Here is a 139739-nt window from a genome sequence, read left to right on the forward strand (position 1 = left end):
GCAGCAGATTAAGATAAGAATTGTTTCTCATTCTTTTCTCTGATCTTCTCCCAGCCCCTCCCTGGCACGGTTCTGGGAATGTTTTCTGTTTGTCTCTGTGGCCAGAGCTGCTGCCACCCTGCAGAGGGGCTGTGTCCTGCCAGCTGTGCTGGGCAGCGCCAGATTCCCTGCTGAACACGGGACAGGGACAGACCAGGAGCACCGAGACGTTCCTGCAGCACAGATTCACAAATCCCAACATCCAAACCTGTGAGGATGGAGCCACCCAGAGGTCGCTCTCCTGCTCTGCCACAGCAGCTCGGCCTCTCTGCAGCCCAATTTTAGCAGCCAAGCTGGATCTGAAGCCCCTGAGGATGCTGCTCATGAGAACCCTCCCAAAAAGGCAGCACAGGCAGCCCCTCCCTCCCTCCCAGCACACATGGAAAGGGATTTTTTGGGAAGGAAGAGGAACTCTCCCCACTGACAGCACTGCTCCTGGGACATTTGAGCTTCTAGCCAGGCCAGGGAGGGGATGAGCAAATGGCACAAGAAGGGCAGAATCCCAGGGGAATTCCTGTCCTGGCCGGGCCAGGGCACCCAACACTGACTCCTGAGGAACAATCTCTGGGAATTTCCACTGTTTAGAATCCCAGAATGGTTCGGGTTGGAGGGACCTTAAAGATCAAACCTGCCATGGCAGGGACACCTCCCACTGTCCCAGGGGCTCCCAGCCCTGTCCAGCCTGGCCTTGGGCACTGCCAGGGATCCAGGGGCAGCCCCAGCTGCTCTGGGCACCCTGTGCCAGGGCCTGCCCACCCTCACAGGGAACAATTCCTGCCCAGTATCCCATCCATCCCTGCTCCCTGGCAGTGGGAAATCATCCCCCCTTGTCCTGTCACTTCATGCCTTTGTTTAAACAAAGATAATTTCATTAAAAAAAAAAAAATCTTGTCAGGATGAAACAGGTCAGATTCTCAAGGAAATTCCTGTGCCCCAGAGATCCTTTCCCAACAGACATGGCCACCTTTTTGCTTGCTCAAGTGCAGAAAGAATCCCCAATTCTGTCCAGCTCTTGCTTTGTGCATCATCTGAAACCTCCACAAATCCACGTCTGCTGGGAAGGGATGTCTCTTCCAAACCCAGCTTTTTCAAGAATATCCATGACATAACTCTTTTCCAAACCTCTTCAGCCTCCTGTGTGCTCACAGCTACACCCAGGTTAAGCTTTCCTGGGTGCTCCAGGCTGTTCCTTGCACTTCCAGCTGCTCCTCAGCTGAGAGAGAAATTAGGGATTTTTGAATAAAAACCAAAGACATCTTCCTTTTATTTATTTATTTATTTAGAAGCTTGAAACCTACTTTTGTATTTACTGTAATGTATAAAAATCACAGCAATCCTCTCTATGCTGCCCTCCCCCTAAAGTGTGCAGGCACAGCCATCACAGCTGGGGGAGAAGCAGCTTTTGCTATTAAAAATCAACAAATGTTGCTAAACCTGCCCTTGGGGGGAGGAAAAAACACTAAAAAGTGCTAAAAATCCTTTAGCATAGGCTAGAACTACACCCCTTCTGGGGAGCCCCACATGTGCCAGGGGCAACCAGTGCCCCACACCCCCAGCCCAGGGGTTTGAGGGGCTCCAGGCCCCCTCCCTCATATTCCCACTCTTCACTAACCCTGCTTTACAAACACCAGCTGATTTCCTCAATTATTTGATGGCTGTGCTGGAAGGAGACATCATCTGTCCAGGCAGACACGTCAGCAAATGGCAGAGGGCACCGGAGCTGCGGGCACCTCCCTCCTGCCAGGGCAGCCTTGCCTGGCACTGGGAGAGCTGCAGCTCCCTCACCCAGGAGAACATTCCAGGCTGTGCCCTCAGGGCTCTGGGGCTGGGAGCGTTCCCAGCAGCGTGGGACACATTCCCAGCTTGTGCAGGACACCGGGCTGTGGTCACCAATTGTTGTGGTGTTGATGAGAGGGTCCCCAGGACGAGGTGAGAGATGAGAATTGACTCCAAGTTCTCAGAAGACTGTATTATTTATATTATATTATATTATATTATATTATATTATATTATATTATATTATATTATATTATATTATATTATATTATATTATATTATATTATATTATATTATATTATATTATATTATATTACTATACTAAAGAAAGAGAAAGGAGACGTCAGAAGGCTAGACAAGAATGAATAATAAAAACCCTGTGACTGACCAGAGAGTCCAACACACCTGGACTGGGTTTGGTCATTGAGTTAAAACAATTCACATGGAACAAATCAAAGCTGCACCTGTTGGTGAGCAACCTCCAAACCCCATTCCAAGCAATCAGATAATTATTGTTTATATTTCTTTTCTGAGGCTTCTCAGCTTCTCAGGAGGAAAATCCTGCTGAAGGGATTTTTTATCAAATATGGCAGTGATGGGGGGCACTGCCCGGGATGGAGGCAGGGAAGGGAGCCTCCTTCTGTCCCCTGTCCCTTCCTGCCAGGCAGGGGCTGTGGCTCAGGGTTTGCTGCCCAGTCCATGGGAACAGTGGAGCTGCAGTGCCCAAGGCCAGCTGGGGCTCAGCTCCAGGGAAGGTGCCAGCCCTGCAGGATGCAGGGTGTGAGAAGAGCATATTAAATGGCTCTATGCAGATATTTACTTTATCTCTTGTGTTGCATTGATTGGTAGTGCTGTATTAACATTTTAATAGTATGGTAGATGTAGTTTTGTAGTTAAAAGGTAAGTTTTGTAGTTAAAATAGGGACTATATAAGTGGGATTTTTTTTTAAGAAAGGAATGAGGTACTGGCACCAGAGAGCAGCCACAGGACACCGAAATCTTTCAGAGAAAATTAATTTTGCTCCCTTATCAGAAGAAATGAATTTCTTCCCACATTGCTCAGCCCTGAAGACACTGATAGGATTCAGAGGAAGAAGCTGACACAGAGGAAGAGCAGACAGAATCCTGTGTTTGAATGGAATTTATGCATCCTGTATGAGGTGTATGAATATGCAACAGGCTGCTGTTTTTAAGGGTTAATCCTCTGTTAACCTGGGTACCTTTTTCGGGCTCGTGCTGCCCAGAAAATGTACCTGGACATCTGTAACTCTTTGTTTCTGTTGTCTCGTATTGTCCTAATCCATATAGTCCAAAATTTTTATTGTCTCACATTGTCCTAACTCAAATTGTCCAAAATATTACTCTAATTACATTGCTACTCTTATAACCATTTTATTACGATTAAACTTTTAAAATTTTACAAACAAGTGATTGGCGTTTTTCACCCAGGGCATTCGTGCTGCAGCTCCACCGGAGCCCCCCTGGCAGGGCAGGACCAGGGCACCCAGAGCAGCCCCAGGGATTTTTCCTGCCATTGATTGACCCACATGGGGCTCATTTGCATGGAGGCAGCCTTGCAGCTCATTAGCGCTGTCCTAATGAGGGCCCTGCAGTGAAGCCTCCTGGGCTCTGTGGAGCATCCCCAGCCGTGATTTGCTGAAGCAAACAAACTCCACCATTTGTGACAGTTGTAAAGCCGGTGTGTTTATGACAGCACTGGACACAGGTGGGAATCGTTCTGCTAAAATGACATGGGTGCCTCTGGGATCTCCAGATCTCCTTTTAGCTCCCTCTCAAACACAGATTCATGCAATTTCACAATAGGTTCACACATATTCATTCTACTGACTTTGCGTGACATTTGCCGCTAATTCTTCTTTATCAGAAAGAATTCCTGGGTCATTTTGCCCTGCTCTCCATAGCAGTCTCTCTGTCTGCCCCCCCTTATTTCTGTCCTTCAGCTGAAGCAGTTTCTCCCAGCATAAGCTTTTTATGAGGACAGGCAGTCGGACTAAAGAGCTGTTTGCAAGCTACAGACTTAACTCAAAGATGTACATTGCACCTAAATCAAAATAGATTTTTACTCTGGATAATTTCTGCTCTGTCTTACCCCAGCCTGGCTGGTGCCCCCTTGTCCCCAGGGCAGCTCCCAGATCCAGCAGAGCAGGGCAGGAAGGAATGGCCAGAGCCAGCACATCCCTTCTGCAGGAGCAGGGCTGCCCAAGGAGCACTGAGACTGTTGGACAATTCCAGCAGTACCAGAAGTAAATTATTTCCTTCTCAGAGAAAGGAGCTCCACTCCATCTTTTTCCATATTCCAGGAGCTCGGTGCCAGGCAGTCCATCTGCAGCAGCTGGGGCAGGCCCTGTCCAGCTGCCAAAGCACAGCAGATATAAACAGTGCTCCAAACAAAGGTGGTGTGTGTCTGAGAGACCCTGGAAAACCTCTCCCTCCTGGGAGCTGTTGGAGGCACAAATGGATTTCTATTGTGTTATTTCTGAAGAAAAATAAGGTTACAGTAACAACAAAAACCAGAAAAACCTAATAAAACCTGAAAAAGACTGGAACTGATGCAGAATGGACAGAGACAGGCAGGATTGCCACAGCAAAACACTGAGCAAAGAACTGAAATTCAACTTACCCTTAAGCAGGACAAGAGAATTCTCCCCAAGGAAGAATTGCTGGTTCAAAAAAAAATTTAACCCTGAGCTAACTTCAGATTCTAAACCACAGCTCTGCCAAGCTTTCTGCACCTTCCCACCTGCTCCCTTCCCCTTCAGTTTTGTTTTTAGAGAGCAGGAACCTCCCTGGCTCACACCTGACACCCACAAACCAGAGCTGCCACGGGGCTGCACAAACCCAGCCTGGGCTGCAGAACCACCCCGAGAGAGTCCCAGTGCCAGGGTGGAACCAGGGGCACCAACCCCCCCCAAAAGAGACCGAGGTGCCCTCCCTGGTGCCCTGGCAGGGGCAGGAGGGGGTGGCAGTAACAGGGAAGTCACCACCGGAGTAACAATGGCCCCACGTACACAGCTCAAAAATTGGCCACATTTCTGATGGACTGGGGTGCTCACCACACTTTTGGAATTCCCTATTCCCCCACAAGTCAGGCAATGGTTGAAAGGACCCACCATGCTCTGAAACACATTCTACATCAACAGAATGGGGGAGTGGCCCAAGCAACACCTCAGATGAGGTTGAGCAAAGCTTTATATGTCTTTAATTTTTTTTTATTTCTCCCCAATGTGAGAAATTATACTCACTTTCAAAACATTTAAAAGGTTTATTAAAACCTTATCAAAAATACAACAGAAGACTGAATGGAGACAATATTACAGTGCCAGGAGCAGAGGATCTTTCTCACCATGTGCTCACCCACACAATGGAGGTTTCACCTTGTAACCCTTTAGCTCCTCTCAAAGCTCTGTCCATCAACTCCTCCTTCACTGTCCAGTGGTGGAGTTCACTGCCTTAAATCCTGATTGGAAGTCAGCTGATGCCATAGTGACAAACTGACCCTCCCAAATGTCCCAAACCCAGGTCACCCCTGATAACAACACAAGGGGGTAAAACACAACTATAAATCTACAAAACTTTTCTTAACATATACACAGGATATTTGCCTTTTAATTGTGAGAGTCAGCCATGGCATTGCTCACCTGTCACACCAATAAAAAAGGGAGTTGTGCCACACTGTGACAGGAGGGCAGCACACTCCTCGTGCCTGGATTTGCAGGTGGATGAGACAAGCAGCAGCAATCCATGGCCCCACACCAGGAAACTGTCCCTGAGACTGAAAACTCTGGTCTGTCCAACACCAGGGAGCCTGTGGAGCAGGGAGAAGGAATGAAGAGCAGTTTGGGGGTTGGATGCTGTCCGGGATTGTAAGAGATGTGTGTGTGCTCCATTTGCCATCTGGCAGAGCTGGGGCAGTTATCCTCTGTTCATGGGGCAGTTTTATCCCCTCCACAACCAATCCTCCCTCCAGGAGATCTCTGCTGTCCATGAGCCATTAATTATTAATTATTAATTATCTGCTGTCCATGGCCACTGAGTGTCCCTGCAGGGCTGATCCAATTCCAGCATCCCATGGGGAGATGCTGCGCCCAGGGCAGGAGCCAAGCATTCCTCCCTGGATCCAATGTGAGCCTGGCACAGCACAGCAGCCTTTGCCCAGTGCATTGCCACAGGAGCAGCTTCTGCTGCCCTGCATGGCCAGAGGGAGCCCAGGCCCATCTCCAGCAGCCCTGGAGCTGCAGAGGAAAACTCCCCCCTTGTGCAGGATCCCTGCTCCAGCAGAGCCACAGCTGGCACTGCAGGAGGGCTGAGCCCCCATGGGATGGGGCTGTGCCACCCCCCTGACACACAGGGGACAGGGCCTGCTCTCACTCTGGCTGGGGTTTGTTTTCTTTTTTGTACTATTGCATTTGTATTTTTAATTTTCCTAATAAAGAACTGTTATTCCTATTCCCATATCTTTGCCTGAGAGCCCTTTAATTTCAAAATTGTGACAATTCAGAGGGAGGGGGGTTTACATTTTCCATTTCAGGGGAGGCTCCTGCCCTCCTCAGCAGACACCTGGCTGTTCAAACCAAGACACAGCCCTAAAGCAGAGGTGCTCCCCAAGCAGGGCGTCAGCTCCAGCCCAGCAGGAGAGGGGAGCAGGGATGAGAGCACAGCTGAGTGCAGGAGGATCATGGCACTGTCAGGTTTAGGGTTGAACTCCATGATATCCAAAAGGTCTCTTGGAACCTGAATGATTCTGTGACTTTGTTTGTGGCTTGTGTTCTAGGAGACACTGCAGGAGGGCTGGGAGAACCCCAACGTGTCCAAAGCTGCCACTCAAACTCCTCCAACACCTCTGGGCTCCTCACAAAGCTCAGCATCCTCCTGGGTTTCCACATCTGCTTCTGCAGCAGAAAGAGGATCAGCTTCAGACACAGCCCTCAAGAAGCTGGCAGGCTTGGAGAAGAGAAGGAAAGGGACATTTTAGAAGCTGTTTGCTCCTAAGGGGCCCTTGGCTCAGTCCACCTGCACACCCTCAGGCAGCTCGACCACCACAGGGGCACAGTCATCAGGCTCTGCCTCAAAGTCCCATCTGAATTTCTTTGTCAGGTGAGCCTTGAACTTCTCAGCCTTGTTCCTCAGAGCCTCATCCACAGCAGAGCTGCAGGTGGAGGAGAACAGCACCTGAAACAAAGAGCAGAGGTCAGGCAGAGCCCAGCCATGGCCCCAGCTGGGCACCTCCTCCCTGCAGGGACACCAGGAGAGAGCCAGGCTGGGATCTGCACCCTGGGACTACTGCAGCTTTGGGGGGACCCAGCCAAAGCCCACACCTCTCAGCTCACAGCCCAAACCCATCCTGCCTTCACACCACTGAGCCAGCATCACACACATCTGCACTCAGGCGAGAGCTTTGGCTGAAGCAGGAGGGTGTTTGTCACTGAATTTGCACTGTGCCATTCTGAAATAGGCCCAAGGGTGAGCTCAGAAAAACATCTTGACAGAAGGCATTTTAAAAAATTCAAATACGAGTAGGCAAACTTCCAGCAAGTGTCCAAAAGGCCAGCAAATACTTGCACCCCCCATTTCCATGGGTAGAGATCTCCCAAAGTATTTTTGTAACAAGGTATTACCAAGAGTTCAGGACACAGAGGAAATTGAAAGAAAATACCTTGGATGTCAGAAAGGAATGGGAGCTCTCTGGAAAAAGCTTGGTTATCCCCAGCACAGCATCCCCTTGTGCACAGGGTGCTGCAGTGTGGAGGAACCTCTGCCTTCCATCCCCACACACAAATGTATTGACAGGTCACCAACTCAGGCCTCTGCTGGGCTCAGGGGGAAGCACCTGTGTGTGATGAACAGGGCACTGAGCCCAGAGCCCAGCCTGGCTCTGCTCCTCCTGAACTTCTGATCCAGAACTAATTGCCAAAAAAGAAATCTCCTCTGGGGAAAATGCAGCCTCTTATTTACTGGAAGCTGGATAAAACACTGACAATGAGCAGCAAAGTTCTCTGCTTTGTGGATGAACATTTGCCTTTTTCTTGCTCATTCTACTGGAAAACTGCCTCTTTCTAACAGAATTCTTACTCAGAAATGCTGCTGGTAGGGAAAAACATTACTAGAAGATTTTACTCAACACTTCTTCTCAATGAACTGTACATTAAATTAGTTATTTCACCAAGCTGTTTTGTTTTTTCTTTAAGCACTGGTAGGGCTGCAGAGTCACTGGTGGCTGCGCTGTGCTCTTCTTGCCTTGGCTCAAGCCTCAAAAATGAAGTTGCTGCTTCCAGAGCTGAGCAGGAGCTGCAGAGACAATGCCCTCCAATGCTCTGAGCACCTGCCCAGGGCCAGCTGAGGCAGAAAATTCTGCAGTCTGGGTGTGGAGTGGGCTAAGGCAAGGCCCAGAGCTTCCCTGGCTCCACTTGAGGAAATCCCACGGGAGCAGAGCATGGGGAACTCAGGGAGGAGGGGCTCAGCCTGCAAGGGGAATGTGGTGACTCCTGCCAGGGCTTAGGGGTGATCCTGACACCAGCACAGACTGAGGGAGCCCAGGGATGGACAAGACTCAGGCAGCCAGAACAGTTTCCCAAATTGCCCTGAGCAGGAGAGAATGGCTGGGGCCACATTCTGGGCACTGCTGGGAACTGAGGAACTGCTGCAAACACAGCTGGGTTGTCCTGTCGTGGGATGGAAAAAAATCTACCAACAGAAATAAAATGTAAATTCCTGAGACTTGTAAGAATCACAACTGAAAAATCTGAAAGCCACTTGATTAAAGCAATGCTCCCCAAAACATTTTACCCAGCAATTAAACCCAAACACCTTCACCTTCCCCAGAAGTACAGCAAGAACTTGGGGTCAGCATGGAGAGGAATGGAACTGCACCTGCAGCAGAGCTTCCTGCTGGGCTGGTTCCCATTGCTCAGCTTTGTCAGTGTCTGATTTGGGCTCTTTTTTGTAAACTAAGCCAGTTTGCTGCACTGCCAGCATGGTCACCAGCAGTGGGTGTTGGGGAAGATGAAACAGGAAAGCCTTATAAATATGATTGTCTGGCAAAAGATTTTGAGAATATAGAAACTATAAGTGAGACTGAAATGAAAGCAAGCTTTGAGATCCCTCAGTTACTGAACAACAGGAAAACAATGGCATGGCCAGCTGAAGGTGATCCCCTTTTGATGGAACAACACCCTCTGCTTGCAGACAGGCCCAAGGCTCAGAGCAGACCCTGCCAGCTTGGCAGAAGGGGCCCAAAGAGGAGTTTTTAGGGTTTAAAATGTAACACAGTTTGGTAATGTAGTGATTCTTATAGGCTGTATGGAAATGCTGTAGGATTTGTGTCTTGTACTAGATTGGCTAGTGAGAATCAGAATATTCAGCACAGAAGAAGATTTATTGTATTGTAAAGGGAACTTTGCTCTCTTACCCCTCTCATCCTCTCTCTCATCTCTTTCCCTCTCTCAGGCCTGCTCCAGCTGTGGCTGGCAGCTCCCAGCAGGGCCCTGCCCCCAGGCCCTTTGCAATAAACCCCAAGTTCCAGCCCTGGCTGCAGAGATCTCTCATGTCCGTCTGTCCTTACCCCCTGCTGCTCCTGCAGTGGGGTAACTGCTTTCACTGGGGCTGAGGCACACACCTGTCCCACCTGTCCCAGCAGAGGCAGCACTTTTTGCATTTTGGAATAACCATAAATTCCCTCAGGATAAGAACTTGACTGCAGGAAATCCTCAGCTGTGCTAAAGTGCTAAGAGCAGTGGAAAAGCTTCTTAAACACCATCACTGCCCTTGTCTCAATAAAGCTTTGCTGCAGCTTCCCTGCACACTGAGCAAACCATTCCAAAAATCACCATCATCAGTCCTTCATGCCAAAGCTTTGTGTGTTGTTTTTTCTTTTGAAGAATGAAAGGCACTTTGGAAAAGTTAAACAAACAGAAACCACACTGCAGTTGCACAGCCCCTCTTGTAGCTGCTGAGCTGAATTTCTTGCTGAATAAAAGAGGGAAAAAGTCAAAGTAAAGCCCTGTGTGCTCAGACAGGCTCCCATCTCCCACATAGCTGAATTCCTTTGGCAGCTTCTCCCCAGATTGGATGATGCCCTCCCTCCCACTCCATTTCCCAGGAACAGCCCCAAACACACCTGTAAGGTGCTGGTTAAAAAGTTGTCCTGGGAGACAATGTCCACAAAAAAATCTGCTGGGATCTCGTTGAGCTGGTGATAGAGCACAGAAATGAGGTTGATGTAAAGGTCCTGGTACTTCCCCATGGCCTCCTCTGAGCGGCACAGGATGTTCAGGAGCCTCTTCCAGTGCTCAAAGGCATCATACACATTCCCAATCAGGAAACAGATGAAGGCAAACTGCAACTCAGCTGTGTGGGTTCAGAGAAGGGAAACAAAACAAAACAAAACATGTAAGACTAAACAGATATTCTGGGAATGTGTCCTCCCCAAAGCTCGGCAAATGGTTTCTAAACTCTGGCTTGGCTTTTGCAAAGGTCATTCATACCTCAAGCACTGACCCTGTGCTGCTCTTCAGCTGGAGCAAAGCAAAGCAGAATGGGGCAGGTCACCTGTAACTGTGGTTATCAGCACTGCAGAGGGACTCTACAGACAGCAAACAACACCAAACAACAAGGCAGACCCTGCTGCTATTCTGTGAGTGTTCAGCCTGCCTGTGCTGAGTGTCCAGCACCACATGGGACTGCAAACAGCACTGTCCTGGAATTCTGGGAGAGGCCAGCAGTGCCTCAATTAGTGTGTCTGCCTTGTTGAATTAAGAGCCAGGGCTCATCACACTGGATGCTTGGTAGCAGCTGCTTTGCCACCATTCCCTAAGGTAATTTCTTCTCTCTATATCCTACAGTTGTCTTTGGTAATTTTGAAAATGAATAAATTGTATACCGTTAATGTAGAAAAAATGAAAGAAGGGACAAACAAAGGCTTATTCCAAACCTGGGTTCCAGCTGGCAGGGCTTCTCCCCCCATCCTGCAACACAACAAAACCCTGCTCCAGGACCTCCACAAACCCAGCATTTATCTGTATCACAGGTTGCAAAACAGGCTGGGGAGCAGTTGATCTCTGGGGTGTGTGGTGTCCCCACAGCGGGGCTGGCACAGCCCGGGCACTGCCACTGTCCCCAGCAGAACATGGAGCACACGCGGAGCTGGGCCAGGAGGGGCCGGTCCCTGCAGCAGGAACCAGGCCCACAGCCCCTGCCCAACCTAATAGGAACAAGGGGTTTGGGGCATCTCCACTCGGTGCTCCCAGGACTCTGTAAGGTCCTGGGAGGTTCCTCAAGAGGTTCCCTGAACAGGGAAGGTGTCAGACACCAGGGCCACCTCTGATGGCTGCTTTTGACTTCATCTGGGGCAATCTGGGCTGCAGCACCATGTTCCCACACCAGAGTCACAGAACAGAATGACAGAATATCCTGAGTCAGGACCCACAGGATCACCCAGCCCAGCCCCATCCCTGCCCAGACCCCCCAACAGCCCCACCCTGGGCATCCCTGGCAGCGCTGTCCCAATGCTCCTGGAGCTCTGGCAGCCTCGGGGCCGTGCCCATTCCCTGGGGACCCTGGGCAGTGCCAGCACCCTCTGGAGAAGAGCCTTTTCCTAATATCCAACCTAAATTTCCCCTGACAGCTCCAGCCGTTCCCTGGGGTGTTCTCTCTGGTCACACAGAAGGGAGATGGCAGCTGCCCCTGGGGAGGAGCTGCAGCTCTGGCCTCAGCCTCCTCCAGGCCATGGGAACAGGCCCCTATGGCTGCTAAAAGCTCCACAAACTTCTGTCCCGCACTGAAGAGGCCCCTCGGTGCGCCAGGGAGCGGGCACAGGCTGCACCCCGAGCACAAAATGCCATTTCCCGGGCGGGGCTCACCGAGCAGGCCCAGCGGGCGGCCGGGGTAGCGCTGCTCCATCACCCGCTGCAGGGCGTAGCTCAGGTCCATGCTGTGCCGGGTGATCTCCTCGGGGCTGGCCCCGTCGGGGAAGGCCTGCCGGGGCAGCTCGGAGAAGCGGATCTGGGTGCCGGCCCGCGGCCGCATGCGGGGCAGCCGGGCCAGGCCCTCGGCGTAGCTGCGGCACTCGGCGCCCAGCGGCGGCCGGCGCTGCCCGGCGCGGTCCCGCGTGTGCCGCCCCGCCGCCTCGGGCAGCACCTCGGCGAAGGCGCAGATCTGGCCGCTCTCGGGCTGCAGCTCCTCGGCCGCCGCCTCGCTGATGAAGTTGCTCAGCGACACCCACTTCTTCAGCGTCTCGTAGGGGTAGGGCCCCAGGAAGGGGTCCAGCTCCCGCAGGCTGTCCCGCAGCGCCTCGCCCTGCTCGGGCGGCTCGGGCCGCACGGCCTCGCCCGCGGGGTCCCAGCGCAGCACCCGCACCTCCCGGGGCCGCAGGCTGAGGAAGCGGCCGGAGCGCGGCCCCGCGTCCCGCCCGCCGCCGCCGGCCGCGCTGCAGTGCACGAAGTGCAGCCCCGGCGGCACCATCTTCACACCGCGGAACCGCGGCCCCACGGCCCACGCGCTGTAGTCGATGCCGAATTCGGTGCCCTCGGGCACGTCCAGCACCACCACGGCCGCGCCCTCGAAGAAAAGCTGCCGGGCCAGCTCGGGGTCCGAGCGCAGGGCCGCCATCGCACCGAGCAGCCCTGCCCGGATATCCGGGCCCGGAGGTTCCGGGCACGGCGGCGGGAGGAGCCTCCGCCCGCCCGGCGCCGGGACCGCACCCGGGCGGGGCTGGGCTGGGCTGCGCTGCTCGGGCTGCGCCGCGGCGGTGCCGGGAGAACAGCGGGATGTGGCCCCCGATCGCCCCGGCTCGGTCCCTATCCCCTCCACTCATCCCTGGCTCGCTCCGTGTCCCCTCCGCCCATCCCCGGCTCGGTCCCTGTCCCCTCCGCCCATCCCCAGCCCCGGCCCGGCGCTGCTCCCCTCTGCCTCTCCATGGCTGGCGGCTGCTCCCCGCTGACCCCTTGTCCCCAAATCCGACCTGCAGCCCCCCCAGCTGCCTCCTGCCATTCCCCTGGGACCCCGCGCTTCCAGCCCCCAGCGGGACAGACGGACAAGAGCCGTCCCTGGGACTAATGGACCGAGAGGCCCCCCCGGACAGACACACGGGGACCCTCACTGTGACACACAGACACTGTCCCAGCACCACGTCCTCCCTTCCAGGACAGCAGACAGGCTCGGGGTCCCCAGAGAGGGGCAGTTCCCAGCCCTCCCCGCATCCCGAGCATTCTCCCAAGCACCTCCGCTGCCCCGCGCTGTGTCCCAGGCTCAGCACCTGCCACGAAGCCGCTCCCGGCTCCGGCAGCCGCGGTTCCCGACCTGGCAACATCTTCATCTGCCTGAGAACTGCGTCCAGCTCTGGGCTCTGCAGCCCTGGAGGGGTGTGGAGATGCTCCCAGGGCTGGAGCCCCTCTGCTCTGGGACAGGCTGGGAGAGCTGGGGGTGCTCACCTGGACGAGGCTCCAGGGAGAGCTCAGAGGCCCTTGCAGTGCCTACAGGAGCTCCAGGAGAGCTGGAGAGGGACTGGGGACAAGGGATGGAGGGACAGGACACAGGGAATGGCTTCCCAGTGCCAGAGGGTGGGGATGGATGGGATATTGGGACGGAATTGTTCCCTGGGAGGGTGGGCAGGCCCTGGCACAGGGTGCCCAGAGCAGCTGGGGCTGGCCTGGATCCCTGTAAGTGTCCAAGGCCAGGCTGGATGGGGCATCCTGGTCTAGTCAAAGGTGTCCCTGTCCATGGCAGGGGACAGAACAGGATGAGGTTTATATTCCCTTCCAGCCCAAGCCATTCTGGGATTCTGTGATTTCTACGATCTTCTCTTTAGACAAAGCCTGGCATTTCCATGTGCAGTGCTTCTGTTGCAAGGTTCACCCTTCCCTTCTCCATCTTCTCAGTAAGGAAAGAGTCCACTGAGGCCCCTGGGTGATTTAGCATCAAACACATTTATTTCACTTTTATTGAATACAAGAACAGTGAGCACACACGCATACACCACCGAGCACTGAAAAGGAGTATGACCAAAGGGGGAGAGGGAGAACAAGGGAAGAGAAAAGGAGAGTTAGTGAAGGAACAACAGAGCGTTGCAGTTGGTTGGTAAGGTGCTTCTCAAATAAAAATAAATATTATTATTATTATTATTATTGTTACTGTTATTATTACTCATGCAATCGCAGGCCAGGTTCAGAATGAATTTGTGGGATTGGGTAAAAACAGGCACTCATGTCTCCCACCCCTTTCCACAGAAAAGGCCCCTGGAAGAAAACAAGCAGTGGCCAGCTATCCGAAACAGTGTGGTGATGGGCAGGCTGGGGCTGAGCAGCAGTAAGCCACACCTTGCCAAGAAAACAAGCAGTGAGCTTTTTTTCTTTCCTTTTTTTCTTTTTTTTTAAGAAAAAAAAAAGGTTTTGACAGTGCCACCCATGAACACGCTGTGGGAGCCAGGGGCTGCTCACTGCAAACAGAACTCACGGCAGCCCAAGCACAGGGAGCCTCACTCTGTAAAGCTGCTCAGTCCCAGGGCAGCCTTCACTTTCCAGGCTGGGCACCACGCTGAAAGCATCTCTGCAGGCTCACAGCAGCCTCGGGTGGGCTGTGGAGCTGCCTCAGCCAGGTGGGCTCCAACCCTGAACTGTGCCATGGTGAACACCCTCCACCACCCCTGGCAGTGCCTCTGCTGGGCACGGCCAGCTTGGGTGCATTGGGAAAACAAATGAGACAAAAGGAGCCTCTTTGCAGCTGCTCTAAGTGCTGTGAGGCTGGGGCTGTGCTCTCTGGAGGTGCATGGCTGGCACCTGGGCATGGGCACTGGCACTGGCAGCAGCCCCTGTGCTCTTGCCTTCCACGCCTCTCTGCCAGAGAACAGCCTCACTGGGGAGCAGCTGCCAGGGAGCAGCTCCCTGCTGGGCAGTGCAGGTGGGAGCAGGGGCTGCCCACAGCATCCTCATGGCTCAGGAGCTCCTGCTCGGGCATCCTGTGGGGCCTGGCAGGGCCTGGCAGAGCACACCCAGTCCTGGGCACAGCTTGTGTCAGAGGTGGGAGACTAAAGGCAAAATGGTGCAGAATCATGGGCCCTTCTGTTTCTGCAGGAGCTAGAGACAATTCCAAGAAGGAAACCCATTTCTTTCCTTTCCTTTCTGGTTTTGGTTGGGAGCCTACCTGAACTGCCTGGTTCACAGTGTTCGGGGCCCTGGGCTTGGCCCACGATCCCCTTCCAAAGGCAGCCCTGGAGGAGCCTTGGCTGAAGGCTGAGCTGGGAGCAGCTCCACTGCCACCTCCTGGGCTCTCCCATCCAGCCTGGGACGCTGGGGACACTGCAGGGATGGGCACAGCACACTCCCTGCACTGCCCATCCCATGGCAGACAGGGGAGCACTGCCACGGCCCCTGCCAGCGCTGTCCCCAGCCCTTTGCCATCACACCCCTGGCAGTGTAGGCAGGGCACAAACAGCCCCTCTGCCTTTGACCCTACTACAAAACTCAAGTACCTCCATTATTGGGATCCAGAAACAAAGCAAACCCACCCCACCCAGGGGCAGGGCTCCTGAAGGGGAGCCCCGAGCCCTGTGGCTCCCACCTCGCTCCCAGCTGACCCCGTGGCTCTGGGGCTGGGAGCCCCTCCCTGCCTACGGCTCTTGGAGCTGGAGCCTTCCCTGCCCCTCCAGGTGACGCTGCCCCTCCAAACCTCACCACCACACACTGCACATCACCAGCAGGACACTCCTGTCCCTGTCCCTCTCCCCTTCCCCCTCAGCCAGCAGCAGCCAAAACCTTTCCCATTCCTTCCTGCAGGACTCAGAGTCCCACAGGTGATCTAAGAGTCTCCAAGTACACCAACCACAGTCAATCCAAGAGTTAACCTTTAAAAATGTTGGCATTGTCTGTACCAGCACTGTTGAATTATTTCAGCATTGTTCCCTCCCTCCCCCTCTGTTATATAGAATAATATACAGAACTGAAATGCACATCCATATGAAACCCCACAGGCTGCTCATTAGAGATGAGAAACCATGTACATATCATTTGCTTTGTTTGAAATGAAACCCATTCCTAAATACCTTCAGAGAACAAGAGGTTGGACAAGTGCACAGAGAAGATAAGGAAGGGAAGGGGAAGAGTTAACAGAACCCCCAAAAAATCAGCATGGAATGAGGAGAAGGGCGAAACGACACTTGTGAATTGGAAAATAACTCTAAGGTCATAACTTGAATGTTTTTCTCTCTTCTTTCCAGAGGTGGGGAATGGTTTTGCTTCTGCTTGTGGTTTTTTACTTCAGTTTGCTTACTTGCTTTGTTGCAAAGCAGTTTTCCTTTCCATTCAGTGTGCAACAAATGAACTCATGATTGTGTGTCCTTTCATGTAACATGCAAGATGGTGGCTTATTGTATTGTTACCAAGATTATTGTTATTATTATGACTTTTTAAATCTGATTTGATCACCAATCCAGGAAATTCTTCAATTTATCTGCAGAGGGTTGGCTTTGTTTGTTGGTGGTGTTGTTTACTATTCATTTCCAGCATATAGCAGCAGTGCAAGGATGCATTTTGTTTCCTGTTTATATATATATATATATATGTATGTATGTATATATATATATAATATATTTGCTATTCCTTTTTTAAAAATTTTTGTCTCTTGCCATGAACATTGCAGCCAGGATGTCTATGTCTTGCTGATAAATCCAGCATGAAGGCTCCTTCTCCCCTGTTCTCCAGGTTGGAATACAGATGTTGGCTTCCAGGAACATGCTGGTCAGGATTCCTGTGCAAGGCAGATGGAAAGGACCAAGTCATGGCAGTGCCAGTCCATGGAGGCTCCTCTTTGGATGAGGCCACTGGATAGAAACTTTGCAAACACTTGGGGCCACAGTTTGCATTTAATTAGCAGGAGCTCTGGTAATTAGCAGGAATTCAGGCACTGGCCTGGTGCTGGTGCATGAAGGACACAAGGGGAGCTGTCGCTCCCTCACTTTAAGCCATTCAACTAAAACTGGCTGGATCCTATGGGATGTGGGAATGTCTGGACTCGTTTGTACTGTGGGACAGGGTGAGGCAGCTCCACCAGCCTCTCATGGCCTCCCCAGCTGCACTGCTGGTCACTTTTCCAGGCTTCAAAGCTGCCAATCAGAACTTTCATATGTTAAAGAAATGGGAAATCCCAGTTCCGAGGAGCCTCTCCAAAGCACCTGCAGCCAAAACTGTTCCCTCTCCTCTCCACCTCTGTCCCCACTGCTCCCCACAGGGCTCTGGTGCTGTGCCAACCCAGAGGAGCTGCATCTCCTGGCGGCAGGGGGAATGGGGTCCAAGAGGGGGTTTAGGGTGGGGCAGGACTCCCCAAGCCCTAGAGAAGTGTCTGGGACTGTGACAGCTTTGGGGTGTCTGCAGGGAGGTGCAAACCTTGTGTGCTGCTGCCTACACCTGTGTGTGTACAAAAACTAAACCTGGGGATCTCAGTGGGACTGAAAGCCTGTACAGTTTTTGGAAAGAAAATATAATTTCTGCCAACATTGTTCTGATACGTTGGCTTTGCACAACCTGTAGCCAAGTGCCTCAGCCTACCCAAAAACCTGAGATCCCTCATTCCCTTCCCACCCCAGGGGGATGAGCAGGTCCTTTTCTTTTTACATCAAATGCCTCTGAGCCCTGTGCTTGGGGCAGGGTGACATCCACAGCACTGCTTTCAGTGCCATGGTAGTGGCTTCCTGACCACAACCAGGTGGCTGAGCCCAGAGCCACCATGCCACCATCTGTGGGGACCAGAGACTGTGACCGGTTACACTGCCATTACCAGCAGATGTAAATCACACCTGGCAGCTTCTCCACCTACCTGAGGTTTCTTGTCCCTTTCCTCTGGAGAGGGCTCTGTTTCTCTGTACACCACAGCTTTGGTTACCAGCATGTCAGGGTGCTGGAGTTTTGCCTCTTTGATTGCTAAAGCCAGTGCCTGGAAAGCAGAAGGGTGAGAGAGAGCATTTATCCTCCCTCTCCTGCAATCAGGCATCCTGACTGCAGCCAGAAAGCAGCTGAGCAGCATTCCAGGGAGCAGAGTGGGATTCCAGGAGGATAGGAATGCAGGGGTTCAGAGCTGAACCCACAGCAGCCTGGCAGAAGAGGCTGAAGCCCAGCATGGGAATCCAGCATGATTGGGAATTCATCCATGACTCGGAGCCCCCACGAGCTGCCTTTCTCTGCTGTTTTTCTGTGCAGATGTGCTACTGAAACCTGGGCAGAGGAAAACACTAGAAAAATCTACAGGAATTATCAAGTTCATTATTATAATTCTAAAAATTATTTCAGAGCCTTTTGATTACTTTATCTCTTTATTTTTTTTCTTAAGTAATGAATCCCTGTGAGGCCACAGGAGAGTGACCTTGTGGACCTAAAAACTTATGTCAGTCTGTTTTTTCATCCCAAAAATCTGTCACTTTTTGTCCTCTGACACTGAGGCACCGTCACCTGGAGAGGCTCAATCTGTAGTGAGATTGTGCTGGAAGAGAGAGGTGACCTGGGTCACTTTGGAGTATTTCAACAGAGAAAGGACACCTAGAATGTGTTTATGACCACAAAAAAGTGATGCCATCATTCTGTTCTGCACTGGGATGTGGCCTTTGCCACGGCTTCGTGGTGGGAGATGGCCTGAGGGTCACTGCACCCGTGGGAACCCGCCCTGCTGGACAGGTCTGGGGCCTCGGCGCTCGGTTTTTGGCCAAAAGCAGTAAACAGGTTCAGCCAGAAGCAGAAACATGCAGTGCTGCATCCAGGGACAGCCAGAATTGGCAAAGGCAGAGCATCCTGCTCCTACCTGGTCCTGGTCCACATCTTCATCTCCTGTGATGATGATGCGCTTCTCTATCCGGGTCTCGGAGAACCCTCCCTTCACAGTCTGCATGAGGACAAGGAGAGCTCTCACCCCTGCCCCAGCAGCCAGCTCCAGGCAGGGGAGGGAACTCTGCCACAGGAGCAGGAACAGCACCAGCATCCCCTCAGAACTGCCCTGTAATCCAGCAGAGCTCCCACTGCCCTTGGCTCAGGGAGAAGGGAGGCACACAGCAGCCCCAGGGGAAGGAGAGGGGCTGGGGCAGGTGCCAAGCACCCTCCTGCAGCTCAGCTCCCTCACAGAGCTGCTGCTGTCTTTATAGAACCACAGAATCACTGAGGCTGGCAAAGCTCTCTGAGATCACCAAGCCCAACTGTTCCCCCAGCACTGCCAAGCCACCACTGACCACGTCCCCAAGTGCTACAGCTACACATCTTTGAAACCCCTCCAGAGATGGGACTCCACCACTGTCACAGACATGTTTTATGAAAAATCCTTTCCTTAGGATTTTTCCTCCTGAGAAGCTGAGAAGCCTCAGGAACAAAAAGTAACCAATGGTTATCTGCTGCTGTGGAGTGCAACAGGTGCATCTGGGATTGGTCTCATTAATGGCCAATCACAGTCAGCTGGCTCAGACTCTCTGTCCAAGACAGAAGCCTTTGTTATCATTCTTTCTTTTTCTATTCTTAGCCAGCCTTCTGATGAAATCCTTTCTTCTATTCTTTTAGTATAGTTTTAATGTAATATATATCATAAAATAATAAATCAGCCTTCTGAAACATGGAGTCAGATCCTCATCTCTTCTCTCATCTTAAGACCCCTGTGAACATGGTCACACACCAGTGCCCTGGGCAGCCTGTGCCAGTGCCTGGCCACCCTTCCTGAGGAAATTTTCCCTTTTATCCAATCTAAACCTCCCCTGGTGCAACTTGAGGCCATTTCCTCCCATCCTGTCCCTTGTTCCCTGGAAGAAAAGCGTGTATTTAATCTGGGGATGCAACAGCCATGGGTGAGACCCTCTGCTGCAGCCTCGTCTCCTTCATTTCCCACCCCTGGCCTGCCCCTGGCTGAATGCTCACCCCTGGCTGTGCCTGCCTGCTGTGGTCACAGCTGGCTGCATGGCACAGGCAGCACCCAGGGCACAGAGCACTCTGTGGGATTGCCATTCCATGGGACAGCACACAGCTTTTGGCTTGTTGCAAGGAGAGGGGCCCTTTCTGCTGTACCTAGCACAACATAAATCCACCCATCCCTTAATTCCAGTGGCCTTCACGAAGCCCTGGAGCTGCTCTCACCTTGGTGACGTGGGTGGTGGTGGAGGTGGAGAGTGTTTCTGCAGTGGCACTGAATATGCTGGTGAGCACCTCCTTGCCAGCGGAGCCGCCCGAGATCTGCGGGACACGAGCAGGGGGACACGATGGTCAGGGGACATCCTGAGAGCCTCAGCCCAGCCCCCAGCCAGCCTGGACCTCCCTCTGGGATGTACCCCCTCAGCCCAGCAGGGAGGGGAGAGCACAGCAAGGGAAAAAGGCAATGAGTTGTGCTTCCAACTGCACCAAGGGCTTGGGGAGGACAGGGAGAGGGTTCCACAGGTATCCAGGCCCACAGCAGCTGCAGAGGGCAGAGGCTCTCATGGCTGCTTCTGACTCTTCCCTACCCACCCTCAGAGCACAGAGTTCTCAGGCTGCCTCTGTCTCTGTCCATCCCACTTTGCATGCCAAGGGCCGGGAAGGCTGGGAAGGATGCACTGGTACCCCAGCCCCAGTGCTGCTCTCCCTGCAGCACAAAGGATGAGCCTGGGGCAGCACCTGGTGTTTGGCCAGGCTGGACTCCATCAAAACAAAGGGGTGGAGTAAGAAATCCCTTTCCTGAGGAAGGGCTGTGTTGGGCAGGATGATTGGTGGCCACCACCTCCACTGGGAGTCAGGAGACTTTGTGGATCACCTTGGGTGACCCCACAGGACACCCAGAGCTAAATGCATCTCAGTCCAATGCATCAGGGACTGGGGTATTTTTGGGAATTATCCTCCTCAGGCAGATGCTCAAGGTATGGATCTGGCATAGGGAAAAGCCCACAGGCTGGGGCCTCCTGACTTCTTGCTCCCCAACCTTCTGAGCACCCTTCTTCCCTTCCCAGTACCAACATATCAGCCAGGTGCTGGTGCTGGGAACACAGCAGGGGGCCCAGTGGGACCAATCCCACCCACTTCCAGCCCCACAGGGTTGCCTTCCCCAGCTTGGCCTTGCTGGTGGCACCAGGTCCCCCCTCACCGGTGACAGGGAGCGAAGGTCTGCGGTGGGAGCGGCCCCTTTGCCAGCCTTGGTGCTGTGATCCTGAAAGAAGAGCAGATGGCACGTTGGCTCATGTTGGCATGGGGCAAACGTGGAAGGTGTCACCCTCCAAAGACACCCCCAGCAGGGCAGGGTCCCCCCAGCACAGCTGGCCCCAGTCACTCCCACAGGAGCAGAGGGACCGCAGGGGACAGTGGCTGCCCCTCCCTCGAGGGCCAGCCCTGCTTACTGAGGTCACCAGCGCTGTCTCTGTGGTGCCAGCCTGGGCAGTGGTGGTGGTGGTGGTGTCCCTGCTGCCCGGGGTGCCTCCGTCCACCTGCCAGGGCAAAGGAAACCAGGTGAGCCTGGAGGTGCCACCAGGGAGTGGGTGACACTTGCAGGGACAATGTGGCCATATCCTGCTGCCAGAGGAAGCCATGGAGGGCAGTGAAGCTACAGCCAGCTGGTGGCTGTCACCCACTAGACATTCCTGTGTGCCAGCACTGCCCAGCAGCATGGCAGGTAGGGCCAGGGACACTCAGACAATATCCCTGGCTGGGCTTTAGCTTGTGTTTTTTGAGGACTTCACCATGCCAAGGGTGAGCAGAGGCCCCCAGCCACCCCACATTGCCCTCCCAGAGCTGCTACCAGGGACAGGCTTTGGTGGGCTGAGGTTTTGAGGAGCCTCAGGGCTCAGGCTCTCTGGGGAGCCACCGTGTCACCTGGGCCGTGTCTGTGGTGCTGACCCGATGGGGAGCGGAGCCTTCTGCTTCGGGCTTCTTCACAGTCACAGCGTCTGCCTTTGGGGCTGAGGGCTGCAGGAGGAACAGCAGAGAGTCAGCAGAGCCTGGGGCACGATGCCAACAGCCCTGAGTGCTCTGTCCATGGCATGGCACTGGAAAGAGATGACCTTTAAAGTCCCTTCCAGCCCAGCCACTCTCATTCTGTGCTCCTTGTGCAGCAGCCCCTGGCAAAGCATCCCTGCCCTGCTCCTTCACAGATGCCACACACAATGTTCTGTGAGTGTCACACTGAGTCCTACCTGGGCAAACAGCAGGGCTGGGCTGCTGCCCTGGGCAGACAGGAACCACCCACAGTGCCCTGTGACCCACACACCCCAAATCAGCCCTGCTGCTCTGTCCCTGGGATTTTTTGGATAGATTATACACACCATGGATAAGGACAAACTGTTCTTCAAAAGCCAATTGAGAGCCACCAAACCAGTTTCATGCCTGTGCTGCAGTCATTTTGTGATCTGTACCAGCTTCTGGTGGCTCTGGGTACACCTGGGGTGTCAGAGCCTCGGGGGAATGGACACAGGCTGGCAGCACTGCCCTGCTGCAGGAAACTGGAGCTGCCAAGGGCTCCTGCATGGGGGATGCTTCACCAGTGCTCAGTATTCTCGAGCCAGCAGCTCTGGAGTGGATCCCCCATGGTCACAGCCACACACCAGGGTTTCCAGGCTGGCTCAGAGACAGCTCCCTCTAATTCTGCAGTTCTTTCCTGGCTTTAGGTCTGGACTAACCTCAGCAGCTCTGGCCAGCATTGGGGACTTACCTGCAGGGCTGGAGGCTGCCCTAGGTGGGTGGGCCAGAGATGGCCCTGCCCAGCACAGAGACAAGGCCACCCAGAGCTGGGGCTGGTTCTGCTGTTCCGTCCCCATGAGTGCACTCAGCCCCACACACATGCACATGCAATTTTGTTAGCCCTGCTATGACCCCTCCCAGCACAGAGTGACCCTCCATGAGCTCAAGGGCGGTTCCACAAGGCCAATCCCTCCCAGCCCCAGCATGACCAGATAGGTTAGTGGGCAGCACATGGCTCTGCACTACACAGACTGGTCACTGAATTCATGCAGGACACGAGGACAGCTCTGATGGTTAGTGCCACGTGCCCTCCCTGCAGCGCATATGCTGCTGTGGGCTGTGCTGGGGCAGCCACACGCAGGGACACAGGTGACAGTGACTTCTCCTGGTTAGCAGATGCACCAAGCACGTGACAGAGCCATGCAACACAGACACAGCGTGCACTGGGCAGGAACGGGGGGTGGCAGCCAGCATGCTCCCCAAAACCAGCTGGGAGCACAACCCGCCAGGCAATGCGGGCACGAGGGACACGGAGGCACGATGGCACCGGGCTGGTCTCAGTGAATGGTGTCCCTGTGTACCTCTGGCTGGGAGACATCTGGGCTGGGCTGGGAGACCTTATCCCTGCCTTTGACATCCTCTTCCAGTCCGGGAACTACTTTGTCAGTGTGCTGGAAGGAAACCAGGCCTTCATCTTCTGTTTCGCTCTTGTCCTTGTCCAGCTCGGGCAGGCTGCGGGAGATGTCCTCAAAGGCTGTGCCGTGGAAGTCCCCGATGACGGTGAAGTCCACCTCCGCCTCCAGGCTGGAGGTTGAGCTGACGGTGATGCTGGAGCACTTGCGCTCGATGGCCAGGTGGTTGTCCTTCAGGAACACCGAGTCCTTCTCCTGGTCGGGCTCCTCGTCGCCGGTGTCGCTCTCGGGGGCCCTGTGCCGGGGCGGTTTCACCCTCTCCTCGGGGCCCTCCCTCGCCCCCGCTCTCTGAAGGAGACACAATCGTGGAGAGACGGGGCCGTGAGCACCGCGGGGCAGCGCCGGCGCGGACACGGCAGCAGCACGAGGAGGAGGAGGAGGAGGAGGAGGAGGAAGGCTGCAGCAAACATCACAGAGTAGAGTCAAACACAACTCAAGCATGGAGACCGAAACCTGACAGCAGTGGCTTTGCCGGGGGAGAGAAGGCGACTCCATTGGATTGTGCCAAAAGTTTGTTGGCAATGAATCATCTCAAAAAGGCTCGGTCAGACAAAAAAAAAAAAGCTCGGCCAGCTTGGAGGCACTTCAGTGCACCGGTGAAAGCAGATGGATGCAAAACAATGGGTCTGACAGGAGACATTCAGAAAGAACTCAGACGAAGGGCTATCGGATGTCAGTGGCTCAAAAAAAACAAACAAGGGAAAGAAAGAGAGAAGAGTTTGAAAGGAAAGGGCCCATCAGCCAGGCACGGTGAGGGAGAAGCAAAGGAAGGTGCCAATTCCACTGAGGAGGAGTGAGCCAATTCCACTGAGAATCCTGTGAAGCATCACCCTGGGGGGAGGTCCAGCCCAACAGCTGCCCCGGGGTGAGTCTGCCCCACTGACACCACCTGCCCCTCCCGAGGCCTCAGGTGAGTCTCAGGGTGACCTGGTCAGTGTAATTGACAGCACGGCCAGAGCCAAGGGATGACCTCCGTCCATCCGCTCTTCTCCAGACACGGACATACCTCTCAACTCTGCCATCGGAGGGGACGTGTCCCATTGCCACACTTTGCCATGAAGCCATGGGAAATCTACACCCAGTTGTCCCTTAGGAACAGCTCTAAGCTCACCGATGCCAGAGGAAACCCCACCTCCTGGCCTCTGCTCCAGCCATTACAGCCAGGGGAATCCCCCACGGGCCGGGCCGTGCCGGCACATCCTTCCCTCGGCACTGTGGGAGGTTGAGAGGTATGGGCGAAACACAGGGTGTCCAGCAGCACCGGGGAACACGCCTGCAGACACGTGTGGGGGATGTGTCTGACCAATACATACAGAGAGCCCTGCAAGGGGAGCGGAGGGGCAGCACAGCCCTGGCCGCGGGGCGAGCGCTCACACTGCCGGGAGAAGCACTTAGCAAAACAGCACTGAGACCTGCGAGACCACTGGAACAGCAGCCTTTACATTCTCTTCTTTCAGGCTGGATTTTACTGATGGGTCACATAAATCCTTTTCTTCCCCACTTGGTTGCTGAGATTTGCTCTGGATTAGAGAAAAGGGTTAGTCGGAAGGAAATGAACTCTGGAGGAGCTGCTCTAGCGCTCACGAGAGCCAGGAAAGCTGCTCCCTCAGCCGGCCACCAGCTTGCTGAAGGCAGGGCAGGGTGGCAGCTAAGCAAGAAGGGGTAATCAACCAACGTAGGAAATGCAGGGGTGAAGCTGGAAGCGTGGGCACGCCGCTGCTGGGGCCGCGTGTCCGTGACAGTCCCAGCTCCTCCAGCCACCCCCCGGCGCCCTCTCCTGCTCCCGGCCACGGAGCTCGGGTGCCCCTCCTGGGTTCAGCATTCTCCAGGGAGCCAAAATGTTGGGGGGGCGCAAAACAAAAGCTGATGAACCGACTGGGCAGCGGCTGCGCATGCAGCCAGTGAAGCCTGACCACACACACAGACAGAGAGGACAGGGATGCAAAGCGCCTGCTGCCAGTCAATGGATGTGTGAGGAGCCACTGGACACGGGCAGAGCCACAGAACATGCGCACGAATGGCCCGTCCGGACGGCTCGGTGCAGTTACCACGGCCTCGGCCAGGGTGAGCTCACAGCCGGAGTCGGGCGAGGCCAGGTCGGCACTGTCTTCTTCGTGCTCGGGCTCAGCAGAGACTCCTTCCTTCAGGGACTGAGGCTGGGAGGTGCCTCCTGAACCGGCCCCTTGCCCGAGGGCCAAGGAGCCCACGCTGGACACAGGTCCCACTGCAGAGGGTGAGGCGAGGCCGGTGCTCAAAGGCAGATCCTGTGCCAGATCTGCCTTCCCCACGGCTGTCACCAATGTCTCAGCTTCAGGCACATGCTCCTGTCCCTCCTGAGCCGCCCTTTGCTCCGCTTCGCCTTGCTCAAACATCTTGATCTTGGAGGCCACGGAAGTTTCCCTGTAGCTCTTGCTGTCCTCCTGGCTTCCTGGGGACAGGGCAGCATCCCCGTGCTCCTGGGCCACAGCTCCTGCCAGCCCAGCCATGCACACCGACACCCCAGGCTCTGCTGGATGTGTCTCACCACCTGACTGCCCTGTCCTGCCTTCACTCACCAGGGCAGAGAGCTGGGATGTCTCGCTTCCTTGGCACAATCCTGCTGCAGGGGACTGGAAGGGTGGGACATCAGCAGCTGCTCTGGGAGGAGAGTCATCCTGTGGTGGCTGCCCCGGAGCCAGGTCACTGTCCCTGGTGCTTTCTGGGACTGTCGAGCTCCCACCCTGCAGATCTTGTCCAACACTGAACTCCGAGTCCTGCTGTGGCTCTTGTGCTTTGGGATCTGCATTGTGGAGGGGCAAGATCCTCAGGATTGTCTCAGTCTGGTGTTCTGCTTCTTCTCCCTTGGAGGGCAGCTCAGCCATGCCAAGGCTTTTGCCATGGGACAGTTCTTCCATCCCAGAGCCTTCATCTCTGGTCAGCTTCCCTGACCCTGAGCCCTGGAAGAGCTCTTTGATCATGGGCTTCTCTTCCTGCACTGGCTCTTCAGTGGCAGGCATGTTGCTCTGTGCTTCGTCCATGTCCTGGGCCACCTCCCTGGTGGCCAGGTCTCTAACCTGGATTGACTCTGCTGCAGTGTCTTTGTTTTGGGGTGGTTCTCCTGGAACAGGACTTTTCACCTCATGGGGTTTCCATGAGGCAAATCCCACATTTTGGGATTGCTCTTCAGCTTCAGGATTAGTGCCCATGGGTAGTGCCACCTCCACGGAGGGGCTCCCACGCTCGGGCATGGCCACCTCTCTGGCAGGGCTGGTGCTCAGGGACAGGTCTGTGCCCTGAGGCTCCGTATATGGAGATGGCTCCACAGGGACTGGGCTGGGTTTCTGGGGAAGGGGTGGAGGGACAGGAGCACTGGGTTTGTCCCCCTCCAGCCCCGTGGTGTGAGTGTGGCCCTGCCAAGACCCAGCTGATGATGGAGGTGACTTGGGCTCTATCTCTTCCATCTGAAGAACCACTCTGGTATTTTCCTCTCTGTCACTGTCTGCTCCAACCCTTCCTGAGAGCCCCTCCAGTGCTGGGCAGATGTCTGGGGACTGTTCTGGGCTCCCTCTGTGCTCCTCAGCCCTGGGGCCATCCCCTGCCAGGCCACATGGCTTCAAGCCTCCCACCGAGCTCTGCAGCTCCATCTCCTCTGGTCCCACCTCCTGGGAACACAGCAGGGCTTCACTTCCCATGGGTGCTCCTCCAGGCACCCCAGCACCAGGTGCCTTCTCTGGCTCTTCCCACCCTGAGAGGGGATGTCCCTCCAGGCTGGTCCCAGCACAGCTCATCCCAGTGGCTCTGGTGCTCCAGTGGGTTTTTCAGACACTGTCCTGTGCTGGTGACTTGCTGAGGAGAGGGCTTGGAGCCCTTCTGCCACAGGTGCAACATGCTGGGATCCCTCCCCAGATGTGTTTACTGGGGCTTCTGGTCTCTCCTCCGAGCAGAGCCACCCACCAGTGTCCAAGACCAGGTGTGCTTTACTGTCCTTCTCCTCCCCCTCTGGATCTCCTAAGTAGATGATCCTCTGGGTTGCAGAAGTCTCTGAGCTGTCGTCACCAGCCTTCACTTTAATTTTCAGGAGCTCTGGGGCCGTGGCTGCCACTCTGGCCTCCTGCTTCCTGAAGGCTGCACGGTCCTTGGAGAGCACCTCACCTTCTCCCTGGGGAAGCTCTGGCTCCAAAATCTTGGTTCTTTGCCTCTCTTCAGGCTGCTGACAGGGCTTGGGCAGCCCTGGCTCCCTGGTGGCTGCGCCTTTGCCCGGCTCTTGGGGCTCCCCCTCTGCACTCTCGGCGGGTGGATGTGCCTCCCCTGGGCTGGACTCACCCCTGCTTTCCTTCTCATAGAGCTCATCCTCCCACACAGACTCAAAATCCTCGGGACTAGCAATCATTTTGGCTCTCTTCCTCGTCTCCAAGGCTGCAGCTGCCGGCTCTTCCTGGCCTGCCACGTCCTTGGCTTTCCCTACCGTCACCACCACTTTGGTCAGGCTCCCCCTCGTGCTCCCCTCCGAGGTCCCCGCACGTGCTTCTTCCGTCTTGGCTCTCAGAGTTTTCCTCAGAGCTACAGCTTCCAGCCTAGGGGCTTCTCTCTCTATAAATACCCAGTGCTCCGAGCCCTGCATTGCAATTGGAGCAAGAAGAGTTAAACGCATCAGAACCCGGCCCCGAGTGCTGCTGGCACGACTGGCACAGCTGGTCAGCCTGGCACGGGGCTGGCTACATCATCATCATCATCATCACTGCCATCATCATCATCATCACTGCCATTATTATTATTATTATTATTATTATTGTTATTATTATTATTATTACTATTGTTCTTATCAAGGCCAGTGTTGAGGCTCTGTACAGAGCCCAGCCACTCACTGATGGGGAGAGGGGCTGGAAATTAGGGGCTGATGCCACACTGGGGACCAAGCCAGTGTCCTCTCTGGGGACAGTGCTCTGCTCTGGGTGGTGGCTCCCTGACACGCCTGCAATACCTGGGGCTCTGCTGGTGGCACAGAGTGGGAGTGGAGCTCCCAGCAGACACGAGAACACCACCAGGGTATCTCTGGAAACAGAGGAACACAGCTGGCTGCTCCCTTGTTTTCAGCTGACTCTGGCAACTCCCAGGGGTGAGATTTCATTGGAAGCAAGGCCCTGGGCTCTGGGTAGCTTCACTCTCAGCGTCATCCATGTGCCCTAAGAATTTGTCAGACTGCCAAGAGCACAGGCAGGGAACGAAACCATTGCAAGCCATCAGCAAGGCCCTGTCCCTTTCCTAGCAGATGCTACAGCTCAGATTCCCCAAAAGGACATCCCTCCTTTCCAGCTCACCAGGGACATCTCCTCAGAACCCAGCCATGCTGAAAACAAGTGTTCAGCAAGTGTCACCTGTGAAAGGCTCCCTGGGAAGTGTAAAAGACCACGGGCTCAGCAGCAGGACCAAGCAAAGGCCACGGAGCATCCTGCAGCACAGCCACAGCAGGAATGTCACCGTGCTGCTGGCAGGGGACACCAGGTCACTGCTGCCAGGGACACCTTGTACATCCATGTGCTCATCCTGCACGTCAGCTGAAGGCCTCATGAGGGCCAAGAACAAAGCATTGCTAAAATCCAGCCACTTTTGGAACAGGTAGGAAATAACTCATGGGAAGAGAGTTTCAGGAGAACATCTGCACCACGGGACAGCTCAGCCACCCCTGGCAGCACATGAGGGAGGGCAGTGCTGGGGCTCCCCGTGGGGCTGGCACTGCTCATGGCACAGCCTGCCTGGGCACAGCCTGCAGCAGGGGCAGGGATGGCCCTCGAGGGCACCAGGATGTACTCCAGGCCCAGGGAGGGGCTGCTTGTCCGTGCCCCCTCCAGCCAGGAACAGTTGGAAACGTGAACCTCACCCCATGCAGGGCACTGGGGGAATGTCTGGAGCAGTTGCACCCAAAATGCAAACCTAGTGACTGATACTGGAGAAGGGGAAACAGGGGGCAGAGGGGAGCAGAGCCAGAGAGAGGGAAGGGAAGATAATATTAGAGAGAAAGAAAGGAGGAAAACCAGTTACTAGTGGAAGAGCTCCCACAAGGAAATGAGAAGTCAGTGAAAGCCCCCAGCAGAAGAATGCCATTCCCAGCTGCTGCTTTCTCTGCCAGGTGTCAAAGGAAGCAGAGCTCCCTCAGCAACAGTGATACAGGCCCTGCCCCTGCCCTCACTGCAGCCCTCCACCTGCCCCTGCCCCAGGCTCTGCCAAGATTCCCTCTGCTCCCAGTAAGGGCAGGAAAGTACCAGCTCCTCACAGTGCCAGGACCTCCACAGGGATGGGATCAAGGGCACCCTCCTCCTCTGGTGCCAGAGGGATCCTTGGCAAGGACTCTGCCCTGGCCAGGCAGCCCCAGTGAGCAGCAGGGGCTGCAGGAGACCTGACCCCCAGCCCTCTCCAGCAGGAGCCTCTCCCACAGCCCCTTACCCTGCACCAGCTGCTCTCCAGCTCCCTTCCTCCACTCCTGCCTCCAGTGCAGCTTTTGTTCCCAGTCCATGGGAACAGAGCCCACCAGCGCCTGCCCTGGGGCTGTTCCCAGGTGGGTGTGACCCGTGGCAGCACCATCCCCCCTGCCAGGAGGCTCCCTGGGCAGCCCTGCTGCTGTCTGGCCCTCAGTCCCTCTGCCCTCCCTCCTGTCCAGCAGCCACGCTCAGCCAGGACACCGCTCACTTTCCTGAGGGTGCAGCAGCTTCTCTCCTGCTCCTGCCCTGCTGTCCCACTGCTGAAACCATTCTCAGCCAGGACAAGGATGGACAGCTTGTGGGAACATGTACAAATCTCCTCAGCAAAGCCCTCTCATCCCTCTTCTCTGGCTACAAACCAGAGTTCTTCAGAGGAGATCTTCCCTGGGCAAAGGGGATGATTTTCTTCAGGCTCCTCTTCTGAGTTAAGGTCCAAGATAAATGTAGATCAAAAAGTCTGACCCCTGGAACATCTTCATCCATGACAGGACCTCTTCACCAGTCAGGAAAACCCCAAAGTTTCAGATTTATTCCCAAACCAGCTTCTTCCTTCTCCTCAGAGTCTTGAGATGAGCACAGCCCAGCTGAAGGGACATCCAGCTCCTCCTTGGTGTGATGTGAACTCTGCTCTGGAGGGCTCTGGCCACAGCTCACAGCTCAGGGCAGCCCTTTTGTGTCCAGAGCCTGAGGGCTCTGGGGGATGCTTGGAGCAAATCTCTGGATCCTGGGGCACATCCCCCAGGGAAGCAGGAGCTCATGAGCTTTGGAGGTCAGTGGGCTGGAGGATGGAGCCACAGCAAAGCTGCCTCCGATGGGATGATGCTGGGGAGGCTCTGTCCAGAGACCAGCCCTGACCTCCCAAGGGATAAGTGACTTTCACACTTCCTGCCCTCCCTCCCTCCCTCCCTCCCCATGCACCTGCTCTAGGGACAGGAGCAACTGGGAAGGCCATTCCCACTGTGGCCTAGGCAGTACAAGAGACAGAGAGGGAAGAGGAGAGCAGGGAGCAGAGACAGCCTCTGCTCCTGCCAGTGGGGGCCACAGCCTTGGAGAGCCCCAGGCACGTGGGGGGCTTCTCCCTGGGCAGCCTTCAGTGCCCCTGCTGCCCTTCTCTGCTCTGAGGGAGACCCAGCTCACCTGAGAGGAAAGCACAGCCTCAGGCAAGGATAATGGGGGAATCAGATGTTGGGACAGAACAGGGGGCTGGAGAGGCTCCTGGCACTGCCCAGTCCAGCGTTCCTGTCCTCCAGCAGGAGTGGGGCCAGAGGGCTGGAAGCGACAGACCAGACCACCCATCCCCAGTGGGCCTGCAGCCCATGGACACCAGGGGACCTTCTGGCAGTGATGAGAGCTCCAGGCTCTGCAGATGTGCTGTCCTTGTGCCAGCACCCCCTCAGGGCCATGACTCTCTCAGGGAGACCCCAGGCTCTGGCCTCTGGGGATACATGGGGACATGTCAGGGCTGAGTCTCAGTCACAGATGCCTGGAGAGAAACCACTGGTGAGGCACCTCAGCACCTGCACCCCAGCTCAGGCTGGGCACACCGAGGGCAAGACTGACTCAGGAGATGTGTGTGAACCTCACACCTGCTGTTTCTGTCCTCCAGCTCCCAAATACTCGAATGGGGAAGGTGCCAACATGGACCAGGAGATGCTGCTGCTCTGTTGAAGGTGCCATATCCTTGCTGAAGCCCAGGCTGTGCCCAAGCCCTCCCTGACCCCCATCCTGCCTCCTGGGGATTGCTTCAGCCAGCCCAGGTCCAGGCTCCTGCCCATGCTAGTGACTTCTGCATGGTCTAAGGGCCATCCACATGGAGCAAGAGTGTGCCCAGCCTGTCCCCCACCCCCCTGCCTCTCCCTGGGGTGCTCAGGCAGGACAAGCGTCCCAGCACCGCATGTCCCTGGGGCCAACCATGCCAGAACCAAGGCTCAAACCCCAGCCTGCTTTTGCTCAGTGAAGGCACCACTCCTGGCTGTCCCTCCCTCCCTTGAGCTAAACCCACACACAGGGGGTGCTGGGAGCTCACACCCCTCACACTGATGGAGCATGATGTGCACAGGTATGGCTCAAGGATGCCCTTTGTCAGGGTGCCTGGGCCTAGGGAACTCCAGCTGCAGCCAGGACAGCCTGAGGCTGCTGGAGCAGCCACCCAGGTGTCCAGGCCATCGGGTCACCCCTGCCTTGGCACTGGGCTCCAGCACGGCCCCACACCAGCACTGGGAACTCTCTCCAGGAACACAGAGTCCTGCAGGAAGAGCCAGGGGAGAGGTCTCACCAACAGCCCTATCCTGGGAGGGTCCTGCCTATCACCAGAAAGGGCACCCACCCATGGGCAGCTCTGCTCAGAGGGCACAAAACTCCTCAGCAGGCTGGGGACCCCCATGGTGGGAGTGAGAGGTGGGGGAGAAAGGGGATGGTGACAACCTCAGGAGAGGAGACAAGGCTTTTCTGTGTGAAAGACTCCATGCTTAGGGAAGCTCCATGCCCAGATGCAAAATCCTCTAAGGTGTCCTCTTCCATCGTCTGTGCCAGCACGGAAACCCCAGCACCCACGGGGAGAGAGAGAGGGAGACAGAGACAGAGAGACAGAAACAAAGAGAGAGAGAGAAAGAGAGAGAGAGAGAAAGGGAGAATTTGAGAAGGAATGAAGGAACAAAGGGTGGGCAGGTGGGTGAGCAGATGAATGAATGGATGGAAGGATGGATAGATAGATGGACAGAGGTCACAGCTGTGCCAGCTCTAGATGCTCCATTCACATCTCTGCACATATTCCATGGTAAAAGCAATGTGGGGGAAAGCCCCTCCTTCTTCTTCCCAGCCAAGTGCTTTGTGAAGGGCCACAGCCCCCCCTGCAGCCCCCATCTCCAGGCAGTGCTGGGGCCCACTGGGAACATGGGCACACCCCAAACTCCCCACAGAGCCCGTGCCCTCTCCATGACAGGGGGCAGCCAGGGCAGAGCAGCCCCAGGTGTGGCACCACCCACCCTCCTGGAGCCACTGCAGGCACTCCCCTGCTGTGGGCACAGCACTGGCTCAGAGCCCCACCGAGGGACAGCAGGCAGGGAAGGTCCCTGGCAGGGGGACACTCCTGTCACATGCTGCCTGCACTGAGCCCAGCAGGGACCCAGGCCACAGAGCCCAGCTGTGCCACATCCACACCCCTCCAGCACAGGGGGCTCTGTCCTGGCACCCCACTCCAGCGCTCTCCTGTTGCCCCCGTGGTCCCAGTGCAAAGCCAGTGTGCAGAATGCCCAGAAGGGAGGATGTGGCTGTGGGATGCCAGCGTGACACCACTCATCTTCCACCTCCTCCCACCACCCAGGTTCCACTGCTGAGAGCACCACGGGGCACCCCTGCACAGGAGCCTGGTCCTGCTCTGCCTGGGACACCCCTGGGCAGGAGCTGCACTGGCCCTGCCCCACAGGCTGCTCCTGAAAAGAGCGAGCAAAACCCCACCCCATGGGCTACCAGAGCCACAGCCCATCTCTCTGGTAGCCCCAAAACCCCTCCAGACAAGGGCTGCTCAGTCTCCTGCAGTGCCCAGGGAGAAGCCCCTACCAGCAGTAAAAATGGTCCAAAAACATAGAAACAACACCCCTGTCCCCAGCACGTCACTCCCACTGAGCTCCCTCAGGGCAGCACAGGGGCTGAAGGACTCCTCCCCAACAGATCCTGATCCTCTCTGGAAGAGAAGCAGCAGAACAAACCTCAGTGGCCTTTTCAGGGGTTCCCTTTGGTGTTTCATCCTCGTGCTTGGGTGAGGAAGAGGCTGGTGAGGAAGGCAGCCTCCTGTCCCGGTCCCTGTGAACCAGTTTGCTGTTGGGCTCCTTCAGGGTCCGCTTCAGCTCATTGATGCTGGCCTGGTGCTTCAGCAAAACGTCCTCTGGCTTGTCTAAAAACTTGGGAAGGAGAGAGGAAGAGAGCAATGGTTAAAGCAGCAGCCCAGTCCAAAGGGATGAGCAGGGGCACCAGGAGGGTTGGTGTCACACTGGGCTGGAATTGAGGGGCTCAGGAACCAAATGAGGAGCAGAATGGAGCACCATGGTCTGCAGGTCTCACTGTAGGACAGGGAGCAGCTCTGTCACTGCAGGTAGCAGCAGAATGTGGGTAGCAGGTGAAGGGCACAGCATGGCCTGGTGGCATCTCCAGGGCTCTGTGTCCTCCTGGCTGGGGACATGCTAAAGCTTCCTAGAGGGGAGAGCCAGCTCTCCCTTGGGACCAGCAAGGAATGGGGCTCTGCTGGAAACACCAGCAGCCTCTGCTGTTGGCTGGTGCCAGGCACAAAGGGAGCCCAGGCTCTGTCTCAGAAAGGCATTTCCAGCAGAGCTCCCCCAGAGCAGGCTCTGACAAAGGGCTGGAGGTCCAGGGCTGGGCAGGGATGTCCAGCATGGATCCAAGACTGGATCCCTGTGCATCAGCCCAGGCTGGGGTGGCTCTGATCTGCTGTGGAGAGAGGACAGCTCAGAGTGCTCAGGGAGAGGGGTCAGTGTCAGAGCGTGGCTCGGGGAGGGCATGGCGCCAGGGTGCCCCCTCGTCCCGCCGCAGAGGTGGGCAAACCAGGAGGAACCCGGCTTCTGCCTCCAACCCAAACCCAAAGCTCTCCTGAGCTTCAAAAGGAGGGCCCCAAACACCTCCCCAGCACCTCCTCGGCAACAGAGCAGAGACCCGTGAGAGTCCCAGGAAAAGCCCCACCGAATTTTCCAGACCAGAGGGCTCAGCAGAGCTCAGGAAAAGTCCCGCCCTGGCCCCGCATGCCCGAGCTGAGGGGGGCTCAGGTGTGCCCACCTCTGGGCTGGGCGCAGCACATGCACATGCAGTGGGCAAGCGATGAGGCGGGCGGGGTCGGGGCCGGTGCCCACCCCCGCTGGGGCTGCACGGGGAGCGTGGGCGTGCCGCCGGCGTGGCCAGCCCCATCCCCTGGCAGTGCTTGCTCCCATTGGCAGCTCCAGCTGGGATCTCTGCTTACAGAGGGGAACCCCCGGGGAGCCCCCCTGGATTTGAGGTCAGGATGAATCGTTCCTGATGGGGCCATCACAGGCACAATTTGTGCAGGGAGGGTTCAGCCTCTCTCTCTGCTCAGCCTCCCTCAGGGTGGGCAGGCACAGGGCTGGTGTGAGTGCTGGTCCCCCCAGGCAGCTCAGAGCCTCTTGGCCCCTGTGGGGTGGGATGGCAGCCACAGTGCTTGGGGAGCCCCAGCCCAGCTCTCCGGGGGCTGCAGGAGAGCTGGGCAGGGGGGATGAGGCAGTTTGGGTCAGGCAGGAGCAGAGCATGGGTCGGGTGCCAGCAGGAGGATGGGACCAGCTCCACAGGAGAGGAGACACAAGGTGAGGACATGGCAGGGTCAGGAACACGAGCAGAAGCCAAGTCATCCCAATGGGCCAGGGCCTCTCCTGCCCTTGGGAGGGCTCTTGCTCACAGGCACGATCAGGACCACCTTACTTAGTGGGATAGAAGATGCCACAGCTGATGCCCAGCTGTCTGTTCCTCGGGCTCCTCCAGCACCCAACCCCCGGCCCGGTGCATCTTGTATTCCAGTAAATAGGGTGACAGACGGACTTGTTTTGGGAAGGATGGACAATATGATGCACCAATGAGGACTAAGATACTCCAGAGAGAGAATACCTCCTGCTTGTGCCTGGGGGTTGTTTCGTGCTCCGGCTGGCAGCAAAGAGAGGGTTAAAAGTAACCAGCAGGGTCAGTTGAGGGCACTTCTCACAAACACCACAGTTAAGTTGATAGGCTGGTAGGGACCCCCCCCTTCCCTCCCAGCATGGGGCTGAAATGGGCTGGGACAGCCCAGGGACCAGGCCAGGACGGGGTGGGCTGTGCCCAGGCAGTGGTGGGCACTGATGTGCTCAGCCTGTCCCCATCCCTGTCCCAGAACTGGGCTGCTCCCAGGTCCAGCCATGCCTGGACATGAGCCTTGAGACCACCTGGAAGGCTCTGGGGAATCCAAGTTAATCTGAACCCCTGTGACAGCTCCGCTTCCACTGGTGGGGCCAAGAGCCACATCCCCAGGGCCCCACCAGCCTGGGGCACAGCTGACACCCACAGGGCTGCAGGGACCCTGCCCTGAGGTGACCCTTCCTGCCTGCAGCCCAGCCCTGCTGCCTGTGCCCAGTCCCTGCCTGCCTACCCCTCCACCCCCACCCTCTTCTGCCCACCTCGGCTGTACCTTCAGCTCCTTGATCTTCGTCGGGGTGGTCACCTCCTCATCCTCCGTCTCAGAGCGTCTCCTGCTGCCAAACTCACCGTCCTCATCCTGCTTCTCCCCCTCAGGCCCGGCGTCGTGGTTCTCACTGACAGAGGCTGGGCGCGAGAACTCTGCCCACGGGGGACAGACGGGTCACCCCAGCCCTGCTGCCCTGCTCCTGCCCCAGCCCTGCCACCCTGCTCCTGCCCCAGCCCCCTGCCCCTGCCAGCTCTGCCAGCTGGGTCACTGCAGCCCTGCCAATCTGCTCCTGCCCCAGCCCTGCCACACTGCCCCAGTCCTGCCACCCTGCTCCTGCCCCAGCCCTGCCACCCTGCTCCTGCCCCAGCCCTGCTGCCTGCTCCTACCCCAGCCCTGCCACCCTGCTCCTGCCCCTGCCAGCTCTGCCAGCTGGGTCATTGCAGCCCTGCCACCCTGCCCCAGCCCCAGCCCTGCCAGCTCACACCTGGGTCAGGTGATTCCAGGGGTCCCAGGGCACAGGGGAGGGAGTGATGTGTCCCTGAGCTGCCCGACCCCAGCCCTGCCGTGTCCCCCTGTTCATGCACAGACTGTGCTACCCCCTAGGGGTGGGGACAACCCCTGTGCCACACGGATGAGGCTGGGGACAGCCTCCAGAAGGAAGCCTGATGCTGCTGTGAGCCAGCCCAGTGAGGCCGGGCAGCGTCCCCTGTTGGTGCCAGAGCAGCAGTGTCCCCGTGTCCCCTGTACCTCCGTCCAGGCTGCGGGACATGGTGTAGCGTTTGCTGGAGGAGCGCTCGAAGAAGGGCGCGGGGCGGTCGATGAGGGCGCTGGCCTGGCGCGTCTGCGCCTGCGTGCGCCCGCTGTACCGAAACTTGGAGCCCATCACCAGGAAACCCTTGGGGGGCGGCTCTGGGGACACCAGCCTGGGGGTCACAGGGGTGGGACAGCGTCAGCGAGCCCCAGCCAGGCCCCCTGGCACTGCTCCCCACGTGCACCCACTGCAGCAGAAGCAGGAATGTGTCTGCCTCTGGGAAAAGAGGCCTGGAGAAGGTCTAGGGAAGGTGCCTCACCTGAAGAAGGTGTGATGCTCTATGCAGACCTTCCAGAGCCTCTTGGCTGAGCGGTGGTTGGGCAGCTTGAAGCCAATGGTGCTCTCAAACTGTTCGTACTTGGGGGAGACAGAGACAGGCTGTTACAGGCACATCCTGCCCTGGGGGACACGCCAGGACCTTGCCAAGCTCCTCAGGTTCCCCTGGCAGGAGCTGTGACCGTGCAAAAGACCCTCAAAAATCTTATTCAAATTCATGCTGAGATGGTCCATGCCCAGCAGAGTGATACACCCCACGGCTCTGCCCTAAGCACCTTCCTCAGCTGTAAATGGCTTTTCAGTGCAAGAGAAATTCCCTCAAGAAACAAAAAGCTTTTACAGCTGTTTTGGTCTGAGGGCATCACTCCCAGGTGTGCTGTCCTTGCCCTCCAGCCTGCTGGAACACGTGGGTAGAAATGCATTTTCCTACCATAAATGAGTGGAAATAAAGTCTGAAAATGAATGAAAAAACCTTGTGAAGATGTGACAAAAATGGCCCTTAACCCCCATTCCTGGGCAAGCTCCCTATACCAGCAGGGTCATGATGTCTGTCAGGAATGGAATCCTGGGGTGCCTCAGCTGTTAGAAGTCACAAGATAACACGAAAGAAAATCCATGCCACAGGAAATGTGCTCTCTTGGCCAGTATGGTCATAAATGCGGGATCCTTGGAGCAGAGGCCAGAGCCAGGTGAGGAAATCCTCACCATCAGCTCTAATCCCTCAGGACAGGTACCCAGGGGCTGCACCAGCACCTGGCACCCACCTCCCCCGGGCGGATCTTGATGTAGAAGTTGCTCCTCTTGTAGGAAATCTTGAGGATCTTGGGCCAGGCGAAGCGGTTGATGCGCAGCCGGTCCCTGTAGATGAGGAGGCCGTTGGCACAGACGCCCAGCATGATGTCGATGCCCTCTGAGTCCTGGAGGAGACAAGGGGACAGGAGGGGACAGAAGGGGACAGGTCAGCAGCTCGGCAAGAGCCAGCCTGGCCAGCAGTGCCACATCCCTCCTGCAGAATGCTGCAGGCCTGGCTGGCAGGGGGAACAGTGAACCCCAGGCTGGTAGAGTCTGATCTCTGGAGCTTCTCTGGTGCCACCCAGGAGCCTTCCCTGCAGGAGGAAGGTGGGCAGGAGCAGGCTGCGAAGGGGCAGCGCTCTGGCAGGCCCCAACCCCGTACCTTAGCGTGGTGCAGGTCCACCCCATACATGGAGAGCTTCTTGGCATTCTCCAGGAAATGGATTTCTGCTTCCCCGGGGGTCATTCCCCTGCAGGGAGACACAGAGGGGGACACGTGGCTGGGCAGCCCAGGGCCGTGGGGCAGCTGTCCTGTCCGTGCTGTCCCCTGCCGGGGCTCACCGGTAGGTCTTGTGCAGCTCCATGATGCGCTCCTCCAGCTCCCGCGTCTGGTTGGGGGCGAAGCGCAGCTCGCTGACGTAGTTGCCCACGTGCTCCTCGGTGTCGTGGTCCCCCAGCTCGGCCTGCACGGCGTAGGAGCCCAGCAGGGCGTGGGTGACAAAGGAGCAGGGCAGGCGGCCCGTGATGATGTCGGCACGGAGCTGCAGGCACAGGTAGTATCTGCACGAGGGGCAGGCGGTCAGAGTGGGCCAGGGCACCCAGGAACCAATCTGGTGCCCCCCAGGGCAGGCTGGGGCTCTCCAGGAAGGAGACTTGTGCACCCCACAGCAGGCTGGGACTCCCTGGGAAGGAGGTCCATTGTCCTCACCTGGTGATGTCCTCTGTGAGCTGGGCAGGGTCTGGAGGGTAGAACTTCACAGTGAAGGCAAAGTTCCAGGGCCCGCCTGGGGAGGGGAGAGAGCAGTTCAGGACAGCACCCAAGGGGCTGCACACAGGGCACAGGAGCATCCGTGTGTCCACTGAGGATCCTGCTGCTCCCTCCAAGCCTTGCACAGGGCAGGGAAAAAGGGGCTCTAGAGGCTGCCAGGGGCACAGCCCTTGGGACTCCAGCACAGCTTTTGGGGAATCCTTCCCAGAGAGCTGAGGACAGCAAAGCATCACAACTGCAGGAGCCACAAGCTCAGTGTCCCAGCAAAAGCCTCCTGTGTCCCAGAAGGTGACACCTTGGGCAACAGCTCTTCTGCCATCCCAAGGTAATACCATGGCAAATGCACCCCAGGACCCAGCAATGACCCCCACTCTCCCCACCATCCCTGTCTCCCCTGCACGGGGCAGGTGGTGCCCAGAGTGGCACCAAGTGTCAGACAGCTCTCCATGGCACAGAGTCCTTTGTCCCCTCGCCTCTCATGAGTAGAAAAGAGGTGGATAACAAACAGCTGAATGAGCAACAGTGTCCCTGTCCCCAGGCCAGCTGCCAAAGGTCCCCTCCAGGGCAGGAGGGGAGGTGACCGGCCACAGGACAGCCACACTGAGCCATCCAGGAGCCCCATGGGCTGAGGAGGATGGACCCTCCCCAGGCACTTACTGCGGATCTGCTTCTTGATCTCCTTGGAGGGGTCCAGCCAGTTCTGCAATGAGGAGACAGCAGGTCAGGGGGGTCCCCACCTTGGATGGGGGGGCTGCAGAGGGACCTCCCATGCTCACCTTCTGGCTGTCTGAATCACAGAAGGTGAGGCCAAAGTAGTCCTTCTCCAGGAGGTTGAGGTGCTCGCACACCATGTCAAAGAGCACCTGGCCTCGGGCGTGTTTCTGTCAGAGACATGGACAGGCTGATGTCAGCTGGTCCCTTGGACTCCTGGACACCTTCCAGGTGACCATCAGAACATCCTCTCACCCAGCATGGGCTCCAGCACATCCCAGCCTTGCAGCCCCAGGATCACCTGTGTGTCCCTAAAGCGGTGCCAAAGGCTGTCCCAGGGCTGCAGAGATGGGGCACCAGTGTGGGGACATCCCAGGGCTGGAGGGATGGGCTCCTGGTGGCTGGATCCCCAAGCTCTGCATAACAAGAGCCACCAGGAGCCAGGAGCATGTGGAGTGATGGAGAGCACCCTTGGTGCTGCCACTGCCAGGTGTGTGTCCCCTCTGTCCCACTCTGCAGCCACTGTCAGGTGTGTGTCCCCCCTGTCCCATCCTGCAGCCACTGCCAGGTGCCTGAACTGCCAGGCAGAGCTCTATCCCCAGCCATTAAGCTTCTGACTTAGACACTGTTTTCTCTTATGAGTAGCTACCAAATTTGGTTTCACTGGGCTGATATCCCCTGCAAGGGTCTTTCTTTCCAGACTTTTAACTAATTTTGAAATTTCAACTTAAATAGCTATTTCTGTATGTGTTTTTCCCTAGGATAGAGGTACTACAAAGCTGTCCTAGGAAGAGTCCTGTCCTTCAGGATTCTCTGGACTGGGCAGGGTCCCAGCAGTGTCCCCTCCTTGGTGCCCGCACAGGCCCCCAAATCTGGGACTCACCTCCACCTCGCACTCATATTCGGACGCATCGAGCAGGGTCACCCTGCACAGGGCACTCTTCACTTTCTTGGTGGTTTTCTGGGGTGACTTCTGGGTCTTGCTGGGAGTTGTTTTGTCAGAGAGCCCGTCGGTCTCGCTGTAGTCCTTGTCCTCCATGTCTGTGCCCTGGAGCAGGGACACACAGAGGGTGACCTGGCAGCCCTGCCGAGGGACACATGGGCAGAGGGGGAAGGCTCTGCACAGCAGAGCGGGGTAGCTGCTGATGGACAGTGCCCAGCCAAGGCCAGTTCCACCAACCCACACTGCCAGCATAGCCCAGCTCCTGGAAAACGGACACCGGGGGTCAGTTCAGCAACCAAATCTCCCTGCCCGACCACCAGGGCAGCAGCTCCGCTCCCCACAGCCCCACAGCCAACAGCGGCTGCAGCCGGGGCTCCCAGCCAGGCCCGGGGAGCTCAGTGGGGACACGGCACCGCTGCCCACAGCCATGGCGGGCCAGCAGGGCCGTTCCCAGCGCTGGCACACCATCGGCCTCACCATCATCCGCGGCCCGTCCTGCCTGCAGGAGCCGTGCGGGCAGCGGGGGCAGCGGCACAGCCCGGCCGGCCCCGCCTCAGGGGCTCCTCTGGGGCTGCCCCCGAGGGCCGGGCCCGCCTCACGGCACCACGGCCAGCAGCGAGCGGTGCCACGGTCTCTCCCGTGCTGCTCCTGCCCGTCCCTTCTCACGTTCCCCGGCCGACACCCACTCACCGGCTCCATGTTTCGGGTGTCCGGCTGTGCCCCGAGCTTCTCATTGGCGTCGGTGTCGCGGCCGGCGGGGCTGGGCGCGGCCGTGGGGCCCTGGGCGGCCGCCTCCAGCTGCTGCTGCGGAGCGTCCTCCTGCGCGTTCCTCACCTCAGAGCCCGGGCCTGTCTCCGTTGTCATGACCGCCGGTCACCGCGCTGTCACCGCCACCGGAGAGAGACAGCAGGTGTCACCCGGGGCTGGGGGATGCTGCCCGGGCAGCCGGCTGGGATGCCCTGGCTGCTCGGGGAAGGCTGGGACAGGCTTGGGATGTGCCCATCTCTGCCTCACACGGATCCACTGCCAGAGCCCAATAATCCCTGTCCCTGCACAGATCCACTGCCAGACCACTGTCCCTGTCCATGCACAGATCCACTGCCAGAGCCCAATCAATCCCTGTCCATGCACAGATCCACTGCCAGATCCCAATCCCTGTCCATGCACAGATCCACTGCCAGATCCCAATCCCTGTCCCTGCACAGATCCACTGCCAGACCACTGTCCCTGTCCCTGCACAGATCCACTGCCAGATCCCAGATCCCTGTCCACTCAGATCCACTGCCAGATCCCAGATCCCTGTCCCTGCACAGATCCACTGCCAGAGCCCAATCCCTGTCCACTCAGATCCACTGCCAGAGCCCAGATCCCTGTCCACTCAGATCCACTGCCAGAGCCCAGATCTCTGTCCCTGCACAGATCCACTGCCAGATCCCAGATCCCTGTCCTTGCACAGATCCACTGCCAGTGCCCAATCCTTGTCCACTCACAGATCCACTGCCAGATCCCAGATCCCTGTCCTTGCACAAATCCACTGCCAGATCCCAGATCCCTGTCCATGCCCAGATCCACTGCCAGATCCCAGATCCCTGTCCCTGCACAGATCCACTGCCAGAGCCCAGATCCCTGTCTGTGCCAAGTGCTGGCTTTCCAAAGGGCTGGTGGCAGCAGCACAGGACACCAGGATTCCAAACTCTGAGCTGGAGGACAAGAGCCAGCAGTGGGGAGGGACATCAGTGACAGGGATCCACCATGGACAGGGATGCACCTGGTCGTGCAGAGCTGCTCTGACCCCCTGCTCCCACACCCCTGCACCGGCTGGAACCTTCCCTCGCTGTTTTCTAGGAGTGGGAGGCAAAGGCAGGCTGTGAGTCAGGGAAGGGCTGCAGTGAAACAGGAAATGGCAGACACGGACAGTGCACAGCTCGCATCCGGGCTGGCTGCTTTGCTCCCCTCCGGCCACCCCAGCAGCAGCAGCAGCATGCTGGGTTCCCACGGCCAGCCTGGGACCCTGCCTCCAACCCCAGCTGCCTGAAAAACAAACCCAGGGCCAGGAAGAGGGAGGGGAAGGCACTTTCCATGCCGGGATGCTCAGCAGTGTGGTTTTGGAACCTTTATGGTTTTGAAACATTTTATGCCAACAGAGCATGGGCTAGCAAGGTGTCCTGAGAGGGTCCACACTCCACAGGTCATGGAGCACCCTTTGGACCATCACCCACTCTCCACTCAGGCTGCTCAGGCCCTGCCAGCTCCCCACCAGGCCATGTCCAGCTGTGCAGCACCTGCTGGGATCATCCCCACCTGAGTCCAAGGGCTGTGGCTGCATAAGGTGGCTCAGTTGGAGCATCTGTGACCCTGTGGTCACATCACCCACCCTGCCCACGGAGCAGCCACACCAGCAGCCCTGAGTAATGCCTGCAGATCCTGTTCCAATTCCAAACCCTGCCCTGGGCAGGGAGACCTTCCACTATCCCAGGTTGCTCCAAACCCTGCCCAACCTGGCCTTGGACACTTCCAGAGATCCAGTGGCAGCGACAGCTGCTCTGGGCACCCTGTCCCGGGGCCTCGGCACCCTCACAGGGAAAATCTTCCCAATATCCCATCTAACCCTGCCCTCTGGCAGTGGGAAGCCATTCCCCCTTGTCCTGTCCCTCCATCCCATGTCCCCAGTCCCTCTCCAGCTCTCCTGGAGCCCCTTTAGGCACTGGAAGGAGCTCTAAGGTCTCCCTGGAGCCTCCTCTCCTCCAGGTGAGCACCCTCAGCTCTCCCAGCCTGTCCCAGAGCAGAGGGGCTCCAGCCCTTGGAGCATCTCTGTGGCCTCTCTGGACTCACTGCAGCAGCTCCACATCCTGCTGATGTTGGGTCCCCAGGGCTGGGGCAGCTCTGCAGGTGGGGTCTCACCTGGGTGGGCAGAGGGGCAGAATCCCCCCCCTCACCTCTGCCCACGCTGTGGGATCAGCCCAGGGCAGGGTTGGTTTCTGGGCTGCCAGTGCCCATGGCCAGGTCACATCCAGTTTGTCACCAGCAGCACCCCCAAGTCCTTCTCCCAGGGCTGCTCCCCACCCAGCCAGCCCCAGCCTGTGCTGGTGCTGCCCTGACCCAGGTGCAGGACCTTGCCCTTGGCCTGGCTGAGCTCCATGAGGTTCACCTGAGCTCCTCCAGCCTGCCCAGGACCCTCTGGGTGCCCCATCCCTGGTGGATCTGGATCCACTGCACAGCTCAGGCTCAGCTCAGTGTCACTGAGACTCACAAAGAAACCCATCCCACACCACAGCTCCTGTCCCACTGCTGCCCTTCAGGTGTCCTCAGCCGTGGGAAGATGTGAAACCTTCCCAGGAAAATGACTAAAACTGGCTCTGGGGGTGGAGGGAACGGAGAGGAGGTGATGGAGAAGACAGGGAGTCAAGCCTACGCCTTCCGCCGGATTCGCAGCCAGGAGATCCCGGGAACGTTCCCCTCCCGTGCCTGCGCTGCTGGGTGCTCACCAAGGGGCCTCAGCCACAGCCAGATCCCAGGATGTCACCCCCTTGTGCCACAGCCATGTTCTCCTGGCCATGACAGGCCAGACAACCCACCCTGAGCAGCATCAGCTCCTCCTGACAGACCCCACCGCTCGGCCAAGGCCACCAGGAGCTTCCAGAGGTCACTGCTGGTTTGTTTTTTTCACAGAGGAAACAGAGCTGCTTTTTTCCACTGCAAATTCAAGCAGTTGCTCGCTCCAAGCCCTGGTCCCTGTGTGGATCATTCCCAAGCACTTCTGCTTGGATCTCAGTGTGTGAATTTTTAATCAACACAAATCTCTAAAATGACAACGCATCACTTTGGGCCAAATACATGCTGAGTTTTTCACTTGACGTTTCTAAACTTTCTTCCAAACTACTTTTCCCCTGCAGTGATCCCTGAGGAAATGAGGGGTTTTTTAAGTGTAGTAAGCTGGGAATTCATCCCATCTCACTGCTGCATCTTGAGCTCCAGTTCCCATCTTCTGATGGTGCGCCAGGAACCTGATCCCATGGAGTGCCTTCCAGCTGAAGCCAGTGAGAGCATGGCACAGCAGTGCCAGGGTGGCAGAGCTCTGCTAAGGGAGCCCAGCAAATCCCCAGGGACCATGTCCCTGCTCCCAGGAAGGGAATCCCTCAGTCTCTGGCCTTGCAGCCGTGCTGGGGAGGCTCTGCTCCCTACACAGGGTCATTGCTGGGGGCCAGGAGCTGTTGGAGGGAGCCAGGCTGGCAGGGGCAGTGGCTGCAGGCACGGCCCCGCTGCAGCTGAGCCCTGCAGCTGCACAGCCCTGACGGAGGGACCACGCTGGCACTGCCACGCTCCCGGGCACAGCCACAAGGGCTGCATTCAGGAGCTGTTCCCAGCCCGCCCTGGGGCTGAGTGGGAAGGCCGGGGCTCCTCCAGCACTGCCACTCACCCCAGTGCTGCTGCAGCCCAGGGTCAGCCCCAGCCTGGCAGCACCAAGCCCCTGGGGACAGTGGCGCCTGCTGGGGGACACTGCCACCCTCCATGGCAGCCTGGTCACCTGCACTCACCTGCACCCAGGGCTGTGGGAGAGGGACATCAAGGCCCACATGAGCACCAGCACCCTCTGTGCCCATCTGGGGGTGCTCAGCACCCTGGGGGCTCCTGCAGGCTCTGCAGGGACCTGAGCACACTCATGGTGAAACCTGTCCCAGCCCCCTGTCCCTCTTTTATCCCATGGCCTCCCCATGGCCCTCAAGAATTGCAGAGGGAGATGTTGCCCTGGGAGCAGCTCTGTGCCATGGGCAGGAACTGTCCCTGATGGGAGAGGGCAGCACAGCGCAGACAGGGAGCAGCAGCCATGGAACCCTGCCCATCCCAAGCACCTTCCCTGTGCAAACTCAGCTCCTGCTGTCCCAGCAGAGACCCCAGAGTGGAGACCATGGGTTCAGAAAGGACACAGGTCCCAGAGTGGTGCCTAAGGGACAATTCCACTGAAATATCTGCTGTTACTAACCTGTAAAAGAGGTTACACAACTACAGTGAACTCGATGGAGTTCTAAAGTTATTTCTTCCTAAATACTTCCTACAGCAGAAGCAGGACCTCACCCCTGTGGGCACCAGCCCTCCCAGCACTCAGCCTTGCCCATGCCTGTCCCACTGGAGCAAATCCCGTGCTGAGGCTGTTGGAGGCAGTGGGCACAAACCCCCAGAGCCTGCCCTGTGCAGGCAGTGGCCAAAGGGCTCCTCCTGGCACCCACAGGCCCTGGTGCACCATGCCTGGTTTTCAGCAAGGGCGAGTTTTCAGCACAAAGCCAGTTTCCATCAAGGGCTGGCTCGATGCAGCTGCAGCTGGAGCCCAGGGCCGGGGGATGCTCCCTCAGGGGACAGGGCTGAAGCCGGATGGAGCTCCAGGCTACCGGAACAGGCACGTGGGAACGGTGACTGCAAAGGAAGCCTCAGCAGGATCACAGGCAGAGCTGCTTGTCATGCCTGGAATCTCCTCCCATCATCTCCCTGCCTGCTCCTCCTCCCCTTGGTGTTTTCCTCCTCCTTCCCCTTCAAGCTGGAGTGTGGATTTCCCAGCTGCTTTGCCCCAGCACTTTCCCAGCATCTCCCAGCTCCAGCCGCTGCAGCGCTCCTCTGGCAGAGCCTTCCCTTCCCCTCCCTGCAGGCTGCTCCCCCTCCCTGCCCAGTCACTCCCAGCTCCCGCGCTGCTCTCCAGGGCTGAGCATCCCCCTTTGCTCCCGGGCTGCCCCAAACGCCCCTTGCTCCCTGCGGAGGCTCTGCCCATCCGCGAGGCTTCACCTCCGGAGCCCCTCGGTCCCAGGCAGGCAGCAGCCCCTGCTGAGCGCCTAAAAGGGGCTCCAGCTCGGGTGGGGAGCACAGGGGTGGGTGACAACCCAGTGACCTCCTCCCCCACCCCTGCCGAGTGGGGCTGATGGTGGCAGCAAAGCCCCATCACATTGTGGGGTCACACTGGGGACAGATGCTGCCACAGAGACACACGGACATGGGGGTACCCTGCGGGGGTGGCAGTGGCTGCAGGGCACGGGGCAGGGGCCAGGCACCTGCCAGCCCCAGGCAGAACGGAGATGCTCCCCGGGGCTGTGGCACCCAGCACCCTGACTGGGCAGGGCTGAGCTGGGCACAGGGGCACAGGGGCACAGGCAGTGCCTTGCAGCCATCCTGCAAACCTGAGGGAGCCCGGCGGGGAGTCCTGGGAATCCTCCATGGAAACAGCAAACAAGGAAAGCAGCCCCAAAGCCCCGACAGCACACAGCACCCTGAGCCCCAGTGCCACCCCCAGGCCCTAGTGCCACCCCTGGGACCTCACCCCCCTGGCACGGGACTTGCAAATCCCCAAACAACTCCGCAGTGCAGCCTGAGAGTTCTCCTGTGCTGCTCTGCAGCAGGGCCAGAGGATCATATGAGCTGTTTGTGGTGAAGGGGGGGATTAGAAACACTGGGGATCCCCTGCTCCTGGAGACTGAACCCTGATCCCCTCACGGGGGACTGGCAGGGGCAGAGATCTGCAGTGTCCCGAGCTTTAAAGGTGCCCCGTCATAGAATCCTAGAACCAAGTTTGGGAAAGACCTCTAAGATCAAGTCCAAGCGCCCCAGGCAGCCCCCGGGCTCCAGGAGCCGCATCCTCCCCATCCTCCCCAGCGCTCCCCAGGCAGCCGCCGCTGGCTGAACCCGGGGCAGCAGCGGCGGCAGCAGCGGGACCGAGCATCGCGCAGTGCCCCGGGATGCCCTACCTGGGTGCCAGCTGCCCATGGCTCCGGCGCGGCTCTGCCCGGCTCGGCTCAGCCCGGCACGGCTCATCCCGCCGGGCTGGCGCTGCGGCCGAGGCAGCGCCTTCTGCAGAGCCGCCTCTTCCCACGCCCCGCGCGGTGACGGATGGAAGGAAGGATGGAAGGATGGATGGATGTGCACTGCTGCCGCAGCCGGCACGGGATGGGATGGGATGGGATGGGAGCTGGGAGCTGGGAGCGGGGCTGCCCTCCCGGGCGTGTCCCCCGGGTGCCGGTGCCGCCCCCAACGCCCCCGGCCCCGCAAACCCCTGACTCATCCCGGGCCGGGCACTCCCGCCGGGATCTTCCCTGCCCACGCCCGGCGGGGCAGGAGAGCTCGGCTGCTCATCTCCATGCCAAGGTAACCTGGCACGGTCCTGCCCTCCCCAGCCCTGCCATGGGGCCCGGGGCAGCAAACCCTGCGCTGCCATCCACAGCCAGGCTGGGCCGAGCTGGCCCAGCAGCGGCGGCTGGACAGAGGCTCTTTCACCGGCCCTGCGCAGGGTGAAGGGCCGAGCGTGACACCCGGCACATCCCTGTGCCCAGGGCACGCGTCCCTGCCCCTCCCTGCAGGGACAGCCCCGCGGAGCAAACACGGCACGGACCCTCTGCAGGGGCTCCCTGCAGCCCAGCACTGACCCCGGCGGGCAGAGGGACAGCTCCTGCTGGCAGCGGGGACAGCCAGAGCACAGGCAGGGACACGGCGGGGTCCCGGGGGGCAGGCAGGGGCTGGGGGCCCCTGCCCAGGTGTGGGCATCCTGCTGGGAGCAGCGGTGCCCGGGCAGGACCCGTCAGTTCGGGCACACGCTGAGGGGAGCCCTGGGCTTGCCGAGCCAGCAGGAACACAAGGGGACAAAGCACAAGTCTGGGGACTTGCTGGGAGACCCCATCAGGCTCTGGCTGTGGGGGCACAGGCACTCATTGTATGGGTGACCACGCTGGATGCAGAAGGAGAACCCCAGACTGCCCAGCTGCACCAGCTCCCCAAGTGGTACCCGTGGGTTGGGATGCTCATGGACTGTTCCCCCAGTCAAGAACATCAGCCCTGGGGGAAGCAGAAGGCAGGGAAGGGTCCCAGGCCCCACAGCCCTCCCTGAGCCCTCCCTGAGGCTGGGCACCTTCACAGGGACTCCTGAGCCACTGAACTGGGACAGCCCAGGGGTCCCATTCTCAAACACAGCTGCCTGCAGCCAAGGAGAGCCAGGAATCCCACAGTTCCCAGCAAACTCATACTCCAGAATCCTTGCCTGGTCTGCACTCTACTCCAAACCTCAGCAGTGCAATCCCCACAATTCAGGCAGGCCTGCAGTGGAGCTTGCAGCTCCCCCAGACCCTGCAGCCCCCCTGGGAGCACCCACCATCCCAAGGCAGCCTCAGCACCCCCGATGGCACTGCCAGCCCTGAACCTCCCCTTCCCAGCTCTCCAGGAGGGTGCAGCCACTGGGCTTGGGGCTGGGGTGACCAGTTCTTGGCTGCTCAGCACTGGTCAGGGCTGGTGTCACCCACAACTGAACAGAGTCCCTGGTGGCTCCATCAGGTAGCCTGGGGAAAACAGGGACAGGAAGGACCCTCCCTCCATCCCTGGCAGGAAGCAATGATGGACCCAGAGAAAGGGGCTCAGACCAGGCTGGAAGGGACCCACTGCATCCACTACCCACAAACTGCAGAGGGGCCTGTGGAAACTCCTCTGGGCTCCAAAAAATCTTGGAAAGGGTGGTCTGGCACTGGCACAGGCTTCCCAGGGCAGTGGTGGAGTCACTGTCCCTGGGGGAATTTAAAGGACATTCAGATTTGGGGACATGTGTGAGGGGTGGCCTTGACAGTGCAGGGATGAGGGCTGGACTCGACACAGAATTCCTTTCCAGCCTCAGTGGTTCCACGACTGGTGAGACCCCCAGGGTGCACAAGGACTGGGGAGACCTGAACATCTACAGGTTCCAAAGGGGTCCTGCTGGCACTTGGACCTTGTGGCATCAGCACCTTCACTGTGCCCAGGGAGGAGCAATGTGCCACTGTGCCACTTGCCCTGCTGAGCCCCTGCACACTGCCCAGGTGCTCTAGAAGTGGATGTGGGGCTGGGGGAGGCTGGAGGCACCTCTGGAGGTCACCTGGCCCAGCCCCTGCTCCATCAGGGCCACCCAGAGCCGGCTGCCCAGGATGTGTCCAGGTGGCTTTTGAGTCTCTGCAGGGATGGAGACTCCCCCAGCTCCCCGGGCACCTGCGGCAGTGCTCGGCCACCCTCCCAGTGCAGAAGTGTCTCCTGAGCTCGCAGGGCCCCTCCTGTGGGTCACTTTGTGCCCGAGGCCCTGGGGCTGTCCCTGGGCACTGCTGAGCAGAGCCTGGCCCCAAGAAGGTGCCAAGAGGGCATTGCCTGCATCCCCTCTTGGCACTCCATGGACAAGCTCCCACATTTCCACTCTAAGGAGAGGCAAGTGAACCCCTTGGGCTGGCACAGGCCAACTCAGGCAGCACTTTGGAGGGGGATGCAGAGCCCAGAGACCTTCATGCTTGTTTCAGCACAGGGATGAGGCCAGCAGAAGGACATCAGCCACGCTGCCACCCCCAAAGAGCACCCCAAACTGCCATGGTGACAACAGGCCCAGCAAGGACCCAACTAATTCCTGAGTCATCCCATGGGGATGGGCCTGGGCCTGATCCTGCACCTCCTCACCCACCAAGAAACTACACCAAGGTGCCTCCTGGGGGAAGGAGCAGTTTGGGGGCCTCAGAAGTGCCCCCCAAGCAAGCACTGAGCTGAGCTCCTGCACAGGCAGTGCTGCTGGAGAGTCCTCCCTTGCTCCTCTGACCCATGGCACCATTTCCTCACATCCCTGTGATGCCACATGGCACAGCAGGGCATTGCTGCATCCCCCACTGCCACCTGGAGCACGATTTGGTGGCTCAGGCAGAAGCAGAGCCAGCTCCCTCAGACCACAGTGGGACACAGCTCAAGTCCTGCAAGAGGTCAAGGCTGAGCTGGGCTTTGGTTTCAGTTCAGAGGCCCAGAAGCCCTTAGATCCCAGCAGAGGATGCTGTGGGGGCGGAGGGCGCCGGTGCCAGCCCTGCACCCTCACCCTGGCAGAGCTGCCAGCCCTGCACCCTCACCCTGGCAGAGCTGCCAGCCATCCTTTGGAGGCGTTTGGGAAGCTGGGGGAAGGCAGAGAGCTGCTGATAGCGCCTCTGACTTCAAGCACCAACATGTTCCTCATTAATTTGGTAGCAATAAAGCTGGGGTGGAGGGAGGGGAGGGATGGCCAAGCTGTGCTAGAAAGGCTGAAAAATGAACTGAAAAACCTGCCCTGAACCAGCCCTGGGCACATCCCTCCCTGGACACTGTGGCATGCCCTCAGGGAAGGAGGGAAGTGTGGGGGCACTGTGGAAGGGGCTGCCCCACTGCCCTGCACCCCAGAGAAGGGCTGGCACAGCCCAGGACCCAGCCCCTGCTCCCCCTGCTCCAGGCCCCCCTTCTCTGGCCCTGGGCGGATTAAGGTTAGGGCTGGGGTTAGGGCTGGGGTTAGGGCTAGGGTTAGGGTTAGGGTTAGGTTAGGGCAAGGGTTAGGATTGGGGTTAGAGTTGGGGTTAGGTCTTAGGGTTAGGGTTAGAGTTAGGGTTGGGTTAGGTTCGGGTTAGGGGTTAGCGTTAGAGTTAGGGTTAGGGTCAGGTTTAGGTTTAGGGTTAGGGTTAGGGGTTAGGGTTAGGGTTAGGGGTTAGGGTTTGGGTTAGGGTTAGAGTTAGGGCTAGGGTCAGGGTCAGGTTTAGGTTTAGGGTTAGGGTTAGGGGTTAGGGTTTGGGTTAGGGTTAGGGTCAGGTTTAGGTTTAGGGTTCAGGGTTAGGGGTTAGGGTTAGGGTCAGGGTCAGGTTTAGGTTTAGGGGTAGGGTTTAGGGTTTGGGTTAGGGTTAGGGGTTAGGGTTAGGGTTAGGGTCAGGTTTAGGTTTAGGGGTTAGGGTTAGGTTTAGTGTCAGGGTCAGGGTCAGGGTCAGGTTTAGGTTAATAGTTAGGCATTAGGGTTTGGGTTAGGGTTAGGGGTTAGGGTTAGGGTTAGGGTCAGGTTTAGGTTTAGGGGTTAGGGTTAGTGTCAGGGTCAGGGTCAGGGTCAGGTTTAGGTTAATAGTTAGTCATTAGGTTTTGGGTTAGGGTTGGCCCCCCCTGCTCAGGGCTGGCCCTTGTGCCCAGGGGCACCATGGCGCTCTCCCTGTGGATTCCAGACTGGCCAAGAGCTGCTGCACTGGCCTCGTGCTGGGGGAAAGTTCTGTCCTCCGTGTGTCCCCTCCCTGAGCTCACCCAGCCCTGACATTTGGGGCTCAGTCACAGCAATGCACCCCCTGCCCCTCACCCAGCTGGGGATGGGCATTTGGGAGCAGCCTCATCATATACCCAGATTCCATTTCAGGCCACATCATCCCTTGAAGGCTTAAATCCAGGTGAGGTCTCCTCATTCCCTGTAACCTCCAGCCAGCAGAGGCACCTCAGTCGCCCTCAGGCACCCCAATCCCAGCCAGCCACAGGCAGCCACTGTCCCCCCACTTTCCCACACGTGTCCTGCTGCCCTCCATCAGGACCAGGAGGAGAAGGGAGGGTTAAAAGGAGAAGGAGGGTTTGGGAGGCCAGGAGCTCTGGCATGGCACAGCTGACCCACACCCACAGCAGTCTTTTCCCAAACACCCCACTTGGACCCTTGTCCCTGTCAATGTCTGCTCAGCTCTGTCCTGGAGGGGTTGCTCTTTGAATATTTGTGGGGTTCAGCCCAGTTCCCCATTCTTGGGATGCCTGACTCACACTTTCTGAGCATCTGCAGCCACCAGGGCAGGCTTCCCTCTGGTTCCTCCCCTCCTGCCCCTCTCCCAGCCAGGTTTGTCACACAGAGGGACCCTGTGGCTGCTCAGCCCCATTGCCACCATTGGCAGACTGGAACAGGACCGGGACCCTGAAAAACCCCAGAGTGTCCCCAAATTGGACTAAATAGCACAAGCATGTGCAACACAGACCCCCTGTCCATGGCAGGATTCCACACCACACTGAGGAACAGGAGCAGGGCCAGTGACTCTGGGATGCAGCAGGACAGGAACAGCAGGGAGCAGCCTGTCCTTGGGCAGCACCCACAGCTCCAAGGAGAATCTGTAGGGCAGATGAGGAACCTCTGCTGTGCATGGAACCATCCCCTGGTGCCACGGCACAGGGAGCCCAGGAGCTGCAGGGAAGGACACAGCCCCTCTGTGGGAGCCCAGGCATGGGAAGAAAGAGGATTTTCAGCTTTTGCCAAGGCAAGGGCAGCTCAGAGGCCTCAAGGGTGCTCAGACCTCACAGGCAATTATCAAAGATAAGAGAGAAATGTTTTTAAGGGAAGGGATGCCAGAGGGATCAGAGTGGGGAGAAGGGAGAGCGAGTGAACTCGGGGCTGGAGCAGGGTGGGAAGCAGCACATGGGCTCCTTCAGCAGCTCTGACCTTCCTTGTAGGGACACCCTGGGACAGAGGGACACAGAGGGGATATGGGTGCAGAGGAGGAGGCACCTCAGTGCTGCCCCAGGACTGGAACTGCCCTGCAGGGACCCCCCAGCCCATCCCAGCCCCCCAGTGCTGCCCACACCGGGCTCCTGTCACCTCCCCCTGCCCCAGAGGCAGGACATGCAGTGCCAAGCCCCAGGTCCTGTGGGGCAGGGGTGTCCCCACTGCTCCAGGCAGCCTCCAGGGCCTCCCACACAGCCAGGCTCGCTGATATCCATCCTTGTGTTTCCCAGTTTATCTTGGCCAGTGCTCCAGTGCCTGGAGTCCCCATGAGCCCCCATGAGCAAAGCTCCCATGAGCAAAGCTCCCAGGAGCTGAAACAGGACCAGCATCCAGGGCAGGACCATGGCCAGACATCCCCACAGCAGCCCTGACAGAGATGGATGGCAAAAGGTCCAGCCTGGAACAACCTTTCTCACCTGGCTTGGGCTCTATTCTGCTCAGGAAACATTTCCCCAGTCTCACTTGTGTACAAAGGCACAGCAGCAGCATTTGTGTTCCCACAAAGCTGAGGTATCTCACAATCCTTTGGCATCCAAGCACTCAGACACCACAAACAGCCAGACTGGGAACCCCTCAGTGACTTGCAAAATGCAACCAAAACAGCAAAGCTCCCCAGGAGCTGTGCTGGACCCAGGACCCTGGCAGGTCCCTGTTTGGGGCAGAACCCCCTTCCCCAGAGCTCTTTGTGGAGGGTAAACCCTGGGGGCACAGAGGAGAGGTGCCCAGCCCTGCCCACCTCCATGGAAGGGACAGGGAGGGCCAGGCCATGCCACCAAGCCTGGAGGAGCAGAGTGGAGCTGCTCCCTGCCCACATCCACGAGCCCCACATGCTCCCAGCCCTCCACCCTCTCCCCCCATCCCCCAGGAGCTGGGACCCTCAGCGCCGGTGCTGCTGCAGGTGAGAAGTGCCCACACCCCATGGTTTTACTGCCATTCCCTCCTCCTTAAGGCCCTTTAACACCCTCCTGGCTGTGTCTGAGCAGTGACCAGCCCTGCCCAGGCTGCTTCCCCTGTCTATTTGCAGGGATTTATAATGGGGGCTTTATCCACATGAATGCAGTGTCACCACCACACCGTGACCCCTCCTGCACAAACCCCAAAGCACCAAAGTCCCCAGACCTGCCCAGAGCACCCACCCTACCCCTGAGGGTTTGAAACTCTGAGTCCTGCAGCACACATGTGGCTTAGCTGCTTCCAGCTGCTGCAGGGAAACTGGAACTTGGAAATTTCCATCCCCTGAAGCATCTCACAGATACACAAAAGGACTCAAAGGGTGTCAAAGGAGATTGAACAAGAGCCAGGAATAGCAACCAGGGAAGGACCATGGCCAGACATCCCCCTTGAGCCAGCTCACAGCAGCCTTGGCAGAGATGGATGGCAAAAGGTCCAGCCTGGAACAACCTTTCTCACCTGGCTTGGGCTCTATTCTGCTCAGGAAACATTTCCCCTGTCTCACTTCTGTACAAAGGTACAGCAACAGCATTTGAGTCCTCACAAAGCTGAGGAGAATCCTTTGGCATTCAAGCACTCAGACACCACAAAGAGCCAGACTGAGAACCCCTCAATGACTTGCAAAATGCAACCAACCCCCCCCTACGACCAGGATGCAGCTTGGCACAGGGCACCTGCTCTGCAGAATCCTTCAGGAGGAAAGCAGAGGCTGGAAGCACCAGCCTGGCCATGCACTGGGGGTGCAGAACAGCCTCTGAGCCCACTGTGAGCTGCAGCACTGAGCTGGGGCCAAGGCCTGAGGGGTTTGTACCTGTGGGCAGCTCCTGTGGCTCCAGGTGAGGGTATCTGAGCCCAGAAAGGACAGGGAAAGATGCTCAAGTAAGATTTTTGAAGTAAGTGCTTGGGTTGGTTCAGAACAGCTGAATGGATTTCAACCTGGAAAAAGAAGGTTCTGGGCAGAGCATGGAGCCCTTTCCAGTGCCTGAAGGGGCTCCAGGAGAGCTGGAGAGGGATGGGGACAAGGGTCTGGAGTGGGAGGACAAGAGGGAGTGGCTTCCCACTGTCACAAACATATTTTATGAAAATCCTTTTGCTCGGATTTTTTCTCCTGAGAAGCTGAGAGGCCTCAGAAATGAAACATAAACAACAATTATCTGCTGCTGTAGAATGCAACAGGTGCATCTTTAATTGGCCTCATGTGGTTGGTTTTAATTAATGGCCAATCACAGTCCAGCTGTCTCAGATTCTGTGGTCAGTCACAAGATTTCATTATCGTTCCATTCCTTTCTATTCCTTGCTAGCCTTCTGATGAAATCATTTCTTCTATTCTTTAGTGAAGCTATGTTAAATCATTTTCTTTTAATATAGTATATATCATAAAATAATAAATCAGCCTTCTGATACATGGAGTCAAGATTCTCATCTCTTCTCTCATCCTGGGACCCCTGTGAACACCAGCACATCCCACTGCCAGAGGGCAGGGTCGGATGGGATACTGGGAAGAAATTCCTCCCTGGGAGAGTGGGCAGGCCCTGGCACAGGGTGCCCAGAGCAGCTGTGGCTGCCCCTGCATCCCTGGCAGTGCCCAAGGCCAGGCTGGATGGGGCTTGGAGCAGCCTGGGACAGTGGGAGGTGTCCCTGCCACGGCAAGGGGTGGAACAGGATGGGCTTCAAGGTCCCTTCCAACCCAAACCAGTCTGGGTTTTACAGATGTGCCAGATGTGCTGGAGCTCCCTTGGCAAGCAGAGCACATCTCCCAGCTCAGAGCTGCTGCACCTCAGCCAGGCTCAGGAACCGCTGCTAAGATGAGGGAGGGAAAACATCTCCAGCGGCTCCTCCCGCTGCAGCAGGGGGGCTGACCCGAGCTGAATCACCAGAGCTGACTCACCGAGGGCACCGCAGCTCCCAGCCTGCCCTGGGCCCTGCAGCCCCACTGCAGCCCCACACAGTGCCCCCAGAGCTGCTTTAATCCAGCCAGCTCACCACAGGGAGCACCTCCATCATCCATCCATCATCCATCCATCCATCCATCCATCCATCCATCCATCCATCCATCCATCCATCCATCCATCCATCCATCCATCCATCCATCCATCCATCATCCATCCATCCATCCATCATCCATCCATCCATCATCCATCCATCCATCCATCCATCCATCCATCCATTATCCACATCCATCCATCCATCCATCATCCATCCATCCATCATCCATCCATCCATCATCCATCCATCCATCCATCCATCATCCATCCATCCATCATCCATCCATCCATCCATCCATCCATCCATCCATCCATCCATCCATCCATCCATCATCCATCCATCATCCATCCATCCATCCATTATCCACATCCATCCATCATCCATCCATCCATCACCCATCCATCCATCCATCCATCCATCCATCCATCCATCCATCCATTATCCACATCCATCCATCATCCATCCATCCATCACCCATCCATCATCCATCCATCCATCCATCCATCCATTATCCACATCCATCCATCCATCCATCCATCCATCATCCATCCATCCATCATCCATCCATCATTCATCCATCCATCATCCATCATCCATCCATCCATCCATCCATCCATCCATCCATCCATCCATCCATCCATCCATCCATCCATCCATCCATCCCAGCGAGCCCTGAGCAGTCTGTGCTGGAGAGGACAGTGGGACAAGGCTCCTTGCCCAGGGCCACAGGGCTGGAGCCCCTCTGCTCTGCAGCCATGGCTGGGGGTATTGACCCGGACAGGAGAAGGCTCCAGGGAGAGCTCAGAGCCCCTTCCAGGGCCTAAGAGCACTAGAAATAGAGAGAGAGAGACTTTTTACATGGAGAGAGAATGACAGGACAAGAGGGAACCATTCCAATCTAAACCAAGAGAGATTTAGATCAGATGTTGGGAAGAAATTCTTCCTTGTGAGGGTGGGCAGGCCCTGGCACAGGTTGCCCGGAGCAGCTGTGGCTGCCCCTGGATCCCTGGCAGTGCCAAGGCCAGGCTGGACAGGGTGGGACAAGATGAGCTTTAGGGTCCCTTCCAACCCAAACCACTCTGGGATCCCATAACTCCTCTTGTGCACCACCACCTGCACCAGGGCTTTATCCTCCTCAGCTTAGAGAGTTGTTCTCCATCTCAGCAAACCTCCCTCCCTCCAGACCTGGGCTGTTGTCCCTGTCCCCAGCAGCCAGGACAAAGCTCCTTCTGCCTTTCCACTCTTGGAAGCTCTGCAGCTCCCCAGTGTCCCCAGGCCTCTGTGCCCACCATGGCCAAGCCCTGCAGAGACCCAGTGGCAGTGACAGCTCAGTCCTGGTGAAGCCAACAGCCAACAGCCAAAAGCCCTCTACGGCCACCATCCAACCTCTACAGCCACCATCCAACCTCTACAGCCACCATCCAACCTCTACAGCCACCATCCAACCTCTACAGCCACCATCCAACCTCTACAGCCACCATCCAACCTCTACAGCCACCATCCAACCTCTACAGCCACCATCCAACCTCTACAGCCACCATCCAACCTCTACAGCCACCCTCCATCCAGCAGCACCCGACTCCAGCCCTGGGGGGAGGTGCCTGCCCAGGTCCATCAGGCTCCAGCCTCGGTCCTTGCCAGGGCTGCTCCGGAGGCTCTGAGAGCAGCAGGTCTGCAGAGCCCTGTGGGGCTGCCCAGGGAGCTCCTCTGCCCACCTGGGCACCTGCTGGGGCCAACCCCACCCAGCCAGCTCCTCCTGCCTGCAGCTGCATGGACCTTGGGGCTCCCTCCTCCTCCTCTGCCTGGCTCCTGCAGGTCCCCTCTAGTGGCACAGCACAGCTTTGTGGTCACAGCACCAAAATCTGCCTCTGGTGCAAAACTTCCTCTGACCCTTCATCCCCACACACTTCTCTTGAGCCTCCTGTCCATGTTCCCTCCTCAGGTCCAGCTGTTCCCTCAGTGCTCCTCAGGGCAGTCACAGATGGGGTTTTTTAGCCCATTTCAGTCTTTTCTCACACAACCACAATCTCTCCTGTGTTCTCCATTCACACTAAAGCAGTTCCTGCTGGCCTCACACCCCACCCCACGGGCACCTCAACTCCTGCAGGAGCAGAGGGACACTGGAGAGGCTGTGCTCCCCCCAGGAGGGGCTGTGCAATCCCAGGAGGGGCTGTGCTCCTCCCTGCCAGCAGCACCCACCTCACCCCACCCTCCCTGGAGCCACCAGGTGCCTGCAGGCATCGTGCCCTGCTCCCCCAGCCTCACCCCACAGCTCCATCCCTGTCCCCACAGCATGAGCAGGGGCAGGGCCACACTGGCTTTTGACCTCATGCTGTAGAGAAGCTTCCAAAATGGAATGATAGAACTGGGATTGTGGGTGTGGAGTTTGAATAGAGGTGTGTGATATCACAGGGTGGAAAACTCAGAGTTGAAGGGTTTAGAATACAGTAATATATATAAAGCAAGATGGAGGTTTTGGGGCAGAGGCTGCTCCTTCTTCTTCACCTTCTTCTCCATGGATTTGGGTGGGATTTTGTAACTGGACAGAAAAGTCCACCTTGCAGGACATAGGTGATTAGTTATTGGGTTAAAAGTAAAAATAATTTAGGTGCAATTTCTTAATTGGATAGTTTAGCTTTAAAAGACCTTGGAGAGAAAGACAGTTAACCATTTTGTACCTTGTTAGTGAAATACTACAGAACCCATGACTTGTAAGTCTGTGATACAGATAAGAAATAATAAACACCTGAGTCTGAACACGAAATACCATCCTGAGATCTTCAGTCCTGACCTTGACAGAGGCAAAACCAGGCACTCCCCCTCCAGGGAGGAGCCCCCTCCGAGCCTGCTGCCCCCAGCCCTTGGCCAGGAGCCTTTGGAAGGAGGTCAGAGAGGAGAGCACCTTGTTCTCCTGCCCAGCAGGGTGAGACTGAGCTCAAAAACATCACACTGGGAACATGAAGGGCAGCAGGAAAGGCAGAATTGAGCATTCCCTCTTCACCTCAGCCTGTGACAGGTTTCACAGCAGCCCAGGTGAGCTCTGTCACCTTGTCCTGCCAGCCTGAGCTGAGCTGTCCCACCCCATGGCAGCACTGCACCAGGAAGCAGCAGCTCCTCATCTCCAGGGCTGTGTCCAGTTCTGGACCCTTCACAAGAGAGACCTTGAGGGGCTGGAGCATGTCCAGGGAAGGGCACAGAGCTGGGGAAGGGGCTGGAGCAGCTGAGGGAGCTGGGAAAGGGGCTCAGGGGGGCCCTTCTGGCTCTGCACAGCTCCTGACAGGAGGGAACAGCTAGGGTGGTCGGGCTGTGCTCCCAGGGAACAGGGACAGGATGAGAGGAAATGGCCTCAAGTTGAACCAATAGAGTTTTAGATTGGATATTTGGGAAAATCTCTTCACTGAAAGGGTTGGCAGGCATTGGCAGGGCTGCCCAGGCAGATGGTGGAGTGCCCACCCCTAAAGGTGGTCAGGAAATGACTGATGTGGCACTCAGTTTAGCTGACAAGGTGGTGATCAGTCACAGGTTGGAGTCAATGACCTTGGAGTTCTTTTCCAGCCTGAATGGCTCTACAGCTCAGGAAGGGAAGAGCTGAGAGGTCTGAACCTGCTGGGGGAGGAGATCACCATGGACTGGCCACAGGAGGCTGCTCCCATGGAAACCACAGAGACACATCCACTCCTGTCCCTGTGGCACCAGAGCCTGCCTGAGCAGGGGGGCAGCAAGGGCTGCTCCAGGCTGGCTGGGTTGTTCCCTTGCTGGGGACAGGCCCTGCAGGGCTCTGCTGGCCACTTCAGGCACCTCTGCCCAGCCAGGGGGTGCTGTCCTGCCCCAGGCAGGCTGGGGCTGGAGCTGCTGTGCCCAGCCCCACTGAGCTGAGCTGCAGCTGCCCAGGGACGCTGAGCCAAGGCCCTGCTGAGGCACCAGTGGAGCAGACAGAGCAGACAGCAGCTCCTCATCACAGTGTGACAGCCAGCCTGGAGCTGCCAAGGGAAGAACTGGGTCAAGTGGGGAAAAGCAGGAGAGCAGAGGCACAAGGGTGGGATTATCTCATGGGAACACACTCATGTAGAGGGCAGTGATCCCGGGGGACACCTCCACAAGCTTTGGGATCCACCACCCAAAAGGAGCCCGGTGTGGGGCTCTCCCAGCTCCCTGCTGTCCTGCAGGCAGCCCAGCCCTCAGTGCCACGTGTTGAGTGCGTGTTTGGGCAATTATGGATTTACATGATGTCAGCAGCTGCCGGGAGCCCAGACATCTGCTCGCTCATCATGCCCGAGCCAGGCAGCACAGACATCTGACCCTGCTGACAGGCAGCAAAGGGCCTCCCTCACATCCTCCCCTGGCATCAGGGCCTGCAGGGCGTGGGCAGTGCCCTCCTGCCCCAGGGCCAGCCCCTGAGCCGGGGTTAATGGAGCAGCCTGAGCTTATTGCACAAAAGGACACCCTGGAACTGGAGATCAGCATCCCTGCGGCTCCAGAGCTTGTGGCACATGTCAAAAATGAATCATGAGAAACTTAGGGGGGGAAAAGAAGCCACCAAACTGACAGGGAGTGATCGATCCCCTGAGGCAGGCTGGAGTCAGGCAGCCATGGCAGCTCAGCCTGACAGCTGCCAGAGAGAGAGCAGAGCCCATCCCCAGAGAGCAGCCCTCCTTCAGCCTGCTCTGGCCACAGCCCTCCTGGCACCAGGAACCACCAGGGAAGAGGAGCCCAGCCTCTGCTGCACCCTGGGGGACGGGGCTGAGGCACCCCCTCCTCCTCTGGGCCCTGCAGGATGCAAAGGCAGCGTCCCCCCTGCTCCCCTCACACAGCTGGGCCCTGCTGCCAGCCATGGGAGCTGGGGGGCACTTTCAGCAAGGTTCCACTCCCAGTCTTCTGAGTGACACCTCCCAGCTGAGCAAACAAGTCCAGGAATGAGTTGCTGTGTCCCCCCAGAAGCCAAGAAACTCCTTCCACAGGCTCATTAACAGCCAAATGAAGATGTCCCAGCTGGATGGGGACAGCCCTGAGTCAGCCTCTGTGAGCACCCAGTGCCTCTCCAGATGGAAGCACAGCCCAGACTCCACAGAGCAGGGAGAGGGAAGAGCCAGCAGCCCCCAGTCCCCCCTGGTTCCTCCCCCTGCTCCCAGCAGAGCAGGATGGGACCAGCAGCACCACCACAGCTCTGGTGCCACCCTCGGGGCAGGGCACGTCCTGCTGCTCACAGCTCTGGGCACTTTCCTGCTTTCCTTGGCACCACGGGCCCCTCCCATCTCACCAAGCCCCACGGATGCCCTCAGCTATGCCAGGGCCTTGGCTGCACCTGCCCAGCAGCTCCACAGTGCCACAGCCCGTGGGGTGACACAGGGGTGACACGGGGATGCTGCTATAGCAGAGCTCCCCAGTTCCCTCACTCCCTCCCTGGGACAGCCCCCCAGCAGCACAAGCAGAAGTTTTTCTGTGTCAGCAGCGATGGAAAACCATCCTCTGCTCCCAGGCAGAGCCTGGGCTCCCTGAGAGCCATGCCTGCTGCTCACCAGTGCCCTCCCTGCCTGGGGACAGCTGTCACACAGCACAGACACACCCCTGCAGCTCCCAGGGACCCCAAACCTCAGCCCAGAGCACAGCAGGAATGTGGCACTTGGGAGCAGGGGGTGCATCAAGGACAGATCCTCGTGGCAGGATCCACAGCAACCCCAGCCCACTGCCTGATTCCTGCCCCAGGGAAGGGCCCAGGGCTCTGGCAGTCCCCTGGGGCTCCCTGCACAGCCAAAGGCTGCCCAGCCTGTCCCTTCCATCACTGCAGGCAACCCCATAAAGGCAGGAATGTGCCTCTTCCAGGGAAACACTGACCTTTCAAAATGCACGGCTTGCACAGTCAGCAGAGTGGGGAACACACCAGGAGTGGAGAGAGGGGAAATTCATGATCTGATGGCACAGCTGGGGCTTCCAGCTCCTCCAGCAAAGTCCAGCAAGGAGCACTGGCTGGGCAGGAGAAGGCTGGGGAGAAAGCAAGTGCTCCACACTCAGCACACAACATCCACCAGTGCCATGGCACATGATGCACCAGCCCTGGGGAGGCACTGAAGGGCTAAAGGCACTCCCAGAACATCCTCCCCATCTTCCAGGCAGTCAGGGAAGGCCCCTTACACCTGCAGGATGTCACCTGAGTCAAACACCCTCCCAGTGCCTCACCAGCCCCCAGCCCTGGCAAGGGCACAAAGGAACAGGAGCCAAGGGCACAGCGTGGCCAGGCAGGGCTGGGGTCACCCTGAGGGACACCCAGCCCTCCTGTGCCACAGCCTGAGGAGGACCCAAGGCACCCAGGCTCCCTGGGCACACCTGTCCCAGGGAAAGCTGCTCCTGCAGCATTGCACAGCCAGGGCTGCAGGGAGTCTCAGGGTGCAGGAGCCTTGGGGTTCCCCTCTTTGGGCCCTGCTTCCCAGCAGGGCAGTGCTGGGGTGGGAATCCCAAGCAAAAGGGTAGAGAGCTTCAAGACATCTTCCTTTCTCAGGGAAAGGTTTGGGTGATTTTAGGCAGAGAAACCCCAAATCAGAGTTTGGTGATGCTCTTGTGCCCCAGGACAGGGGGTGTGGGCAGCAGGAGCTCCCACTGAGCTGCCTGGGAGGATGTGGGGATGCCAGAGCAGGCAGGGCTCAGGCAGGGATGCAGGGATGCAGGAATCAGGCAGGGATGCAGGCAGGGATACAGGCAGGGATGCAGGCAGGGATGCAGGCAGGGATGCAGGGATGCAGGAATCAGGCAGGGATGCAGGGATGCAGGGAGGGATGCAGGGATGCAGGAATCAGGCAGGGATGCAGGGATGCAGGCAGGGATGCAGGGATGCAGGCAGGAATGCAGGGATGCAGGCAGGGATGCAGGAATCAGGCAGGGATGCAGGGATGCAGGCAGGGATGCAGGAATCAGGCAGAGATGCAGGGATGCAGGGAGGGATGCAGGCAGGGATGCAGGCAGGGATGCAAGGCTCAGGCAGGGATGCAGGGATACAGGCAGGCATGCAGGCAGGGATGCAGGGCTCAGGCAGGGATGCAGGGATGCAGGCAGGGATGCAGGAACCTGGCAGGGAGCAGCCCTGGTGCCTGGCAGGCTCCCCATCCCCACAGGAGCAGCAGGATGGCTCCATTGGGATGTGCTGCTCTGCACTGAGCTGCACCCACAGCTCAGCCCCACCCAAAGGCCCCAGGAAAGGCAGCAGCACTTCCAGATGGGACCTTCCCAGCCCAGGTGCAGCTGCTGCCCCAGGAACTGATAAATGCCAGGTAGGGAAGGGGAAGGACACATGGGAACACCTTCATCCCATCTGAGCCCATGTCAAGAGCCAGTCCAGCTGACTGGGACCCCAGAATGGTTTGGGTTGGGAGGGACATTAAAGCCCATCCAGCCCCACCCCAGTACCATGGCAGGGACACCTCCCACTGTCCCAGGTGCTCCCAGCCCCAGTGTCCAGCCTGGCCCTGGGCACTGCCAGGGATCCAGGGGCAGCCACAGCTGCTCTGGGCACCTGTGCCAGGGCCTGCCCACCCTCCCAGGGAACAATTCCCAATTCCCAATATCCCATCCAGCCCTGCCCTCTGGCACTGGGAGTCATTCCCTTGTCCCCAGCCCCTCTGCAGCTCTCCTGGAGCCCCTTCAGGCACTGGAAGGGGCTCTGAGTCCTCTCTGGAGGCTTCTCTTCTCCAGGCTGAACACCCTCAGCCAACAGAGGCCAACATCCCTCCAAACACCTCAAAATTCATTTGTATGGAAGAAAATGCTACAAGTTCACAGGAGAAGAGCAGCAGATCTGTAAGTGAAACAGGCAGGAGCTCAGGGAAGAGAATTGCTCTTGGAAATGTCTTTTTGGGCCCTGCCTGCAATTTATGCTGCTGTTCATTTCCCTTCTGAGGGAAGACAGATTACCTGGCTGGAAAGAGGAGCAGGAAACTGCTCTATCAACCATGGAACAGCACAGCTGGAAAATGGATCTTTGGGGCTTTCCTTATAACTATCCCCAGCACTGGTGTTTGTAGCAGAGCTCTGACCTCTCACAGGTCAGAGGCAGGGGGTAAATCCAAGCTTTCCCTTTGACTTGGCACCTGAAAATCTGACTGATCACTGAGCTGCAGGAAATCAATGCACCCACCAGCATAGGGAGGCTTCCATGAGCTTCCCACCCTGGCACTGCCCCCTGGGCACTGCAGGAGCCCCAGAGAGCTGCAGTTGGCTGCTCCCCCAAAGTGCCCAGCTCCCCTCAGCCCCAGCAGGGCATCCATCCCTGCTGGCATATGGATGTGCTGGGGCACAGCATCCCACACTGGCTCACCCACCAGCAGCATCAATCCCTGAGGTTTTTCAGGGAAGTGGAGGAGAACATCTTAGGTGGGTTATTTTGGGGTTTTTTTTGAAGATATGTTAAGGAGATATTTTCTGCAACAAAATGCCTGTTGCCATAAGGGTTTTAAACCAAAAGAAACATCCCCAAAATCCATTTTTCCCTGAGTGCAGGTTCACCAAGGCTCAGGGGACTGGTCACAGGCCCTGCTAGGGCTGGGGCAGCCCCAGGAGCCCAAAGGCTGCTCTGGGAGGTGCAGCTGGCACTGGTTCCTGCCAGAGCCCGGGGTGCTGACACCTCTGCAAGCACTGCCTCCATCCAGCCCTGGCACCACAAACTGCCACTGCTTGGGATTGATCCCATTTGCTTTGTATCACTCCCAAGGACAAAGCTGAAAACTCCTTTTTTGCCCCTCTGAGCTGCAGCTGGAGTCTGGCTCAGCCCAGTGCAGGCAGCAGCTCCACTGCCAGGCTGGGCCCCCCTGTGCCCCAGGGGTGGCACCAGCTCTGCCACCCTGGGAAGCTGGCACTGCTCCCTGCCCCCTGCTGCATCCAGCCAGCACAGGGAGCTGAGTCACTGAGCAGGCCAGCCCCAATCCATCCCAGCTCCAGCTGCACAAACCCACCCCAGGGGCTCTGGGATCCATCCCAGCCCACAGAGCCACCCCTGGGGCTCTGGGATCCATCCCAGCCCACGGAGCCACCCCAGGGGCTCTGGGATCCAACCCAGCCCACAGAGCCACCCCAGGGGCTCTGGGATCCATCCCAGCCCACGGAGCCACCCCTGGGCTCTGGGATCCATCCCAGCCCACAAACCCACCCCAGGGGCTCTGGGATCCATCCCAGCCCACAAACCCACCCCAGGGGCTCTGGGATCCATCCCAGCCCACAGAGCCACCCCAGGGGCTCTGGGATCCATCCCAGCCCACAAACCCACCCCAGGGGCTCTGGGATCCATCCCAGCCCACAGAGCCACCCCAGGGGCTCTGGGATCCATCCCAGCCCACAGAGCCACCCCAGGGGCTCTGGGATCCAACCCAGCCCACAAACCCACCCCAGGGGCTCTGGGATCCATCCCCAGCCCCAGCTGCACAAACCCATCCCTGGGGCTCTGGGATCCATCCCCAGCTCCTGCAGCAGGGCTGCTCCAGCCCCTGTTCCCACCCAGCTCCCCCAAGGCCTCAGCACCCAGAGGGACCCCCAGGCCAGCCCAGCCAGGCACAGGGCAGACATTTTCTGCAGAGCCAATATTGCTGCTTCCCCCAGCCCTTCCATTTTCCCTCCTGGCCAAACCTGAGCACAGCAGCTGGTTTGTTTTTTGTTGTTTTTTTTTTTTCCCTTGCTGTTTAATCTCTCCCCAGCTCCCAGAGGATATTCTCAGCTACCTTTGATGTGTCTCAAATTCTACCCCCAGGCAGGTGACAAGTATTCAGGGAACTTGGACAATTAAATGACAAGAGAAGGAAGGGCTGCAGGAAAAGCATAAAAACATAATAAATAAATAAAGGGGAAACAGAAAGCAAACCTGAGCAAAGCCTCCCCACCACACCCAAGGGCAGAGCCCGAGGGAGGCAGAGCCTGAGAGAATCACCAGAACCTGCTCTGAGAGGAGGCTCCCAACCCAGGCACCCTGAGCCAACCCTGGGGGCAGGGATCCCACTGTCACAGCTGCTCTGGCCCCAGCACAGCAATTCGTGTCCAGGAAGTCCTCCTGGGCACCTGAAGGGGCTCTGTGACCCTTCTAGAAGAGAACTCTGGGCTTTTCAAGAGTTGGGGGTGCCCATCTTGGTCAGCAGGGGAATGAGATGAGTCCTGGCAAGGCCACCTGCCCCCCAGACAGCATCACCCTGCTTGGGCTGGCACAGGGGACACACCTGGGCCCTGCTCCATGCCAGGAGCACCCACAGCCACCCGCCCTCCCAGCCTGCCCTGAGCCCAGGGCACCACCCAGGGCAGCCACAGCCACCAGGAGCCACCAGGAGTGGGCTCAGCAGCACCAGGGCCTCACATGGCTCAGCACTGTGTGCCCTGCAGCAGCCTCAGGGACTGGCACCGGGGCTGCCCCTGTGGCAGCACAGGGTGCCAATGCAGACAGGGACTGTCACTGGGGCTAGTGGCAGCACAGGGTGACAATGCAGGCAGGGGCTGTCACTGCCCCTGTGGCAGCACAGGGTGCCAATGCAGGCAGGGGCTGTCACTGGGGCTAGTGGCAGCACAGGGTGCCAATGCAGGCAGGGGCTGTCACTGGCCCCGGTGGCAGCACAGGGTGACAATGCAGGCAGGGGCTGTCACTGGGGCTAGTGGCAGCACAGGGTGACAATGCAGGCAGGGGCTGTCACTGGCCCTGTGGCAGCACAGGGTGACAATGCAGGCAGGGGCTGTCACTGCCCCTGTGGCAGCACAGGGTGCCAATGCAGGCAGGGGCTGTCACTGGGGCTAGTGGCAGCACAGGGTGCCAATGCAGGCAGGGGCTGTCACTGGCCCCGGTGGCAGCATAGGGTGACACAATCTCCACATCCTCCACATCCTGGCTCTGTCTCCCCGGCAACCCGGGCACCTTCTCCCTGGCAGCTGAGAGCCTTGTGCACAAAGCCCAGCTGAATCCAGAGCAGGATTAGGGCAGCCTCTCCTTCCCTCAGCCTCCCAAACCCACCCAGCCCCAGTTTCCACCCAAAGCCCACCACAAAACACCAGCTCACAGTGAGGAATGGAGGTGCAGCTCCCCCTGCCCCCTCACCAGGGGCTGTGCTGCCACCCCGGGGATTTTGGCTGCAGGAAGGTGGGGCTGGGGCAGGTGCAGTGACAGCACTGTCCCAATGGCAGCATGCACATGGTGACAGCACAGGTGACACCAGTGGCCACGACCCCCAGCCTCCCACTGCATCCAGCAGGCCCAGTGGCCCTGGCAGCTCCTCCACAGTGCAGAGCTCCCTGCACTGCCCCACCAAGTGTCCTGCCTGCTGCACAGGGGGGCCACAATGAAGGAAAGAACAGCAAGGGCTGTGGGAAATGGGCTGGAAGGAGCCAGGGAGGTGCTGTGGGAAGATGATTCCCCAGAGCACACCCACACTGGGGCAGGTGCTCTCCTGAACATGGCCCAGCCTCTGTTGTTCCCCTGGGAGCAAGTCCTGCACATCCCCAGCCCACACTGGCCCTGCTCAGATGCTGCCCACAGCTCCACATCCCCTGGGCCCTGCTGTGCCAGAAAAGCTGTAGAAACACCATACCCAGGTGGCAAATCCTCCTCTGCAGGGATGTGAGAGCAGACAGCTCCTCCCCTGCAGCCAGCCCCGCAGGGATCCCTGTGCAGCAGGGCTGAGGCCAGCCCAGCCCAGCCCGGCCCAGTCCAGCCCAGCCCAGCCTGGCCCAACCCAGCCCAGTCCAGCCCGGCCCAACCCAGCCCAGCCCTGCATGGCCCAGTCCAGCCCGGCCTGGCCCAACCCAGCCCAGTCCAGCCCAGCCCAGTCCAGCCCAGCCCAGCCCGGCCCAGTCCAGCCCAGCCCAGCCCGGCCCAACCCAGCCCAGTCCAGTCCAGCCCGGCCCAACCCAGCCCAGTCCAGTCCAGCCCAGCCCAGCCCAGTCCAGCCCAGCCCAGCCCGGCCTGGCCCAACCCAGCCCAGTCCAGCCCAGTCCAGCCCGGCCCAACCCAGCCCAGCCCTGCACGGCCCAGTCCAGCCCAGCCCGGCCTGGCCCAACCCAGTCCAGCCCAGCCTGGCCCAGTCCAGCCCAAATCCCTGGCCAGGAGGGGTGGGAAGGGTGGGACCAGAGCTCCCCATCACCTGCGAGGCCTTGGCTGAGCACGGGGCCATCAGAGCAGCAAAGCTGCCTCTCCCCAGAGCCCCAGCTCCTGCAGCCTGGGCACACAGCCCTGCAGGCACAGCAGGGGCAGCACCAGCTGGGCCAAGGAGGCTCCAGCAGCTGGGCATAGGGCTCAGACAGGGCTGGCACCCCAGGCTGCCCTGCCATGGCCCAGCTCCTGAGTGCTGTGAGGCACAAGAGGTGAAGGCTCGGCCAAGGCAAGCAGGGGTCTGGCCCTCAGCCAGCCTTTCCCAAGAGTTTGAGGGAGCTGGCAGCTCCCCCAGCCTCCAGGGCCCACATTGCCACATCCCACAAACCTGTTTGCTCAGCCCCAGCTGGGCTTTGCTCAGCCCCAGCAGCTGGGATGGCACAGAGCAGGGCTCGCTGACCAAGGCATGTCTTGCAGGCAGGATGGGCCCCAAATCAAGAGGAAAGTGCAGGAGCAGCCCTGGGGCAGGGCAGGGCTCTGCCCTGGTGCCCACAGGCGGCACTGCCAGCTCCCAGTGCCTGTGCCAGGGCTCCAGGGCCCTGCTGCAGCACGAGGTGCAAGGCAGGGAGCACAGAGCAGCCTCAGCCCCAGCTGCTCCATGAAACACCCAGCAGCTCCTCTCAGGCCAGAGGGGATCTGTGCAGTGCCCTGGGCCAACTCCTCTTACAGGGACCTGATCCTGCCCAGGCTGTGCAGGGGGCACCTGGGCAGGGGCTCGCTGCTCACCTGAGCTCTGCAGGCACCAAACCTGCGTGTGAGCAGAGCTGTGGGACTGACCCCAGTGACCATCCCAGAGCCCGGGGCTCTGCCTGGGGGTGGTGCTGGGACCTGGCCCTGCCCTGCTGACCCCCCCTGCTTTTTGGGACAGGCAGTGACTGTCCTAAAGGTGCCAGAGCCAAGTCAGGCCGGGCAGGGAGCAGGACCAGCAGCCTGCAGCCATCCCAGCCCTCCTCCTCCACGCCTCACCCAGGGATGGCACCAGAGCACAGCCCTGCAATGTTGTGGTGCAGCAGGGCAGGGAGGCTGAGCCCAAGGCTGTGATGGCAGAGGTGCCCTGGGAACCCAGTTCAGACACCACTGCCCACTGTGGAGCACCTGGGCTGCATTCCAGGAGCAGGCAGGGCTGCTGCAGCCCTGGTGGAACAGCCCTCACCCTGCAGGGACTGGCACAGAGCTGCCCCCATCCTCCCTGCCTGCAGAGGAAGGCACAGAACAGGGGTTCAGCTGCCTTGTGCTGGGATGGGGCAGCCAGGGCAGAACAGCTGCTCCCTGGGCAACAAGAACACAGGGCCAGGCACTCTGGGAAGCAGTGGGCTGGAGGAGGAGAGGAGCTCGAGGAGGGGAACTGCACCCAGAGCAAGGGAGGGCACCAAAAGGAGCCCAGTCCTGGCACAGGCTCAGCCCTGCCTTCCCCATCTTCTCCCATCCAAAGGAAGGGCCAAGCACTCTCCCCACCATCATCATCCTCTGTTCTGAGCCCCACAAGGCCCTGTCAGGGTCTGAAGTGGTGACCAAGTGTCATTTTCCCCAAGGGAAGGAGACACCTTGTGCAGCATTGGGGTAGCTCAGTTGGAAGGAGCTGCAGTGAGCAGCTGCTGATGTCCATGTCCTGTGAGCAAGCTCCCCCAGGATCAGCCCCCAGCAGGCAGGACCAGCCCCAGGGGGAGGGAGCTGCTGGAACCCAGAGACAGGAGAGGTTCATTGCCAGCACGATCCCTGTGCCATGACCAAAGTGCCACCAACCTCCCAAAGCAGGGGACACCCCCTGGGCACAGAGCTGCAGCTCCCCAAGCCCCAGCACCCAGGAGATAAAGGGGCAACTGTGAAACCAAAGACACCCAGACCTGGGCCAGGGCCCCCAGCTGCACCTGGGCCACCAAAGCCACCAGCAGGGGCCAGGGGCTGGCAGGGTCACCATGGGGCTGGCACATGTCCTCCTTCCTGCCCCTCATGCCACCCCAGCATGAGGGACCCCAAGAGGGATTTGTACCCATGCAGGGGCAGAGCTTCCTGGTGGCCTTGCCCAGGAGCAGAACACTCCCCATGGGTACCCACCCCAGGCACAGAGCCCAGGGCACCCTGTCCCACCCGTGGGGGACACTGTGGCCAAGCAGGAGCACCTGGGACCCACCTGGGACCCACCTGGAACCCACCACTGACATTGGGGCTGCAGCTCTGCCTGGACCAAGTGCAGACTGCTCACACCACACCCAAACCCCTGCACACAGGGGCAGGACAAGAATCCCTGCCACTCCTGGCTCTCCCTGAACCCCCGGGCATGGGTGGAGTTGGCATCTTGCAAAATGCCTGGAGGAGGAGAGCTGGTGAGAAACTGCTCATAAACCACAGCAGAGACCTGCCCTGCTGTGAGCCAGAGGCAGCCCCAGCCCTGGGAGCCCATCCCAGCCCTCAGCAGGGACCCAGATCCCACACCCACAGACCATGGAGCATCCTGAGCAGGAAGGGACCCACAAGGAACATCCAGCCCCACCCCCAGCCCTGCAGACACCCCAACAATCCCACCCTGTGCCTGGGAGGGTTTCCAAATGCTGCTGGAGCTCTGGCAGCCTCGGGGCTCTGACCATTCCCTGGGCAGCCTGGGCAGTGCCAGCACCCTCTGGGTGTGGAACCTTGGATAAAGAACCTGCAGCCATTGCCCTGTGGGGCAGGAGCCCCGTGGGCAGCAGGGTCTGAGCCCTGTGGTGCACATTGTCACACACTGCTGTCACCTGGGGCAGAGCCAGGACAGGGGGTGCAGCTCTGGGGCTCCTCACCCCAGCTTTCAGATAAGGACATGAGGGTTGTGCTACAGCTCTGCCCAGGCTCACCTGACTCTGCAGCTCAGAGAGCCCCAGCAGGAGCAGGACCTTGTCCCCCCAGCCCTGCCCAGCCCTCAGGGCTGCTGGAAGCTGCTCACATCTGGTTCCCATGGCTGTCACTGTGCTGGGCAGTGGGGCTCTGCAATGGAGGAGTCCAGCAGCTGGAGGGACCCTGGTGTCCCTGAAGGGCTGGGCCACAGGCCCTGGACTCTTCCAAGCATCACAGCAACTGAATTCTGCAGCTCAGCCTCTCCTCCCAGCCTTCCCAGGCTGCACCTGAGGCCAGCTGTGAGCCCAGGGATCCACAGCCAGCAAAACCCCAGAGCTGCTTTGCAAACACACTGGTTTGCCTTCCTCAGACCTTCCTCACAACAGAGACCACAGAAACCCAGAGTGGGCAAACCCAACACTGAGACCCCAAACCCCTGGCAGTGGACAGGGACGAGGCAGCTGGGGGATTTCTGTGGGCACAGGGGCTGCTGCCCCAGTCCCAGCTAAGGCAGGAAGCAATCCCAACACAAAGAGAGCCACACAAGCCCAAGCCCAGCAGTGTTTGGTGTTTTGGTGGGAGCAGGCCAGATTCCCAGGGGCTCCTGGCAGACAAGCCTCTCCCTGCAGCACCTCTCCATGCTGAGCAACCTTTTCTGTGCTGTAAAACCCACTCAGCCTCATGTGGGATGTGAAAAGGAGAACAAAAGCTTTCAGGATAAACTCACGCTGCTTCCAGGGGCTGCTCTCAGCACTCAGCTCGGGCACGATTTACAACCTGCAAAGAAGAAAGCAGATTTGGTTAAAAGGAAGGGCAAAGTCCTGCCCAGAGATGATGGCAAGCACTCAGAAGGACAGCTCCAGCTGTCACCAGAGGGTGCCTGCCCAGCTCCAGTGCTGTGTTTGGATTCCATACCAATCTCCCTGCTGGAAATGGGAGCTGTGCATTGCTTCACACTCCTGCTCTCCTGATGTGCAGCCAGCCCCGCTCCCTCCTGGAGAACAGCAAATATTTACTACAGCAGAGCCCACACACCTCTGAGTGCCACCAGATCACCAGGGCATGGCCCAGGCTCTCCTTTCAGGCCATCTGTGCCACCTCTTTGTCCCCGTGGCTCCAGGGCCAGCAGGGCTTTGTCTGGGGGGCAGCGGGGCAGGAGCCTGAGCCAGCCCCACTCCCAGCCATGGCAGCCCCAGCAGGGCCAGCCCAGCCTGCAGCAGCCTTGCAGAGCCTCTTTCACCTGACAACTGCAGCCAGCCAGGGAGAAGGATCTGCCCAGCAGCACCACAGGGCCACAGGAGGAGGAAGCACGGTCTGGCACAGCAGGGACAGCTCCCACTTCTCCAAGGGTTAATTTTCAAACATCCTTGGACAGGAAAGGCCCAGACTCCCCCCAGGCAGAAGCAAAGCAGGCCTATGCAAAGCTCCCTCCTCTCCCATGGATTCAGCAAAATCCTTTCACTCTCCACAAGCAAACATCAGCTGTGTGCAGCCCAGAGCCCGCCCTGAGCAGCACAAAGGCTGCTCCCAGCCAGAAATCCTGATGTGATAAAGCTGTGAGCTTCAGCTCCTCCGAGGAGACAAACCCACCTTTGAGCAGGAGAGCTGCAGGAGAGATGAGGTGAGAGGAGGGGGTGGCAGCTGCCACCTGCATGGCCCTGCCCTGTGCCTGTCACCCCGGGCTGGCTCTGGGCACAGATCCCTGCCCAGCCTGGCTGAGCTGTCCTGGCTGTGGGAGCAGGGCTGGGTGGCCATGCAGGCCAAGCCTGTGCCCAGCTCCAGCACTGGTGGCACCAGAGCCCCACAGGCACCACTGCCATGGAGCTGGGGGTGTGACCCAGTGTCACTCAGGGATGTCACTGGTGTCTGGGGGCTGCTGTCCCATGCCTGTACCCTCATGTCCACACTGCTCCATCCCAGAGCCCAGACAAACCTCCCTCCTTCACCTGCCTGCTCTGCCCAGGAGCTGCTGCTGCTCGGAGGCTCAGGAGGCAGAGCAGAGCAAGCCCCTGTGGGAAGGGCTCTGTCTCTCCATGGGTGCCACCAGGCTGAGCTGATCCACGGGCTGGGCTCCAGCACCACAGGGCACACAGGGGATCTGTGGGATGCTCTCCCTGCTCCAGCACAGCTTCCATGGCCCTGCTCATTCTCTGTGGGTACTCCACGCTGCTGCCAGGTTTGTGTGCTTGGATTTCTCTCATCCCAGCTCAAGGGGGTCCATAGATGCCCAGCAGAGATGGGCAGGCAGGTGCAAGGGCAGCCAGCTTTCCACAGACCCCCAAGGAGGGGAGGATGGCACCAGGGCTCCCAGGGTTGCTCCCTGCTCCTGAGGCAGGAGGGAGGATGCAGCCATCAGGGCAGGGCAGTGGCACTCAGCACTGCCCAGCCTGCCTGTGCTGACACTGCCACACAAAGCCCCTGCCCTCCCCATCCCCTCCTGCCCTGTGAGCCTGAGCCCTGAGCTCCTGCCACTGCTGCTCCCAGAGCAAAACCCACACCATGCTGAGCCCTGAGCTCCTGCCATGCAGCCCTGCTGGTGCCAGGCTGTGTGCACGGCCACAGCCACTGCCCCGGGCTCACAAACACCCACATTGTCACCACATTGTCACCACATTGTCACCACTTGTCAGCTCAGCCAGCCCAGCCCTGACAGGTCGGGGTGACTCTGCCTGGGGGCAGACACAGGGACAGACACAGGGACAGACACAGGGACAGGGTGGCACACGGATGGAGGCACTGCTGGCCCGGCTCAGGAAGGAGCCCTGCACTGCCCCGGCTCACCCAGATTTAAACCAGCACCTGGCACAGCTGCTGATGGTCACACCGCGGGACAGGGACTCACAGTGTCCCCTCGAGCAGGGCAGGGGCACACACAGGGCAGGGAGTGCAACTGGAGAGGAGCCCAGGAGACACAGGGGAGCCCATGGACCATCCCAGGGACCATGGACCACCTCAGGGACCACGGACCACACCAGCATGGCCTTCCCAGGCCTGCCTGGGCTGAGACTGAGCTCCAAAGCTCCATCAGCAGCGTGGAGGCGCCCAGGAGGGCTGAGAGTGCCCCTGTCCCCAAAACACAGCATGGGCAGCTGCACCTTCTCTACATTCTGTGGCCCTTGGTCACCCCAAGTCAGACAGGTCTTACACCAGACCAAGGAATTTACTCATCCCATGGAATCCCAGAATGGTTTGGGCTGGAAGAGACCCCAAAGCTCATCTCATTCCATCCCCTGCCATGGACAGGGACACCTTCCACTAGACCAGGATGCTCCAAGTCCCATCTAGGCTGGCCTTGGGCACTTCCAGGCATGTTGTGCTACGATGGCCACCATGCCCTACCAGCAGGAAGCATCCCTTGGTTCCCTGAAGAACAGTCCCAGGGGATTGGCAGATGTAACAGCCCCGGCCCCATGAAGGGATGTGCAGACCCAAGCCAGATCAGCCCTCCCAGGAGGCTTCTCTTGTTCTGGCCACTTCACTCCACAGGACCTTCATCTATCAGGACTTGAGTAAATCTGCTATAGGGAAATACTGCTGAGAATTTGGGCTGGAATTTTCCCCTGCCAAAGTTCACCATCACCATGTAAAATCAGTCTGTATCCCTGTCAAAACCTTCACACAGTGGGCAGCAGCCCCACTGTCCAACCACCCCTCTCCCACCTCGAGCCCTTTGCCACATCCCTCTCAGCATCCCCAGAGCCCCAAAGCTGTGCCAGTGCCCTGATCCCCTGTGCTCCTGCCAGCACAGACACTGCCAGACCCAGAGTGCACCCCATTACAGCATCCAGCTGCTCCCCAGGGGAGAAAAACCCACAGGACCCCCGAGCCCTTCCCAAGATGGGCCAGTGGAGATGCTCCAGAAGGATGGAGGGGATGGGCTGGGGGAGATGCTCTGGAGGATGGAGGGGATGGGGAGGATGGAGGGGATGGGCCGGGGGAGATGCCCCGGGAGGATGGAGGGGATGGGGAGGATGGAGGGGATGGGGAGGATGGAGGGGATGGGCCAGGGGAGATGCTTGGGGTGGATGGAGGGGATGGGGAGGATGGAGGGGATGGGCCAGGGGAGATGCTCGGGGTGGATGGAGGGGATGGGGAGGATGGAGGGGCCGGGCCGGTGCAGATGCCCCGGCAGGATGGAGGGGATGGGGAGGATGGAGGGGCCGGGCCGGTGCAGATGCCCCGGGAGGATGGAGGGGAAGGGGAGGATGGAGAGGATGGGCCGGGGGAGATGCTCCGGGAGGATGGAGGGGATGGGGAGGATGGAGGGGCCGGGCCGGTGCAGATGCCCCGGGAGGATGGAGGGGCCGGGCCGGGCCATCCCCGCCCCCGGCCGGCCAGGACGCCTCGCTCGCTGCTGGCATGGCCCCAGCCGGGCCGATGGGCTGATTACAAAGGGGAATGTGTCATTTCAAACACACAATCAGATTTCCCGGCCCTTCTGCCCATAACAAAATGTCTCGTGAAATGGCTCGTTCTGTTCTCCCATAGAAACGTGTTTCCCTTCTAAAGCCTGATACGAGGAGCGGAGGGGAAAAAAAAAAAGGAAAAGGCAAAGCTAAAAATATCATCCGAAAGATACCATGACAGCAACAGATTCACAGGAAAATGAGGTGGGAAGGGGGCTGTGAATGTGTTAAGATCCTGTTTAATCTCTCCCCAGCCACCTAAAAAACGCACTGAAGGCAGAAACGATACCTCAACATTTCCTTTGTGCGGAGCTGACTCCACCCTGTGTTTTCCTCTCCATCTGATGCTCGGGAAGGATAGCAGCAGACATCTCTGCTGCCAGGCAGCCAGGGGCCCGGCAGTGGGTTAGTAGGAGCAGAGGGAGGAAGGAGCCGGTGGGAGGAACCTGGCAGCAGGGCTGGGCTGTGAATCCCCATTCAGCATCGCCTCAGCCGCTTTACTCTGGCACAGCACCTGCTCCTGCTCCCCCCAGCGCCTCCCCGGGGCTCCAGGGGGCTCGGGGACAGCCCGGCCCAGCCAGGAGCTCCCAGGGTCCATCACAGCCTGGGGGAGCGGGCTGGGCACTGAGAGGGATGGAGCAGATCCCGACCTGCGGCCACATTTCAGTGCCACAAAGAGGCCAAGTGGCCGAGTGAAACTGCTGACCTGCTGGCAGGCACAGATCTGCAGCTTCAGCCTCATTTGTCTCGTGTTCTGAGCACAATGGGGTCAGCCCAGCATCCCCTGGCTGTGATCCTGCAGCCCGGGCTCTGGGCAGCTCCTGCAGGAGGATCCCGGGCACTGCTGAGCCCCCAGGAGCCTGCACAGGGCAGGACACAGAACATCAGCAGGAGGTGGAAAGAAAATCCTCTTCCAGAGAGTTATCATCCAGATTTTAAGGCTCTGTCTGCTGCTTCCATTCCTGGGGAGGGGGCACGGGTGGGCTCAGGGGTGTGCACACACCATCAGGACACTGACAACTCTCAGCTGCATCCAGAGCCCCCTCAGCTGTGTACTGGGACAAGCAGACAGGAATTTACATCAAATGACCCATCCAGGGCTCTGGGATGTCTGTCCCATTCCACACAGTCCCATCACTCCCTGCCCAGTGCAAAGAGAGCAAACCTTGACTCCTGTCCCAGTTGTACCAAACTTGAGCCCAACAGCTCTCCTTAGGATTGGATATTAGGGAGAAATCCTTCCCTGTGAGGGTGGGGAGGCCCTGGCACAGGCTGTCCAGAGAAGCTGTGGCTGGACATGTCCAAGGCCAGGTTGGACAGGGTTTGGAGCAACCTGGGATAGCCGAAGGTGTCCCTGCCCATGGTAGGTGGGTTGGACTCAGATGAACTTTAGGGTCTTTTCCAACCCAAACCCATGATTCTATGGCTCCAACATCCCCTTGGAGCAAGGCAGGACAGAGGGAGCAGTTTCCATCCAAGACAAGGGACATCCATGGGACCTGGGCCCAGCACCTCTTTGCACCAGGGACATGCTGTGTGCACAGGAGCGCTGCTGCAGGAAGCAGCCACTGCTTCCACACTGGAAAACGTGGCTGCCCAGACTTCCTCCTCTTCATCTGAAGACACACTTAGGTCCTGGACAACCCACAAGGTTCCCGTCAAGGGCTGGAAGGAGAGGAAGGCTGGATCTGCAGCCACAGGAAGCCTTGCAGCATGTCCCCATCAGTGACAGTCTCCTCCCACCGTGCTTTCCCCCTCCTGTAATCCAGACAAGAGCATCATGAAGGACCAGCCTGGCCAGCAGCAGTGATGATGCTCAGCTTTCCAGCCCTGAGTGGCACAGGGCAGGGGCTGGAAGGGGTTCCCAAGGGAGGCTGGAGCTTCCTGCAGCTCACACAGACCCAGCTCCTTCCAGGCTCAAGGGACAGCACGAGCTCCCAGTGCCTCTGAGTCCAAGCTGAGAGCCCACATTGCCCTGCAGCAGAGTCAGGGCCAAGCACCACAGACCTGCACAGGCTGTGACAAACCCAAAGCTGCTGATTCAGAGGCACCGAGTGCTCTGAGGAGAACAATGAGCCCCGCAGCCATGGCTGTCACAGCCCCAGCACGCTTTTAGGTGCTGCCAGAGAGTCGGGTGTTCATGGATGCACAAGTTTCCCTGTGCAGGAGCTCCCAGCACCCAGGGACTGCCACTGTTTTGTGTTTCTCCTTTGGCAGAGGGAGCTCAGCTCAGACCTCCAAGTGACAGGCACCGCATGCAAGTCTACTACAGGCAGGCCTGGCAGGCGCCCACGCCGCTCCGGCGGAGCTCAGCCCTTCTCCTCGCGCTCCCATCGCGTCCCAGCTGCCACTCAGCACCACAGCTCCGTGCCCAGGCAGCAGGGAAATGGCCCAAGTGCACAGCCAAAGAGAATTGAGGCAAAGGACACTCCAGTGATGTCTGTGAGCCTGAGCAGGAAGCTCGGAGCGAGGCTGGGAAGAGCCAAGCCCAACCCCTGCCCTTTAACCGACAGGTCATTGTCAGCAGCTTCCCAATTTAGAAACCCTAATTAGTTATGGGAAAGATTTCTTCTGTTAGGGACAGAATTAGTCAGGCACCTGAGTGGTCTGTGTGTGTCTGGAAGGTTCCTGTAGGAAAGCAGAAGTGCTGGAGCGAGGGGAGGGCAGGCAGGACGCCCGGAGTGACGGTGGAACCCCGCGGGACGAGGGCTTGGAGCTGCCAGCAGAAATCCTTCAGAAATCCTTCATGTAATTCCAGAAACCAGGGAGGGATCCAGCTCCTCACCAGGACCAAGGTCATCACCCAGAGCTTAACAGGGAGCTCAGCTGCCTGGGGGAAGAAAATGACTTTTCCCCATTCTGAGCTGCAGTGACTTCTTCAGCCGAGCCAGCCAGCCCTCCTGGCCACAAAGACATCACACATCACCCTGGAAGGTTGTGGTGGGGATGGCAGCCTGGGGAAGGGGGCCCAGCACGCTCTGTGTCTGCACAGGAAAGGCACCAAAACCTTCCCCTTCTGCACACTAGGAACACTCATACCTCTAGCTCAGAAATCTCATCCTGGACTCCAAAAACCATTTCTAGATGCTTCCTCCTGACCAAAACATCTCCCCTAAGAGTTCTGGAGAAAGCTCATATCTCAAAAATTGGTAAAAATCAAAAATTCTAGGGAGTCCTAGGCACAACATCCACAGGCAGCCAAAGCAGCAGGGGAAGAACCCATCTCCTGCCAAAGGCAGCCAAACACAGGCTCTGCACCCCACAGCCCTGCCCAGGGCTCTGCTGGGAACGGCTGCACCGAGGAGAGCAATCCCCATGGCACAGGGATGGTGGGAAGAGGAGAGGAGATGGGAATCCTCCCCTCCCAGAGGGGCTCACAGCCCACAGGAGACAGCTGCACCCTGCTCCTGGACTCCAAACACAGAGGCCATCCCTGGGTAAGGAGGGGAGCTCTGGACCTGCCACAGCTTCCAGAAGATGCCCTGTGTCCCTGCAGGCAGCAGACAGGTCCTGATGGAGAGACCCAGCACCCCGGGGAGCCCTGCAGACGGGCGCCGTGCCTGCCGAGCCAGACTCTGAACCAACATCATTAAAGAATAATTAATGAATTCCCTTCCTGCAAGGACCATCACCCAAAGCCAGGCAGCCTCCCCTCAGCTCCAAACTCGCCCCATGGCAACAAGGACACGCAGCTGAAGCCACCAGAGCCGCTCCCCAGCCGTGTCCGAGGGGCCTGGCACAGCCAGAGGACGTGCAGACCCCCAAGGAGCAGAGCAGAGGAACAACGTGCCTCCCCACACCCCGAGTTTTTCTGGAGTAAAAATCCCTTTGGGCAAGTGCAGCAGGAGAAAGCTGGAGGGAAAGTGCCAGCTAAAGGCGGGAAGGAGATGGAGGCATGGGCTGGTCTCGCTGGGGATGCTGGAGAAGCCACACCTCATGCACAGCAATGGAGAAGGGGCTGATCAGGAGTCACCTCACAGCATCCACAGCTGAATGAAGCACAGCTTTGCCATCGCCTGCAGCACACTGAGACTGCCCAGCCGCACACCCAGACCATTGTTTGCCCACAGGAGGGTCCCCACCGAGACGGGCTGAGGGCCGGGCAGCCGGAGGGAACAATACAGAGAAACAGCCAGAGAAACAGCGATGGGAAATACAGAAACCACTGATGGGGAAAGGGCCACGCAGGTCCTCTAGTACAATCTCCCGGGTAACCAGCCTATGGAGAAAATGCTGAGCTCAAGGATACCTCCAGAGCCCACCTCCTGCCATATGACGGTACTCCAAAAATAACCACAGAAATATGCGAGGACCCATTCCAAGTTGTTCCTGGCTCTCTCCACATTCTCCCTCTAATGTAAATCGTCTCCCTCAAATCACAGCCCGGCGGTTCAATGTGCTGCCGCAGCTCGGGGCTACGGATCCCCGGGGCTCGGGATGCCGGGGGTGGCCCGGTCGCTCCCGCAGGACGGGGCTGGCGCTGCCGCCTGCCCGCGCTGCCTGCCCGGATCCCCCGGGACCGGCCGGCCCCGCCCGCAGCATCCCGGCGGTTCGCGGAGCGGGATGCGCCGCTGCCGCTGAGGGCAGGCCCGGCTCGGGGCAGCTCTCCCGGCCCGGGGCTGAGCCCTGCCCGCCTCTCTCCTCACAGGCACCGCGCAGCACCTGGGGCTGCCCGGCCCCGCACCCCCGGCCGCTCACCTCGGCTCCGCCCGCTGGGCTCGGCTCGGCTCGGCTCGGCTCCGTTCCGCCGCCGTGTGCGGGGCGCGGCCGCCGCCGCTGCCCGTCCGTGCCCGCTCCTGCCCCGCCGTGCGGCGGGCGCGGCGCAGCGCGGGGCGGGCCGGGCGCGGTGCGGCGCTGCGGAGGGGCGGGCCCGGGGCTCCCGCACGGCCCCGCCCCCGCCCGGGGCTCCCGCACCGCCCGCACGGCCCCGCACCGCCCCCGCCCGGAGCCGCTCCCGCACCGCCCGCACCGCCCCCGCCCGGACCCGGGGCTCCCGCACCGCCCGCACCGCCCCCGCCCGGAGCCGCTCCCGCACCGCCCGCACCGCCCGCACCGCCCCCGCCCGGAGCCGCTCCGGGCCCGCGGGGCTGCGGGGCTCCCTCCGCCCCCGGGACACCGAGGGCCCCCCGGGTCCCCACGCACGTCCCGCGGGACGCGCCCCCGGCCACGGGCGGGGTCTCCGGTACCTTCAGTCTCCTGCCCCCGGGCCCCGTCCCTGCTGAGCCTCCTCTGCCATCCCGTGCGGGACACGCGGCGGGTCCTGCAGCTCCCGGGGCTGCCCGGCCCTTCGTGGAGCACCCCGGGCTGTCCAGCAGCGGCGTTTGGGGGCACACCCGTGAGCCGGCCCCGGGAGATCTCCGCATCAGCAGCTGGCCAGACCTGTGCATTTTGGGGGTGTCGGGGGAAGCAGCCCCCCCAGGAGATGCAAACGGAAAGGGGAGTCTATTGCTCTTCAAAATCTGCATGCACCCACAGCACGGACACGTAGGATGCATGGGCACACTTGGATGCACAGCAGGGATACAGTGGGGGCACAGGGATGCACTGGGGGCACAGGGATACAGTGGGGGCACAGGGATACAGTGGGGGCACAGGGATGCACTGAGGGCACAGGGATGCAGTGGATGCAGAGGGATTTGCTGGATGCACAGCAGGGATGCAGTGGCCACTCTGGTCCCAGTGTAAGTCCTCAGGTTGGGGCTAGCTCTCAGACAGCGAGGTGCACACTCAGCCCTATCTGCCCCCCTGTGTGGCAGACCCTGAGCAGTGAGGGCTGCAGGGAGGTGCCAGCCCAGCACTGGGGCCTGGGTTTCCCGTTCCCAGAGCTGTGGTGGCTCCCAGCTCAGTTCCTGGTGCCCTGCACCGAGCAGGACTCCCAACAGCACCCGGTGCCCTGAGTGCCCTGCAGGGCCTGCCTCTGCTCCCTTACCTGGTGCCACAGCTGCCCTGGGTGTCTCTCCTGTGTGAGGGACAGAAAAGGCCTCCAGTGGTGTGAGGGAGGCCGGGGGACCCTTCCCAGAGGCAGGGAAGCTCCAGCCTGGAGCCTGTGCCCGTCCTGTGCAGCCAGGCAGTCACAGTGTGTCAGCACATGGTCACCTGCTGGCAGCCCTGGGTGCCAGGGCTCTGTGCCAGCTGCCTCTGGGTGCTCTCCTCAGCTTCCTCCCCCCAGCCCCAGGGAATCCTGCGGTTCCCAGTCCCACAGGGAGCCTGACCCCCAGCACCAGGGCTGGGCTGGGGTGCTGGGATGAGGCAGGCTTTGTGTGAATGCTTTAGAAAGTGCCTCCTTTATGAGCCACGCTGAGGCTTTTTCCCTGACAAACCACATACCAGCAGAGAGTACCAGGAACAAAATGAGGCTGCATGGTCCAGTGGTTCGAGCCAAGGCAGTGATGCCAGCGGGATTGTGGGCTCTAATCCCCTGCTGAGCTGTTGACTCACTGTACAAACTCAGGCAGGTCCTGCCCTTTGTGCAGTGGAGAAGCCCAGCTGGAAAGTTGGGTAAATAGCAGGAACCTCTTGGAAAAAAAAGAAACACCCCCCTGCATGGGAGCCAGCTTGAGGGAGGGCATTCATTTACAAATAAATATTCCAGCTGGCTGCTGAGATCCCCTGTGCAGACACAGCTTTCCCTCCCAACCTTCCACTGCTGCACATCCTCAAAGGACAGTGCTGAAGAGGTGCTGTGCCTGCTGCTGGGTGGCTGCCCTGCAAGGGACAGCATTTGCTGCAAGGGACACAACTGGTGTGAATTTGTAGGGAATTTATACAGGAGAAAAGCTGCACTGTGTTGTTGAAAAAAAAATAATTGCAGTTGTGTGCAAGCTGCTGTGACTGTCTGCATTCATCTTGCAGGCCTTCAAAGGGAAAACAGTGATGGCTGCTCAGGGGGTTCTGTCACACTCCAAAGGAAAGTCTGGGAAATGTAAATGTTAATTCACCCTTTTCAGTGAATTTGGGTCAGATAAGTCAGTGGGTGACTGCACTGGCAGCACTCTGAGCACACATATCCTTAATGACACTGTCCCCTTAGGATGCAGGATCCCCTTTGGGAGCCAAGGAGCTGGAAGGAGAACTTACAGAACAGATTGCCCCAGTGAATCCTTCACTCCTCGTCTCACACTGCTGCAAACAACCCAGCCTCTCTTCCCCTGACCACCAAGCTCAAGCCTGAATCTCTCCCACAGCCCTGAAGGCATGGAAAATGCACCTCTGCCTGCTGAGGAGAGGGAAGGAGCTTCCCTGGCAAAATAATCCCCTGGGAGCTCCCGGTGACCACAGCTGTGCTGGGCTCTCCTGGCTGTTCAATAACTGATAAATGAGCTTTCCTGCATCCCTGCCCAATTCCTGCTGCAGTGATGGGAGCAAATGGAAACACCACACATGGCAGATGGCTGGGCAGGGAGGGGACAGCAAGACTTCTCTATTCCCCCAGAAAACACTAAGGAAGTGTAAATTTTCAAGGTTTTCAGGAACTTAACTGAAAATTAAAAGGTATTTCAAGAATTGTAAAGACATTTAAGGGAACTGCCATTTGTTCAGGTATTTTTTTTTCAGATGAACACATTTCCAGAAAACACAGCTGTTTTAAACCCCAAATTCAGGCACTCTCAGCTGGTGGAGCTGCCCTTCTGCCTGTCCATTGTCCGGTGTCCAGCCTGCTTTTCCATGGGTGCACAAGGGAAACCTTGGAGCTTCCTGCAACCTCAGTGTGAACAGAGGGATCTGGGAGCCCTGGGAGCTCCATGGAAAAATCTCCCTCTTTTGAGAGTGAGGTAATGCCAGGTGAGAATGTCCTGACCAGAGTCCCACTGTCCAGCAGAATGAACACAAAAATCCCACAAATAAATGAGGACTGGCACAAACTGCAAAGGGCTGGCAGATGTTTCACAGTTCAGTGTTAGGACAGATTTGGGCATCAGGCTTTTCCCAGATTTTTAGCAGCCCAGGGAGACATCCTGGGCTGCATCAAAAGGGGAGTGGGCAGAGGTGAGGGGGGGATTCTGCCCCTCTGCCCACCCAGGTGAGACCCCACCTGCAGAGCTGCCCCAGCCCTGGGGACCCAACATCAGCAGGATGTGGAGCTGCTGCAGTGAGTCCAGAGAGGCCACAGAGATGCTCCAAGGGCTGGAGCCCCTCTGCTCTGGGACAGGCTGGGAGAGCTGAGGGTGCTCAGCCTAGAGAAGAAAAGGCTTCAGGGAGGCCTCAGAGCCTCTTGCACTGATTTAGGCTTATAAAATGAGGGAAAGCAGCTTTTTACACAGGCAGATGGTGACATGACAAGGGGAAATGGTTTTAAAGTAAGAGACCAGATATTTAGATTGGTTGTTAGGAAGAAAATGTTATCTGTGAGGGTGCTGAGGCCCTGGCACAGGGGGCCCAGAGCAGCTGTGGCTGTGCCTGGATCCCTGGGAGTGCCCAAGGCCAGGCTGGGGCAGCCTGGGATAGTGGAAGTTGTCCCTGCCCAGGGCAGGGGATGGAGCTGTATGGTCTTCAAGGTCCCTTCCAACCCAAACCAGTCTGGATCTATGGCTCTATCTCCTTGGGAGCTTCCAAGCTCTTTCATTCCAGCAAGTTTTCCCCTCTCAATTTACCTCTGCAGTGACTCTGGCCTGGCTTTATGGGAAGGAAAGCCAAGAGGAGCAGCACATCCTCCAGCAGTGCCTCTGGAATGCATTTCTGCATGGAAACCTGCTCTTCTCTGAAGGAGACAGACCAGAGGGATGCATCTTGGGGTCCAGCTCCAGAGTGCAGCCATGGAAACAAATCTCCTGCAAGGAAGAGCACCTTGGAGCTCTTGGAGCTCCACCTTTCAGGCACAGCAAACCTTCAGCCAGCCCTCACAGCCCCAGTGCTGGGAAGGGGCACATGCAGCCATGACCAGCCCTGCTGAGGGTGCTCCATGGATGCTCCAGTGTCTCAGGTCAGGATATGTGGCTGGGGCAATGTGTTCAACCCCCATCTGGCAGAGCTGGGGCAGTTCTCTGCTGTTCATGGGGCAGTTTTCTTTATCTCTCCCACAACCAATCCTCCCTCCAGGAGAGCTCTGCTGTTCATGGGCCATTAATTATTAATTATTAATTATTAATTATTAATTATTAATTATTAATTATTAATTATTAATTATTAATTATTAATTATCTGCTGTCCATGGCCACTGAGTGTCCCTGCATGGCTGATCCAATTCCAGCATCCCATGGGGAGGAGCCAAGCATTCCCACCTGGATCCAATCTGAGCTTTGGGACAGCACAGCAGCCTTTGCCACCTGCATTCCCAGAGGAGCAGCTTCTGCTGCCCTGCATTGCCAGAGGGAGCCCAGGCCCATCTCCAGCAGCCCTGGAGCTGGAAAATCCCCCCTTGTGCAGGATCCCTGCTCCAGCAGAGCCACAGCTGGCACTGCAGGAGGGCTGAGCCCCCATGGGATGGGGCTGTGCCACCCCCTGACCCACAGGGGACAGGGCCTGCTCTCACTCTGGCTGGGGTTTGTTTTCTTTATTTGTACTATTGAATTTGTATTTTTAATTTTCTTAGTAAAGAACTGTTATTCCTGCTCCCATATCTTTCCCTGAGAGCCCCTTAATTTCAAAATTATGACAATTTGGCGGGAGGGGGTTTACATTTTCCGTTTCAGGGGAGGCTCCTGCCTTCCTCAGCAGACACCTGTCTGTTCAAACAAGCTCACACTGACACAGGGATGCAGCAGGAGCTGGAGCAGGGCTGTGTTGAGCTGCAGGAGGCCCTGCCCGGCACAGGGGGACAGAGCTGGGGCTGCAGGGCTCTGCAGAGGGGCTGGGGGCACCCAAAGCCCTCATTCCCCAAATCCCAGCAGCAGGGAAAAGGGGGTGTGTGTGTGTGTCTGTGCCTTTTGGGTGCAGGTTATTTTGGGAATCCCTGCCTGAGCTGCTGCTGGTGCTGATGCTCTGAGATAACAACCTTTCATGGCTCTTGCTTGTTTATGCAGGGCATGAAAAGGCGCTTTGTGAGCCTGGGGAGCTGGCTGCCAGCTGGGATCAGTGAGACACTCCCTGTGTGCTCCTCTGCTCCAGCAAAACCCCCCACAGGAGGCTTGGCGTGCCCACGGGCAGGGGGTGGCACCCCACAGGAGAGGGGCCACAGCTGCTGCAGCTCCTGGGCACCTCCTGCCCTTCATCCTTTGGGTGGTGGGAATGCTGAGGAGCTCAGGCAAACGTTTCCAGCCAAAGAAAACATTTCCAGCTCTTGATGCCATCTTCCTCCAGGCTGTTTGAGTGGGATCCCAAGCTCAAAGAAGTCCCTGGGACAGATGTCATCAGGGACTGTCACCAGATCTGGCAATCCAGCCCTTATTATCCCCGCATGTCTGCAGCCCTGGAGTCTCAGGGGATGAGCAGACGTCCCACTGCCTCCATCCTTTGCTTCCCAAGGGCTCCTAAGGACCTTCTCCCCAAATGCTCTCAGTGCCTGCCCTTCAGACAGTTGGGATACTGGAGGTAGTTATGCACATGGTGGAAAAATAGGAATAAATGGGCAGTAAATGCATTTTTTTAATTAATCAAAGAGATTAATGACCTGTGTCAGAGTTAGGACACATCCCACCTGCTGCCTTGCAGGTAGGAGGCCTGCAGTGGAACCATTGCAGCACCCCTGGGACATGAGGAAGAAGGAATATTTGGCCCCAAGACTCAGGGCAGGGTGTGGGGTCCCTGGTGCCACCCAGCACAGCTGGAACCAGATGCAAAGAGAGCACTGGTGCTGCAGCAGAGCTGGAGAGAGTGGCAGTGTTGGCAAGGGATTCCTGCTGTGCTGTGGGGTGTGAGGGGCAGGGGGAAGGGCTGGGCAGGCCCTGCTCCAGTCCCAGCTGTGGGTCCTGAGCCCCTGGATCTGCTCCCTCCTTAGCCAGGGTCCCTGCAGGGACCAGCTGCATGCAATCCTGCACCATCCCTGCAGGGTGGCACTGCCATCCTGTGTGGGGATGCCAAGGCTCTGCCCCAGACTGAGCCAGGCAGAGCAGTGGATATCCTGTGGCTGCCCATCCTGAGGCTGCCAGGAAGGTGCAGTTCTCCTGAGGGAGCCCCTGGCACAGGTCTGCCATGCTCTACATCAAGGGAAGGCTCTAACAGCTCAATTAACTGCCAGCTTGGGGGTGACAAGGTCAGAGCAAAGATGAGGGACAGCAGCCTGTCCCCCTGGGAGCAGCTGAGCCCCAGAGGGAAGGCAGGGATGGGTGGAGAGCAAGGTGTGAAGAGAAGAGTGGATGTGGAGACATGTGCTGCTTTAACCCACCCTGCCCACGTCACCCCTCTGGGTGACATCTCATCCTCCTGCCCAGCTCCTCGTCCCTGCTAGTGATGGTGAGGAGGATGGATGCTCCCTAACACTGCCTGTCCTGCCTCCCTCAGCTTTGGGGAGCCCTGTGGAACTCACATACTCTGAGAACAGAGAGAGACATCATTCTCTCTCCCAGGATTTTTCCTGGGGAAGGCAGTGAGAAAGCTCAGAGAGAGAAGAGGAAACAATTCTTATCTCTACTTGCTGCTCCTGTTGTTTGGCACATGTGGAATGTGTTATGGAGATTGTATAATGAGAGTGATTTGTTAATTGGACACTGGTGATGGTTGTTTGGATGGATTGGCCAATTGGGTCAAAGCTGTGTCATGACTGTCTGAAAGGGTCACAGGTTTTTCTTTATGTTCCAGATTGCAATGCAAGATGTTTTCAATTCCCGTCTGTAGGGCAGATTACCTTTGTCAAGTGGGCAGTTTGCCTGATCTCTCTCTTTGAGTGACCACATTCACACCTCCCTGGGAGGGGACATCTGCTGATAACAGCCATTGAATGTCCCTGCATGGCTGATAAGAACTACAGCATCCCATTGGGAGATGTGAGCCCAGAGGGAGGAGCCAAGCATTCCTACCCGGATATAATCCAGAGGTTTTGGAGACACCAGCACAGCTTTCTCCATGGGATTCCCCAGAGGAACAGCAGCTGCCTCTTCTTCTTCCACTGGATCCTCAGAGCAAGAATACATCCTTCTCTACAGGACCCCCCTGCTCCAACAGAACCATACCTGATACTGCAGGAGGGCTGCAGCCACATTTCCAATGAGACTGCCACCAACACCCTGACCCACAGGGTGTCAGGTTGGGTTCTGACTCTGTCAGTGTTGTTCTCATGTATTGCATTGTTTATTGTATCCTTTTATTTTTCTCCTTTCCCTATTAAAGAACTGTTATTTCCTGCTCCCATATTTTTGCCTGAGAGCCCCTTAATTTAAAATTTATAGCAATTCAGAGGATTGGGGAGGGTTTACATTCTCCATTTCAGGGGAGGCTCCTGCCTTCCTTAGCAGACTCCTGTCTTTCCAAACCAAGACATTTTAGTGTGATATAGTTTTAGTATAGTGTAAATAATATAGTATAGCTTAATAAAGCAATTGCTCAGCCTTCTGAATCAGGGAGTCATTGCAGCTATTCCCTGGCTGGGGGATGCCCTGCATGAATGGAGCCCCAGAGGAGGCTGCAGTGCCAATCCCAGCAGGAGCCCCAGGCCACCCCTGACCAGCTGAAAGTGGCATTTCTGCCCAAGAACCTGACTTTGTCCTGCATAACCTTTTCTGCTGCCCAGGCTCTTCCTTCTCACTGCAAACATCCTGAGACTGTATGGATTTTTCTATTAAGAGTCACAGTCATGAAGGGAATGCCTGAAAAAAAAAGAAAAAGAAGCAGCCATTTGTTGTAGGTTTTAGATACCTGAGATGAGCAGCCCCTGGTATCCCAGCACATGGAGCAGGTGACTGTGTGAAAATCTTGGCTTCTAACACTGCTGCGCACAGCAACAGAGGTGCCCTCCCTGCAAGGGTTCAAAAGGTGTGGGAATGGGGCACCTGGGGACATGGCTTAGTGGTGACCACAGTGGTGCTGGTCAGTGGTTGGACTTGATGATTTTGGAGTCTTTTCCAACCTCAGTGGTTCAATGAAAGGCAGGAAAATTGGAACTCTAAAAGCTGGAATGGCAGAAGAGAGGGTCAATGTTGCTTTGATTCTTTAAGATTTTTTAAGCCTTCTGATGTTTACATTTTTGTAATGAACTTTTTTACATACTTTTTGTAAATAACTTATTGCTTTGCATTCTTTTATAAAAGAAGAGAAATTTGATGGACTGTTAGTTTGTCCAGTGTCATTGGAGAGGTGGCACTTTCGCCCTCCAATCCACTCTCACTTTCAGAGATCTATAAATGTTAAAGTCAGAAAATGAACTTCCTCTTTTACCTTGAGAACAGCAGTGTGTGCGTGTCCTAAAATAACAGGTCAGGAGTGATCTAAGGATCTGCTTAGGTGGGAAAGTCACCAAGCCATGTGGAACTCCTGCCTCCTGCACAGCCTAGCCTGGAGAAAGTCCCCCAGAGTCCCAGGGGGCTGAGCTGGCTGTGGGGGACACTCAGCTGAGGGGCGGTGGTCACCTGGCCACAGCCGAAGGGAGTCAATGACCTCCACTCCAGGAGCAGCATCCCGGCCATCATTTAGCTCTAATTACCAGCCTAATTAGCAGCTCTGGCTGCAGGTGTCAGGTTACAGAGTGCTCACAGCAGCCTCTTCCCACGCCGCATCCGTGGCTCGCGCACCTCTGGGGGGGACACTCAGCCGCTGCCAGGCGGGTTCCCCTGCCCAGGCTGGGCTGGCAGCTCTCAAGGACCTCTCTCAGCTTCATACCTGATGACTTAAATGTGGCTTTATGACACGTTTGAGGGTCAGTTTCATACAGGGAGGATTTGGGATCACTGTAGGAAATCAATACTTCCTTTCCCAAGGGTCCCCAGCAGTTTGTGCTTCCTACCTGTGTTCCATACCTGGGAAGGAGGTGGGGACCCCTACCTTCTCTTCTGATGCAGAGGCAGAGAAGTTGTAGGGATGTGGATCACAACAAGCAGGGGCTCCCTCCAGCATCTCCAGAGCAATCAGTGGATATTGTGGTTCAATGTGGTTCCAATCCTTCCTGGGGTGCCTGCTGAATGAAGGGAACCCAGGAAAAGCTTTCCCCTGGATACAACAACAAAACCAGCAGGGCTGAGTGAGGCTGCAAGGCTTTGCCAGGTACAAGAAAGAAGACTGTGGTGTGGGATCAGCAAATAGGGAGGGCTCAATAGCTTACAAAAACATCTGCTAAAGCCACATTTGGTGCTAAACACTCTGGACTGAGGTCTGGATGTTGCCATGGTGCTCCTGGGTTTGGATGCAGGATTCACATGGTTTGCATCTCTCACCAAGCATCCCAGAGAACATCAGAAACTCACCCAGAGATTGGGCAGAAACAGATCAGTGTGCCAAGTGCAGCTTTAGGGTGGGCCAGCCTTCCCTGAAGGCAAAACCCTGGTCTTGGAGAAGGTGTCCTGTGTGCTCTCAAGAGCCACAGTGCCACTGCTGGCATCAGAGGGCAGGGCAGGCAGTCTCCCTCCTCCATGGGCACCCACCTCACTCCCTTCTCAGTGCCAGGTACTCTCCAGATGCTCCCTCCTGCTCTGTGCCAGCCCTGTGGAGTGCCAGCCTTGGCCCCTGTCTGATGGGAACTGGAGCTCTGCAGCCCCCAGGACAGCAGAGCCTGTCCCTGACCCACCCAGCAGGAGAGCCCTGGGTCAGCCAGAGCCAAACCCAGCTGGGTCAGTCCTGTCCCTGTCCCTGCCAGGGCCCTGCTGGTGCCAGAGCAGGAGCAGCTCCTGCTCTCTCCATGCCTGCTCCTCCAGGGCAGGCAGGGCAGATGCTGAGGGCTGGCAGCACTGCCCAGCCCTGTCCTCCTGCCAGTCCCTCCCCAGCTGCCCCCCAGCCCTGGGAGCAGCCTGGCCCTGCCCTCTCCAAGGCACTTGTGTCCCCCAGGCTGACAGGATACTCATCCTGCCCTGGGACACGGGGCTCCTTCCCAAGTGCCATAACCCTGATGGGGTTGGGGGCCCTGGGGCTGAGCCCTGGGCAGTTCATCCCAACCTGCTGCTCCCAGTGCCTGGGAGGGGTGGCAGGACAGTCCCTCACTGCTGCCCAGCAGCAGCTGGCAGCCTGGGGAGGATAGCAGGAAAAGCCTGAGCCAGTGTTGCTGAATTCCAGCCACCTCTCCTAGAGAGGATCTGCAGCCACACTTCCAGGGACAGGCTCAGGCTGGGCTCATTGCTGGCTGTGCCCATGGGCAGGGGGGCAGCACAGGGATGGGGCACCAGGACCATGGGATCAGTGGGATCCATGGGCAGGATGCAGCAGGGAGCTCTGCACCCTCAGGGGGTACCCACTGCACCTGGGGCTGGCACAGTGCTGTGCCAATGCCTCCCCACTGCTGTCTCCATGCCAGGCACCCCTGAGCCCAGCCTGGAGGTGGCTCCTCGGTGTGCTGGACCTGGAAAAGCTCTGCTCCCCTTGTCCTGAGCCCAGCCTGGAGGTGGCTCCTCGGTGTGCTGGACCTGGAAAAGCTCTGCTCCCCCTGTCCTGAGCCCAGCCAGCCCCTGGCAGGCTGCTCCTGGTGCTCCAGGGCTGTGCTGAGCCTCCCTCTCCTGCAGCCTTGGCCCGTGCTGTGTCTCCCTATGGGGCCCAGCCCCACAGAGGGGGGGTCAGGACCTCAGTGAGGTTCCAGTGAGGACACAGGGCCCCACAGCTGCCATGGGACAGGAGGAGCATCCGCCCCGGGCTGCACCCCACTGAGGCAGGGAACACAAGCCCGGGGCTGAGCTGAGGAGAGAAGTCAGGCCTGGGGAAACAAACCCTGTTTGTGCCAGACTCCTGCTGCCCTGGACTCCGAGCAACATCCACTGCAGCCTCTGGCATGAGGCAGCCCCGAGCCCGAGGGCAGGGAGGGCACTGAGGGCACTGAGGGCACCAAGGGCTCAGCCCACCCTGCTCTCAGAGCACTTCCAATGCTCCACAGCCAATTTCCCTGGCCCAGTCACCCTGGCAGCAGCACTCAGCGAGATCCCAGCCTTGTTGCTGCTCATCACACACAGGGTCATGAATAATATTTGGAAAATAAAGATCTGTGCAGAGCCAGCCCCTGCCAGGCATGTCCAACACCCAGCTGGAGCCTCTCCCAGCAGCCCAGCACCAGGATTGGCAGTGGAGGCCTCTTTTCAGGGTGTTTATTTGTGATGCTGAGACCTCCAGCCCCCTGCCAGCTTCAGCTGGTGGATGAGCCCAGAAGTGAGGAGGATGGAAGGGGCTGGCCAGGCTCCTCTGGTCACTGTGCTCTCATGTGAGCCCTTGCAGGCAGTGCAGGGCTCACCAAAGCTCCCCCAGCCCCAGGGGATGGCAGCTGAGCCCAGGACAGCAGACACAGGACACAGGATCTGGGGGAGCCACGGGGTCACTGGGCAGGGCACTGAGCCTCTGCTGAGCCCAGGCCTGCCCCAGTGCCCTGGGGTGGGTAAGGCTGGCCAAGGGAACTTTGTAAAATGGGTTTGCATGTGTTGGGTGTTTTGGTGGTGATACTGGCAGTGACACCTTGCATACTTCAGTGTGTGTGACAAATGTTGGACAAAATTACCAAAGCAGTTTTTATTGTACAAGAGAGAGATGCAGGAAATGGAATCACAGAGAGTTCTCAAAATCTCCCAGAGACAGTGCATGAAGGTATAGACATGGAGGAAGGCTTTAAATTAAGGCCTTGGAATGGATGAGACTTATTGGAACAGTAAACAGCAACCACCACCAGATCTGGCTTTTATCCTTTGGACAGAGCAGATCTTTTACAGCATTAAAATTGCTGTGGTGTAAAATAGCAATGCTTAAAGAGGTGCCTCAAGCGAGCAAACAGAAATACCAATCATAGCAGAGCTGTGCAGTGCAAGGCAGTCAGTGAGTGACCAAGTTAAGGGAGTTTCTCTGTGGTTGTACCGAGAGGGGGTGGCCACAGAGCCCCGGGCTCAGGGACACTGCAGGCAGTGACACAGAGTCACTCTGGGCAGGGATGTGGGTCAGACCCTCTCTGCTGACAGCTCTGGAGAGGAGCCCTGAGGGCTCTGCTGCACTGGGGGCACAGGGACCAGCAGCCAGTGCTGATGGAGGCTGGGTGCCTTGGGGACATGCTCTGTCTGCCACAGTGGCACAGCTGGAGATCCCCAGGGCCAGTGGCCAGCTGGGGCAGAGGAAAACACTCCATTCTGTGCATAATCCCCAGCAAAGGCAGGGTTTGAGGGATGTCCATCCCCACCTTGTCCCCTGGGATGTCCCCTGTGGGTGACTCAGCCTGGAGGGCCCTGGCTCAGCCTCAGCAGCCTCAGCACATGGGCTTGGCCTGTCCTGGAGGGAGCCAGGGCCTGTCCCAGGCCTGGCATCAGGGAGCTGGTGGCCAATGCTCTCCACGAGTGGGTAGCACTGCAGACTGGCTGTTGGATTATGCCCTTTTCTGACCCAGAGATGGGGCAACTGAGAGGCATTTTAAAAGCTTTTATTCTATTTTCGGTCTCACGAGTAGGGTGAGACAATGCAGATGTTATAATTCACACCATCACCATCAGAAGCCATCTATTTCCTAACACCCTATTAGGAAATATTTCCATCTATTTCCAATGCACTATTACATGTTTCTTGGCCTATCAGCTTTTTGCCATGCCATGCTGTAGATGCCTTAAAGCCAATCATCTAAAAGTACCCCTTGTGGGTCCCACTACAATGCATCTTTCCACTTCTATTTCTCCAAATTATCCAGTCTTATTTGCAAGGCCATCCTTTGAACTTTGCTTCTAGCTCCATTTCTCTCTCAGCAATGTCTGTCCTATTCCATGGCATTTCTAAGTCAGCATTTCTTATCTCAAGGTTTACATACAGATGCACACTGTGTGAGCCTTCTGTCAGCTCTGGAGAATTCCCTACAGATCCATTTCCCACACTGGCACTGGAGGTGCTCACATGGGCAGCTCCAGATGAGTCCTGGAGCAGACATGAGCACCAGCACAGCTCCCCCAAAGCTTCCCCCTGGCACAGAGATTGTAAATCAAAGGTGGCAGAGAGAGTGATGCATCTGACTCCATTGCTATCAGAAGGCTAATTAATTACTTTATTATAGTATATTATTCTCTACATCTAAAACTAATCTGCCAAGCACTCAATCCTGCACACACTGCTCTGAATCTCATGGCTGTCACCCAACAGTCCCAACACACACCTGGCCCTGACAGGCCAAGGAAACAAAACATCCTCACTGTGGGTAAACAATCTCCATATTGCTTTCTACTTTGGCGCAACACAGGCACAGCAAGTGATAAGAATTGTGTTTTCCCTTTCTCTGAGGTTCAGAGAATGAGAATCTCAGAAATCCTTGGAAGAATTGTGCCTTGCTTTTCTCTGTGAAGGGAAATGTGGCAACAACAGAGCCCTTGGCCTGCCTGGAGGGAGCCCTGGGGATCTCATCCTGCCCCTCAGCTCTGGGGCTCTGCCATGAGGCACAGTGCCAGGCTGTGCTGTGGGCACAGGGGCAGTGGCACAGGGGTCACCCAGAGAGAGCAGCCCGGGCTGGTGCCCCCCTGCAGCCCCATCTGCTCCCTGTGCCCATGGCCGGCCCTGCTCCCACCCGCAGGCCCTGCAGGCCTGGCACGGCCTGGGCATGGTTTGGGCACAGCAGGAAGGGCAGTGCCTGCTGTGGGGAGAGCAGCTGTGCTGGGGCAATGGCTGTGCTGTGCTCCAGGCTGGAAATGCTCCTTCCTGCTCTGAAATGTGTCTGCAAGCACCGGGCACACCCTGGGACAGCGCGGGGACACCCAGCAGGTCACACTGCCCTCAGCTGCACCAGGATCCAGGGATCAGCCCTGCCTGGGATGCAGGGCCCACCTGCACTGACACCCCAGAAGGGACATTTTCTGGCAAAAGCTTTTTGCAGGCATCCTCAGAAATACCCCAGGGAATGCCGACCTTGGACTCCAGCCCCAGCTGGCACTGGAGCAGAGCCAGGTCCTGCCACCTGCCCCTGCTGGCACGAAAGGTAGAGGGGTCAGAGGGACTGCTGAGACACCCAGTCCTGAGGCAGATGTGGGCCAGGCTGTCCTGGCATCCCTCAGAGCCCTCCCAGTGCCTGGAGGAACCTGGAGAGGGACTGGGGACAAGGGATGGAGGGACAGCACAAGGGGAATGGCTCCCACTGCCAGAGGGCAGGGATGGATGGGATACTGGGAGGGAATTGTTCCCTGGGAGAGTGGGCAGGCCCTGGCACAGGTGCCCAGAGCAGCTGGGGCTGCCCCTGGATCCCTGGCAGTGCCCAGGGCCAGGCTGGGCAGGGCTGGGAGCACCTGGGACAGTGGGAGGTGTCCCTGCCATGGCAGGGGTGGGATGGTCAGTGCCCTGCCCCCAAACCATTCCATGACTCTGTGATTCCAGGGGAGAGCGGGGTCCAATTTCTGACAGCTGATGAATTTCTGATTTCTCCTCCAAAGGCAGAATTTCCTCCACGGAGCTCTGTCAGGATTAGCAGCCATGATCCAGGGAGCCTCTGCTGTCTCTCAGCTCAGAAGTGGATGTTCCCTGACTGTGAGAGCCCTTTGTGGCTGTAATTGCTGGGATCAATACAAGCCCCTTATTTCTATTACAGAAAGGTTTTAGGACCAGAATTAGCATTATCATCTCTTATCAAACACTGCTAGCACCCTTTCCCAGGCCAGCCTTTTTCCTTGACAAGGCTCTGAGCAGCACAGCAGCAGCTCCCTGCTGTCACATTTGCAGCCCAGGCCCTGCAGCCCAGGAGCAGCTCAAAGGAACTGAAATCAGCTGGAAAATGACTCTCAACCAGCCTTGCTAAATTGCCATGAAAATTTAACAACCCGAGCGAGAACTCCTTTGCCTGTTTGCTTTCCCCATCGTGGCAGAGAGGATGGGAATCAAGGGCTGTTGGACAGCCCAGCCTGAAGGGACACAGCTCTGGGCCCTGCTGCTGTCCCCAAGGGCAGCACCAGCCCCTCTGCTCATGGTCAGAGGGTCACCACGTGTCCATGGCTTGGCACAGAGTCCTGGAATGGTTTGGGTGGGAAGGGTCCTTAAAGAGCCTCTGGTTCCAGCCCCACAACAGGGGCCACCAGTGGCCCCCACTGAAACACTCCCAAGGCCACAGTGTCCTTCCCCTTGGCTCTGTTACAGCAGAACCTGAACTCCAGGGCAGCAGCTCTGCCTCTGGAGACACCAAGTGCAGCTTGGCTCCCCCCTCAGCCCAGCTGCCTGCACACTGAGAGTGAGTTTGATCCATGGAAAAGGGCTTGAGGCTCCCTGAATACATCAGAGTGCCAGCCCTGCTCCCACTCCCTCTGCCCCTGGAGAAGGACACAGGAATTCTGATTCCCAGCCCAATGGGGTCCCTTTCCCCAGCAAGGTCCCTGCAGGACCCCCATCCTCAGCTACTCCTGAACTCCATCCACCCCAGCTTCTCCATCTTGGTTGTTGGAATTTGAGAGGCTTCATTTAAAGTTCAGTGTTTTGGAAATGCACTCCCATAGATCCTAAAGGAAACATTTTCCAAAGGATTTGTGGATGTTCTGTTTGATTGGATCTCACTGAAAATTCATTTGTGGGTCTGAGCTGCTGTGTGAGGGATGGGCAGCCTGGGCCCAAAGGTGTCCTTGCCCATGGCAGGGGTGGAATGAGATGGTCTTTAAGGTCCTTTCCAGCCCAAATCACCCTGTTATTCCATGATTCTGTCCTCTAAGTGAACCTGGCCCCTCTCCTGCCCCGTGCCACAGCTGTGGCTGGAGCTGCTCCTGCTCTGGCTGGGCATCTGCAAAGTGGGCACTGCTTCCACCTGGTACAGAGAGAAGGTGTCCAGATTCCAACTGGCCCTCTTGGTTTTCTTTAACCAGGAGGTGAAGGAGAATGTTGAAGGGCTCCCTGTTTGCCAGGGGAAAGCTCCTGGAGGTTAATCATTAACTGGGACCTGCAGAGGGGGAGAGGAGCAGCCTGGGAGGCTGGAGGCTCTTGGCAGTGTGAAAATCCCATTGAGCCTGCTCAGGCTGCAATGCTGGGAGGGAGACAGGCAGATCTGGTGGAGCTGAGCCTCAGAGCAGGCAGGAGGAGCTGGGGAGCGGGGCAGACCCTGCTCACAGGTCCCCACCCCAGGGCAGGGAGTGCACCAGGGAATGGTTCTGCTCTTGGGGACTTTCACACCAGGGCCTCCCATATCCATGGATATCACAGGGTGGGATTTCCCAGCTCTCCATTCTCCTGTGATGCAGCTGAGGAGCCCCAGCTGCATCCCCAGCAGGGCCAGGGCAGCACTGGAGCTGTCCCAGCAGGTGCCAGGCCAGCTCAGTGGTCTCTGTTGGATGTTCACACGTGCTGCTGTGCAAGAAGGGAACTCAGGGATATGGGAGAGGGCATTTGGGCTACACACAAGCTCTCAGGCCAAGAGCCTGGCCCTGGGAGGGCTGGGGCCAGGGCCAGGGCGTGGCTGGCCTCTGCTTGGGCTGGGTCCTGGTGAGACTGGGCACACTGGTGAAGAGGAAGAGCAAACCCAACCCACATGGTTGCCTGTGTGTTATGCAAATGGATAAAGATGGCAGAATCTGGCCAAAAGATTGTCCAGTGCAAAGTTCAAATATTCAGGTTGAAACAGGGTAAAACTTCCTGACAGGTCATGGACCAGGCGCTCCAGCAGGGATGGTGCCACCAGGCCTTGGTGCCCAGCTGGTGCCTCTGGTGGAAAACCTGTGGCTGTGGTGGTGCCTGCAGGGCAGAGAGGCTCTGCTGGGAGAGCAGGACATGCCCAGGTGCCCTGGGGGGCACACAGCAGCCTGGGCAGCCAGCAGAGATGCTGATGCTTTGCACAGACCAGGGCATCGTGCTCACAAGGCCTTGTGAAACTGCAGGAAAGAGGCACTTTGCCCCAAAACTGCAGCCCCCAAAACACCCAGATGAGCAGGAGGATTTGGAGATGGCCCTTGGGAAGGAGTAGACTCTGCCAGACCCTGTGGCTGCCCTGAGGGTGTGTGCAGAGCTGGGCAGGTCCCTGCACTGGGAGAGCCTCAGAGCCTCAGAGCCCAGGGGTGCCCTGGGTGCACAGAGCCCTGAGGAGAGCAGAGCCCTGAGGAGAGCACAGTCCTGAGGAGAGCAGAGCCCTGATGAGGGCACAGTCCTGATGAGAGCAGAGCCCTGATGAGAGCAGAGCCCTGAGGAGAGCAGAGCCCTGAGGAGGGCACAGTCCTGAGGAGGGCACAGCCCTGATGAGGGCAGAGCCCTGAGGAGAGCACAGCCCTGATGAGGGCACAGCCCTGCTCCCAGAGCCCCCTGGAAACCCTCTGGATGCTCCCACAGCCAGCAGCCCTTGGGGACTCACCCTCACCAGAACTCCCTCCTCACCTGTGCCTTTGCCATAGGGTCCCGAGTTTGCCAGGGGGGATCCACGAGGATAGGTGGGCACAGGTGGCACAGAGCTGTGTGCCTGGTGCCCTGCAGGCCTGGCAGATGCCTTGGGAATGGTGGTGAGTCAATGGGGATGTCCCTGGGGAGCACTGGATGCTCTCAATCACTGCCTCTCCAGCCAGGGAATGGGGCTGGGCTGGGGACAGCCAGGGGACAGCCTGGGGACAGCCTGGGGACAGCCTGGGGACAGCCTGGGGACAGCCTGCCTTGGCCAGGGAATGGGAATGGGACTGGGGACAGCCTGGGGACAGCCTGCCTTGGCCAGGGAATGGGAATGGGATTGGGGACAGCCTGGGGACAGCCTGCCTTGGCCAAGGAATGGGAATGGGATTGAGGACAGCCTGCCATGGCCAGGGAATGGGAATGGGACTGGGGACAGCCTGCCTTGGCCAGGGAATGGAAATGGGACTGGGGACAGCAGCACCGTCCCTGTGCCAGCCCCGGGCGGGGCTCGGGCTGGAGGCAGCCCCTGGCTCCGCTCCTGTCCGGGATGGAGGCAGGAAAGCGATTGAAATGGAAATGCCGAGCTGCTGAATTAAAGAGCTGCTGTGAGACAGAACGGGGATGAAGAGGGAGAGACTGGAAAGGAGGAGGAGCACAGCTGGAGGGATGGGGAAGATGAAAGATGCGGGAGGGGTGCAGCAGAAAAGGGATGACGCAGGAGATGCAAATCAGGAGTGGAGAGACGGGAGGGGAGAGGCTGGAGAGGCAGAGGGATGCAGCACAAAGGGGACAAGTGGAGCTCATGGAAATTATTTCCCCGTTCAGCGGCACAGCTCACAGAAAGCTTCCAGCCTCTGGCAAAGGGAGAGAGCTCCCTCTGCCAGGGCAGGGGCAGCAGGAGCTGGGGAGGGGGACATGAAGGACAGGAGCCCCCACTGCCTCCCCAGCTCCTGCCCCTGCCCCGGGGTGGCTCTGCCCATCCCTGCCCATCCCTGCCCATCCCTGCCCAGCCCTGCCCATCCCTGCCCAGCCCTGCCCATCCCTGCCCATCCCTGCCCATCCCTGGCCCACCGGCGATGTCTCCCCAGCACAGGGGGGTCCCTCCAGGCAGCCCCAGAGCTGCTGGGACTGCAGAGCTTTGCAGCACCTCCATCCCAGGCAGCCTTTGCGGCACCATCATGTGGCACAAGGAAAATCTCCTTGCAATATCAAAATCCACCCTGAATCTCTTTGGATGCAAATTAAACCAATTACTGGAAAAAACACCCTTGGCAGACCTGAGAATAAGTGATCACTAATCTCTTTCTAGTGGTTCTTTGCATTTTAGAAGGCTGTTCTCACATCCCTGCCCAGGCTCCACCCTGCCAGACCTATATTTTATTTGTTCTTCCCCTTCTTGAGGCTCAAGTCTTTCAAACTTCTAACTAAGCTTGTCAGCATCTCCATCTCCTCTGGACTTTCACCTGTTTGCTTCCTGCTCCTTGAGATGATCAGCAGAAATCTCTGGCTGTGTAGGAAACGGATTCGTAAAGAATTTAAAAATTTAATAGAAAGCTTTAATAGTTTTGTAAGCTTTTTTTTTGTTTTATTTTGTTTTTTAAGTTTGTTTTGTATATCTGTAAAAACTAAAAAAAGCAACATGGCTGAAATTCCCCCCAGGCCAAGCAGAGCAGCACTGGGGCTGTCCAGAGCAGCTGTGGCTGCCCCTGGATCCCTGGCAGTGCCCAAGGCCAGGCTGGACAGGGCTGGGAGCAGCCTGGGATGGTGGAGGGTGTCCCTGCCATGGCAGGGGTGGAACAGGATGAGCTTTGTGGTTCCTCCCAACCCAAACCATCCCATTGTTCCATCCCTGGGGTCACCTCTCTGGCCATGGCCAGCCTGTGCTGGCCCTGCCCTGGCAGCAGAAGGTGCCCAGGCAGAGCAGAGTGCCCAGCAGTACCCAGCAGTGCCTCTGGTCCCCAGCCAGAATCTCTGCACGAGGGTGGTGCATTGCAGGTCGCCTGCTTTGCATTTGTCTTTACTGAACTGCTGTTACCAATTCCCAGTCATTTCTCAGCAGTTGAGTTTTATTTTACATTCTGCTCATGTCCTTTGAAGCAGTTGCAGCCCTTTGTGATCTGTTCTTAATTCAGCATTTTATAAGCATGATCACTGCTCCATGCACCTTGTGGTTAATGAAAATGCTGCCCAGGACCTGTCCCAGGACAGAGCTGGCAGGGCCTCAGTGAGCACAGCTGAGCTGCCCAGGCTGGGCAGAGCCCTCAGTGCTGTGCCCAGCTGGGATTGTGCCCCTCAGCTGTGAGGAGCATTCCCATGGCACATCCCAAAACCCCATGGAAGCCAAGGCACACCATGGAACATCCACTGCTCCTGTTTCCAGCTGGGCTGAATCTGATGGACACTGCATTGGTTCAGTATTTTGTATGATTGGCAAATCCCTGCTGCGTGTTCCTCACCATGCATTACCCTTGAGAGGTTTAGCATATCCCATAGAACAATTCCTTCTGAATCTCTTCAGGATCAAAGCCAGGCTGCCCAGTGGATTTCCCTTTTAATGCCACAGGCTCTGCTTCTCCCTGCTCCCCTCCATGAGGACCTCACTTGTGCCTGTGCTTTCTGAGGTCAGAGATGGCTGTGACTGGTTTCTCATGTATGCCAAGGTAAACTTGATGAGATTTTGACAATTTGAATATTCCCATGCTCTATTCCTCCCCATTATTCAGGTCTTGCTCCTCTTGTTGCCAGCTGTAATCTGGGTAGAGCGAGCACCTCTGTACATATTTAAAGCACAAAGGTTCAGCCATCTCTTGTGTCACCTGGCACTCCCTTCTCTGTCCCACTGCCTTAACCAAGACTTTCCTGGACAGACAGATTTATATTTTCATAGACTTATCCCTCTAGGCAGAACTCATTTCTTCCTTGGTCTGCCTGATTTTCCTCTCTGCATTTGTGCTTTGCTCTACTTTCATCTTCACACATCCATCTTTGATGTAGAGAAATTCTGCTCCACTCCCATTTTCCAGGCTCTCCCTTTTTCCATGGCATACCTGGCTCAGCGAGCCCCTGGGATGTTCTGCTCCCAGGGGACCTTCCCAGCTCCTCACTGCTGTCCCCATGGCTGCTGCTGCTGGTCTGTGCCCTGCTCAGGAGTCTTCACCACACTCCCTCCTTCAGCCCTGTTTGGGCTCCACTGCACCCTCCCATTTTTCCTGAAGGCTTTTATTAAATTTTCTTATTTCTCCCTCTTGGTTTTTTGCCATCAGTCCTTTCAAATGGACACAAACTTCTCCTCACTGGGCAGGGGCACTGGGTCCTTGGATGCACTTTCATTCTTCATCAAGAAATCCTGTTCTGCTGGGAAGGAACCGAGCCTGAGCCTCCCTCCTGCATCTCTTCCACTCCTGGATGGATTTATAGAATCCAAGACTGCTTGGGCTGGAAGGGACCAACACCACCCCCTGCCATGGCAGGGACACCTCCCACTGTCCCAGGTGCTCCAAGCCCCAGTGTCCAGCCTGGCCTTGGGCACTGCCAGGGATCCAGGGGCAGCCACAGCTGCTCTGGGCACCCTGTGCCAGGGCCTGCCCATGCTCCCAGGGAACAATTCCTAATTCCCAGTATCCCATCCATCCCTGCCCTCTGGCAGTGGGAGCCATTCCCCTTGTCCTGGCATTCCAGGTCCTTGTCCCCAGTCCCTCTGCAGCTCTCCTGGAGCCCCTTTGGGTGCTGGCAGGAGCTCTGAGCTCTCCCTGGAGCCTCCTGTTCCCCAGGTGAGCACCCCCAGCTCCCACAGCCCTTAATTTGCTGCAGCAGGGACGTGCCTGGAGCTCAGAGATGGCCACACAGAGGTGCCCAGAACCTTCTGGAGCACAGAATCTCCCCCAGGGCGTGGGGCAGGGCATGGGGGGCAGCTGGGGCTGTGCAGGAGCAGCAAAGGCTCGAGCTGAGCAGAGGCACCTTCTCCTTCCCACACAGAGCTTCCTGCACTCAGTGCATCCTCCTGCCAACAAGGGAGACACCAGATCTTCCCATGGAGTGCAGCAGTGCAAGGAACCAAACAGAGCAGTCCCCTCCGGAAAAGGAGAGCAGGAGGGAGCTTGGGTGTGCCTTCTGCCAGCATGGAAGAGCTGCTGGGGCTCGACAAGCAGATCCCAAATGTTTGATATGGGTCAGCTCAAAGTGACCCTTGTGTGTCCCTGGTGCTCCAGCAGTGCCAGGAATCCCCAGCTCCCTCCTGAAGGCACCTCCTGCCCGTGGGTGTGCCAAGGGGAGTGTCAGGGTGCCAGGCTGAGCTGTGCCCGTCAGGAATGTGGCAGAGCAGAGGGAGGAGCCCCCAGGCCCTGGCAGGTGACAGCAGGGTCAGGGAAGCACCAGGGCAGAGCCTCCCTGGGGCAATGAGCAGCTTGGCAGGAGCTGCTCCTCAGGCCATGCCAGCTGCTGCTCCTGCTCAGGGACTGAGATCCCTTGGGCTTTGTGCATGAGCACACATTGCTCCTGGGCTGCCAGGCCAGGTTTGAGGTGATGTTGTACAGGAGGTTGGAAATCTGCCTGGCACAGGGGAAGGGAAGTGTCCTGGGGTGCTCCTGGCTGCTGGCACCTGCTGCTGGCACACCCTGCCCACCTGGCAGGGACCCTGAGCACCCCCAGACTGGGGGGGACTGCAGGATGAGGAGGGAGCACTGATGAGGAGCCCCCACATGCCAACGTGCTGCCTGCAGCCAGCTTGGCTCACTGTCAGCACTGGGGAAGGGCCAGGGAGCAAGTCTGCCTTCCCCTGGGCATCAGGTGAGGCCCTGGCACAGGGCTGGCACTGCTCAGTGACGTTCTGGTTTCCCAGAGGCAGCACAGGAGCTGGCAGGGAGCAGCAGGCAGGGGTGGGCAGCAGCCAGCAGTGGCTGATGCTCTCCAGACCCAGCTGGCACCTCCAGAACGCTGCCCTGGGCTGCAGCCCTGCTCCCCCCGGCTCTGGGGCCACACTGAGGGCTCAGGGGACACTGGGGCAGTGCCTGGCCCAGGAGGCACAGCCGATGGGCAAGGAGAGGAGCCCCTGTTCCCCCTGGCTGTGCAGGGCTGGGAGCGCCCGAGGGGACCGTGCCCGGTCACAGCCAGGGCTCAGGGCTCAGGCTGGGTGTGCCCAGCCCGGGGCACGGCAGGAGCCCCGTGCCATCCCTGGCAGGGCTGGAGCCTCGCTGGGGCTGGCACAGGCAGCTCCTGCTCTTTCTTTTGCTCTTTTGCAGGTGGCGCTGCCTTTTTGTGTTCCTGACATGATTGCACCGATGTAACAACACTGACGAGGCTTTTTCTGACAGCGCTTCCTGCCTGTGCTGATGGCTCTCCACCCCCTCACTGCAGATGGGTTGGGGCTGCTCGGATCCGGGCACGATGCTTGGGAGGAATCCCTGGAAGGGAAGGAAGGGCTGCACTCTGCTTGCCAGCCCAGCCCTGCCCTTGCTGGGCTCCCTGCTGCCAGCACAGGTTTCCACAGCCCCTTTGTCCTTGGCACCCAGAGAGTGACCCTATTGCTGCCCCAACCCTTTCTGTCCCTGCCTCCCCTTGCTGCCCCAGCCCTGGTGCTGCTCAGCTCTGCCATGTCCTCGTGCTGGGGCTGTGCTCCCCTCCATGTGCCTGCTGGGCTGCAGTCACCCAGCACAGAGGTTTCCCCAGGGCTGCTGAAGTTCCTCTCAGGATACCAGGACATTCCCTGCTCCCTGATGCACCCCAGAGGTCGAGCAGCTGGGAAGAGGGGCTGTGAGCAAAGTGCTCGTGGCACCAGCCCAGGGATGCAGCACTGGCCTCCCCTGGGCAGAACCTCTGGCCCCAAACACACTGGGATGTGTTTTCTGCTCCCCAGTAGATGACTGGGGATGTGGGGCAGTAGCAAACCCTCTCCTCACTGCTCAGCCAGGCTCCTGCAGGCTGCAAAACCCCTGGCTGATCCTCAGCTTTGTGCCATGGATGCTGATGGAGCCTCCAGCAGAGGGGCAGAGGGGCAGAGGGGCAGAGGGGCAGAGGGGCAGAGGGGCAGAGGGGCAGAGGGAGGGTCTGCCCTGAGTGGGGCAGGGGAAGGTGCTGCTCCTTCAGGGCTCAGAAAGGCAGGGCAGTGATGGCAGAGAGCTGCTCCAGCTCCAGCCTGGGCTGCACGGGCAGGTCTTGGAGGTTTGGGCACACTCAAGCTCCAGCCTGCTTCCAGGTGAGGGGCTCAGGAGCTGGGATGGCAGATGGGTCACAGCTCCTCCCCAGAGCCACCCCGGAGCAGGGACAGCCTCAGGGCAGCTGAGACATCTGGAGAGAGGGGACACTGTGAGCATGGGCAGGGTGCCAGGAGCTTGTCAGCCCTCCCCAGCTCATCCCTGTGCTGCCATCCCTGATCCTGCACTGCCCCATGCTGGGTCCCCACACTGACTCTGCAGCCACTCCCCTCCACAGAGCTCCTGGGAGGATGTGACAGCCTGCTCAGGATGGTGGCACAACATCTGCTGCACACCACATCTGGCTCAGCAGAGCCTGGAACAGGGGCTGTGCCCCAGCAGAGCCTTGCCAAGGAGCTGGGCCAGCTGCTGGGCTGGGCAGGGCTATGGAAATGGGTAAAGTTCTGGGTTATGAGAGTGGGGGAAGCAGAATCTGGCCAAAATCTTGTCTGCTGCAAAGTTCAAAAGCTCAGGCTAAAATCATAGAATCAAAGAGTATCCTGAGCTGGAACAGACCCCCAGGAATCATTGAATCCAACTCCTGGTCCTGCCCAGGGCATCCCAACAATCCCACCCTGAGCCTGGGAGTGCTGATCCTCATCTCATGAGGAAATGAAGAGCTTGGGTGGAGTAGTGGGCAGCAAATATTGGGGTTCCACTTAGCACCCAGCAAATGACAAAACTCTGAACTTTTAACCCTGGAAGAAGCAGAAAGCTGTTCCCAGCTCCAACTGAAATCTGTAAATGGGATGCAGAGCCAGAATTGAGGTTGTGTGAGTGCTGGCACCTCCACACATCTCTGGGCATGTAGGACTCTGCTTCCAGGAACCTGAACCTGCTTTTCTCCAGACTCCTGCACCCACACAATGCTCTCCTTCCTGTCCCTCTCCCAGCTTGGCCAGGTTCCCCTTGATTCCTGCTGCTTCCTCTCTCACTGCTCCCTCCAATCCTGCCTGGAGCTCCTGGGGTTAACACAGAAATAACAAATGCACCATTTGCTTGTGATTTCTGTGGGTTTAATGTTTAAGCATTTGTTCTATGTGGTGTCTCTTAGTTTGGGTTGCACTTAGCAGTCTTGGTGATAAGATAAAAAAATCTTTATGTGGGATTTTCTAAGTTTAGAGAAACCCAAACACTATGAGACATGAAAGACAGGCTGAGAGAAGTGCTGGTGGCTTGGCTGGAGGCCTCGGTACCCAGATCCTCTTCTGCTTTCCTTCCTTACCATCCTCCAGCACATCCCTTCCCACTGCCTCTCCTGTTCCCATCTCAGCTCCCCATCCATCCCTTCCCACCCAGGTTTTCTGCTCTCCCTGTCTCAGGTTTGGCCTGAGCTGACAGAGAAGGAAAGGTAAATATCAGCCTTGATATCAAAGAGGGGCTTCCTAAAGCTGCAGGGCAAACAAAAGCAGTTTCCTTGGAAGTCTGGGTCCTCCCTCCTCGCTGCAATATCTCCAAGAAATGGTTCCTGGTGTCCCTCCTGAGGCACAGCCAGTGAGGGCCCCCTGTCCCCTGGCTCCTTCCCACTGCTGCTGCCAGTGAACCCTGGGAGACCCAGCAGCCACCAGCCCCTCCTGGGACTCCATGGTTGGTACCCAGAAATCCCAGCAACCTCAGGGCCCTCTCTTCCTCTCTGTGTGTCCCATTCCCTCCCTCAGGTCCCTTCCCACAGCCAAGCATGGGATCCTCTCCAGGTGGAGGAGCCTCCTCCTCCTCCTCCTCACCTTCACCTTCCCTCCATACCCTGCTCCCTGCACCATCTCTTTTGGAAGCCCAGCTGTGCATCAGTGCTGGAGCCGACTTTTAGGGACTCAAAGCTTTCCCAAGTCACTGAGGTCATGGCATGTGATGGCAGAACCGTGCAGGAGCCCCTGGTGAAGTCCAGCAGAAGCTGGGACAAATCCCTCCTGATCTGAGGAGTCAGGCAGGTTCTGCAGGGTGTGGTTGCTCTGCCGTGCTTGTTTGAGACAGCCCTGACCTGAAAGGAAGAGCAGCAAAAGTTGCTTTGCTGTCCTTTGGTGCTCTCAGCACCAGGCTGAGCAGGACCAGGCCAGCAGGACAGCTCTGGGGGCTGAGGAACACCACGGAGCCTGTGGGAACCCCGAGCTTTTGCAGCCCCCCAGGGTCAGGGCAGGGGGGACCAAAGGGGGGCCATGCAAGGCAGGGTCCCCTGGGAGCTGCAGGCTGGGAGCACCCCCAGGCTCAGAGACCTGCTGGTGCCCAGCAGGGTGTCCAGCCCGCTCATTAACGCTCATTAACGCTCATTAACGCTCATTAAGGTGCATCCATCTCCTGGGAACCCGGCCCTGAGCACGCCCTGCTCCCCCAGGCTGTGCCCACAGCCCCTGCAGGATCCCTGTGGTGCTCTCCCTTTTCCCAGTGCCCTCCCTCCTCCATCAGCCCGGGCAGGGGCACAGGGAGCACAGATGGCACAGGGACAGCAGCAGCTCAGGGTGCCAGGAGGGCTGAGGGAGCAGAGCCCTCAGCAGCTCTGCCCCGGGCAGTGCCAGGGATGGTGCCCAGCTGGCAGCAGCTGTGCCCAGCACTCGTCTCTGACGTTGGTTCCCAGCTCCCAGCCCCTCCAAGGGGTCTGGCTGGGTGAGGGGTTTGTGTTCCAGCCAAGAGAATTCGTGCTGCAGCATCCACTGATTGTAGAGCTGAGCCTCAGCTCACTTCCCCATCTGTGCCTGGGGGTCTCCAGCAGGAAAAGAGGGCAGGAGACACAACTGTGCCTCCCTTTAAAATCCCCTCTGAGCTGTGCAAACCCTGCCTGTTCACAGCCTGCATCCCAAAGGGAGCAGCACTGGGGAGCTCCTCTTCCCAGGGTGTGTGCCAGAGCAGGTGCTGGCCGTGCCTGGGGCCATGGCACTGGTGACATTCCCAGCTGGAACGCTGGGATGGAGCCTGCAGCACCCTCAGAGAAGGCAAACTGGCAGGAAATGACAGGAATTCCAGGAGCAGCCACGTTTGGAGCATGGCCACGTCTGAGCAGTTCTCAAAGCTGTCAGGAAACAGGGAAGAGTTAAAGATGAGACATGAATGGGAGTCCAGGGGGAGAGGGAAAGCAGGGGGAGATGGGAGGGAGGCAGATGCCAGAAGGAGCTGCCAGAGGGGTTCTGTGCCCTGGCAGTGCAGTGCAGGGCCAGACAGAGACTGAGGGGGTGGGAGGGTCCAGGTGGGAGCCAGGAGGTGCCAGGCCAGGGCTGGCCAGGCCCTTTGTTCCCTTGGCACCCAGCCATGTCTCAGTGACATTTGCTGGGCTTTTTCCATGGATCCCTGCGTCATTCCAGGGATGGGGAGGATGCCCTGGGTGAGAAGCCAAGGAGAGGGGATGGACCATGAACCAGGGAGGTGAATCTGGGCTGGGAGGCAAAGGGGTGGGGGCACAGAGTCCTGTGTGTGCCCTGCAGGTGGGGAGCAGAGCACAAAGCTCTCTTCAGACAGCTGGAGGGGGGTTCCTGTTTGCAGGCATGGCCTTTAACCCCTGTGGTACCAGCTGGAGGGCAGCACAGCAGGGCACGGCAACCCTGGGAGCTCCTGGAACACTCTGGAAACAATTTCCTAGCACAGATGGACAAGAACACAAAGAGGGGAAACGCTGTGATGGATCTGACACCTAAAATCTTGGAAGAGCTGGTGGGGAGTGTGAAGGATGAGGGGCAGCCTTGGCTGGAGAGAGCACAGCTGAGAGTCCTGAGAGAAAGGAAAGGAGCAAAAAGCAGGATCAAACCTGGGCTCAGGAGAGCAGATTTCAGCCTCCTGAGGGATCTGCTTGGAAGAGGGCCACAGGATGCAGTCCTGGGGAGAAAAGGGGTCCAGGAGCCACAATTCATATTCAAGGATCAGCTCCTCCACTGCACCCTGCCAGGCAGGGAGTCCAGCAAGGGCAGCAGGGAATTGAACAAGGAATCCAAGGACACCGTGTGAATACAAATCCAGGTTTGCTGGGATGGGGTCAGGACAGCCAAAGTGCACCTAGAGCTGGGTCTGGCAGGGAACAAGAAAGGCAGCAAGAAGGGCAGCAAGAAAGGCAGCAAGAAAGGTTTCTGCAGCTCCACCAGTGGCTGTGAAGGACATGGAGGGACTGGAGCAGCTCTGCTGTGGGGAAAGCTGAGAGAGCTGGGAGTGCCCAGCCTGGATTGTGAGGGATCTTATTGATGGATATAAATAACTGAAGCTGGGTGCAAAGGAGACAGAGCCAGGTTCTTTCCAGTGGTGCCCAGCACGAGGACAAAAGGTAACAGAAACAAACTGAAATACAGAAAACCCTTCCTAAACATCAGAAAGAGCCATTTTACCATGAGGTGGCTGCACATGGTGGGCTGCTCAGAGGGGCTGCAGAATCTCCATCACTGGAGCTGCTCAAAGTCCAGCTGCAGATGGCCCTGACCAAATGTCTTGGTTTGAACAGACAGGTGCTCCTGCCAAGGAAGGCAGGAGCCTCCCCTGAAATGGAAAATGCAAACCCTCTCTCTCCAAATTATTGTAAGTTTGAAATTAAGGGGTTCTCAGACAAAGATATGAAAGTAAGAATAACAGCTCTTTTTAAGGAAGAAAATAACAATAAAATAAGCAATGCAGCAATACAAACCAACCCTGCCAGAGTCAGAACCTGCCCTGTCCCCTGTGTGTCAGAGGGTGGCACAGCCCCATCCCATGGGGGCTCAGCCCTCCTGCAGTGCCAGCTGTGGCTCTGCTGGAGCAGGGATCCTGCACAAGGGGGGAGTTTCCTCTGCAGCTCCAGGGCTGCTGGAGATGGGCCTGGGCTCCCTCTGGCCATGCAGGGCAGCAGAAGCTGCTCCTCTGGCAATGCACTGGGCAAAGGCTGCTGTGCTGTGCCAGGCTCACATTGGATCCAGGTAGGAATGCTTGGCTCCTCCCAGTGGATGCTGGAATTGGATCAGCCATGCAGGGACACTCAGTGGCCATGGACAGAAGATAATTAATGAATAATAATTAATGGCCCATGAACAGAAGACATGTCCTGGAGGGAGGATTGGTTGTGGGAGAGATAAAGAAAACTGCCCCATGAACAGAGGATAACTGCCCCAGCTCTGCCAGATGGCAAATGGAACACCCAGCCCCAAACCACATTTTACAACCCAGGACACCAACCTGCTCCCTTGGCTGTGCTTTGGGCAGGAGTTTGGATCATGGAATCATTAAGGCTGGAAAAGCCCTTTGAGGTCATCGAGCCCAACCAATACCACAGCACTGCCAAGGTTCCACTCACCCCTGTCCCCAGGTGCCACATCCACAGGGTTGATAAATCCCTCTGGGAATGGTGACCCCACCACTGTCCTGGGCAGCTGTGCCAGTGCCTGGGCACTCTTTGAGGAAAGTTTTCATACTCGAGAGTTCCAGCATTGCCTCCCACCTCAGCAGTTCTGTGGATTTTTACAGAATGGAGAGATTGTTTAATATCAGACCCACAAAGAAAGGGCTGTGGATGCCCTGTGGAAGAGGCCACACTGCTGGAGGTGTTCCCAGCTGCTGGTCCATCCCTCCAGCTCTGCTGTCCATGGCTGTGCTGTGCAAGATCCCAAGTCCAGCCTGCCCTGGAGAGATGGATCCGTGTCCTGCTGCCAGCACAGACCCAGCCCAGCTGTGCTGCCAGCTCCAGCTCCAGGCTGTGCCATTCCAGCCAGGACACTCCCCTGTCACATCTTTAGTGACACTAAAGGCTCCTTTTGAAGTTTCAGGCTGCAGTCAGCTGAGCAGCTCAGGAATTGTTTTCCCTTTCTCCTCCTGCTCCAAGGCCCATTTTCAGGATTGGAAGCACCCCCAGAACACCCCAGTGAGGCTCAAGTGGTGTGGAGGGAGCCCAGGTCAGATCTATCATACAAGTATCTCATGTTGGATTGAAACAGTGGAAGTGTTGACCTGAGTGATGCTTAGAGCCCTGGTGTGGATGGACAGGGGTGCTCTCAGCTGAGGATCAGGGCTCAGAGCCAGCAAGGGGGGAAAGGGGCTCTGATGGCTCCTGCACTCCCAGCTGGAGAGATCAGCCCTGGGGAGCTGCTCTGAGGCTTGGCAGCGACCCTGGCTGGGCTAATGCTGCCCTGACACAGCAAAGACACCATGGATGAAGTGGAAAAAACCACAATCAGGCCTGGCCAGATGTGCCAGAGCTCCAGGCTGGGAGGAGAGGAAATGTAGAGGTAATTAAGGGCTATAAAAGAACATGGGAAAAGCCAGATCCATCTTAAATGAGGGCAGAGGGGGTTAACTGCAGTCATTAAGGGGGATGCTGCAAAGAAAAACAGGGCACTTGGTCCTCTTTTGATCTCATTTCTGCTCATACCAGAGTTTAAATCAACAATGGGACCGGCTGCCCATCATGCCCTTGTGCCCCACCAGGAGGAAACTGAGGCACAGCAAGGGGCTGCTGCAAACGTTGCTCTCCAGCTCCTGTGAACGAGGCTGCCCACAAGGCCAGGGGCTCGGGGCTCAGGGCTCAGCAGAAGCAGCTCTGTTACAGTGAGGAGGATCCTCAATCCCTGCAGAGCTCTGCCCCTGCCAAGGCCCCTCTGTGCAGATGGAGGAGCTGCTCCCAGCCCAGGATGGGAACATCTCACTGTCCTGTAGCCCTGGGCACAGTGGTTGGGAGAGAGAAGTAAAACCAGCATCCAGACCATCCTGATAGCTAAAAACTTGGAAGAGCTGTTAAATCCATGATTCTAACAGCCCTACAGAGTTTTCTGAGCTGCTGCTTTCCCAGCTGGCTCTCCAAAGGCACTGCCTCAGGCCCTGGGCTGCAATCATGGTTTCCAGCCTTCAAGAGTTCCCAAGTCAGAGCCCAGGCTCTCCAAACCACGAGTTATTTTGAACAGAGAAGGCTGAGGGCCTTTTTAATTCCTCTTCTCCTTTCTAAGAGTGCAATTTTCAATCACCCCAGAAGTTCAAGAGCACAAGCACTGGAGAGTTTTGCTAAGGAAAAGCCCTCAAGGTGGAGTTGAGTTCTCTGTTTCTGTGGAAAAACACAGACACCATCAGATGGGGACGTGGCTCTTGCTCCTCCTTGCCTGGAATTTCAGCTGTGTCGACAACAGACCCAGGGCTGGGGTTGAGAGGTGACAAATCCCCTCTCCTGGGCAAGGCAGCAGGAGCTGAGCTGGTGCCACCAGGATCCCTGCTCAGCTGCATTCCAAGGCTGGGCAGAGCAGTCCAGCAGGTCAGGTTGGAAGGATAAGAGCCTCTGACAGTGTCCCATCAGTCTGGTCAGGGACCCCAGGCTGCCCTTCATGGGGAGGGCTGTGAACCCTCCCCAGGATGTGGCTCTTGAGGGCAGGGTTTGCTGGTGGACCTGTCAGTGTGGGTTAGTGGCAGCACTCGATCATCTTGGAGGGCTTTTCCAGCTTGAATGATTCCATGATTTGATAGGGCTTGAGTTCCTTTCTGGCCCAGCTGCCCCAAAACACAACCCCTGGCACTCAGCATCAAAACCCCTGGAGTTCTGATGTGCCAGAGGAGCACCTGCTGCTGCAATGTCTAAATCAGCACCCAACAGCCTGAATTCAGGAGTTTTGCATCCTTGGGGCTCTCAAGCTCAGGGAAAACCATGAAGGGAACCCCCTCCCATGAGGGCTGAGCAATTTGGGGTGCACTGAGAATAATCCATGGGGCAGGGAAACTTTCATCTTTCATCCTAAGCCCAGGTGGCGAAGGGGCCCCCAAGGCCTGGCCATGCTGCAGGGTGAGGCCAGTGGTCCCACACAGAGGGCAGTGGCCCAGGCACAGGGTGACAATGCTCAGGGGCCATTTCAGCTCTGCAGAGCAGCTGAGCAGTGCAAACACTGCCCCTCTGCCTGCAGCCAGTGACAAAGAGGAAGGAAGGCCCACACCTGGTTTGCCTTTTTTTGGTTGAATTCTCTCCTAGATCAGAAGCTGGGTGTTACAGCAGAAGACTGGAATGTTCATTTTGCAGTGAAATGGGGTAAATGTTGCCATGTTGAAGGCAGTGCACAAAATCACAGTGCCAGGAAGTGCTCGTGGGGAGGGCTGGGTAAGGAGGTGTTGTGCATTAAAGGGTTTGGGAGGATGAGCTGCTCTGAAGAGCCAAGTGCTGCTTTTACTCCTTTTTCTTCCCCAGGCAGCAGAGTTGTCATCTGGAGCTGTGTTTGTGCTTGTGCTCCAGTGCCTGATCCCCGTGCTGCTCATGGCTCCAGGGCTGGATGCAGATTTCCCCCAGCAGCTCATGGGAGGTTCCCTTGGAGCAGCTGGCGATGGGCAGTGCCAGCATCCTGGCCCTGGGCTCTCCAGACCAGCACCCAGATCTGTGCTGGGGCTCTGGGGAGCTCCCTCAGGGCTCCTCTCCCAGCAGGAGCAGCTGGGCACAGCTGGCAGCTCCCCCTGCCCTGCCCAGGGGTGCCAGCCCCCCTCAGCCCCTGGACACCCTGGAGCTCCCATTCCCATTGGGAAGGGACAGGTGACAGCAGGGTTAAAGCCAGACTCCATTTCCTGTGCCCAGGCTGCTCTCCAGAGCTTTCCTGTGCCCTGCCTGGGTGCCAGGCAGGCAATTTGCAGATGCATGAGCAGGGAACACTGCCTCTGGAAAATGCAGGCACCTCCAGCCTGGCCCTGGCCCAGCAGGGCTGTGCAGGGGCGCAGGTTTTGCTGTGCAGGCTTTGCCCTGTGCCCCAGAGCCAGCACTCCAGCCTGGCTCACTCCTGGGAAGCTCTGCTGGCTGTGCCTGAGCCCTCAGCCCCTGGGAAATTGGGAGATGCCTGCTGAGAGCTCATCCAGAGGGAAAGCTGGGCAGGAGTGGAGTGACCTGGCCAAGGGATGCCTTGAACCTCAAATCACTGCTCAGAATAACGTGTGGATGTGGCTCTTGGGGACAGGGCTTTGTGGTGGACCTGTCAGTGCTGGGTTAGTGGCTGGACTTGATCATCTTAGAGGGCTTTTCCAGCTTGAATGATTCCATGATTTGATGGGGTTTGAGTTCCTTTCTGGCCCAGCTGCCCCAAAACACAAGCCCTGGCAGTCAGCATTAGCCACACTGTGCAGCAGAGCCCCCCTCAGTGTGGCTCTCCTCCCTGACAGGCCAGAGGAAAGGAATCCCTGGGAGCCCTGGGAGGGAGCAAACACCACAAGCAAATCCTGGATGTTAAGATGTGGGGTTTGCTGTGTTTCTCTCAGTGTGGAGGTTTTAGCATCAGCCAGATGAGAGAGCAGCCCAGGCACTTCCAGCCAGGATGGTTTCCGACACACCAGCCCCTCTCTGCAGCACCCCCAAAAATAACAAGAAAGGAGGGGCAGGAAGAAGCTGCTGTCAAAGTGTTCATTGCACAAAGAGTGGCTGTCCTCTGACACTGCCAGACCCCCAGAGCTGTGTCCCCATGTCACCCGGGAGTGCTGCCAGCAGGATGGCCCTGCCAGAGCTCCTCAGAGCTGCCAGGCACGCACAGAGCAGGGCCCTGCCCTGGCACCCCGGGCACACAGGGCAGGATGGCTCAGGACACAAAACAGCCTCAGCTCTGGCAAGGAGCTGCTTGGGGTCTGAACACTGCTCAGTTCTCAGCTGGGACAGGGCTCTTTTCCCAGGGATGCTGCTCCTGTCTCCCAGGGCTCTCAGCAGCCTTTCCAACCTGCCTCTGCCACAGCAAGGTTGGGGGGATATTTTGGGTGAAAGCCAAGCTGTTCAGCAGCCTCCAGGCTCAGAATCTGGAATGGCTTGGGTGAGAAGGGATTGATCTCACAGATCATCTTGTTTCACCGCTCTTGCCATGGCAGGGACCCCTTCCACTGTCCCACTGTGCTGGGATGTGGCTGAGGGTGTGGATTCTATTGCATCTGTTAAAGGTGGGGCAGTTATTTTCTGCAAATTGGGCCAGCTGTTAAAATCAGGAGAGGCAGTTTTCTTTATCTCTCCCAAAACCAATCCTCCCTCCTGGAGATCTCTGCTGTCCATGGGCCATTAATTATTAATTATTAATTATCTTCTGTCCATGGCCACTGAGTGTCCCTGCAGGGCTGATCCAATTCCAGCATCCCATGGGGAGATGCTGCGCCCAGGGCAGGAGCCAAGCATTCCTACCTGGATCCAATGTGAGCCTGGCACAGCACAGCAGCCTTTGCCCAGGGCATTGCCAGAGGAGCAGCTTCTGCTGCCCTGCATGGCCAGAGGGAGCCCAGGCCCATCTCCAGCAGCCCTGGAGCTGCAGAGGAAAACTCCCCCCTTGTGCAGGATCCCTGCTCCAGCAGAGCCACAGCTGGCACTGCAGGAGGGCTGAGCCCCCATGGGATGGGGCTGTGCCACCCCCTGACACACAGGGGACAGGGCCTGCTCTCACTCTGGCTGGGGTTTGTTTTTATGCTATTGCATTCAGATTTTTAATTTCCTAGCATAAAGAACTGTTATTCTTACTTTCATATCTTTGTCTGAGAACCCCTTAATTTCAAAATTATAATAATTCAGAGGGAGGGGGTTTACATTTCCCATTTCAGGTGAGGCTCCTGCCTTCCTCAGCAGACACCTGGCTTTTCAAACCAAGACACCCAGGCTGTTCCCAGCCCTGTCCAGCCTGGCTTTGAGCACTCCCAGGGATCCAGGGGCAGCCACAGCTTCTCTGGGCACCTGTGCCAGGGCCTGCCCACCCTGCCAGGGAAGGGTTTCTCTCCAGTGTCCAATCTGAGTCTGTTTGAGTTTAAAGCTGCTCCCCTGTGCCACCAAGGAGCTGTAGGTGGGGCAGGAGCCCTGCAGTGCCTGGTGCCAGCTGCCAGTGCTGACACCCACAACACCACAGACAGGAATTTGAAGGAATTTGCTGCTTGAACTGAACATCAAAAGCACCCAATGTCCACGTGGCTCCCTGAGAAGTGAAGAACTTGATGGGACGAGTCAAGCAGGAATCCAAAGACTAGTTCAGCAGATTGTTCAAGGACTGGGGACTCTCAGGTTGGTGGGCTTCTATGATTAACACAATTCTGTTGTTTTTTGTTGTTCTTTTCCTAGTCATGTTAGCATTTGGGATTCTACGTCGCATACTTTTAAAGGCTATCAACGGTTTGGTCTCCAGCACATCAGAAGTACCAACCACACAGAGTTTGTGGAGCTAAAGCAAACTGACAGGCCCATGAATCATGAGTGGTGGACAAATTCATAATCTGTGTCAGAAATAGGCTGATGATTTTCCTTTAATTTTTTTTTTTTGACAGAAAAGGGGGAGGTGTTGTATTGCACTAAGTAGTTTATTTAGTTGTTGTTTTGCACTGGGGGATTGGAGATTTGCACTGAATGGTCCTTATATTGCACTGAATAGTTGATGATATATCACATGGTTTTCCCTCACACACCCCTGTCCGCAGTATCCCCTGGTGGTCTCTCCCCTGGGCAGTCCCTCCCTCTTGGGGAAGATGAAACAGGAAAGCCTTATAAATATGATTGTCTGGCAAAAGATTTTGAGAATATAGAAAAACTATAAGTGAGATTGAAATGAAAGCAAGCTTTGAGATCCCTCAGTTACTGAACAATGGGAAAACAATGGCATGGCCAGCTGAAGGTGATCCCCTTTTGATGAAACAACACCCTCTGCTTGCAGACAGGCCCAAGGCTCAGAGCAGACCCTGCCAGCTTGGCAGAAGGGGCCCAAAGAGGAGTTTTTATGGTTTAAAATGTAACACAGTATGGTAATGTAGTGATTCTTATAGGCTGTATGTAAATGCTGTAGGATTTGTGTCTTGTACCAGATTGGTCAGTGGGAATCAGAATATTCAGCACAGAAGATGATTTATTGTATTGTAACGGGAACCTTGCTCTCTTACCCCTTTTGCACTCTTACCCTTTTAGTCTCTCACCCTCTCATCCTCTCTGCCCCTCTCTTCTCTCAGCCCTGCTCTGAGCTGTGTCTGGCAGCTCCCAGCAGGGCCCTGCCCCCAGGCCCTTTGCAATAAACCCCAAGTTCCTGACCTGGCCTCAGAGATCTCTGGTCTCCATCCATCCTGACCATCCTACCCTCATCACTCCTACACCTCCCCTCACCCCTCCTCACTTGTATCCCCCTGGCTGTTGCCCCCTTCCTCCCCCCCTTCCCCCCAGCTCAAAATCCCCCTGTGAGAAGGCAACACTCTCTTTTCCATCTGGGGGGTCGCCTGATCTGGTGTCTCCTATCAAGCCAATAAACAGGACATTTGTCCCCACATGGAGAAGAGCACTTTCATCTTTTGCCTTTGTCCATGTGAGATCCTGTGGGTCCACAGCTGGCTGGGATTCCTGCAGGGATCAGGGTGAGAAAGTGGGAATTGCTCTGAGTGTACAGGGCAGGAGGAGCTGGGGTGATGCCCCTTCCCCAGGCTCCTCTCAGAGCTCCCTGGTGCTGGCCCAGCCCAGCCTTGGAGGCTCCTGCAGGAGCCACATCCCCCCACACACAGCACAGGCTGCCAGGGCTGTTCTGGGAAAGATGAATTGGTCAGGATAGGGCACCAAAGACTCCTTTCCTATTTCTCCAGCTTGCAGCTGCTGCTGTGAAGAGCAGGACCATCCCTGGGATGGGGAGAGGCAGCTCCGGCTGTGCCAGGGCAGGCGGGAGGGAGGTGACACCAGGGACCATGAGCAGGGACAGAGGGGGTTCCAGGGGCAGGGGGGGATGCCAGCTCTGCCCATGGCTGTGCCCCTGCAGCTGCAGGATACCAGGATAACCCTGGGCTGGGGTGCCCACCCCAGAGCAAGGCCAGTGCCCCTTGTGCCCAGCTGTGGGGTTACCCAGGCACCTGCTGGGAAATGAGCACCCCCCAAGTGCCCAGAGCCTCTGAGCCCCTCTTGGGCTGTCTCTGCCCATCCTCAGTGCTGCAGGCTGCCAGGGGCTCGTGAATGCTGTGACAGAGGTTAATCCTGTCCTTTCCCTTCTTTCCTTTCTCCTTTCCCTTCCTTCAGCATCCTCCCTTTCTGGTGTCCTTACAGCCTAGGCAGCTGTGATGTTTCCAGTGCAGACAATCCCCAGACAAACCCCAGCTGGCTCCCTGGGTTTGGCTCTGGGATTCTCCAGAGGCTTCCAGGGATTTCCCTGCTCTCACTGACTTTGCAGCCCCTTGGCTGCAAACAAAAGCAAGACTCATTGTCCCTGATTTACAGGGAAGGAGCCTCATCTGAGTCCCTAAACTAAACCTGTCTGTATTTTCCCACTCTGCCTCTTCATCAGTGTCAGAAAAACCTGGCACAGCCCAGCTGGGATTGTGCCTGGCCAAAGCAAAGCAGAGACTGCAGATGCTCCAATCCATCATCCAGAGCCCATCCCTGCAGGGACCAGCTCCTCTGAGGGCCACAATAAATGCTGAGGGCTGAGGAGGGAGTTCAGGCAGGAAAAAAAATCAATAAATTGTCATTTTAAAATTGTCATTTTGTCAAATGACAATAAATTGTCATTTTAAATTGTCATTTTAAAAGCAAGTCACAGTGGGAGAAGCTTCCTCATCATTTGGGCCCTGCAGGACAAGAAAGACATTGAGGGGCTGGAGTGTGTCCAGAGAAGGGAATGGAGCTGGGGAAGGGATTGGAGAACAGGGAGAGACTGAGGGAGCTGGGAAGGGGCTCAGCCTGGAGAAAAGAAGGCTCAGGGGGCACCTTCTTGCTCTCTCCAAGTCCCTGTGACAGGAAGCTGCAGCCAGGTGAGGGTCAGGCTCTGCTCCCAGGGCACAAGGGACAGGAGAAGAGGAAACAGCCCCAAGCTGTGGCAGGGGAGATTCAGACTGGACATAAGGAGGAATTTCTTCATGCAGAGGGTGGTCAGGCACTGGCCAGTCACAGTCCCTAGAAGTGTTCAAAAGCTGTGTGGATGTGGCACCTGGGGACATGGTTTGGTGGTGGGCTTGGCAGTGCTGGGTTAATGGTTGGACTCATTGATCGTAGAGGGCTTTCCCAACCAAAATGATCCTGTGAGTTACTCAGGACTTGGTGCCTTAGGTGAGGTGCTCCCAGAGATTCAGATGGCTCTTCAGATGGGTAGCTGGATGATGACCTCTCTCCAAGGAGCGGCACAGATCCTTCCCTTCCCTTCCCTTCCCTTCCCTTCCCTTCCCTTCCCTTCCCTTCCCTTCCCTTCCCTTCCCTTCCCTTCCCTTCCCTTCCCTTCCCTTCCCTTCCCTTCCCTTCCCTTCCCTTCCCTTCCCTTCCCTTCCCTTCCCTTCCCTTCCCTTCCCTTCCCTTCCCTTCCCTTCCCTTCCCTTCCCTTCCCTTCCCTTCCCTTCCCTTCCCTTGTTCCCATGGGGAAGCCGCTAATGAAGGCGTTAATGTGCATGTTGTTAATGAGGGCGTTAATGAAGGCGTTAATGTGCATGTTGTTAATGAGGGCGTTGATTGCCGTGTCGGGGGTCGGGAGCCGGGGTCCCTTTGCGGTGCCAATGTCCCCGCTCGGCGGAGGGCACGGGAGGGGACAAGGGCGGGACCCCGGGGCCGTGCGGGTCTGGGGTCAGCACTGGGAGCCTGCGGTGCTCCAGGGATGCTGTCCCGAGGGACAGAGACCCTCCCCACCCTGCCCCCGCTCCTGCCGCCTTTGGACACTGTAGAAAAATGCGTATTTTATGATTGGCTTTCCACAAATATTAAAATGAATATTATATGTGTTGTGTTGGAAAGTTATGCTGGAATAATTTTCTTAAGTAGTGTGTTAAATATAGTTTTAGATTATAACATAATGTTAAAATAGAAACTGTGCTATGCAAGATACTTTTTTAAAGAAAGAACTTGCACCAGATAGCAGCCACAGGACACCTGAATCTTTCAGAGAAAGAGAATTTATTGCCTCTTATCAGAAGAAATGAATTTCTTCCCGCCTTGCTCAGCCCTGAAGATGCTGTCAGGATTCAGAGGAAGAAGCTGACACTGACCAGACAGAATCCTGTGTTTGAATGGAATTTATGCATCATCTATGAGCTGTACGAATATGCAACAGGCTTTGCTTTTAAGGGTTAATTCTCAGTTAACGTGGGTTCTTTTTTGGGCTTATGTTGCCCAGAAAAGGTACCTGGACTGTCCATGACTCTTTAATTTTATTGTCTCATATTGTCCTAATCCCAATTGTTCAAAATTTTATTACTCTAATTGCATTACTATTTTTATAACCATTTTATTAGTATTAAACTTTTAAAATATTAAAACCAAGGGATTGGCATTTTTGACAGACACGATGGACACTGGAGGGGACAGAGGGGACACCTGCCACAAGGCCCAGGAGCTGCAGAGAACCTGCCAAGAGCTTTGTGGAGCTGCCCAAAGGAGGGGACGGTCACCCCAGCAGGATAAACACCATGTGAGAAACGCCAATCACTTGGTTTGAAAATTTTAAAAGTTTAATAGTAATAAAATGGTTATAAAAATAGTAATATAATTAGAGTAATAAAATTTTGGACAATTAGGATTTAGGACAATATGAGACAATAGAAACAAAGAGTTATGGACAGTCTGGGTACCTTTTTCTGGGCAAAATAAGCCTGTGGAAGTACCCCCGTTAACAGAGGATTAACCCTTAAAAGCAACAGCCTGTTGCATATTCATACAGCTCATAGATGATGCATAAATTCCATTCAAACACAGGATTCTGTCTGGGCAGTGTCAGCTTCTTCCTCTGAACCCTGACGGCATCTTCAGGGCTGAGCAAGGCGGGAAGAACTCGATAAGAGAACAATAAATTCTTTTTCTCTGAAAGATTTAGGAGTCCTGTGGCTGCTATCTGATGTGAGTAACTCACTCCTTTCTTTAAAAAAAATCTCACATACATAGTTTCTATTTTAACCTTATGTTATAACCTAAAGCTATATTTAACACACTACTTAAAAAAATTAATCCAGCATAACTTCCTAACATAACACATATAATATTCATTTTAATATTTGTGGAAAGCCAATCATAAAATATGCATTTTTCAGAACCACAACATCCAACCTGTGCACAGGGGTCGGTCACAGGCACCCCTGGAAACCACACAAGGAAAAGCCCAAGTATTTCCCACCCAGAGCCCCAGGAGGGAGGGAAGCAGGACCACCATTTTCCAGAAAATTCTGGCATTTTGAAATTCTTCCAAAGGCATATGGGTAAAAGGGGAAAAAAAAGGCACATTCATATTTTCATCCCAAAAAAATCATTTTGGAAGTGCGTATCCTAAAAAAGTTGGTACATTTTCTTCTGATACTTTAAAATGTTACACCTTTATATAAGTCACAATAGAAAATATGCTCTTGGAATAAAAATGTCCTTGAAAGGAAGGATTTTTAAAGAGCTTTTCTCCAAAGCAGAAGTCACTGACATGGACAATTCATAAAGTGTGGTTTCAGTGAAGCAGGTGGCAGAGAAATGTCCCGGAGGAAGGAATTCACTCCCTGTGTGAGCTGGGCTGCCTCAGCCTGAGGGGGCTGGGGGTCTCCTGTGCCCTGGGAGCTGCCCTGTGCCCCCTGCAGCTGTGCCATTCCTTCATTTTCCATTCAGTTCTTCCCAAACCAAGCTCTTCTCTCTGCTCAGCACGGCAGGGGCCTTTGGTCTCACTGCAATGTGAGAAACACCAGGGAAAGGGGCTGCAGCTCAGGGGGGAGGTGCTGAGAGGAGATCACAGCCCATGGAATGTCCTGAGCTGGAGGCACCCACAGGGACCACCCAGTGCAGCTCCTGTCCCTGCCAACAGCCCCACCCTGGGCATCCCTGCAGCTCTGGCAGCCCTGGGGCCGTGCCCATTCCCTGGGGAGCCTGGGCAGTGCCAGCACCTCTGGGGAGGAACCTTTTCCTAATATCCCACCCAAACCCCCCTGACAGCTCCAGCGTTCCCTCCAGTCTGTCCCTGCTCATGTGGGAGGATGGCTTGAGGCAGAGGGACAACAGAGCCTGGGGTTGCCTTGGCAGCAGCAGCAGTGGTGGCAGCAGTGGCAGTGGTGACAATGGTGGCAGTGGTGACAGTCACAGCAGCTGCCACAGCTCATGGTCAGCAAAGCAGGTCTGGAAGGGATGTAATTACTGTCATTTCTTCCATGTCCTCATGCAAATAAGGAAGCAAATCTGGATTTTGTGACTCTAAATCTCCACCTGCCAGGGGAGGATGGGCAGAGGTTTGGGGGCTCTGTACAAGGGGTTGGGGGGCAGAGTTTCCATGAGGGGGTGCTGGGCATGGGGAGCAGCTGCCCTGGCACTCTGGGGCAGGCAGGGCTGGGTGGCCCTGCCTCGGGGCAAGGAGCAGCTCTGCCATGTCCCTGTCCCCAGCAGCAGTGGCACCCCCTGCCCCAGCACCCTGGGGAGAGAGGGGACCCCAGGACAGGAGAGTCCCAGCCTGTTTTCACCAGCACCAAGGAACAGGCAGGTTTGCTTCTCTTTATTTTTCAGTAAAATGCTGAGGGCTCGTGGCTCTTTCAGGGAATGTGTCAGGAAACAGGGAATGAATGAGGGGTTCCTGCACAGCTCCAGCTGGATATCACAGCAGGAACAGCCCAGCTCCACTGGGCACAGCACCACCGTGGGCAGCCCAGCAGGTGAGCACTGGCCTGTTAAAACACAAAGGAACAGCAAAATCCTACAGCTCCACACCCCAAACCTCAGCTCCAGAGGGTCTTAAAGGCTTAGAGACAGCAGAAAGGAGAAAACCAGCCTGACACTGTGATCCTTTTCCAAACTGTATCATATCCCTGGGTATTACAAAATGTTTTACCACCTCTGGAAGCATTCACCAAACCCTGGAAGTGGTCAAAAGGCGTGTGGAAAGGGATCTGGGGACATGGTTTAGTGGTGAACACAGCAGTGCTGGGGTAATGGTTGGACTTGATTGTCTTAGAGGTCTTTCCAAACTGAATTATTCCCTGATTCTATATTTGAGCCAATTACATTTTCACTCTCCTGATGTCTGACTCAGAATTTGAGAAAATGTAATGCTGGCACCACTGGAGAAGAAATATGATGTGAAGATAATTTTAGGTTCCAATGGAGCTGCTTGGAATGGCTCTGATTTTGCTTTCAGCCAGTGCAAAGAGCCAGCCTCAGAGCTTTTGTTAAAGAATGCATCTGGGATGAGCCTGGGCAGCAGGGAGAGGGCTGGCACACTGCCCTGCCCCCTTACACCCTGCTCAAGTGCCAGTGAGTGGCTTCCAGGGGATTACAAGCTGGGCCTGGGCTTTGTCCTGGCTCCTGCACAGCCCAAGATGTCATTATCCTCCAGGAGAGCAGCTCTGCAGATGGAGCTTTGTGTTATTCCATGCAAATCAGCTCCATCAGGAAGTACCTGCTGCTCCTAGCACTGAATGGTGATGGACTGATCTGAGACACCTGAAATACAGCAAGAAAGGCAAGAAATGGAAGAGCCAGAGGGCAGGGTGGTTTGGAAGCATCCCTGGCTGTCACCTCTCTCCTTCCACCCCTGAGCCCAGTGTTGATGGTGATTGTCACACCTCAGCAGGTGACAGCAGGAGTGCTGTGGCTGGGTGTCCTGCCCACCCTGACACCTGCCAGGCTCCCCCAGCAGGATTTAGCATGGCATTAACTCGTGTCTCCCCACAGAAATCAGCCCCCAAGCCACCCTGCTCAGAATTCAGCATGAGGAAACAAATCAGGGTCGAGGTGACACCTGGGGCTTTGTGTGCCCCTAACAGAGCTGGCAGTGCTCCTGGAGGGGAACACTCAGCTCAGCTGCTGCCAGCAGCCCCGGGGGAGGGTGGGTTCAGCAGCGGGGTCGTGCTGATGCTGGCAGGTGAAACAGCCCCCAGCATCCACCTGCCTTGGGAAAAACCAGAGCTGGCTCTCAGCATCAGCTGTGCCAGCAAAGTGGGGGCAGCCGTGGGCAGGGAGTGTGTGCCAGGGTCGGGACATCCCACTGGCACCCACTGCTATCCCTCGGCAGGGTGCTGGGCACCTGCTCTGGATTTTTCCCCAAACACTTTGAGATGCAGCTACAAAAACCCTCTGTGGATGCCCACAGAGCACAAACACCCCCAGCTCTGCTGGACCCCGAGGCAGCCCCAGCCCTGCCCTGCTGTGGGGACAGAGGCAGGGACACAGGCTGGGTGTGGGGCCCTGGGAGCTGGCCACAGCCAGGGCAGGGTGGCCACCTTCCTTTTGTATGCCACCCAACCATGGCCACCTTCCCTCTGTATGCCACCCAGCCATGGCCACCTTCCTTCTGTATGCCACCAGCCATGGCCACCTTCCCTCCGTATGCCACCAGCCATGGCCACCTTCCTTCTGTATGCCACAAAGCCATGGCCACCTTCCCTCCGTATGCCACCCAGCCATGGCCACCTTCCTTCTGTATGTCCCCCAGCCATGGCCACCTTCCTTCTCTATGCCACCCAACCATGGCCACCTTCCTTCTCTATGCCACCCAACCATGGCCACCTTCCCTCCGTATGCCACCCAGCCATGGCCACCTTCCTTCTGTATGTCCCCCAGCCATGGCCACCTTCCTTCTCTATGCCACCCAACCATGGCCACCTTCCTTTTGTATGCCACCCAACCATGGCCACCTTCCTTCTGTATGCCACCCAACCATGGCCACCTTCCCTCTCTATGCCACCCAGCCATGGCCACCTTCCTTCTGTATGTCCCCCAGCCATGGCCACCTTCCTTCTCTATGCCACCCAACCATGGCCACCTTCCTTCTCTATGCCACCCAACCATGGCCACCTTCCCTCTGTATGCCACCCAACCATGGCCACCTTCCTTCTCTATGCCACCCAACCATGGCCACCTTCCCTCCGTATGCCACCCAACCATGGCCACCTTCCTTCTCTATGCCACCCAACCATGGCCACCTTCCCTCCGTATGCCACCCAACCATGGCCACCTTCCCTCTGTATGTCCCCCAACCATGGCCACCTTCCTTCTGTATGCCACAAAGCCATGGCCACCTTCCCTCTGTATGCCACCCAGCCATGGCCACCTTCCTTTTGTATGCCACCCAGCCATGGCCACCTTCCCCTGGCTGTCCCCACTCCTGCTCCTCTCTGCATGGGCAGCGCAGCCACTGCCCCCCATGAGGGGAGGGTGGTCTCCCCACAGAGCAGTTCCCAGGTGCTGGGAGCAGCCCAGGACCCAGCTCTGGGATGTGGAAGGAGCTCAGATTCCTGCTCCCCGTCACAGCATCCCCCTGGCACAGCCACCCAGGGGGCCACAGCTTCCCCTGCCATGGCACAGGACTGGTGGTGGCACGAGCCCTGTGCCCAGTGCCCTGCTGGGTGAGCCCCTGTGCCCTTTGCCAGCAGACCCACCCAGCCCTGTCCCTTCCATCACCCTGTGCCCTCTGCCAGCAGACCCACCCAGCCCTGTCCCTTCCATCCGCACACCCACCCAGCCCTGTCCCTTCCATCACCCTGTGCCCTTTGCCAGCAGACCCACCCAGCCCTGTCCCTTCCATCAGCCTGTGCCCAATGCCAGCACACCCACCCAGCCCTGTCCCTTCCATCAGCTCTTCTCCAAAGGCTCCTCAGCCCCCTGGGCACTGCAGGAGCTGCAGAGCTCCTCCCCTGTGCAGGGCAGCAAACCCCAAAGAGCTGCAGAAAGGGCTGGAGGGCCAGGCTGGGATGCCATGGCCATTGCCAGGGATGCACAGCATGGACTGAGCTGTCACAGGGGCCCCAGGGCTGCCTGGCCGTGCAGTGATGGATGGGACATGGGGCTGTGTCTCAGTGCCCTTAGGAAGGCAGAGTTTAGCGGGAGGTGAAGGGTGCAATGAAGAAATTGGGGTCAACCTCATCAATTGCTGGGTATTGTGTATTAAAATACATCCATTTCAATACATCAATTTCTGATGAGGGCTCTGCCCACAGGGATGTGTCCAGTTTTTTAAGGAAAGCTGCTGAGCCACTTAAACCTTGGCCAGCTGGAAGGGCTCACACAGACAGGGTGATCTCCTGGAGCACAGGTGGGACCAGGAGCAGCTGAGGGAGCTGGGGGGGCTCAGCCTGGAGAAAAGGAGGCTCAGGGGGCACCTTCTTGCTCTCTCCAAGTCCCTGTGACAGGAAGCTGCAGCCAGGTGAGGGTCAGGCTCTGCTCCCAGGGAACAAGGGACGGGAGAAGAGGAAACAGCCCCAAGTGCCAGAGGGGCTGTTAGATTGGATATTAGGGAAAATTTCTTCATTGAAATGGTGATCAGGCATTGGAACAGACAATGGAATCACCATGGCTGGAAATGCTAAAAAAAATATCTGTATGTGGCCCTTGGAGAGATGGTTTAGTGGTGGGCTTGGCAGTGCTGGGTTGATGATCTTGGAGGGCTTTTCCAATGTAAACGATTCTGTGAGACAAAAAGGAGAGCACAACAAACCCCAGGGGCATCTCCCTGTGGGGCATCACAACAAGCACCGACCACCTGCAGCAACACAGCGCTGCCAGGGTGGGATTGTTGGGGTGTCTGTGCAGGGCCAGGGCTTGGGGTTGATCCCTGTGGGTCCCTCCAGCCCAGGACACCCCGTGATTGTCAGAGCTGCCTGACCCCAGCACGGTTCCTGCCCAGACCCTGGGACAGGAGCTCAGGGGCTGGGAGGCGGCTGTGGCTGCTGGGACAGCCCTGGGCCACCTCCCCGGTCCTGCCACCTCCCCAGGCAGGCAGGGAGTCCCTCTCGCCCTGGGCAGCAGCTGCAGCCCATAAACCCCTCAACCCTTATTTTGTGTTGAGGACAAAAGCCATCAACAAAGTCCTAATTAAAAAACAACCACCAAGCAAAAAGCACAGCTAATTGCTTTTTGACTGCAGAACAAAAGCCGCTCATCTGCCTAATTACACTGTGAAAATGAGAAGAATTTAAACAGGAATTATAAGTAATCACAGAAGCAAAGAGAGGAGTGAATGCCTATGGAAACCTGGATGCAGGGCTGAGCACAAAGAAGGCAGCAGCTAGAAGAGGGGGATGACAAGGAAAGTATTTAAGGCTCATTATAGTGAGCTAATTGGCTGCTCCTCAAGTACCTCCCTGCTCAGGCACTCCAAGCACCCTGTGCTTCCTGGGGAATTGAAGCTTCCCGGTGTCCCAGAGGAGTCCTATGGGTCAGAACCATGGTCTCTGGCAGGTGGGGAAACACAGGGGTCACTCCACCAACCCTGGAGTGCTGTCCCCATTCGGGCACCATCACACTTCTCCACCTCCTGCTGGATGCTCTGCAGGGCAGGGGCCGTGCAGGTCTCCTGAGAGCAGAGCTCCCCCAGGCTGGCTGAGGTCAGGTTCACAGGATATCCTGAGCTGGAAGGGACCCACAGCAAGTCCAGCTCCTGGCCCTGCACAGGACACCCCGACAACCCCACCAAGTGCCTGAGAGCATTTTCCAAATGCTCTTTGAGTTCTAGCAGGTTCCTGTCTGGGCAAAGGGATGGAGAGCCCTGAGGAGAGCCTGAGCCCTGCACTCAGCTCCACCCAGGGCTGTGCAGGGACCCGCTGGGGTGAGCTGGGTGGCCTCTCTGAGAGAGGAGGGTGGGGAAAGGAAGAAGTCATTCTGTTCTGAGAATAGTCAGTGGGGCAGAAGCAGGAGGAGAAAATCAGGTCAGTGGAAAATCTCAGGGTCCTCACTGGAAAAGCAAGTCCTGTTCTCCCGAGGTCCACATGGGGACAGTGGTCAGGAAAGCTGGAAAAGGTCAAATTAATGTTTCCTGAGAGGTAATTAACCTGCAGAGCTCCCGTGGGGGAGGGAGGTCCTTGCATCCAGTACCAGGATGGCTCCCTGTCATCCCAAGGCCCCACCTGGACAGAGGGGTGCCAGGAGAGCAGGGACACAAAGGACAGCTCAGGCAGGAGGTTTTGCTTCCTGGTGGTTGAAGCACTGGGATGTGACAGTGACAGCCCATGGCACAGGACGGATGCCACCCTGGCTCTGTCACCTCTGATGCAGCCCCAGAGCCCCCGAGGGACAGGCAGAGCCCACACAGGGGCTGGGCCAGGGGGGCTCAGGGGAACCCTCTGGGCTGAAGCCCTGCTCAGGTCCCAGGCAGACCCAGACCCAGCATTCACCACAACATTGGATCCTGTCAGTCCCACCTGCAGGGCAGGCCAGGAGTGCTGTGCTCTGGAATGCTGTGTGGGAATCAATAGCTCATTTCTTACCGAGGGACTGGGGAGGGAGGGAGCAGCAGCAGGAGGAAATCAAAGCAAATGGCAATGACACAGGCACAGGCTGATGTCTGAGCCAGCCCCCAGCAGCAGCTGCAGGTCAGAGCAGCCCAGGCTCTGCCACACTTGGAGGTGCTGGGGGATGTGAGAGCCAAAAGCCTTTGGTCACCAGGGTTTGTCAGCACAGCTGTGTTCCAGCTGAGCAGCACAGTGGGATCTGGGCTTTCACCCACACTGAAGACACCACCTGAGGCCACCAACCTCCAGAGCCCAGACACAGCCTGGCATTCTGCACCTGACAGAGGCATCATAGAATGGTTTGGGTTGGAAGGACATTACAGGGTGCCAGTCCCAGCCCCTGCCCTGGGCAGGGACACCTTCCACTATCCTGGATTCCTCCAAGCCCTGTCCAGCCTGGCCTTGGGCACTTCCAAAGATGGGGCAGCCACAGCTTCTCTGGGCACCCTGTACCAGGGCCTCAGCACCCTCACAGGGAGGAATTTCTTCCTAACATCTCATCTCAATCTCTCCTTTTTTGCTTTAAAACCCTTCCTTCCTATCACTATCTGCCTGTGTAAAAAGTCTCCCTGGTGTAGGACAGTGCATCCCCATGCCAATCCCATCCCCATCCCATCCCCATCCCATCCCCATCCCATCCCCATCCCATGCCCATCCCATCCCATGCCCATGCCCATCCCTATCCCATCCCCATTCCATGTCCATGCCCATGCCCATGCCATCCCATGTACTTCTCCTTTCCAGAGCTCCAGCCCTACAGCTCAGACACGCCTGCAGTGCTGCCAAGGTGCCCTTTGTTCCAGGCAGTTCTTTTCCCACCTTTTGCAGATTAATTCCCACAGGTTTTAAAAGAAAAGGAATTGCTTGAATGTGTCCCAGACTCAAAAATAGTGAGAGGGAATTTACCACCCTGCTATGAAACACTTTTCAGTGCTACCAGCAGATGATGGCATTGTCCTACCCTGAAATCCCTGGTGTGCCAGGTGCTGGCAGGCACAGGCAGCTGCAGCAGGGGATGCCCTCCCAAGGGCTGTGTCCAGCAGGGGCCCAGGGAGGTCCCTGTGCCCGTAGCACCCCCTGCCCCACTCGGGGAGGTCACTCCAGTGCCAGCAGTGGAGGGCCCAGCATCCAGCCTGTGCCACCAGCAGGTGTGTTCCACTCCTGGAGGAAAGTTCTGACCACCAACTGCCCAGTCCAAGCAGCTACAAACTGCTTTGTGCACAGAATCACAGAATCATTGAGGCTGGAAAGGACCTTCAAGTCAGTGTCTTGGTTTGAACAGACAGGTGTCTGCTGAGGAAGGCAGGAGCCTCACCTGAAATGGAAAATGCAAACCCTCTCTCTCCAAATTATTGTAAGTTTGAAATTAAGGGGCTCTCAGGCAAAGATATGAAGTAAGAATAACAGCTCTTTTTTAAGGAAGAAAATAACAATAAAATAAGCAATGCAGTAATACAAACCAACCCTGCCAGAGTCAGAACCTGCCCTGTCCCCTGTGTGTCAGGGGGTGGCACAGCCCCATCCCATGGGGGCTCAGCCCTCCTGCAGTGCCAGCTGTGGCTCTGCTGGAGCAGGGATCCTGCACAAGGGGGGAGTTTTCCTCTGCAGCTCCAGGGCTGCTGGAGATGGGCCTGGGCTCCCTCTGGCCATGCAGGGCAGCAGAAGCTGCTCCTCTGGCAATGCACTGGGCAAAGGCTGCTGTGCTGTGCCAGGCTCACATTGGATCCAGGTAGGAATGCTTGGCTCCTGCCCTGGGCGCAGCATCTCCCCATGGGATGCTGGAATTGGATCAGCCCTGCAGGGACACTCAGTGGCCATGGACAGCAGAGATCTCCTGCAGGGAGGATTGGCTGGGGCAGAGATAAAGAAAAACTGCCCCATGAACAGAGGATAACTTCCCCATCAGACAGGAACAGATACACACACCCATTTCCAACCTAAGACAATCAGTCAAGCCCAACCCTTAACTCAGCACTGCCCAGTTCCCATGTCCCAAGTGCCACATCCACACACCTTTGGAACACTTCCAGGGATGGTGACTCCACCACTGCCCTGGGCAGCTGTGCCAGTGCCACCCTTTCTGTCAGTGGCAGCTTTTGGAAATGCTGCCCTACATGGCTATGCCAGGATATCTCTGTGGTGGCCAAAATAAGAAAGATTTGAGGGCAATCATGTCTGAACCATCTGCATCCCTAAAATCTTGTTAGGAAAATTAATCCACAAACATCAGAGGTTTATGTCCAAAAAGGAGACAGAGGAGTCCTTTTACTTTATTCCAATAAAGGGAGAGGCCATGGGGCATTTCCCTGGGATCTCTCCAATTTTTGGAGGATGCAGCCTCCTTTTTATTCCATTTTCCCAGCCACATTTCCCTTCTCTCTTTCCCCATTGGCTGAGGTACTTGGGAGGTTCAGACTTCCCAAACTGCCTGATACCAGAGATTTCCCTCTAATGTATAACCCTCCCATTTTATTTTTCCTTCTTATGGAATTTAGGGGTTTTTCTTCCTCACTGTTTCTTTCATCTTTCAATGTCTAATCTCATTTATCAGCAAAGTGATAAAGTTTATTTGTAAAAGCAAATACCTTTTTCCATTCATCAATCAGTGGAATCCTTCCCATTGTTTCTTCTATCTTCCAGTGCTGGTTTTATCTACCAGCAAACCCACAGCTTGTTTGTAAAGACAAATCTGCTATTCCTCTCAATCTCATACAGTGCTGTATTTGCCTTCAGTCCTCAGCAGAAGGCAGATGATCTGCACAAATGACCTGGAGAAGAATGCCCAGCCCAGGGAGCCCCCTCTGCCCTGGCTCCAGGCTTGATGTGGCTCTGGACACAGGAGAAGCACACCTGGGATTGCCTCAAGGAAAGATGCTGGAGTGCAGGAGAGGTGTCCATGAGAAGAAATGTACATTTTTCTCTTGAAGAAATTTTTCTACAGAGGAAAAGCTCATCCATCCTAATCTGCCCATTAGGATGGGTCTTACCTGGGGCAGCAGTGATGCCATTTCTCCTATTCCTTGGAAATGTTCCTCTGTAGTGTTGTGAGGGCCCCCGGACAAGGTGAGAGATGAGAATTTGACTCCAAATTTCTTAGAAGGCTGATATGATATGATACGATATGATATGATATGATATGATATTATATTATATTATATTATATTATATTATATTATATTATATTATATTATATTATATTATATTATATTATATTATATTATATTATATTATATTATATTATATTATATTATATTATATTATATTATATTATCTATCATATCATATATCATATCATATCATATCATAATGTTATACTAAAAAGAATAGAGAAAAGATACATCAGCAGGCTAGCATGAATGATAATAAAAACCTATGACAGACTCAGACAGTCTGACATAGCTGGACTGGGATTGGTCATTAAATTAAAGCAATTCACATGCTGGGTAAACAATTCTCCAAATCACATTCCAAAGCAGCAAAACTGGGAGAAGCTGAAGCTTCCCAGGAGAAGAAATCCTGGTGAAGGGATTTTCCATAAAACATCACGGTGACATTCCTCTGCCTCAGCAAAGCAGCCCTGGCTTACGTAAGCGACCTCAGGGATATTTGCAGGAGGCAGAGCCCTGGAGCAGCAGGGAGAGAGGGAGGGAGGTGTGTTCTGTGAGGCTGCACACTCTGCAGGGAGCTGGGCATGCAGCGAGCGAGGGCTGCCAAGCCAGAGCCAGAGCGTCGGTCCCGCTGCTGCCGTGGCACTTCCAGCTCCTTTTCCTCAGAGAGAAGACCAAGGAAGAAGGGATGGAATCCCCCCTGCCAGCTTGTAGCTGTACAGGATGGCTCTGACAAGGGAGAGCCTGGCAGCAAGAGCACAGAGCTGTCACCACCCTGAAACCTCAGGGTCTGTCTGACACCTGGCAGGAGCATTTATCCACAGCTCGTGGAGCTCAGGAGCCAGAGCCAGGAGGGAATTGCCAGTACCAACCCTCCTTGTTCAAGCATTTTTATTCAGCACAATATCTCCTTCCTCATCTTTTCCCTCAGCCCTCCCTGCTGCCAAACTTCCCACGTGTTCCAGGCACCACTGGGGCTGCTGGGTTGGAGGCACCTGCCAAGAAGAATCATAGAAGATTCATAGAAGAATCTCAGAATCCCAGAATTGTTTGGGTTGGAAACAACCTTACAGGTGATTCCATGCCCTGCCATGGCAGGGACACCTCCCACTGTCCCTGGTGCTCCCAGCCCAGTCCAGCCTGGCCTTGGGCACTGCCAGGGATCCAGGGGCAGCCCCAGCTGCTCTGGGCACCCTGTGCCAGGGCCTGCCCACCCTCACAGGGAACAATTCCCTCCCAATACCCCATCCATCCCTGCCCTCTGGCAGTGGGAAGCCATTCCCTGTGTCCTGTCCTCCAGGCCCTTGTCCCCAGTCCCTCTGCAGCTCTCTTGGAGCCCCTTTAGGCCCTGGAAGGGGCTCTGAGGCCTCCACAGAGCTTCCTCTTGTTCAGGCTGAGCAGTCCCAATTCTTTCAGCCTCAGAACCCTGTAGCACTTGTGTTCACCAAGCACACACCTGCAGCTGTGACTGGGGACCTCAGGGGAGCAGAGGATCTGTCTGCTTTATTAAACAACTCATATAAAACCTCTGCCATGTTTCATTGACCCTGGTGCAGAAAGCCTGGAAGAAGCTCTGGGTTCCAAAGGCCTCAGACGTGGGAGTGGTAGAGCCAGAGTGTTTCATGGTGATGGGACTGGTGACATTGGTCACGGCATGCTGATGGATTCCAGCACTCATGTCACCTGGATCAGCCTCAGTTCATGTCTGTAGGCCTCTTGTTGGACCTTATTCCAGCCAAATCCTCAGGAACCAAATCAGCCCCATCCCTGGAAGTGTCCAAGGCCAGGCTGGATGGGATTTGGAGCAACCTGATGTAGTGGAAGGTGTCTCTGCCCATGGCAGGGGGTGGAATGAGATGAGCTTTAAGGTCCCTCCAATCCAAAGCATTCTGTGATTCCATGAATCCTGGACACTTTGGCATCAGGCTGGCCCAGGACTCTTGCCAGGGAGCAGCTGGGCAATGCTGGGGGCTGTGGAAGCTGGACCTGTGATATTCTGGGCCTCGTGCAGCATTTGTACCACATGGTGCTCCTGCTGAGCTGGGAACCTGGGCCTGTGCTGGACCATTGCACAGGCCTGGTAAATCCTGTTCCTCACCAGATTTACTCTGCTCTCAAAGATAAAGAGACAAATGTGGTGGAAGAAGCAAGGACTTCTCAAGCAGTGACTGTAAAATAGGTTGTTGTTTGACCTCAGAGGTCAAAGCATCCCCCTCCTGCACTGACAGAGGACAAATATATCCAGGCCAACCCTCATTGCTGCTCACCCAACTCCTGCCCCAGCCCCATGGTTAATGGGCTCCAGAAGGCTGGAATGTGAAATGTTTGGAGCCTGCAGCTCTCCCTGGGGGATGTGAGCTGGGTGCTGTGGGCAGAGGCCAGGCTGCTCCAGGCACATTCCTCTGCAGTCCCTGCAATTCAGGAGTCAGCAGGGAGCTGGTGCTGGCAGGTGGAGGAGTTTGCTCTTGTGTATGGGATCACTGAATTTCAGGGCTATAAAAACAGGACTTGCAGCCAGGATAAGGCAAAAGCCTGGTGGATCACTTACCTGGATGGAGTCAGGTGTGATCCCATAGCAGAGGTGGAGAGAAGATCCAATTCCTGCTTATCTTCCAAACACTGCTCTTTCTGCATATCCTGGGCTAGCTTGAACATCTCTGTGATTTTAAGGAGGCCTGTGGCAGTTGCTGAGCAAGAAATCCTGCAGCAGCAACACCTGAACCCTCTGGAAGGGATGCCTGCACCAAGCCCTGCAGCCCTGTCAAAGTCCTTCCCACTCTCCCCTGCTCCTGGGATCCCCCTCACACCATCCCGCTGCAGCCTGGGGTTTATTGTGTTTGCATCCTCCTCTTTGCATTAGATGTGGCCTTTGTCTTTGTTATTTGTGTCTCCAATTCTTCCCCTACCAAGTACATCAGTCGCTATGGAAACGATTATTTCCTCGGGATGAGTAATCTTCGTGACAGCCCCGAAAACAGCAAAAAGTCAGAGCATACACTGCACCTTCTACTTAATTCAGTGAGTTGTTAATTAGCTCTTCCCTTCAAAGGGATCAAAATCTCTGCCACCAATGATCTGCAGGGAAAAAGAAGGAGTTTTGACTGGCTGCTTTGATCATTTTGTGCTAACTTGGCATGAATTGGAGGAAGCCAACAGGCAGCTGCTGGAGCAGTAACCACCAGCCTGTCCCTGCGTGTGGGAGGACCAGAGGATGTCAGCTGCATGTAGGAAGCTCCCAGTAACTCACAGTGTGAACCACTGAGCAAAGCAGAAATCCCAGTGGAGTCCCAGCACTCTGGAGCTGACAAAGTCACTGCACCACAGCTGGGGGGTGCAGGATCCCCGCAGTGTCCCCAGGTGGTTAAAGGGCCAGTGGCACCTGGCCCCTACCAACCATGGTGTGGCCAGCAGGGCCAGGGCAGTGCCTGCCTTCTGTTGCATTGCTGAGGTCACAGCTCAAAGCCTGTGCCTGGTTCTGGGACTCTCACAAAAAGAGAGACCTTGAGGGGCTGGAGTGTGTCCAGAGAAGGGAATGGGGCTGGGGAAGGGGCTGGAGCACCAGGAGAGGCTGAGAGAGCTGGAAAGGGGCTCAGCCTGGAGAAGAGGAGGCTCAGGGGGGCCCTTCTGGCTCTGCACAGCTCCTGACAGGAGGGGACAGCCAGGGGGGGTTTGGGCTGTGCTCCCAGGGAACAGGGACAGGATGAGAGGAAATGGCCTTAACTTGTACCAGAGGAGGTTTAGATTGGATATTTCAGAAAATTTCCTCACAGAAAGGATGCTCAGGCACTGGCACAGCTGCCCAGGACAGTGGTGGAGTCACTGTCCCTGGTGACATCAGAAGCTGTGTGAATGTGGCTCTTGGGGACATGGGCTACTGGTGGCCTTGGCAGTTCTGGGGGAGGGGTTGCACTCCACCATCTGAGGGGGCTTTTCAGACCTTTTCAGACAATAAAAAAGCAGCTCTGTAGTAGGGCCCCATGAACCTCTCCATGGGGCACCACAGCCAGCCCACCCAGCAGGGACAGCGCTGGCTCTGCTGGCTCCATGTGCAATACCCCAAAGCTTCTCCAAGGCCTGACATGAATGATTATTAAACAGCTCAGCTCTCACAGGGTGTCTGATGGCACAGCCAGGGCCAGGATGGAGCCCAGACCCCCAAGGCACCCAAGTGCTGCTGCTGCTCCTCACACGGGGCTGAGGGCTGGGGTGGTGACCTGGCCCTGGCTACTGCAGGCTCAGTGAAAATTGTGCTAAAGCACAATTCTAGAAGGATCCAGGGAGGAGAGGCAAAGAGGAGGCTGAGCAGGGCATCTCCTCCTACCTTCTGAGGAAGAGGCTCAGGTTAGGATGTCCCAGAGGAGAGCCTGGCTGGTGAGCACTGCCAGGTCTCTGGCAAGAGCTGATGGCACAGGGCTCACATCAGCAGCCACAAGAGCTCTTTGGTGTGGAAATGAACAGGCAAAAAGATGACTGGGAAAACTACTCCAATCCCAAACCCCTCCAAAGGAAGTTGGTGTCTCCAGTGATCCATGCACAGGAATAAACCCAGGAAAGCTCCCTGACTGTGATCAGCCTGCACCACTGAGGATGGAATGTGTGAGTGGGATGGGACACACTGAGCTGCTGCTTTATTTCCCTTTGTCTCTACCCAAGGAAAATGTACTGCATCTCAAATAAAGCCCAGCAATGAACACTTCCTGCTCTCTCCTCTGGCCTCATCCCAGCAGTGACTGGTACTGACATTTCTGAGGGCTGGGGGCAGCACTCCCTGCCCCCTTCCCTGCCAGCATCCCACACTCCTGCTCCATCCACTGGGCTGCAAGGCAGGCACTGCTCCCAGAGCCTGCAGGACCCTGGGCTGCCCCCTCTGGGATCTTCCTTCCCACCCAGTGGAGAGCCCGTGGGACGGTGGGGAGCTGCCTGCAGCCCAGCACTGAGCCCTGGCACTGCCAGGTGCCAGGGGGCAGCCTGGGAGGTGTCAGGTGTGTGCCCATCCCCGAGCACAGAGCTTCCCTGAGTCACTGCACTCAGACAGGGGCAGGCCAAACCATCTGTTTTCCATCCCCCCCGGCACTGCAGCATTATTAGAAGGTGCTGATGTCTCCAGATCGATCACCAGGAGCAGGGAAGGTCACGTGCAGACAGGCTGATTGCTTCTTCACCTTGCTGAGCCAGGCGTTTTGCATCTCAAGTGTCACCTCTAGGCTGAACTTCACCCCTGTGCTCACCTCAGGGGTCTCCTGCCCTGGAGAGGACACATGGCCCAGGCACAGGGCCAGGCCAAGCTCTGACTCACCTTCCCAGAGCCAGCCCTGTGCTGGAGCACAGCGAGGGGCTGCAGGGACCCTGCTCCAGGATTGCCTGAACAAACCCAGCTCCTCTCCCCCACCACCCCCACAAGCAGCTTGGTGTGTTTTCATATTTAGCACCACCACTTCTCACCCTGCACTCTCTGCTTTTCTCCCTCCACCCCTGTGTCCCCTGGCTGCACCCACCTGTGCTGCGGGTTTCCTGCAGGGACTGTAAGCCAGGCCTGCACTAATTCCTGGTTGGATTTCTGTAAGGATTTGAAGGCTGGCTTTCAGCTGGCTAAGTTCCTCCTACATCTCAAGGCTTCATTCCCAGGGTGGAGAACAAGCCACTGGGGCAGCTTTTGGAAGTGGCCAGGGGGCAATTCCCTGATTCCAGCTCCTTTACAAGCCCTGCCCTGGCAGCCAGGCCTTCTCTGTGGCTCTCGTGGCCACACCATGGCCCTGCCCTGCAGACAGGGCTGGGGGATGCCGTGCTCCAGGCTCAGCCCAGTCCCTGCTGGAGGCAGAGGAGATCCCTGCACATCACCCTCAGCACCACACTGTAACACATGCTGAGGTCACCACAGCGATTGCAGGAGTCTTTCAAAGTCCTCTGTGCCATCTCATGGAAAATCTCAGATCCACACCCCATCCCAGTGCAAACCCACTGATCTGCTGTCCCTGGGCATCCCTCTGCACTGCTGTGCCCCACCCAGGTGCCAGGAATGCAGCCAGATCCTGCATCTTCACACCACATGGCAAATGCTACAGCCATGGATTTATTTTTCTATGGATGTATTTCAGGCTTTACTGTAAAAAGGAAAAAAAAAATTAGCTTATTAAATGACATCCAGACAATCTTTTTATTAAGACACCCAAATATTCTTTCATCTGTGTTTGCACTAAGTGAAAACGAAACCATTTTTATCAATAGACTTGTCAGCAAGTCTTGGGAAAAGGGTAAAATTAAGCCATGATTGCAAACCTCTTGTTAATATGAGCATCTGCAATGCCCTCAAAATAGAAGGAAACTAAACATCAACTCAGTAAAATCAGGGGAGAAGCAAATTAATAAACTGCTCTTACAGTACAGTGGTTTTTCTTCATTGAAAAAATCCACAAACAGGTTGATCTCCTGCTCTGTGTCAAAAGGTGCAAAACTCTTCTCCTTTCAGCACCTTCCACCCCTGCTGCTGTAAGCTCAGCCCAAAAGACAGCCCAGGTGTACCAGCAGTTACCTGCACTGGGGTCTTTCTTCCAGTCAGTTATGTGTGCTGTTAAATCTCTGTTTCTTACTTATGGCACAGCCCAGAGATGTTCTGCTGGATTTACCAGGTCAATTCTGAAGTCTGGTCACATAAAGCTGTGGCAGGGAGAAATAAACTCAGCACATCTTAATTCAAAGCCTGAAGACACAACCTTCATGGAAAGCAGTTTGCACTGCTCAGAATAAATCTCGATCTCTGCTCATGTATAAAGATCTAAGAATAAATTATTTGATAATGTTTATCCTTGTGTGGAAGTCTTGTATCATTCATTACATGCTCAGGATAAGCAGCTGAGCTCTGAGCTGCTCTCCTGACTGGACAGGAACACTCTGAGGTCCTGCCAGAGTGAATTATTACTCTTCCCCTCCCTGGGCAGTGTAGGGTCATTTCCTACAATCCATTGCCCAGCCCAGCCCCACTCCTGTGTGCCAGATCCCTGCAAGTGTCCCCAGCACTGTCCCAGAGGGACATCCCCTGACAGCTCCTGACAGCTTCTCCCCACGCCTCTGCTCTGCCCAGATCTCCCAGAGCTGGGGCTGCTCCAGAGCCTGGGCCAGCAGGTTCCACCCTCCTGCTTGTCTTCCTCGTGCTGCTCCAGCTGAAATCCTTGCTGGAGGAAATTCCAAGCAGGAATTGCAAGGAGAGCCCCCCACCCACCAGGGGGGCAGAGCTCACCAGAGCTGGCCTGGGCACAGCCTCCCCACCCTGGCAGCGCTGGGTTAATGGGTGGGCACCAGCAGCTCAGGAGTTCTGCTGCCCAGCATGAACCCTTCATTTCATCCCTGAAAGATTCTTATTGCACTACTGTAAACTGTGCCCCTTCCCCATGGCTGGGAACACCGACAGGCTGCTTCAGAGAGGAGATCAGCTCTTTGGATTTCCACCCATAAGGGTTTAGGTGTTATTAATACTGTTGGGAATGGCATTTTTTAATGCTAAATCAGCTTCAGCTTGAGCCAAGGAGGCCAAGTATCGTAGGCAGCACAGAGAAGGACTCACAGGAAGGATTCACACAAGTTAAGGAGGTTTTTTGAAAAAAATAAAGAAATCTGTGATTAATCTCCTTAATGCAAAGAGCATTTTCTGGGACGTCAGTTTAATGACTCAACACTTCTGCCGCAATGTCACAAAGTCCCTCCACTCATCCAGCTCCTGGAGTCCAGGGAATTTCTGGCTTTTATCCAGAGTCAAAAGTGCTGAACCCCAGTGGAAGGCAAATAGCTGGAGAAGGCAATAGAAGTCCCCAGGAAGGCATGCAAAGGCACTCAGCAAATCCCCATCCTCAGGGCACACAGGTTTTGGAGTCCCATCCCCTCCCTCCTGTGCCTACACCAGGCTCTCTCCATCCTGAGATGAACCAACACTGGCACAGGAGGGCTGGGAGAGCACCAGGGGCAGGGCCAGGGCTGGGTGAGGGCAGAGCAGGGGCTGGGCTCTGCTGCTCATCCTGGGCACGGTCTGGCAGCCACGGGGGATGGGCAGCGAGCACTGCCCGGGGTGTCCCAGGGCTGCTGCACCGCCCGAAGCCACCCCACGGTGACAAATGTCAGCCAGGCCTGACAGAGCAGATGGACAGAGGCTGGGAAGCAGATGGAGAGAAGGGAATTTGGAGCTGATTTGAAAGGCCCTGAAGTGCCTCGTTAGGAAAACACATCCAGGCATGGACAGAGCAGCCTGCAAAGGTGGGGAGGACAGGATGTGAGAGGAGCGGCCATGCACAGCCTGCTCCTGTCACCCATGGGGTCAAAGGACAGCCAGAGCTCCGAGGGTCACCACACACCTTCATTCCCACGGGATGCAGACCCAGCTGGCAGCTTCCTCAACCAGCCACAAACTCCAAGCAAATAAATCCAGGAGAGGCTGGGAGCCCCGTGGGGTTCCCTCACGCCAGGATTGCAGCCATCATCCCGGTGTCTGTGCACTGCCTGTGCCCGGAGTGTGCCCAAGGCTCAGCCCTGCGTGTGCCCACACCGGGCTGTGCCCGGGGCCAGGCACCAGCAGCTCCTGGGTGGCTTGGCCGGCTCCTCCTCACGCCCTCCAGCACCTCCCTGGCACCTCCCGAGAGAGGGACGGGATCTGGGGGCAGCGGGGAACAGGAGCTGGGAGCAGTGGGAGCGGGTTGGGTGCCTGTGCTGGTTTCTACACCCCTCTGCTGGGCAGCCAGCAAAATCGCTAAGGAATGTGGCAGGAACCGCAGGGAGAAGCCTAGCAGGAAAAGGAATAAAACCAACATGTTTCTACAATGAAAATGCCAGGGGGAAAAAAATCCCAACTTCTTTAATTCCCAGTGTGGAAAATCACCACCAGCTCTGTGGCCAGACAAACTGAAGTCCGTGTGAACATCCTTTGGCCCAGCTCTGCCTGAGGAGACAGAATTGATCTGAGATTTTCACCTGAGGAATCCCTGAAGGAAAAATAAGCTGGAATCCTTGCCTTGCTGCTCCAGATGTTGGGTGTCTAGAGGACCTGCATATGATCCATATAAAAAAACATCACTCATCTTTTATATTCCTGTAAGGCAGCAGAGGCTGGGGATTTGGGCTTGGATACATCAGTTTTTAGTCTAAGCTCAGGCAGAGGTTTCCCACATGTTCTGTGACTTCTCTGTCGTGGTTTAGTCCCAGCTGGAAGCTCAGCCCTGCACAGCCACTCACTCGCCCCAGTGGGACAGGGGAGAGAATCAAAATCAAGGAAAAAACTCATTGGTTGAGATAAGGACAGTTTAATAGGGAAGTAAAATCCACACACACAACTAGAACAAACCAAGGAATTCATTCCCCCCTTCCCCAGGGCAGGCTCAGCCATCCCCAGGACAGCCAGACTCCATCACTGCTGGGGAGAGGAGCAGAACAGCCCCTGGCTGTGCCAGTCCTGCTCAACAGTAACTAAAACATCTCTGTGTTATCAGGATTTTTGTTTTCAGCACAAATCCAAAACACAGCCCTGTTCCAGCTACAGGGAAGAAAATTCACTCCATCCCAGTCAAAAAAAGCACATTCCACCCTTTATTCCATACCAATTACATCATGCTCAGGTCCCACAGTACCCACACAAGCTCATTAACCACCAGCCCACTTTCCATCTTTTGATATAACACAGAGATATCATTCCCCTAGTCTTTGGACCACTGTGTAAAATGTGCACAAAGTGAGCATTGAGCTCATTTAGTCCATGCCTTTGGGCTCCATGGCATGGTGGTCACTCAGGGCTGGTGTTTGTGGGGAGTTACTGGGCACCCAAGGCAGCCCAGGCCAGGTCACTGCTGCCCTGCAACTGCTTCTTGTGTAGCTCCTCCACTGCTCCAGGTGGTCCCTGCTGTAGTAATTCCATAACCTGCAACTCAAAGCCTGGGTTGCAACAATTTAAAAATATTTCCATGGCAATCTCCACCTCTTTGGATCTGATTATCGGGTTTAACACTGCAGTGAACTCTTCCCTCCTTCCCTGCCCCTGCTCCAGCTTGGATTTAATCTCAGACTGGAGTCCCTTAGGGGTGTCCCAAGTGGAGCTTTATCCATGAGCCACAGTCTCCACAGGGATATACCTGCTGTGGCACAGATTTATCCAGAGCCACAAAGCTCTGAGTCGCACCTGCTCCAGAGTGGCCTCATGCAGGGGCTGCAACACCAGCATGGCATTATCCACAGCCATGTTCCCTTTGGGAGTGGCCTGCTCCAACAGGGCCCTAGCCCTGCCTCCATCCCTCTGGGTGTGCTAATCCATGGGCACACAGTTTCAGGTGCTCCAGCAT

The 139739-nt window shown here is 57.0% G+C and overlaps 2 protein-coding genes across 15 annotated transcripts; both read right to left on the minus strand.

The window, feature by feature from the left end:
- Positions 1 to 5078: 5078 nt before the first annotated feature.
- AAR2 (AAR2 splicing factor) lies at positions 5079 to 12443 on the minus strand. Its single transcript, XM_036395967.2, has 3 exons — positions 11691 to 12443; positions 9950 to 10179; positions 5079 to 7005 (listed from the first exon to the last, which is right to left on the minus strand). The coding sequence occupies exons 1-3, from the start codon at positions 12436 to 12438 to the stop codon at positions 6838 to 6840; spliced, it is 1146 nt and encodes a 381-aa protein (XP_036251860.1). The 5' UTR covers positions 12439 to 12443; the 3' UTR covers positions 5079 to 6837.
- Positions 12444 to 13735: 1292 nt separating this feature from the next.
- On the minus strand, positions 13736 to 79645 carry EPB41L1 (erythrocyte membrane protein band 4.1 like 1). 14 transcript variants are annotated; one of them, XM_054516704.1, is made up of 25 exons: positions 79536 to 79644; positions 71159 to 71208; positions 41012 to 41202; positions 40262 to 40426; positions 39444 to 39548; positions 39325 to 39367; positions 38608 to 38683; positions 38241 to 38459; positions 38062 to 38149; positions 37652 to 37804; positions 36871 to 36968; positions 36548 to 36723; positions 35804 to 35952; positions 35251 to 35286; positions 33336 to 33527; positions 32053 to 32151; positions 24586 to 24693; positions 23063 to 23461; positions 21642 to 21710; positions 21146 to 21232; positions 20896 to 20958; positions 19920 to 20015; positions 18610 to 18690; positions 17635 to 17751; positions 13736 to 16569 (listed from the first exon to the last, which is right to left on the minus strand). In XM_054516704.1, exons 3-25 carry the CDS (start codon positions 41183 to 41185, stop codon positions 16561 to 16563), a joined length of 2802 nt encoding a protein of 933 aa, XP_054372679.1. In that variant the 5' UTR covers positions 41186 to 41202; positions 71159 to 71208; positions 79536 to 79644; the 3' UTR covers positions 13736 to 16560. The 14 variants fall into 14 exon arrangements, with proteins under 14 accessions (XP_054372679.1, XP_054372677.1, XP_054372680.1 ...); XM_054516702.1 differs by having other exon boundaries at positions 21618 to 21710; XM_054516705.1 differs by lacking the exon at positions 35251 to 35286 and having other exon boundaries at positions 21618 to 21710.
- Positions 79646 to 139739: the final 60094 nt, after the last annotated feature.

The sequence above is a fragment of the Molothrus ater genome, chromosome 17 (genome assembly GCF_012460135.2).
Source record: "Molothrus ater isolate BHLD 08-10-18 breed brown headed cowbird chromosome 17, BPBGC_Mater_1.1, whole genome shotgun sequence".
Classification (NCBI taxonomy): domain Eukaryota; kingdom Metazoa; phylum Chordata; class Aves; order Passeriformes; family Icteridae; genus Molothrus; species Molothrus ater.

Excerpts from the sequence above, each read along its gene's own strand:
- EPB41L1 (XM_054516702.1), bottom strand. The coding sequence starts at position 41,185 with ATGACAACGGAGACAGGCCCGGGCTCTGAGGTGAGGAACGCGCAGGAG. Across the intron at positions 21,233-21,617 it reads GCACCACAGACACGGCCCAG|GTGGACGGAGGCACCCCGGG; the intron begins GTGACACGGTGG and ends TTGCCCTGGCAG. Across the intron at positions 17,752-18,609 it reads AAGATGTGGACCAGGACCAG|GCACTGGCTTTAGCAATCAA; the intron begins GTAGGAGCAGGA and ends TCTGCTTTCCAG.
- AAR2 (XM_036395967.2), bottom strand. The coding sequence starts at position 12,438 with ATGGCGGCCCTGCGCTCGGACCCCGAGCTGGCCCGGCAGCTTTTCTTC. Across the intron at positions 10,180-11,690 it reads CCGCCCGCTGGGCCTGCTCG|CTGAGTTGCAGTTTGCCTTC; the intron begins GTGAGCCCCGCC and ends GAACCCACACAG. Across the intron at positions 7,006-9,949 it reads TTTTAACCAGCACCTTACAG|GTGCTGTTCTCCTCCACCTG; the intron begins GTGTGTTTGGGG and ends TCTTTGTTTCAG.